The 142,062-nt window shown below is 39.4% G+C and overlaps 11 protein-coding genes, 3 long non-coding RNA genes and 2 pseudogenes across 16 annotated transcripts; 6 read left to right on the top strand and 10 right to left on the bottom strand.

Moving 5' to 3' along the window:
* The window catches only part of LOC137198484 (zinc phosphodiesterase ELAC protein 1-like), a 5,545-nt pseudogene extending 5,114 nt beyond the window's left edge, over window positions 1-431 (bottom strand).
* A 3,229-nt stretch (window positions 432-3,660) lies between these two features.
* Window positions 3,661-6,937, bottom strand: LOC137172288 (uncharacterized). Its single transcript, XM_067576624.1, has 3 exons — window positions 6,725-6,937; window positions 4,507-5,694; window positions 3,661-4,259 (listed from the first exon to the last, which is right to left on the bottom strand). Exons 2-3 carry the CDS (start codon window positions 5,653-5,655, stop codon window positions 4,134-4,136), a joined length of 1,275 nt encoding a protein of 424 aa, XP_067432725.1. The 5' UTR covers window positions 5,656-5,694; window positions 6,725-6,937; the 3' UTR covers window positions 3,661-4,133.
* Window positions 6,938-8,534: 1,597 nt separating this feature from the next.
* LOC137198477 (uncharacterized) lies at window positions 8,535-9,025 on the top strand. Its single transcript, XR_010931647.1, has 2 exons — window positions 8,535-8,703; window positions 8,944-9,025. It is a non-coding gene; the product is annotated as an uncharacterized lncRNA (long non-coding RNA).
* Window positions 9,019-14,696, bottom strand: LOC137198468 (zinc phosphodiesterase ELAC protein 1-like; annotated as a pseudogene).
* A 3,145-nt stretch (window positions 14,697-17,841) lies between these two features.
* On the bottom strand, window positions 17,842-21,136 carry LOC137172279 (uncharacterized). Its single transcript, XM_067576611.1, has 3 exons — window positions 20,924-21,136; window positions 18,706-19,893; window positions 17,842-18,458 (listed from the first exon to the last, which is right to left on the bottom strand). The coding sequence occupies exons 2-3, from the start codon at window positions 19,852-19,854 to the stop codon at window positions 18,333-18,335; spliced, it is 1,275 nt and encodes a 424-aa protein (XP_067432712.1). The 5' UTR covers window positions 19,855-19,893; window positions 20,924-21,136; the 3' UTR covers window positions 17,842-18,332.
* A 1,594-nt stretch (window positions 21,137-22,730) lies between these two features.
* Window positions 22,731-28,978, top strand: LOC137198452 (mesoderm induction early response protein 3-like). Its single transcript, XM_067612333.1, has 8 exons — window positions 22,731-22,856; window positions 22,961-23,033; window positions 23,166-23,314; window positions 23,555-23,636; window positions 24,978-25,072; window positions 25,164-25,291; window positions 25,435-25,589; window positions 25,782-28,978. The coding sequence occupies exons 2-8, from the start codon at window positions 22,967-22,969 to the stop codon at window positions 26,255-26,257; spliced, it is 1,152 nt and encodes a 383-aa protein (XP_067468434.1). The 5' UTR covers window positions 22,731-22,856; window positions 22,961-22,966; the 3' UTR covers window positions 26,258-28,978.
* On the bottom strand, window positions 28,936-34,447 carry LOC137198460 (zinc phosphodiesterase ELAC protein 1-like). Its single transcript, XM_067612346.1, has 5 exons — window positions 34,191-34,447; window positions 31,706-31,912; window positions 31,450-31,508; window positions 30,802-31,012; window positions 28,936-30,227 (listed from the first exon to the last, which is right to left on the bottom strand). The coding sequence occupies exons 1-5, from the start codon at window positions 34,345-34,347 to the stop codon at window positions 29,749-29,751; spliced, it is 1,113 nt and encodes a 370-aa protein (XP_067468447.1). The 5' UTR covers window positions 34,348-34,447; the 3' UTR covers window positions 28,936-29,748.
* A 386-nt stretch (window positions 34,448-34,833) lies between these two features.
* Window positions 34,834-53,208, bottom strand: me2 (malic enzyme 2, NAD(+)-dependent, mitochondrial). Of its 2 annotated transcripts, none has more exons than XM_067612312.1 (15): window positions 53,047-53,208; window positions 48,766-48,920; window positions 43,501-43,634; window positions 43,156-43,305; window positions 42,876-42,951; window positions 42,376-42,537; window positions 42,050-42,263; window positions 41,382-41,479; window positions 40,049-40,162; window positions 39,800-39,911; window positions 39,475-39,617; window positions 39,223-39,325; window positions 39,033-39,103; window positions 38,338-38,436; window positions 34,834-37,941 (listed from the first exon to the last, which is right to left on the bottom strand). In XM_067612312.1, exons 2-15 carry the CDS (start codon window positions 48,877-48,879, stop codon window positions 37,780-37,782), a joined length of 1,752 nt encoding a protein of 583 aa, XP_067468413.1. In that variant the 5' UTR covers window positions 48,880-48,920; window positions 53,047-53,208; the 3' UTR covers window positions 34,834-37,779. The 2 variants fall into 2 exon arrangements, with proteins under 2 accessions (XP_067468413.1, XP_067468424.1); XM_067612323.1 differs by lacking the exon at window positions 53,047-53,208 and adding an exon at window positions 49,864-49,991.
* Window positions 53,209-57,063: 3,855 nt separating this feature from the next.
* Window positions 57,064-72,948, bottom strand: mapk4 (mitogen-activated protein kinase 4). The gene is made up of 10 exons (XM_067612298.1): window positions 72,555-72,948; window positions 70,334-70,979; window positions 69,373-69,757; window positions 68,539-68,714; window positions 62,444-62,588; window positions 59,916-59,998; window positions 59,599-59,677; window positions 59,075-59,294; window positions 58,679-58,844; window positions 57,064-58,086 (listed from the first exon to the last, which is right to left on the bottom strand). Exons 3-10 carry the CDS (start codon window positions 69,737-69,739, stop codon window positions 57,130-57,132), a joined length of 2,193 nt encoding a protein of 730 aa, XP_067468399.1. The 5' UTR covers window positions 69,740-69,757; window positions 70,334-70,979; window positions 72,555-72,948; the 3' UTR covers window positions 57,064-57,129.
* A 6,793-nt stretch (window positions 72,949-79,741) lies between these two features.
* tspan36 (tetraspanin 36) lies at window positions 79,742-87,690 on the bottom strand. The gene is made up of 7 exons (XM_067612254.1): window positions 87,422-87,690; window positions 83,811-84,002; window positions 83,467-83,541; window positions 83,243-83,338; window positions 82,138-82,287; window positions 81,796-81,879; window positions 79,742-80,600 (listed from the first exon to the last, which is right to left on the bottom strand). The coding sequence occupies exons 1-7, from the start codon at window positions 87,479-87,481 to the stop codon at window positions 80,520-80,522; spliced, it is 738 nt and encodes a 245-aa protein (XP_067468355.1). The 5' UTR covers window positions 87,482-87,690; the 3' UTR covers window positions 79,742-80,519.
* A 2,548-nt stretch (window positions 87,691-90,238) lies between these two features.
* LOC137198416 (protamine-like protein) lies at window positions 90,239-92,345 on the top strand. Its single transcript, XM_067612265.1, has one exon. The coding sequence runs from the start codon at window positions 91,553-91,555 to the stop codon at window positions 92,114-92,116; it is 564 nt and encodes a 187-aa protein (XP_067468366.1). The 5' UTR covers window positions 90,239-91,552; the 3' UTR covers window positions 92,117-92,345.
* A 1,378-nt stretch (window positions 92,346-93,723) lies between these two features.
* Window positions 93,724-100,545, bottom strand: LOC137198426 (uncharacterized). Its single transcript, XR_010931641.1, has 4 exons — window positions 100,144-100,545; window positions 97,038-97,111; window positions 95,102-95,821; window positions 93,724-94,787 (listed from the first exon to the last, which is right to left on the bottom strand). It is a non-coding gene; the product is annotated as an uncharacterized lncRNA (long non-coding RNA).
* Window positions 100,546-102,231: 1,686 nt separating this feature from the next.
* On the top strand, window positions 102,232-104,947 carry mpeg1.1 (macrophage expressed 1, tandem duplicate 1). The gene is made up of 2 exons (XM_067612227.1): window positions 102,232-102,755; window positions 103,123-104,947. The coding sequence occupies exons 1-2, from the start codon at window positions 102,297-102,299 to the stop codon at window positions 104,818-104,820; spliced, it is 2,157 nt and encodes a 718-aa protein (XP_067468328.1). The 5' UTR covers window positions 102,232-102,296; the 3' UTR covers window positions 104,821-104,947.
* A 130-nt stretch (window positions 104,948-105,077) lies between these two features.
* prf1.5 (perforin 1.5) lies at window positions 105,078-112,897 on the top strand. Its single transcript, XM_067612241.1, has 5 exons — window positions 105,078-106,847; window positions 107,173-107,448; window positions 107,671-107,942; window positions 108,685-108,826; window positions 109,203-112,897. Exons 2-5 carry the CDS (start codon window positions 107,179-107,181, stop codon window positions 110,088-110,090), a joined length of 1,572 nt encoding a protein of 523 aa, XP_067468342.1. The 5' UTR covers window positions 105,078-106,847; window positions 107,173-107,178; the 3' UTR covers window positions 110,091-112,897.
* smarcad1a (SWI/SNF-related, matrix-associated actin-dependent regulator of chromatin, subfamily a, containing DEAD/H box 1 a) lies at window positions 111,037-129,916 on the bottom strand. Its single transcript, XM_067612214.1, has 23 exons — window positions 129,450-129,916; window positions 128,567-128,693; window positions 128,344-128,473; window positions 127,747-127,816; window positions 127,248-127,336; window positions 125,405-125,512; window positions 124,877-124,955; window positions 124,058-124,749; window positions 122,726-122,922; window positions 122,331-122,421; window positions 117,894-117,993; window positions 117,196-117,255; window positions 116,705-116,780; window positions 116,411-116,546; window positions 116,073-116,204; window positions 115,600-115,695; window positions 115,285-115,402; window positions 115,079-115,194; window positions 114,236-114,424; window positions 114,009-114,127; window positions 113,601-113,783; window positions 112,992-113,101; window positions 111,037-112,398 (listed from the first exon to the last, which is right to left on the bottom strand). Exons 1-23 carry the CDS (start codon window positions 129,562-129,564, stop codon window positions 112,337-112,339), a joined length of 3,195 nt encoding a protein of 1,064 aa, XP_067468315.1. The 5' UTR covers window positions 129,565-129,916; the 3' UTR covers window positions 111,037-112,336.
* Window positions 129,917-130,866: 950 nt separating this feature from the next.
* LOC137198431 (uncharacterized) lies at window positions 130,867-136,476 on the top strand. 2 transcript variants are annotated; one of them, XR_010931643.1, is made up of 4 exons: window positions 130,867-131,567; window positions 132,712-132,788; window positions 133,577-133,691; window positions 135,807-136,476. It is a non-coding gene; the product is annotated as an uncharacterized lncRNA (long non-coding RNA). The 2 variants fall into 2 exon arrangements; XR_010931642.1 differs by having other exon boundaries at window positions 133,577-136,476.
* The last annotated feature ends 5,586 nt before the right edge of the window (window positions 136,477-142,062 follow it).

Here is a 142,062-nt window from a genome sequence, read left to right as displayed (position 1 = left end):
TTATATACACGTACGGCAAAACAACGTGGGGGCTAGTTCGACCATGTTTTTCGAAGTGGAGGCTGGCTCGATTGCAGTAACTTTAAGGACATGGTTTTAGTTTCTTATACACTAGTTGAACGTCTTCAACAGGATTTACGAGGAGCAACAATGAGTGGCTCACCGGCTCTGAGCTGGCTCCTCATCAGCTGGGTCTGGGTTCCCTCTCCGCAGTCAAACAGCCAGCACTCCCCCTCTGTCCGCAGCACCAGAGCCGAGGCGCCGCGGTGAGGAGACGGGTAGGCCGAGCCGGTCCCGAGGAAAGTCATGTCCATGGTCATTTTCACAAAAGTTACAAGAAAACTGCACAAGACCCAGCTCACACTAAAGCAACATGCCCTGCTGTCTGTAAACAGTCACACGAAGATGACGAAAGAAAAGCGACGGTGCGGCGTTCAGGTCAGGTCGGATTTCTTTTTTTCCTCTTAGGACTTGTTTAACTTTAATTTATTGTTTCATTTAAAACCTGCTTTGATTTGATTTAAAAATCCGTTTAAAATTTCTCTGCTTATCTTTACATCTCATTTATAACTGGGATACCAATTTAGTAAATAGGAGCACAAAAAAACTCCCTATAACTTAACAGACACATTTCCTGTCTTTATACTGTTTAATTACATTTATGAGTCTAAATATGTGTCATATAAGATTTGTACTGGATTACATCAATTAACAAATAACAGTGATTATTCAACAGCAGAGAAAAAAAAACTTCTGCTCTGAATGCTTTCTTCTGTCTCATAAAACAATAAAATCAGCAGACAAAGGTGCATGTGTAAACGTTTTTATTCTGCACTTTAATCAGCACGAAAGTATTATTCAGCAGTACAAACATGCTGCTCTCTGCATACAAACATAAGGCAATTCTACTGTGTAACAAAAATAAATTTTAGAAACACAGACACAAAGTACTTAGCACACTTATGGAGAAATATGGAGGAAATGTGGACACAGCAACAATAACATGAGCAAACCAAGCAACAATTTCTTATTTGATACAGTAAAAACTCTCACTGGGTGATTACAGTCAGTTACAACAACTGGATGAACGATTAATGGAGTTTTTAAAAAAAACTGTCTCTAAATAGTTTCTTTAAGATAAAACTATTTTAAAAGTTATGAGTAGAAAACCTTTGCCTTCAACATTATACAAATGTTGAAGGCAAAGTTGAAGCTGCACAGTTTATCAGGGCAAAAGCTGCACGTTGGATACTACACACTTACTTGATTTCGTACAATACACACTGACAGCAATTTGTATAATAGCAGTGCTTCTATGTTTTTCTTCAGCTCTGCCTGCAGCATTTTGTGAGCTCTACATCAAGGAGCATGGAGCAATTATGAACAGATATCAAATGTTGTGCAGGCACTTCAATGCAGGTGGTTAGAATCTCATTCAAACCTATCTGAGAATTAATGCATGACTGGAAAAAAAAAATCCTGGCAATACTGCCAATGCCCATGACATCAGTGTGTAAGGTAAATTTAAAGTAACCGTCTAACTTTTTAAGAGAGAGAGAGAAAAAAAAAACATTTCATCAGTGGAGGTTGTGCGTTTGTGTTGAGTTTATGAGGTGAAAGTTACTCAATTCTCACATTTTACACCAAATTACAGTAGCCTGTTAGAACATGAAGCAAAAATAAAGATCTTATGGACATTCATGGCATGGTTAAAAAAAAACAAACAAACAAAAAATGGCAGTAAATCAAACAGACATGGATGTGAAATATAACTGGAAAATAGTTAAGAGGATCTCTGACTTTAAGAAATGGATATTATGACCTTGTGAAACTTATGTGCTGTAATGATCTCAATAATACAAAATAGAGAAATCTGCATTGATACTTCAGATGGTTCAGACTTGTTAACATTACTTCTTGTTGTCATTATAACTATGTGTTGCTAGACACAATCTATCTGCTTGTAACCACCATTACCCTTTAGCATCAAGTGCGTTAATAATGTCAGTACAAATTGTTGAGACATTCGTCGTGTATGAGGATGAAAACCGTACTAAACTGTCAAGATATCCATTTTAAGATGTTTCTGCAATATAACTCAAATTTTGAATAGTCCAGTGTTAATTATGAGTCAACTTCTCATACTACCTTAACCCCTTTCAATTCCTAGATGAAAAATAAAAAAGATTAATCTGATTGTTATAACTTATTATGAATAACTGAATAATATGAATAATTATGGAAGATTGGAACAGAGAATAGAAGCCGAGCCTGTAACTTTGATAACTGGTTGAATATTATCTAAGGAACAAGACTTGACACACGAACCTACCAACACACATGGACGTACTTAACACAACTTTATAAATACTCTGTCAGCGGACAGTTTCCACAAAGGTGCATGTACAGTTAACAAAATATAATTCATGTCAAAAATAATGTTTATCCAATCATTTGATACGACACTGTGAATATTCCTGCTCACCAGAAGATGAACCCTTTAGATTTTAATGACCCCATGACCTTTCTGCTAGTGGCACCCTCAGGACAAGCTTAACTAGCTCCACTAAGGCTCTAAGAATAGCTAAATCAGATTTGGAAACAGCAGTTGACAAAAGAGTCTCAACACAAGATTAATTTACCGGCTGGCTTGTTCTGAAGCTTTTGGCTGTATTACAGTTTACAAATCAAGCAGAAAGTGGAGCTTGAGTTTCATATTATGGCTGTAATGAACTCTGTAGGGGATGCTAGCAGGACTTAACACTTTAACACTAGAGGAATCAGAATTGATGCACTTCAACTTGTCATGATATGACAATGTACAGTTTCACAACATTTCTACATTTTCTGTTCATCTTACTAGAAGGCAAACTAGGAAGTCATTTTTAATTAGTCAAGCTTGCTGTTTTTTATTGTTCTGAGTGTTGTGGGCCTTTTATCAGAGAGATTTTAAGATCTGCCCAGCCCTGTGTATTTGTGGTTTTGATGGTGTTTATGTAATGAAATACTTTAGGGAATAGTAACATTTTTTAAGCATCTGCTCAGAGTTGTATCGTTCTGATGGTATGAGTGTGCTTTATCATTCAAAGTGGATTCACTGATTAAACTAATAAAATACAAGTAAATGGCTTACTCCTTTACTGTACCACTTCTTCTGTCTGCATGATGCACTCCATTTGTATTATAGGAATCTAGGAACTTCAGACTGGTTTTTTAAAAACATAAAAGTCATGTTCCTTTTCATCCTTATCATGTAAGTGTCAAACAAACTATTAGAACCATCAATATTCAAGTACTCATTTAGAAAAGCAGATGAAACACACACAAAAAAAACACAACACAGTTAATATCCAAATAAAATAATATTGCAGTAGGTTACAGTGCCAGCAACTGTAATGCCCTGAATGGTCAGGGGGAGAGAAAGAGAGGGAGAGGATAGGGGATGGGGGAGAGAGAAAGGGGGAGGGGATAGGGGGTGGGGGAGAGAAAGTAAGGGAGGGGTTGGGGGTGGGGGAGAAAAATAAGGAGAGGGGAAGGGGGGAGGGAAAGAGGGGAAGGGGGTGGGGGGTGGGGGAGAGAAGGAGGGTGAAAGGGGGGGAAAGGGGAGAGAAAAAAGGGAGAAGTAGAAAGAGTAAAGTAAAAGTAAAATAGAAGGGGAGAGAAGGGGGGTGAAAGGGGGGGAAAGGGGAGAGAAAAAAGGGAGAAGTAGACAGAAAGAGTAAAGTAAAAGTAAAATAGAAGGGGAGAGAAGGAGGGTGACAAGGGGGGAAAGGGGAGAGAAAAAAGGGAGAAGTAGACAGAAAGAGTAAAGTAAAAGTAAAATAGAAGGGGAGAGAAGGAGGGTGACAAGGGGGGAAAGGGGAGAGAAAAAAGGGAGAAGTAGACAGAAAGAGTAAAGTAAAAGTAAAATAGAAGGGGAAAGAAGGAGGGTGAAAGGCGGGGGAAGGGGAGAGAAAAAAGGGAGAAGTAGACAGAAAGAGTAAAGTAAAAGTAAAATAGAAGGGGAGAGAAGGAGGGTGAAAGGGGGGAAAGGGGAGAGAAAAAAGGGAGAAGTAGACAGAAAGAGTAAAGTAAAAGTAAAATAGAAGGGGAGGGAGGAGGTTGATCAGGCCAGCTGATCCTGATTCTGGTCTTTAATCTGTAAGGCAATGGCTGCTTGTTGAACTGGAGTGCAACAGCCGCATCAACACAGGACGCTGTTTAGTTTGTTTCTCAGTAGAAGCCTTCTTGTTCTGCTCCTCGTTCTTTATCTTCTTCTTCTTTTGGGGAAGAAATAAAAAGAACAAACCAGGTCAGTACAGAAGTACAAATAAATGCCTACAGTTCAACAAAAAGATGACAATCAGGTAATTTTTTTCCAGTATAGGCTTGCTGTTTGGTCCAGAAGAGGTTTCATGGCTTCAAAACTCATGAAGAAGTGTAAAATGTTATCTGGTTGGATCTGGTCTATTCTGGTGTACTTTTAAAGTGTCACTCATTAGAACTTTCATGTAAATGCATCCTCACCTTTGAGAAGATGCTGCGGAAGAGGCTGAAGAGCCCTTTGCTCTTACTAGCCTTGGTCTCCGCCACATAATCTTGGTTGTTGCTCAGACACTTGGACGCAGGCTGAGACTGGTCCACAGAGATCTGGCTAAAGGTTTCCTCTTCCTCATCTTCATCGCCAAAGTCACTGGACTGAGAAGAAGTTCTCGTCTCATCTGTGGACTCATCAGTCGTAATTTCAACCACCTGATGATCTGGTTTAATAAAGCTAGTAGAAGACAGAGATGAAACAATGTCTTCTGGTGCCACGTCCTCGTCCTCCACATAGTCCACCAACTCTAGCGGAGCGGACAACCATCCTCCTATGCCTCTAGATGTCAAGTCAGTGCTGCCTGACATGCCTGCCTTAACCAAATGTTCCTCTGGAGCTGGGTGAATCCTCTTCTTCCGCCATAGTGACCTCTTCATCTTGTGGTTAAATTGTCTTGCCAGTGCCTCCTCTTTATTGTGAGAATGGAAACCATTCTGTGTCTGAATCCTTCTCTTCACTGTAGTGCCTCGTCCTGTGATGAAAGATTTCATGGTTACCATGGCTCCCTCCAAAGCCTTCTTGGCTGTTTTGTCGTCTGACACCTGGCAGCTGTCAGCAGTAGTGACGCTGAAGGATCCTCCATCCATAGAGGGTTGTATGGTCATGGATAGGACAGAGTTGACCTGATCAATGACCTCTCCAGCTAGTTGCAAGTTTGCTGCTGCTGCTTTTTTGTCGTCCTGTGTGAATACAGGATATCCATCATGTCCTGCAGGTCCTGAAGGCAAAGCCCTCAGAACCTCATAATGAGAGTCTCTGGCCTGGCGACTTGAGACAGCGCTGGAGACAGGCCTTGTGCTCTCTTCTGACCTGATGGACAGTCTGGAGCTTGACTCTATCTCAGTCTCATCTTCCTCATCTTCATAAGATGGTGTGATCACTTCTGAGATTTCAGAGTCAGTGCGGGAACCCCAAGTGGTATATGTTGATATGCTCTCCCCACTGAGTGAACACCATGAGGAGGCGTTTGATGTTGCACTCTCCTCACTGATGGCTGACGGGGGACGAGGGAGGGTGAACTCTTCGTCCTCCCAAATGTCGTCACAATTCATCAGATCATCAAGATTTTCAACATCCATGTTCTCTGCTTCTTTGTCCTTTATATTTGAATCAGGAATCTAGTGGAAAAACACAAACTTTGAACTACAAGCAGTGGTGGAAGATGTATTCAAACCCTTTCCTTCAAAAGAGGTATAATTTTAAATTTCTTCATAACAATAAAAACAATGCCAACTACAATGAAAAATCTCTTCAAATTATGAAAATGTAAATGAAAACCAAATTTACTCTGATTTCAATTAGATACAATTTCAACTATCTAAGCAGTCCAATAAATTTACAGATCTAAATCCACTAAACTAAGATGGGTTTATACAACATGCAATTTTTAGTCAAGATAACTTTTGGTGTTTTTTTTTTTTTTTTTTGGTAACTTTTGTAATTGTTGACTTAACCTTAAAAAAAAATGAGGCAGCCTTTTAGTCTTAAATTTTATGCTGAAACTACTAAGTTACATTTTACAGTGCATTGTTGTCTATTGTAATATGTTCTATAGTACTGCAAAGAATGCATACTGCATGATAATTTGTCAGCTCTTTCTATATTGATGTAAACTTACTCAAATTAAAGCTGAGACTTGGCACTTTAATGTAGTATCCATTACTTTATTTCAAATTGAATGTGCTGAAGCACAGGGCTTGTAGAACAAAAATGGGCAACTATCCAAACACTTACTGTCTGGACTGTATGTACATAATTGTGTAATATTAATGCTTTCATCGAGGCACCAGCATTGGCACAACATTATGAAGCTGGGCATAAAAAACTTATCACCAAAAAGCATTTTTATTGATACTGATTTGAAGATTTTTTAGGTAATTATGCAATTAAATATGTAGCTTTACTGTTGTTCTTTTGGATTAATTTATCTGTGATGTAGTTTGTTCAGGTATTATGGCTGAACATTTTTCATCTTGTCTCTTTGTAAAGCAGGATGAACAGAAACTCCCTGTCCTCCAGCTCCCACTGAGAAAATTCACTCTCTGCTGCTGCTTCACAGAATTTTCTTAGTTAAAAACCTCTTCATCACCTTATTTTACATTTTCAAATCGTGCAAATGAATATCTAAACGTTTACTAACTTACTTACCAGTCTGTCTTCAGAAATCTTCAGTAGAACTGAGTGTACTTTTTGTCTTTGTCTTTCTTTCCTCCTCCTCTTAATGACTTTTCTTTCTTGCAGTTTTCCTCACTTTGAGTGGTGTGTTTTGCTCTTTCAGTTAACTGTTTGTAGTTTCGTGCAGATAAATAACTCACTGGTGTTCACTGTGGAGAATAGGTCTGAAATGAACTGAACTGTGAATGTCTTCTGTGTCACTGTGAAGGATAGAACACTTACACTGTGAGGTCATAGAATGCTCTAATAGAATGTAGGAATAGTTATGCACAGTAATGTGTGTGTGTGTGTGTGTGTGTGTGTGTGTGTGTGTGTGTGTGTGTGTGTGTGTGTGTGTGTGTGTGTGTGTGTACCAAGAGATATAGAGCAGAGAGAGACCACTGGTTTGTCAATGTCACAGAGAAACTATGAATTTTGCAGGACATGCAAAAACTTATTATCAATTGAAAGCAATAAGCCACAGATGCAGTGCCACCCCCTCCCAAGAACATGTAATAATAATAATAATAATAATAATAATAATAATAATAATAATAATAATAATAATAATTCAATAATCAGAAAATGTATTTTGTAATGTATAGCCTTTAATAAATTTGATTTGAGTTCAAACAAGTGAGAGTGAAACATTTGTTATACTGTCTAAGAGAAAAAAGTAGCATAGAATATGTATAATTTTAAAAATATTATTATTCAACATCATTATTATTATTCAACAATGTACAAACAGTACCAAAATACATGAAACATGAAAAAAATATAATTTCAAAGCCAGATGAGTTTTTAGAAGTGATTTGGAGCCTGAACTTCTAGTATATTCTAAAGCTTGGCGCTAGGGCCCCATAGAGCCAAAGGCATGGACTTTAGGCTTTAGGTTTGTTTATTTGTTTGTTCTATTTAAATCACTGATTGTTGCTTCTGCCAAATATATTGTGGAATCATCGGCAAACGATGAAGCACGTCCCTCTTTTTAATACTAGAGGAAGATCATTAGTGAAAATTGTGAACAGGAGCGGCCTAAGACAACTTCCTTGAGACACTCCATGTTTCACATATTTGACCTCTCAGTAACGTCCATTGAAGTACACCATTTGCCTTCAATATTCCTTTAATAACAATATAATAATACGTTTGAATAATAATAAATTTGAACATTTTGTAGGATTGTGTAAATTGTGTCGACGCAAATAAGGATGAAAATTAACATTTTATCAAGACCAACAAAATTATACTGTAAAATGTAAAAAATACTCAGTGGTTATAATGTCTTTAAACATTTCAACCCCCCACATAAATCACAGGATTGAGCAAATCTCATGTTAACTTAACTCTAAACCTAACCTAAAGTATACTGAGAATTACTGAGAATCTCTTGCTCTTCCTCCATATATGCTCTATTTAGGAACAATGAATCAACCTGTCTGAGCAAAGCACCATTAAACAGGTTATCCTGACATTTTCTTTGGGTCTGGGAGTTTCTGAAGTACAAGTACACTGGAAGACTTTGACAACGATGCACCAGCAGAAACTGAAAATCAGGCATTTCATAAAGGAAATTTAAGAGGAACTATATTTTTTGTGACAGCTACATGCACACACATAACCACTCACTCTGTGCTCTGCCTATCAACCCGAGAGTGAAAAAAGCTGACACCATGGTAGTAGATGTGAGAAAAAAAGGTTTCTTTTTTTGCACATGCGCAGATATATTCTTTAATGTGATTGTTTACAACGTTACAGTCCATACAATTAAAGACAAGATCACAAGGTGACTGATCTCACTGTGATGTGCTTTCCATGCAGTGTATGAAGATGAAGATGAGTTATTATGGAGCCCAGGTACATTACCAGAAAACAAGGTCAGGAGTTTTCTGTCTGAAGTGTTGTCACGGACAACAGATGAAAAGACAGGATGTGACAAACCAGGGATGCACGTCCGAGACAATGAGCAGGTCAGTTATTTATTCAGGCATGTCTTTATTCATCAGTTCTTTCATGTTGTAACACAGTGATGAGCATGTTATTGGCAATGTATGTGAGCATATGCAATCTGCTTAATATGCCACTGAATTTCACATTCACACATCCTATTGCAGCTGCGCTTTGAAGATTAAGATTATTTGTTTCTGTGGTACAAATAATTTATTTTGGCTAATACTCCAGTCTTGACCAATTCCTTCTTCTCCACATAGGCTTTGCATGAGCTTGTCAAATGCAACTACAACACCCGTGAAGCACTAGAGAGATACTGCAGCCGCATAAAATCCTCAAAAGGTAAGCAAAGGAAACAATTTATAAATGCCTGTAGTAGGAAACGCATCATTCCTGACATGAGGCAAATGTCATTGGTACTTTGGATAGCAGTGAATACACTGTGGGCATTCTGTCAAACTTAACTTGTTGTTTTGACAGAGAAAATGACAGCATGACAGCATAAATCGCCAAACAAGATTCTCTGGTGGTATAATAGGTGTAGGGTAGATTTGTCATCCCAACCAGGTTATCCAAAAATAATTAAAAAAAGCTTCTACCCAGGCATAACAATCTGCTTGGTTAGCATTTAGTTTGACAGTCAACAGAGTAGGTACATCAAGGTAGATGCAGGGAGAAGTTTATGGGGGTTTTCTTTCTATTGGATCATGAATTTGAAAAATTGTATTATAATGTATATTTTAAATTTTAAAAGCATCTTATTGAAGAACATCTTAAGGAGAACAGAGGGGACAGGCACAATGCCAAGCCTGCTTGACTGTTCATTCTAGACCACTGTAAACAGCATTTGACAAAATAATCTCGGCTCAAAGCGCACTTGCTTTTTCTGGAGCTTTTGACCGTTTTCTCAGTCACCATGGAAGTGTAGATGTTCAAACTTTCCATTTTTTTCTGAGCACTTTTAGGAGTTCTCATCCATGTTAGCTTAAAAGTTGAGCTTGACAATACATCTGCTGATGAAGACAGTATGATGTGATCAAAAGCTCCAGAAAAGTGAATCCTCATCTTAATCTTTTAGCAATACACTTGTAATGTTCGACTAATTCAGTGACAACAGACGTTCAACTGGATAAAGTGCATCTTAAAAAAAACGGAGAGAAGCTAATGTTAGCAGTATACGTACTTTCCAAATCACAAGATGGTAAAACAGATACGTTTGTAATGGCTAACAAGTTAACAACTGCCAAAAGTAGTTAACAATTTAATTGACAAACAAACAGCTGTTGTGTTTTAATCAGATCTATTACCAGCAATATAAAAACTAGGCTAAATAAGTTGTTCATTACCTCGGCCTTCTGAGAGGAATAGGTAGAGTCAGAAAGTCCTCAGCCAGAATCACTTCTACATCACTGTCCTGTAGAGCTTCTTCAGCCTGTCTCTTGAGCTCTGAGATATCGTCCTCGTCTCCTTCCTTCTGCAGGGAGCAGGGTTTGTACCTCTGACTGAAATGGTACAGCACCAGCCTCCGTGCACAGCAGGCCCGAGCCACCGCCGCTGCCATCTCAGGTGTGCTGTGTCCGTGGTCCACTGCTTTTTCTCTGTGCTCGTTCCCCAGGGTGGCCTCGTGAACCAGAATGTCCGCCCCGTTGCAAAACCTCGGCGGTCCCTCCCCGAGCACTGAGCTGCAGTCCCCTAAAATGCAGACTTTCCTCCCTGGAATGGCTTCTTCCAGCACCTCGCAAGACGACACCACATGTCCGTTCTCCAAAGTCACCGACTCCCCCGCTTTCAGTCGTCCGTAGAGCGGACCTGGTTTCACGCCTGAGGAATAAAAAAATGAGATGAATCAGAGTAATCCACAGGTTGGATGACACCTTTTTCCTGCCACAGTACTGGGTGACCTCTGTCTAAATCAGACTCATAGATTTGGGCATGTTAGTACCGCATTCTGGCCAACAAATACACATCCTACAAATAATTTCCCAATAAAATTAGAATAGAACAGCAAGTAAGTAAATGCAAAAATGTCCATGCAATAATACTTGGTACTACTATACAATAAATACCAAAACTATTCAAAATGTTGTGTCTTTCCCTACTTTTACCCACAGGAAAAGTGCGTTTTTAATAGTAAAACTATCCGCCTATAATTTTATCAATTATTTTTGACCTGCTTCTAACACTATAAACTGCATTTTCTTAACAACATTTTCTTAACAGAACATTTTATGCCTATATTCACATGTCCAATAATATCACTGGACATGGGACACTTAAAGAACCACCTACAATATGCAACTGGTATACTTTTTTGGTCTCTCTTCACATTTGTATGTTAACAACAACAACTGTCCACATAAAGAAACAAGAGATATAAAAGAGGCATAAAGCACATTTACCGAGTTCTTTCAGTAGTTCAGTCTTAAGTCTTCCAGGTCGATCATGCTCCTGAATGCAAAAACCAAAAGAGGGGATGCGGTGGAACAACCTGAAGGCCTTAACCACAAACTTCTTGTCTTCAAAGAGGGTGTAACAGTCACTGGAGACATCCAGGGAGATTGTCCTTCCTGGCCGCTCCTGTGGGTGCAGAGGACCACACTCTGCTGTCATCTGAAGAAAGAGAGAGAGAGAGAGAGAGAGAGAGAGAGAGAAAACATGTTTCAGTAAAAACAACAAACAACAGCTGACATTTTGGACATAGAAACAAACAAACACAAAACAACATGGCAAAATTGATGTAAATAAAATACAGCATTAACATTTTCTGAACAGAAGGGAAAGTCTGTGATAAGCCACTAGTGACAAGATATGCAAATATTTTATTAAAGGTTGTAAGTGTGAAATCTGCCATATAGATCAAAACTACAGGCCATATAAACCAGAGAGAATCAGCTTTTTCATATCGTAGATTAAAAAAAATGGAAACCGGACACAGATTTGATATTTGAAAACAGCCTATTGCATGACAAATAAATACTGTAGTGTTTAGCACTGTACTGATAGGTAAGGTGTGATTATTCTTTACATAGAAATAACCAAAACCATCACACACCTCCAGACTGAGCTGCCCCTCTTCTGGACTCTGGTCAGATGTGGGCTCCAGCTCGTGTACTACAGCAACATACACAGTGTGGATGAGATCAGTGAAGAGTAGATTAGAATGAAGTACAATAACAGTGACACAATATAACTAGAGTTTGTTGAATTTACACAAATCTATATCTGGGTGAACTGTAATATTCACACAGCCACCGTCTGAACAACTGATTACCTTTGTGGGAGGTTTCAGACACACAGTAGCAACCTACCAGCATAAGGGAAGAGCAGCTGTGACCCTGTGAGGCCCAGAGTCACCCTGAGTGCCTGAGGCCCCGGGGCCCATAGATGTCCACACAGTTCAGGTTCTGCTGGGGGTCGGGGTTGGAGTTGAGGCTCACAGTACAGAGGAGACCAGGCAGACCAAAAAGGTGATCTCCATGCAAATGGGAGATAAAAACCTTGGTGATTCGACCTGAGTGGAAAACATGACACGTTAGTAATGGAATAGTCACTCTACATGTTTTATAGTTTGTTTCATACACTGTGAGACTGTGATACAGCTAGAATACGACATGCTGGTCAGAGACTTTATTCACATGATATTAGCTGCTATTTCAGGCTATTTCATTGGCAGGTTAGAGGTGAAAAGGACTAGGGCTGAAACTATTGATTATTTTCCATTATTGATTAATCTGTTGATTATTTTGCTGGATTAATTGATTAGTTGTTTGGTCCATAAAATTTCAGAAAATGGTGAAAAATGTCGATCACTGTTTTGTCCACAACCCAAAGATATTCAATTTATTATCATAGAGCACTAAAGAAACCAGAAAATATTCACATTTGAGAAGCTGGATCAGAGAATTTGGAGATTTTCTTCTTAAAAATGACTCAAAACAATTAGCCTAATCAATTATCAGAATAGTTGGCGAGTTGGCAACTAATTGATAGTCATTGCAGCTATAATAAGGACCTAACATTATTGTGGTTTTGTGTCTTTTTCTTGTACTTAAACATATTTTAAGTGCCTTCTAAAATGATCAAGTCTACTTTCAATTTTTGATGAACTTTTGTACTCTACTTTTGGACAGACAAGAATAACTTAACTGGGTAGTCGTAAGAGGTTTTTCAGACAGGATGGAAAAAGTAAGTGTCTGGCTGCACCAATAAGTAAAAGTTTATTCAAGATTTGTTTTAAGGAACTTTAAAATGCAGTCAAGTCAGCCTCCACTTCTACAAACAAGGTCAAACTAGCCCCCATATTGTTTTGTGGTACTTGTATATACTAAGCATTATGGTAAGGGCGTGCCAGTCAGTCAATAATGAATGAATATATAAATAAATAAAAATTTCATTTTATTTCAATTGTGTAAATAATTAGTCAAACTTAATAACAAAGAATTAATTTCCACAGATCAATCTCACTTCAGAATGATGGCAGACCACCTCAGAGAGTCACTCAGACAATATCAGGACAGTCTGATGTTGAATCTCAAGATTAAAGCCCTCTGAAATGTCATATATGAGCTGTGTGTCCTCTGAATTCAGATTAGAATTAAAAGGAAACTTCCTGTTTCCACAGACTTTATTTGCATGTGGAAACAGACTCATTCACGTTATATTAGCATGACAGGATACATTTTCCTGTTATATATCCTGCTCAAATAGATTCCAGAGCTGTTACACTAGTATCCCAGACAAAGTCATTACTGTAACTACTTTGACAGATTTAAAGAAGGGACATAATTTGACATACTTTGTGTGTATTGGGCTTATCTGCATGTAGGCTTCATATCTACATATTAAGGTCAACCAGAGCCATCAATTTATATTCAAAATAACTGAAACAATGAGCTGTCTTAGGCTGGATCTCCTGATAATGACACAACCAGCAAACATAATGTCCTTGCCTGCATTTGTAATATTAACAAAAAATTCCAGAGGTGTCTTAGATCAAGGACCTTATAAATTGTCAAAACCGTGCTCACCCTCTCTCTTTCTTCGACATCCTTTCAAGTCTGTCTTCAGTATTGTTGTATCAGGTTACAACAGGTTGGTAACGGGTGCAAGTCTAGGATTTGACTTTTGGGGGGCTCTGCCCCCAATGAGAATGTGAGAATGTTTAATTCTAATCTGAATTCAGAGGACACACAGTTCATATATGACATTTCAGAGTACTTTAATCTTGAGATTCAACATCAGACTGTCCTGATATTGTCTGAGTGACTCTCGTGGTCAGCTGTCATCGGATTGGTCTGTGGAAACAGGAAGTTTCTCAATGACAGTGTGAGGTGGTGTACTGTCATTTTGAATTAATATTGATCCTTGGAAATTCATTCTTTATTATCAAGTTTGACTTAACTTAATTATTCACACAATTGAAATGACAAAGCCTCAATTTTTCTCTAAAATAGTTTGCAATTCATTTTATTTATTACTTAATATTTATTCGTTTTTTATCATTCAGTTATTTATGTATTTTTACTATTATTTATTTTTGTATTTATTAATTGATCATTGACATACTCTTACCGTAATGCCTGTTATATACACGTACGGCAAAACAACGTGGGGGCTAGTTCGACTATGTTTTTCGAAGTGGAGGCTGGCTCAATTGCAGTAACTTTAAGGACATGGTTTTAGTTTCTTATACACTAGTTGAATGTCTTCACCAGGATTTACGAGGAGCAACAATGAGTGGCTCACCGGCTCGGAGCTGGCTCCTCATCAGCTGGGTCTGGGTTCCCTCTCCGCAGTCAAACAGCCAGCACTCCCCCTCTGTCCGCAGCACCAGAGCCGAGGCGCCGCGGTGAGGAGACGGGTAGGCCGAGCCGGTCCCGAGGAAAGTCATGTCCATGGTCATTTTCACAAAAGTTACAAGAAAACTGCACAAGACCCAGCTCACACTAAAGCAACATGCCCTGCTGTCTGTAAACAGTCACACGAAGATGACGAAAGAAAAGCGACGGTGCGGCGTTCAGGTCAGGTCGGATTTCTTTTTTTCCCTCTTAGGACTTGTTTAACTTTAATTTATTGTTTCATTTAAAACCTGCTTTGATTTGATTTAAAAATCCGTTTAAAATTTCTCTGCTTATCTTTACATCTCATTTATAACTGGGATACCAATTTAGTAAACAAGAGCACAAAAAAACTCCCTATAACTTAAAAGACACATTTCCTGTCTTTATACTGTTTTATTACATATATGAGTTTAAATATGTGTCATATAAGATTTGTACTGGATTACATCAATTAACAAATAACAGTGATTATTTAACAGCAGAGAAAAAAAACTTCTGCTCTGAATGCTTTCTTCTGTCTCATAAAACAATAAAATCAGCAGACAAAGGTGCATGTGTAAACGTTTTTATTCTGCACTTTAATCAGCACGAAAGTATTATTCAGCAGTACAAACATGCTGCTCTCTGCATACAAACATAAGGCAATTCTACTGTGTAACAAAAATAAATTTTAGAAACACAGACACAAAGTACTTAGCACACTTATGGAGAAATATAGAGGAAATGTGGACACAGCAACAATAACATGAGCAAACCAAGCAACAATTTCTTATTTGATACAGTAAAAACTCTCACTGGGTGATTACAGTCAGTTACAACAACTGGATGAACGATTAATGGAGTTAAAAAAAGAACTGTCTCTAAATTGTTTCTTTAAGATAAAACTATTTTAAAAGTTATGAGAAAACTTTGTTGAAGGCAAAGTTGAAGCTGCACAGTTTATCAGGGCAAAAGCTGCACGTTGGATACTACACACTTACTTGATTTCGTACAATACACACTGACAGCAATTTGTATAATAGCAGTGCTTCTATGTTTTTCTTCAGCTCTGCCTGCAGCATTTTGTGAGCTCTACATCAAGGAGCATGGAGCAATTATGAACAGATATCAAATGTTGTGCAGGCACTTCAATGCAGGTGGTTAGAATCTCATTCAAACCTATCTGAGAATTAATGCATGACTGGAAAAAAAAAATCCTGGCAATACTGCCAATGCCCATGACAACAGTGTGTAAGGTAAATTTAAAGTAACTGACTAACTTTTTAAGAGAGAGAGAGAGAGAAAAAAAAACATTTCATCAGTGGAGGTTGTGCGTTTGTGTTGAGTTTATGAGGTGAAAGTTACTCAATTCTCACATTTTACAGCAAATTACAGTAGCCTGTTAGAACATGAAGCAAAAATAAAGATCTTATGGACATTCATGGCATGGTTAAAAAAAAACAAACAAACAAAAAATGGCAGTAAATCAAACAGACATGGATGTGAAATATAACTGGAAAATAGTTAAGAGGATCTTTGACTTTAAGAAATGGATGTTATGACCTTGTGAAACTTATGTGCTGTAATGATCTCAATAATACAAAATAGAGAAATCTGCATTGATACTTCAGATGGTTCAGACTGACTTGTTAACATTACTTCTTGTTGTCATTATAACTATGTGTTGCTAGACACAATCTATCTGCTTGTAACCACCATTACCCTTTAGCATCAAGTGCGTTAATAATGTCAGTACAAATTGTTGAGACATTCGTCGTGTATGAGGATGAAAACCGTACTAAACTGTCAAGATATCCATTTTAAGATGTTTCTGCAATATAACTCAAATTTTGAATAGTCCAGTGTTAATTATGAGTCAACTTCTCATACTACCTTAACCCCTTTCAATTCCTAGATGAAAAATAAAAAAGATTAATCTGATTGTTATAACTTATTATGAATAACTGAATAATATGAATAATTATGGAAGATTGGAACAGAGAATAGAAGCCGAGCCTGTAACTTTGATAACTGGTTGAATATTATCTAAGGAACAAGACTTGACACACGAACCTACCAACACACATGGACGTACTTAACACAACTTTATAAATACTCTGTCAGCGGACAGTTTCCACAAAGGTGCATGTACAGTTAACAAAATATAATTCATGTCAAAAATAATGTTTATCCAATCATTTGATACGACACTGTGAATATTCCTGCTCACCAGAAGATGAACCCTTTAGATTTTAATGACCCCATGACCTTTCTGCTAGTGGCACCCTCAGGACAAGCTTAACTAGCTCCGCTAAGGCTCTAAGAATAGCTAAATCAGATTTGGAAACAGCAGTTGACAAAAGAGTCTCAACACAAGATTAATTTACCGGCTGGCTTGTTCTGAAGCTTTTGGCTGTATTACAGTTTACAAATCAAGCAGAAAGTGGAGCTTGAGTTTCATATTATGGCTGTAATGAACTCTGTAGGGGATGCTAGCAGGACTTAACACTTTAACACTAGAGGAATCAGAATTGATGCACTTCAACTTGTCAGGATATGACAATGTACAGTTTCACAACATTTCTACATTTTCTGTTCATCTTACTAGAAGGCAAACTAGGAAGTCATTTTTAATTAGTCAAGCTTGCTGTTTTTTATTGTTCTGAGTGTTGTGGGCCTTTTATCAGAGAGATTTTAAGATCTGCCCAGCCCTGTGTATTTGTGGTTTTGATGGTGTTTATGTAATGAAATACTTTAGGGAATAGTAACATTTTTTAAGCATCTGCTCAGAGTTGTATCGTTCTGATGGTATGAGTGTGCTTTATCATTCAAAGTGGATTCACTGATTAAACTAATAAAATACAAGTAAATGGCTTACTCCTTTACTGTACCACTTCTTCTGTCTGCATGATGCACTCCATTTGTATTATAGGAATCTAGGAACTTCAGACTGGTTTTTTAAAAACATACAAAGTCATGTTCCTTTTCATCCTTATCATGTAAGTGTCAAACAAACTATTAGAACCATCAATATTCAAGTACTCATTTAGAAAAGCAGATGAAACACACACAAAAAAAACACAACACAGTTAATATCCAAATAAAATAATATTGCAGTAGGTTACAGTGCCAGCAACTGTAATGCCCTGAATGGTCAGGGGGAGAGAAAGAGAGGGAGAGGATAGGGGATGGGGGAGAGAGAAAGGGGGAGGGGATAGGGGGTGGGGGAGAGAAAGTAAGGGAGGGGTTGGGGGAGGGAAAGAGGGGGAGGGGATGGGGGATGGGGGAGAGAGAAAGGGGGAGGGGATAGGGGGTGGGGGAGAGAAAGTAAGGGAGGGGTTGGGGGGAGGGAAAGAGGGGGAGGGTGAAAGGGGGGGAAAGGGGAGAGAAAAAAGGGAGAAGTAGACAGAAAGAGTAAAGTAAAAGTAAAATAGAAGGGGAGAGAAGGAGGGTGAAAGGGGGGGAAAGGGGAGAGAAAAAAGGGAGAAGTAGACAGAAAGAGTAAAGTAAAAGTAAAATAGAAGGGGAGAGAAGGAGGGTGAAAGGGGGGGAAAGGGGAGAGAAAAAAGGGAGAAGTAGACAGAAAGAGTAAAGTAAAAGTAAAATAGAAGGGGAGAGAAGGAGGGTGAAAGGGGGGGAAAGGGGAGAGAAAAAAGGCAGAAGTAGACAGAAAGAGTAAAGTAAAAGTAAAATAGAAGGGGAGAGAAGGAGGGTGAAAGGGGGGGAAAGGGGAGAGAAAAAAGGGAGAAGTAGACAGAAAGAGTAAAGTAATAGTAAAATAGAAGGGGAGGGAGGGGGTTGATCAGGCCAGCTGATCCTGATTCTGGTCTTTAATCTGTAAGGCAATGGCTGCTTGTTGAACTGGAGTGCAACAGCCGCATCAACACAGGACGCTGTTTAGTTTGTTTCTCAGTAGAAGCCTTCTTGTTCTGCTCCTCATTCTTTATCTTCTTCTTCTTTTGGGGAAGAAATAAAAAGAACAAACCAGGTCAGTACAGAAGTACAAATAAATGCCTACAGTTCAACAAAAAGATGACAATCAGGTAATTTTTTTCCAGTATAGGCTTGCTGTTTGGTCCAGAAGAGGTTTCATGGCTTCAAAACTCATGAAGAAGTGTAAAATGTTATCTGGTTGGATCTGGTCTATTCTGGTGTACTTTTAAAGTGTCACTCATTAGAACTTTCATGTAAATGCATCCTCACCTTTGAGAAGATGCTGCGGAAGAGGCTGAAGAGCCCTTTGCTCTTACTAGCCTTGGTCTCCGCCACATAATCTTGGTTGTTGCTCAGACACTTGGACGCAGGCTGAGACTGGTCCACAGAGATCTGGCTAAAGGTTTCCTCTTCCTCATCTTCATCGCCAAAGTCACTGGACTGAGAAGAAGTTCTCGTCTCATCTGTGGACTCATCAGTCGTAATTTCAACCACCTGATGATCTGGTTTAATAAAGCTAGTAGAAGACAGAGATGAAACAATGTCTTCTGGTGCCACGTCCTCGTCCTCCACATAGTCCACCAACTCTAGCGGAGCGGACAACCATCCTCCTATGCCTCTAGATGTCAAGTCAGTGCTGCCTGACATGCCTGCCTTAACCAAATGTTCCTCTGGAGCTGGGTGAATCCTCTTCTTCCGCCATAGTGACCTCTTCATCTTGTGGTTAAATTGTCTTGCCAGTGCCTCCTCTTTATTGTGAGAATGGAAACCATTCTGTGTCTGAATCCTTCTCTTCACTGTAGTGCCTCGTCCTGTGATGAAAGATTTCATGGTTACCATGGCTCCCTCCAAAGCCTTCTTGGCTGTTTTGTCGTCTGACACCTGGCAGCTGTCAGCAGTAGTGACGCTGAAGGATCCTCCATCCATAGAGGGTTGTATGGTCATGGATAGGACAGAGTTGACCTGATCAATGACCTCTCCAGCTAGTTGCAAGTTTGCTGCTGCTGCTTTTTTGTCGTCCTGTGTGAATACAGGATATCCATCATGTCCTGCAGGTCCTGAAGGCAAAGCCCTCAGAACCTCATAATGAGAGTCTCTGGCCTGGCGACTTGAGACAGCGCTGGAGACAGGCCTTGTGCTCTCTTCTGACCTGATGGACAGTCTGGAGCTTGACTCTATCTCAGTCTCATCTTCCTCATCTTCATAAGATGGTGTGATCACTTCTGAGATTTCAGAGTCAGTGCGGGAACCCCAAGTGGTATATGTTGATATGCTCTCCCCACTGAGTGAACACCATGAGGAGGCGTTTGATGTTGCACTCTCCTCACTGATGGCTGACGGGGGACGAGGGAGGGTGAACTCTTCGTCCTCCCAAATGTCGTCACAATTCATCAGATCATCAAGATTTTCAACATCCATGTTCTCTGCTTCTTTGTCCTTTATATTTGAATCAGGAATCTAGTGGAGAAACACAAACTTTGAACTACAAGCAGTGGTGGAAGATGTATTCAAACCCTTTCCTTCAAAAGAGGTATAATTTTAAATTTCTTCATAACAATAAAAACAATGCCAACTACAATGAAAAATCTCTTCAAATTATGAAAATGTAAATGAAAACCAAATTTACTCTGATTTCAATTAGATACAATTTCAACTATCTAAGCAGTCCAATAAATTAACAGATCTAAATCCACTAAACTAAGATGGGTTTATACAACATGCAATTTTTAGTCAAGATAACTTTTGGTGTTTTTTTTTTTTTTTTTGGTAACTTTTGTAATTGTTGACTTAACCTAAAAAAAAAATGAGGCAGCCTTTTAGTCTTAAATTTTATGCTGAAACTACTAAGTTACATTTTACAGTGCATTGTTGTCTATTGTAATATGTTCTATAGTACTGCAAAGAATGCATACTGTATGATAATTTGTCAGCTCTTTCTATATTGATGTAAACTTACTCAAATTAAAGCTGAGACTTGGCACTTTAATGTAGTATCCATTACTTTATTTCAAATTGAATGTGCTGAAGCACAGGGCTTGTAGAACAAAAATGGGCAACTATCCAAACACTTACTGTCTGGACTGTATGTACATAATTGTGTAATATTAATGCTTTCATCGAGGCACCAGCATTGGCACAACATTATGAAGCTGGGCATTAAAAATTTATCACCAAAAAGCATTTTTATTGATACTGATTTGAAGATTTTTTTAGGTAATTATGCAATTAAATATGTAGCTTTACTGTTGTTCTTTTGGATTAATTTATCTGTGATGTAGTTTGTTCAGGTATTATGGCTGAACATTTTTCATCTTGTCTCTTTGTAAAGCAGGATGAACAGAAACTCCCTGTCCTCCAGCTCCCACTGAGAAAATTCACTCTCTGCTGCTGCTTCACAGAATTTTCTTAGTTAAAAACCTCTTCATCACCTTATTTTACATTTTCAAATCGTGCAAATGAATGTCTAAACGTTTACTAACTTACTTACCAGTCTGTCTTCAGAAATCTTCAATAGAACTGAGTGTACTTTTTGTCTTTGTCTTTCTTTCCTCCTCCTCTTAATGACTTTTCTTTCTTGCAGTTTTCCTCACTTTGAGTGGTGTGTTTTGCTCTTTCAGTTAACTGTTTGTAGTTTCGTGCAGATAAATAACTCACTGGTGTTCACTGTGGAGAATAGGTCTGAAATGAACTGAACTGTGAATGTCTTCTGTGTCACTGTGAAGGATAGAACACTTACACTGTGAGGTCATAGAATGCTCTAATAGAATGTAGGAATAGTTATGCACAGTAATGTGTGTGTGTGTGTGCGTGTGTGTGTGTGTGTGTGTGTGTGTGTGTGTGTGTGTACCAAGAGATATAGAGCAGAGAGAGACCACTGGTTTGTCAATGTCACAGAGAAACTATGAATTTTGCAGGACATGCAAAAACTTATTATCAATTGAAAGCAATAAGCCACAGATGCAGTGCCACCCCCTCCCAAGAACATGTAATAATAATAATAATAATAATAATAATAATAATAATAATAATAATAATAATAATAATAATAATAATTCAATAATCAGAAAATGTATTTTGTAATGTATAGCCTTTAATAAATTTGATTTGAGTTCAAACAAGTGAGAGTGAAACATTTGTTATACTGTCTAAGAGAAAAAAGTAGCATAGAATATGTATAATTTTAAAAATATTATTATTCAACATCATTATTATTATTCAACAATGTACAAACAGTACCAAAATACATGAAACATGAAAAAAATATAATTTCAAAGCCAGATGAGTTTTTAGAAGTGATTTGGAGCCTGAACTTCTAGTATATTCTAAAGCTTGGCGCTAGGGCCCCATAGAGCCAAAGGCATGGACTTTAGGCTTTAGGTTTGTTTATTTGTTTGTTCTATTTAAATCACTGATTGTTGCTTCTGCCAAATATATTGTGGAATCATCGGCAAACGATGAAGCACGTCCCTCTTTTTAATACTAGAGGAAGATCATTAGTGAAAATTGTGAACAGGAGCGGCCTAAGACAACTTCCTTGAGACACTCCATGTTTCACATATTTGACCTCTCAGTAACGTCCATTGAAGTACACCATGAGCCACTGGTGTATATGGCTCGAGCAGAGTTGGGGAAAATGGAACTGACGATGCCGGTGAAGAGGACAGTAACCGTGAGACTGACACCCTACACTTGAGGATAGGGAAGCCTCGGCGGAGGAATGCAAATCCAGTGGGAGAAGGAAGGACGATCAGTGTGGAGCAGCTGGTGAGACCTGCCCTACCTGGGAGGAAAGCACACAGAAAGACCTGCAGTGAGGACAACAGAAGAAGATGGACAGAGGGAAACCAAGACAGAGATGAAGAAAGACAGAGAGTTGAACATGTAGGAGGCAGGGAGAACGGCAGGGAGAGAGGAAAACATAGACCCAGAAAGACTGAGAGAACTGAGACACATGGAGATGGAGCCCGGGACAGAGAGGGAGGAGGCAGTATGGACAGTTTGTCTAGCAGTAATTCTGATAACCATTTAAATAGTACAGTGGAAACTGCAGGGGGATCAAACAACTTGCAGAGAGGACATTTGTGTCCTAGACCTCACAGCACTGTCTGCTCCCGGATCAGTGCTGCCAATTTAAATCCCCAGCCCCCTCGACCAGCTGTGAGAACTGTATCTCCTTCTCTCCCCCAGCCTGCCATCCAAACCAGATACACACCTCTATCACCTCAGAGACTTTCATCCAGGACAGCTGCAGGGGACCTACATCATTCCGCACCTAGCTCATCCAGAGATCCAGATCCATTCTGGGTAGAAGTGAGGTATTTATCTGTTGTTTTTTTATTTTGTCAGCCAACACTATCTCTGACGGTGATAAAGAGTCAGAGTGTGATGACGATGGCCCGAGCCCAGAGGACTCCAGAAAGGTAAATGACACATTTCATTTTGGAACACGTTAAGACATGGACTCAATACTAGTTTGCTCTTGGATTTAAATATGTTGTGTTTTTATTCGACTTTTTTATCATAGGAAATAATGGTGGGAACACAGTACCAAGCAGATGTTCCTTCTTGCCTCTGTCACTACAAAGATGGGGAGAAAGGTGACTGTTGTTTCTTTTTTTGCACATGCGCAGATATATTCTTTAATGTGATTGTTTACAACGTTACAGTCCATACAATTAAAGACAAGATCACAAGGTGACTGATCTCACTGTGATGTGCTTTCCATACAGTGTATGAAGATGAAGATGAGTTATTATGGAGCCCAGGTACATTACCAGAAAACAAGGTCAGGAGTTTTCTGTCTGAAGTGTTGTCACGGACAACAGATGAAAAGACAGGATGTGACAAACCAGGGATGCACGTCCGAGACAATGAGCAGGTCAGTTATTTATTCAGGCACGTCTTTATTCATCAGTTCTTTCATGTTGTAACACAGTGATGAGCATGTTATTGGCAATGTATGTGAGCATATGCAATCTGCTTAATATGCCACTGAATTTCACATTCACACATCCTATTGCAGCTGCGCTTTGAAGATTAAGATTATTTGTTTCTGTGGTACAAATAATTTATTTTGGCTAATACTCCAGTCTTGACCAATTCCTTCTTCTCCACATAGGCTTTGCATGAGCTTGTCAAATGCAACTACAACACCCGTGAAGCACTAGAGAGATACTGCAGCCGCATAAAATCCTCAAAAGGTAAGCAAAGGAAGCAACTTATAAATGCCTGCAGTAGGAAACGCATCATTCCTGACATGAGGCAAATGTCATTGGTACTTTGGATAGCAGTGAATACACTGTGGGCATTCTGTCAAACTTAACTTGTTGTTTTGACAGAGAAAATGACTGCATGACAGCATAAATCGCCAAACAAGATTCTCTGGTGGTATAATAGGTGTAGGGTAGATTTGTCATCCCAACCAGGTTATCCAAAAATAATTAAAAAAAGCTTCTACCCAGGCATAACAATCTGCTTGGTTAGCATTTAGTTTGACAGTCAACAGAGTAGGTACATCAAGGTAGATGCAGGGAGAAGTTTATGGGGGTTTTCTTTCTATTGGATCATGAATTTGAAAAATTGTATTATAAAAGCATCTTATTGAAGAACATCTTAAGGAGATAAGAGGGGACAGGGACGATGCTCATTAATCAACAGGGGGGAAAACAAGTAAATGTAAATGAGCCAGTTGTTGGCCTAGAAGACCAATTTTCCTGGCCAGATGTTGAAGAGGCAACCTAAAAAGAGAATAAAATGCCATACATTCTAAAATACATTTAGAAAGAAATATTTAAGTTCAGAACAAAAGTTAAATGTGACGTTTATGTGACATCAATCCCATTTTGTACTGTAGCGTAACGTGGAATCCACTCTATTTCTAAATTGGACCACATAAATATGCCTCCCTAAGTCTGAGACATAATTTGTCCTTTCTAATGTGATGGCAGACTAAACTGTAATATCAGCACTGTAGAGTTTTTACATCAAAATTTAATACCCCCCTCCCCCCTCCCATTTAAAGCTTGAATCATCCCCCTTTTAACAATCCTACAGTAATTTGTGAAAGAGTCTGAGCACATTCTCTCACATCACTCATTCTTTGTTTCATTTTGATGTGAGAAGAGCTTCCTTCCCTCTGGCTCACCATTGACAGAAAACTGTATTCTGCTCAGCATTTTACTTTTTACTGCCATACTATCAGTGAATCTCTAGTTCTTGATGTAGCGTGAATGGGAAGCACAAACTCGCTGGTTAGTATGCAGTGAGCTGCAATGATGCTCATAGTGAATTTTATGTCACATGGCAATCAAAAATCATTCTGTACAGGAACAAACAGTAAAGACAAAGCCAAATGTTGTGCATATCTGTAGCTGTTTGCTTTGTACACTCAACGTGCCTACAGAAAAGATCTTGGATCCATTTGTTGTCTTCATTTGTTCCAGTCCTGTGTTCTCAGTTTACTATATGAAGCTACCCTTTTTTAACATCTGTATCACTTTATTTCGCACCAATATTATATTTCTAAATTGGTTTCATTTCAGAAAAATCGCCCCAGTGGTCCGAGGAGGAATGCAAGAACTTTGAACACGCACTACAGATGTATGACAAGAACTTTCACCTCATACAGAAACACAAAGTGAGTCTTACATCATGATATGAGAACATACTGTACACATAGAAAGCTCTGAAAGTTTCTCACCCCTTTTTGAATAATTCCTTTTCCTCAGGTCACAACGCGAACTGTAGCAGAATGTGTGGCTTTTTACTACATGTGGAAAAAGTCGGAGCGCTTTGACTTCTTCGTGCAGCAGAATCGGTTCGGGAAGAAAAAGTACAGCAGCTATCCTGGTGTAACGTAAGTGGCAGAAGATGCAGTGAATCTGTTTGCATTCCTGTGCTTTTGTTTTAACACAATGAACTCTGGTTAAAATGGTGAAAGTGCACATAATTTGGAAAAACAAACCCCTTTTACAATGAAACACGTTTCATTGTATGCAGTGACCTGATGGACAGGCTGGTGGATGAAGCAGAGGGACTGGCAGTGGACAGTTCTTCCTCTGTGTGCTCAGGAGCAGGTGGAGGAGGACGGCTGGAGACCACCACAGACCAACAGCTCAGCCTGCTTAACTCCATCACTGCCAGCGATCTCACAGGTCAGTAATGGGAATGAATTCTGCAGTCATGGAAAAGGAATACTAAGTAACATCATGGAAATTGATTATTTTATTTGTTTTTCCTCATTTTTTTAATGTCACGCTGTTTTTTCCCCTCAGTCATCACGTGTTCCTGAGTCTCATTTTGCTTGAAATGATCAAATGTTAATTCGGTGTCCGGTCTCCTTTCAGCTTTGAGTAACAGCGTAGCTACGGTGTGCAGCCCTGCAGAGGTCAGTTGCCTGGACTCCTACAGCTTTCCTCCCCTGGAAAGCCTCCATCGCGGGTCCTTGAATCACGAGGAATCCCTCGGGTTCCCTTCCAACGGTGCGGACCCTGACTGCCTAAACATGCTCGACGCAGGCTTCTACCACTCGGACCTGGGCCAGCTAGGAGGAGTCTGTGTCAACAAGGACTGCGAGCGGCCTTCAAAGAGACTCAAGATGGCGCTGCCTGACTCCTTTATCAACGACGTCTCCGTAGGTAACCTCGGAGTGGACTTTGAAGCGCGGCGGAAAACGACGCACCACCACCGAATCACCGGCGCCAAAATGGCAGTGTCTGTCACAGACTTTGGGAGCTTGGCTGGCAGCGGTGAGCCCAACGGCTTTCTGGGAGGACATGCGCGGCACCACACACAGCACACTGCAGCACTTCAGTCAGAGTGATCTTCCTCATCTTCTTCTTCTTCCCTTTTGAAACCCCTTTTCCTGCTTGTACATAAGACTGACCTCACTGGAGAATCCAATTTGTTTAAATTCTATTATATATATATATATATCTATATATATATATATATATATATATGTATATGAATATACTTTTTTGTTTTCATTTTTTGTGTAATATGACATCAGTGATGTCTATCATATAAAACTAAAATCTTGATTTCTCTCAAGAGTTTATATAGCCATTTATTTTATTTTTGTTTTGCGGTCTTGAGATGTGTAACGTCCATGTACAGTGGGGCCCAGAGGCTGCAGTAGGAGAGTTGTGTATCTTCCTCCCTCACATCTACACATAACATCGTCATAGCTACAGTATGTTATCCTGCCATTCTTTTCAGCTGCCAAAATCATCTTACAGTAGTTTTCCTCCTCTAGCGTGTAGTTGCTTTGTTGTTTGAAGTGGTACTTTTTTTTTTTTTTTTTTTTTAAATTTAGTGTTTGGTTTACAGGTACTTTTTAGTAACCAGGCTGGTGAAAATGGTTTCTATGTGTCCCCAATTAAACCTGGTTACATATTGTATGAAGAGCAACACTAGCATGAAGATGAGCTTGGAGACCAGGAAGTGTCGCAGGAGGCCATCAGCTGCTTTGGCCTTCCAGTTTGGTTTTGCTTTTTTTTTTTTTTTTTTTTTTTTTTCTCTCCTGTGGAAGCTTGTCAGTAGTTTGTCTGCTTGTTTACTTTTAAAGTGCTAAAAGTGGCCAAACTGGAACATGTGAATGTTTATAACAGTTCATTTTTATCCCATGTAGTCAAATTCAAATTATAGTCCCAGATTTTATACTTATTCTTTTTTTTTTTCTCTCACATTTTTTTAAAGAGGTAATCAAGAATACCTGAGTAACATAATCAGAGCATTTTATAGTTGGATATCAAGTTATTGATATCCTACTTCTTGTAAGGAGGATATCAGACTAGCAAACCATGTCACAGCAATATTGCAATGTAAAATATATTAGTTGGGTTAATAGCCATTGAAACACAGACATCAGGCACAGTGAAGTATTGCATATTTTTACCTTTTTGAGATTTTGTTCAATCCTTTGATGGTTTCTCTCTTGCTACTCTTAGGAAAGATTAGTTGAAAATGTCAAGTTTATTGTTGTGAAAAATTTTGTTTAAAAATGTTTCTAAACCACATAGCCCCATTTTCAGACCACTTAGCAAGCTTGCGTAAACCTAAGCTAGCAGTATTATGTTTATTTAAAAGCCACTCTGATATTGTATCCAACGTCTGCCTAACCTAGTCTGACTAGAGGATGACTTGTTTAATCTGGTCGACAATTTCTTGGAGTCTAGTAGCAGAAATGGAACCGTTTCTCTTGACTGAAGTCCATATTTGTGAATTGTAAAATGTTTAGCGGGTCATCGTCAGTTGATTGGATGCAGTAGTAGTGTTTACTTAATTTATCTATGCATTGTGATATGAATACGTAGTTTGTTTCAGGGTTACATCGTTTGTCATGTCCATAGTTCTCACCATTGTGTGTGTGCGTGTGTGTGTACAGACAGGATTCATGCCGATAAACCATAATTAAGTTTGATCAAGTAATTCAGTTTCCAAGCCCAGCGTCAGAGAAGATGATTCACTTCTGCGTTTCATGTAAATAATTAGCAAATAGCCTTTAAAAAGTCTATTAACTGACCTCTTACACTTGTGAATCTGTGTTGATACAAAGGTTTTAATTTTTTTTTCCCCCTCCCTTGTCAAATGGCAATAATTTGTAGATATGTACAGATATTTTGGGTTTTGCATTTTACTGGTTGACTTGGTATTTGAATTTTTTTATTCTTTTTTTTTTTTCTTTGGAAAGACATGATACCCAGACACGGGGACACAGCTGAAACCACGCATGCCAGCTGTGTCTGTTTCAAGTGTACCACTGAAAACGGCTTTACCTGGAGACGTATTGATATTAATCAATGTTGCAAATTTTTTTGCATTCGAAACTTGCAGCCATTTGTAAAAGACGCTCATCTTTCTTTCTTCAAAAAAAAAAAAAATCTTTTTACATGTCGTCGTCTATATTTGTCTTGATGGTAAAGGGATGGCTGCTGCTCTAAGTATGTGGAGAGCTAGTTTCTCTTTTAATGCAATGTGCATAATGCAGTAGGTCCTCCAAGCTCTTCTAGCTTTAGCAGTGCAGTGATATTTATTTCACCTGTGGTTTGTACAAAGACTCAGAAAAACTGTCAGAATGTAAAGGCCATTAAGTAGTAGAAGTAGGTTTTTCACCACCCTGTGAACTCTCGAAAATGTGATATTTTATTGATATCTCTGGTATGAGACTTGTGTGTGCAAGCAAGCACTAAACAAATTTATTTTATATTTTGTATTGTGTTTTGAAGTTTAAAAAGGAGAAGAAAAAAAGTATAGCAGTTGTGGTTTTGAAAAAGATAACGAGTTCTTTGATGAAAACAAAAACACCTTTGTGAATAAAAAAACCTACAAAACTTAAAAATGTATATCCAGAAATATAGACAATCAAAAACTTCACTATGAGAAATGTTCAAGAAGCTATCTTTATTGTTTATAAGAATTGTACATAAACATTGAGTTGTTTTTTTTTCCTTTTGTTAAACATTATTTTGTATTTTCTGTTGTACTTTAATACCTTGTGTACAGATCCAGAAATAAAGCTCTGGAAAAGGTTCGGAGATGATCGCATGTTCTTTACTCGTCATCACACAGCAAAAATCTTCTTCTTTAAAATCTTCTAATTCATTCATATTCATTTTTGTTTGTAGTATTTAGTAAATGATTGACATAAAGTGGAAGAAACCACCATTAAGACTGAAATTTCTTTTGAATTAATAAGACTAAAAATTTGGTCCAAATTCTGTTTTGGGGCCTCATTTGGAGAATCACCAATTACTGCATTGTGGGATGATTATTCAAGCCTGCTTGACTGTTCATTCTAGACCACTGAAAACAGCATTTGACAAAATAATCTCGGCTCAAAGCGCACTTGCTCTTTCTGGAGCTTTTGACCGTTTTCTCAGTCACCATGGAAGTGTAGATGTTCAAACTTTCCATTTTTTTCTGAGCACTTTTAGGAGTTCTCATCCATGTTAGCTTAAAAGTTGAGCTTTACAGTACATCTGCTGATGAAGACAGTATGATGTGATCAAAAGCTCCAGAAAAGTGAATCCTCATCTTAATCTTTTGGCAATACACTTGTAATGTTCGACTAATTCAGTGACAACAGATGTTCAACTGGATAAAATGCATCTTAAAAAAAGGGAGAAAAGCTAAAATTAGCAGTATACGTACTTTCCAAATCACAAGATGGTAAAACAGATACGTTTGTAATGGCTAACAAGTTAACAACTGCCAAAAGTAGTTTACAATTTAATTGACAAACAAACAGCTGTTGTGTTTTAATCAGATCTATTACCAGCAATATAAAAACTAGGCTAAATCAGTTTTTCATTACCTCGGTCTTCTGAGAGGAATAGGTAGAGTCAGAAAGTCCTCAGCCAGAATCACTTCTACATCACTGTCCTGTAGAGCTTCTTCAGCCTGTCTCTTGAGCTCTGAGATATCGTCCTCGTCTCCTTCCTTCTGCAGGGAGCAGGGTTTGTACCTCTGACTGAAATGGTACAGCACCAGCCTCCGTGCACAGCAGGCCCGAGCCACCGCCGCTGCCATCTCAGGTGTGCTGTGTCCGTGGTCCACTGCTTTTTCTCTGTGCTCGTTCCCCAGGGTGGCCTCGTGAACCAGAATGTCCGCCCCGTTGCAAAACCCGGGCGGTCCCTCCCCGAGCACTGAGCTGCAGTCCCCTAAAATGCAGACTTTCCTCCCTGGAATGGCTTCTTCCAGCACATCGCAAGACGACACCACATGTCCGTTCTCCAAAGTCACCGACTCCCCCGCTTTCAGTCGTCCGTAGAGCGGACCTGGTTTCACACCTGAGGAATAAAACAATGAGATGAATCAGAGTAATCCACAGGTTGGAGGACACCTTTTTCCTGCCACAGTACTGGGTGACCTCTGTCTAAATCAGACTCATAGATTTGGGCATGTTAGTACCGCATTCTGGCCAACAAACACACGTCCTACAAATAATTTCCCAATAAAATTAGAATAGAACAGCAAGTAAGTAAATGCAAAAATGTCCGTGCAATAATACTTGGTACTACTATACAATAAATACCAAAACTATTCAAAATGTGTCTTTCCCTACTTTTACCTGCAGGAAAAGTGTGTTTTTAATCGTAAAACTTTCAGCCTATAATTTTATCAATAATTATTGACCTGCTTCTCACACTATAAACTGCATTTCACTTGTTTTCTTAACAGAATATTTTATATTCACATGTCCAATAATATCACTGGACATGGGACACTTAAAGAACCACCTACAATATGCAACTGGTATTAACAGGTATACTTTTTTGGTCTCTCTTCACATTTGTATGTTAACAACAACAACTGTCCACATAAAGAAACAAGAGATATAAAAGAGGCATAAAGCACATTTACCGAGTTCTTTCAGTAGTTCAGTCTTAAGTCTTCCAGGTCGATCATGCTCCTGAATGCAAAAACCAAAAGAGGGGATGCGGTGGAACAACCTGAAGGCCTTAACCACAAACTTCTTGTCTTCAAAGAGGGTGTAACAGTCACTGGAGACATCCAGGGTGATTGTCCTTCCTGGCTGCTCCTGTGGGTGCAGAGGACCACACTCTGCTGTCATCTGAAGAAAGAGAGAGAGAGAGAGAGAGAGAGAGAGAAAACATGTTTCAGTAAAAACAACAAACAACAGCTGACATTTTGGACATAGAAACAAACAAACACAAAACAACATGGCAAAATTGATGTAAATAAAATACAGCGTTAACATTTTCTGAACAGAAGGGAAAGTCTGTGATATGCCACTAGTGACAAGATATGCAAATATTTTATTAAAGGTTGTAAGTGTGAAATCTGCCATATAGATCAAAACTACAGGCCATATAGACCATAGAGAATCAGCTTTTTCATATCGTAGATAAAAAAAATGGAAACCGGACACAGATTTGATATTTGAAAACAGCCTATTGCATGACAAATAAATACTGTAGTGTTTAGCACTGTACTGATAGGTAAGGTGGGATTATTCTTTACATAGAAATAACCAAAACCATCACACACCTCCAGACTGAGCTGCCCCTCTTCTGGACTCTGGTCAGATGTGGGCTCCAGCTCGTGTACTACAGCAACATACACAGTGTGGATGAGATCAGAGAGGAGTAGATTAGAATGAAGTACAATAACAGTGACACAATATAACTAGAGTTTGTTGAATTTACACAAATCTATATCTGGGTGAACTGTAATATTCACACAGTCACCGTCTGAACAACTGATTACCTTTGTGGGAGGTTTCAGACACACAGTAGCAACCTACCAGCATAAGGGAAGAGCAGCTGTGACCCTGTGAGGCCCAGAGTCACCCTGAGAAAGTGCCTGAGGCCCCGGGGCCCATAGATGTCCACACAGTTCAGGTTCTGCTGGGGGTCGGGGTTGGAGTTAAGGCTCACAGTACAGAGGAGACCAGGCAGACCAAAGAGGTGATCTCCATGCAAATGGGAGATAAAAACCTTGGTGATTCGACCTGAGTGGAAAACATGACACGTTATTAATGGAATAGTCACTCTACATGTTTTATAGTTTGTTTCATACACTGTGAGACTGTGATACAGCTAGAATACGACATGCTGGTCAGAGACTTTATTCACATGATATTAGCTGCTATTTCATTGGCAGGTAAGAGGTGAAAAGGACTAGGGCTGAAACTATTGATTATTTTCCATTATTGATTAATCTGTTGATTATTTTGCTGGATTAATTGATAAGTTGTTTGGTCCATAAAATTTCAGAAAATGGTGAAAAATGCCGATCACTGTTTACCAAAGTCCAAGGTGACGTCCTCAAATGTCTTGTTTTGTCCACAACCCAAAGATATTCAATTTATTATCATAGAGCACTAAAGAAACCAGAGAATATTCACATTTGAGAAGCTGGATCAGAAAATTTGGAGATTTTCTTCTTAAAAATGACTCAAAACAATTAGCCTAATCAATTATCAGAATAGTTGGCGAGTTGGCAACTAATTGATAGTCATTGCAGCTATAATAAGGACCTAACATTATTGTGGTTTTGTGTCTTTTTCTTGTACTTTAACATATTTTAAGTGCCCTCTAAAATGATCAAGTCTACTTTCAATTTTCGATGAACTTTTGTACTCTACTTTTGGACAGACAAGAGTAACTTAACTGGGCAGTCGTAAGAGGTTTTTCAGACAGGATGGAAAAAGTAAGTGTCTGGCTGCACCAATAAGTAAAAGTTTATTCAAGATTTGTTTTAAGGAACTTTAAAATGCAGTCAAGTCAGCCTCCACTTCTACAAACAAGGTCAAACTAGCCCCCACATTGTTTTGTGGTACGTGTATATACTAAGCATTATGGTAAGGGCGTGCCAGTCAGTCAATAATGAATGAATATATAAATAAATAAAAATTTCATTGTCATTTCATTTTTATTGTGTAAATAATTAGTCAAACTTAATAACAAAGAATTAATTTCCACAGATCAATCTCACTTCAGAATGATGGCAGACCACCTCAGAGAGTCACTCAGACAATATCAGGACAGTCTGATGTTGAATCTCAAGATTAAAGCCCTCTGAAATGTCATATATGAGCTGTGTGTCCTCTGAATTCAGATTAGAATTAAAAGGAAACTTCCTGTTTCCACAGACTTTATTTGCATGTGGAAACAGACTCATTCACGTTATATTAGCATGACAGGATACATTTTCCTGTTATATATCCTGCTCAAATAGATTCCAGAGCTGTTACACTAGTATCCCAGACAAAGTTATGACTGTAACTACTTTGACAGATTTAAAGAAGGGACATAATTTGACATACTTTGTGTGTGTTGGGCTTATCTGTATGTAGGCTTCATATCTACATATTAAGGTCAACCAGAGCCATCAATTTATATTCCAAATAACTGAAACAATGAGCTGTCTTAGGCTGGATCTCCTGATAATGACACAATCAGCAAACATAATGTCCTTGCCTGCATTTGTAATGTTAACAAAAAATTCCAGAGGTGTCTTAGATCAAGGACCTTATAAATTGTCAAAAGTGTGCTCACCCTCTCTCTTTCTTCGACATCCTTTCAAGTCTGTCTTCAGTATTGTTGTATCAGGTTACAACAGGTTGGTAACAGGTACAAGTCTTGGATTTGACTTTTGGGGGTCTCAGCCCCCACTGAGAATGTGAGAATGTTTAATTCTAATCTGAATTTAGAGGACACACAGTTCATATATGACATTTCAGAGTACTTTAATCTTGAGATTCAACATCAGACTGTCCTGATATTGTCTGAAAGACTCTCGTGGTCAGCTGTCATCGGATTGGTCTGTGGAAACAGGAAGTTTCTCAATGACAGTGTGAGGTGGTGTACTGTCATTTTGAAGTCATATTCATATCCTTGGATATTCATTCTTTATTATCAAGTTTGACTAATTATTCACACAATTGAAATGACAAAGCCTCAATTTTTCTCTGAAATAGTTTGCAGGAGGAAATTATTTTCTATTATTATTCATTTTATTTATTACTTAATATTTATTCGTTTTTTTTTATCATTCAGTTATTTATGTATTTTTATTTAATTCTTTATTAATTCATCATTGACATACTCTTACCGTAATGCCTGTTATATACACGTACGGCAAAACAACGTGGGGCTAGTTCGACCATGTTTTTCGAAGTGGAGGCTGGCTCGATTGCAGTAACTTTAAGGACATGGTTTTAGTTTCTTATACACTAGTTGAATGTCTTCAACAGGATTTCTGAGGAGCAACAATGAGTGGCTCACCGGCTCGGAGCTGGCTCCTCATCAGCTGGGTCTGGGTTCCCTCTCCGCAGTCAAACAGCCAGCACTCCCCCTCTGTCCGCAGCACCAGAGCCGAGGCGCCGCGGTGAGGAGACGGGTAGGCCGAGCCGGTCCCGAGGAAAGTCATGTCCATGGTCATTTTCACAAAAGTTACAAGAAAACTGCACAAAAACCAGCTCACACTAAAGCAACATGCCCTGCTGTCTGTAAACAGTCACACGAAGATGACGAAAGAAAAGCGACGGTGCGGCGTTCAGGTCAGATCGGATTCCTTTTTTTCCTCTTAGGACTTGTTTAACTTTAATTTATTGTTTCATTTAAAACCTGCTTTGATTTGATTTAAAAATCCGTTTAAAATTTCTCTGCTTATCTTTACATCTCATTTATAACTGGGATACCAATTTAGTAAACAGGAGCACAAAAAAACTCCCTATAACTTAACAGACACATTTCCTGTCTTTATACTGTTTAATTACATTTATCAGTCTAAATATGTGTCATATAAGATTTGTACTGGATTACATCAATTAACAAATAACAGTGATTATTCAACAGCAGAGAAAAAAAACTTCTGCTCTGAATGCTTTCTTCTGTCTCATAAAACAATAAAATCAGCAGACAAAGGTGCATGTGTAAACGTTTTTATTCTGCACTTTAATCAGCACGAAAGTATTATTCAGCAGTACAAACATGCTGCTCTCTGCATACAAACATAAGGCAATTCTACTGTGTAACAAAAATAAATTTTAGAAACACAGACACAAAGTACTTAGCACACTTATGGAGAAATATGGAGGAAATGTGGACACAGCAACAATAACATGAGCAAACCAAGCAACAATTTCTTATTTGATACAGTAAAAACTCTCACTGGGTGATTACAGTCAGTTACAACAACTGGATGAACGATTAATGGAGTTTAAAAAAAAACTCTCTAAATAGTTTCTTTAAGATAAAACTATTTTAAAAGTTATGAGTAGAAAACTTTGCCTTCAACATTATACAAATGTTGAAGGCAAAGTTGAAGCTGCACAGTTTATCAGGGCAAAAGCTGCACGTTGGATACTACACACTTTCGTTTTCGTACAATACACACTGACAGTAATTTGTATAATAGCAGTGCTTCTATGTTTTTCTTCAGCTCTGCCTGCAGCATTTTGTGAGCTCTACATCAAGGAGCATGGAGCAATTATGAACAGATATCAAATGTTGTGCAGGCACTTCAATGCAGGTGGTTAGAATCTCATTCAAACCTATCTGAGAATTAATGCATGACTGGAAAAAAAAAATCCTGGCAATACTGCCAATGCCCATGACATCAGTGTGTAAGGTAAATTTAAAGTAACCGTCTAACTTTTTAAGAGAGAGCGAGAAAAAAAACCATTTCATCAGTGGAGGTTGTGCGTTTGTGTTGAGTTTATGAGGTGAAAGTTACTCAATTCTCACATTTTACACCAAATTACAGTAGCCTGTTAGAACATGAAGCAAAAATAAAGATCTTATGGACATTCATGGCATGGTTAAAAAAAAAACAAACAAACAAAAAATGGCAGTAAATCAAACAGACATGGATGTGAAATATAACTGGAAAATAGTTAAGAGGATCTTTGACTTTAAGAAATGGATGTTATGACCTTGTGAAACTTATGTGCTGTAATGATCTCAATAATACAAAATAGAGAAATCTGCATTGATACTTCAGATGGTTCAGACTGACTTGTTAACATTACGTCTTGTTGTCATTACAACTATGTGTTGCTAGACACAATCTATCTGCTTGTAACCACCATTACCCTTTAGCATCAAGTGCGTTAATAATGTCAGTACAAATTGTTGAGACAATCGTCGTGTATGAGGATGAAAACCGTATTAAAATATCAAGATATCCATTTTAAGATGATTCTGCAATATAACTCAAATTTTGAATAGTCCAGTGTTAATTATGAGTCAACTTCTCATACTACCTTAACCCCTTTCGATTCCTAGATGAAAAATAAAAAAGATTAATCTGATTGTTATTATGAATAACTGAATAATATGAATAATTATGGAAGATTGGAACAGAGAATAGAAGCCGAGCCTGTAACTTTGATATCTGGTTGAATATGATCTAAGGAACAAGACTGACACACGAACCTACCAACACACATGGACGTACTTAACACAACTTTATAAATACTCTTTCAGCGGACAGTTTCCACAAAGGTGCATGTACAGTTAACAAAATATAATTCATGTCAAAAATAATGTTTATCCAATCATTTGATACGACACATTGTTTCTTTAAATATTCAGGGTATGGTTTATATTCAATTTGTAGTCACACTTAAGCAAAAGGGTTCATTTCTAGGGATGGATACTTCTACCACAACTCATTAAAAAGGAGTGTTGATGAATATACAGCACAATGGCAAAACATCTAAATACACCCTCCAAAAGTAAAATAAAATAAATTCAGAGAAATAAATACAGTATGACAAGGGCATTCGAACAAACAAAATGCCGGAGTGAATGTTTCTCAAGTGCTGTCTAGCTGCAAGATTCCTTCAATGTTTTTAGATATCATTTTCAATACGTTTCCCTTCATAAAATATCATTTTCCATTAAGAGATCTTAATGGTACTTCGTTTGTCCCCTGAGTTACACTGTTCCCTCTCTTTCTCTCCTAGTTTGCACAAAAAAGGCCGAACTCTGTAACCCTCTGCACCACTGCACCCTCTGATAACCACTTAAAAGATGTTTTCAGCCACCAGAGACCCACCTGATGTGAGAAAAGGCAATGTAGAAACCCATTTGGAAATGTGTGCATGAAGATTGATAGTAAGTGAATTGGTTATTTAATTAAAGAACTTTCATTTTCTAACAGAAGTTCTCTTTAGGAGTGCACAAGAAAACAAACATATTATTGGAGTTATCTTAACATTAAACATGGAGTGAAAAACTAACTCTTAAAATTGCATGTGTCCTACTGCCAGGTAAACTAAATGATTATAGACAATAACTCACATGAAGCAGAAGCCATAGAGTCATCTCTACTGTTACATACAATGTAAGTAATCTTACGTAATATTAAGTAATATTAAATTGTCTGAGTTTCTGCTCGCCAGAGTATACTGTATAGCAATCACATAGAATTTCTAGTAGTAATTTACTATTATATATTTCATTTTGATGCTGTTTTTGAGAGGACTGGGAACAGAGAACTATCATGTATCTAAAAAGGAAATCCCGATTTCTGCACTGTTGTTTTCAACCACCAGGTGGCCCTCCAGGTGCTGTGCGGGTTTACATGTGATGCAGAGGTGATACAGAGCTGCGATGTGAAGAGAAAAATTATAATTCCCATTCAAGTGCCACCTTCCACTCTCATCTTTTCACAGATCTTATAAAGACTGATCTAGTGCAAATGCACATGGCAGCAATTATGGGGCTAGTATTGCCTGTTTTCATGAGCTGATGTTTGCACTAAGATAACTATGGTCATTTTAGCGATTGTCACTAAGATTTAAGTGGAAAACAAAGGAAGAGAGTGACATTATGACTTGGGACATAGTGAGGGTTTGTTGTACTTCTACTTAGTTTTAGGACTGTAGCTGACACCTGGCCAGTCATAGGTGTCTGGCAGGAAGGAGTCATAGTTGGTGTTCCACACAGTTGCACGTACGAAGGCGTCTTTGTCCACAGGCTCAGGGTAGCGGAACGCCATACCTTTAGTATAGACATATTCCACCACCTATGGTAAGAAAGAGATTGTTTAGTATGGACTCACACTATGAAGCAGACGCAAACAGAGACAGCAGAACACAAATACTACAGAGAAAAAATGAATATTAATAAATAAGTAATAAATAAATAAACTGACTAAAAGTGGCCAAAACTGAACTGGCAGCAAAGTCGGGTCATCAAAGTTTCACCTAGAGAAGTTGTTGTAATGTTATAGCTTACTTAGTTTGTCAGGCTGTTGTGGAACAAGATTTGTCAAATAAGATAATGATAGAAGAGGCTGAATTTAGGCAGGAATAGTTAAGGTTCGGACTAGTATTAACAGGTTAATCAAAAACCGAATCATCCAATTAAAGTTGAGGCTTTCGGTTTTGCTTAGAAGAGATGTTATTATCTCCAGACTTGCCTTGACAGCCATCTGGAGCGAAACCTCTCTGATGTTGGAGAGAGGAGGGTAGAGTCTGCCTTCTTCAAGTTCTTTAACTGTCACCTGCTCCGCGAGGGTCTGAAGGGAGTAAAAATACTGTTAGGGCTAACGATGAACTTCTAGGGTCCATCACACACAAACAAAGAGACTACTGCTATTATTTTCCTACAGCATGTTTCTTTGTTGTTTGGCAGCCACACTAGTGTGAAATCATAAATATAATCTGTGCTTCAGAATGAGAAAAACATGACAAAAATAATAAGAAGAAATAAGAAAAGTGACAGAAATGACCGAACCACTACTACTATTATTACCACTATAATGACAGTGTCTTCATGCAAAAACGTTTCGATGTTGAAAAAACACTGCTGATAAGAAATTATATTGTGATTTTTGTGCCTTAGATTAATTTGCATTGTTATTGAGTCAAATGCAGCACAAAAGAACACAGATAGATAAAGTGCAAAGCAGGATCAGCCTTTTAAAATTCCTCATCTTGTTAGCTGTTATGGCAGAGTCTAGAAAGAGAAGGAACAAGGAGACATCGAAGGGTTAAAGTGGGTTTTTAGATGAGAGTCAGCAAAGAAAGTGCAGGACGGGGCGAGAGCGAGGCAAAGATGAGCTTCAGTAAGTGTAAAGAACAGATGGAGAAATACTTAGTGAGGACTTCAAACCTTGGCAGCCTCTAAGAATACAGTATCGCTGATGTGTCTCACTCCACTCAGGATCACAGCCAGGGCCACACCTGCAATGCACATAGAGCACATGTTTTACAGACTGCGTTATTTTTATCATCTAATGAGCTTTACCATAGTTAGACTACCGATGGTCATCATTTTGTTTCATTTTTCATTTTCTCTTCACCTGGGAAGATGTAAGCATTGTTCCCTTGTCCTGGAGTGTAGACACGACCGTCACTCAGAGTCACTGGACTAAATGGACTACCACTGGCAAAGAGACATCTACCCTATGGATCAAAAAACAAAGAGGAAGAGTGAAGAGGATAAAAAGAGGAATAATGATTTGACAGTACTTGAACTCTAAATGTTTAATTTACTAGTTATGCAAAAAGAAAGAGACATAAAGATACAACAGATAACAGAAAGAACTGTGTACATCAGTGAGTGTGTAGGCCTCCTCTGCTGTGCACTCTGCTTTATTGGTTGGGTTACTAAGGGCAAAGATGATTGGTCGTTCGTTCAGGGCTCCCATGGTCTTGATGACATCATGGGTGAACAGTCTTCCAGCTCCTGACACACCTGGAAGAGGTTACGAGAGACAGTAGTTGCAGAGTAATTGTAATCTATCATTACAGCTCTAGCAGAGAAGCAAACGTGTTAAACCACCAAAATGTAAATTTGCACTCTATAATGAGGGATAATGAGCATGACATTACAGCAAGTGAGATAAAAAATGTGAAAAAAGTTTGTTTTTTTTTTACCAATAATTGCTGTGGGTTTGATGGTTTTAACAGCATCTAGGAAGCTCTCTACATTGCCTGGACTGTCGTGAACAAATGCCTCCTGGTTGGTGTCCGTTTCCTGCGCTCGGTTCTGGAGACAAATGCAGTAAATCAATAACAATGTAGTAAAAAACCTCTGTTCACCAATTATACAGGATACCAGACAGGAAGCCACATAGACAAATCCTGTATGTTCTGGTCCTTCATGTCTGTGTCGCTCGCACTGACCTTTACTAGTAGCCCATATTTGTCAAACATCCAGATCCTGTCTTGAGCCTCAGCTTGGGTCATCCCTGTCTCCATCATAGCCATGACAATAAGGTTGGCAATACCAAGAGCAGCCTATGGAGAAAAGAAAATTGAATTTAATCTTAAAAATACTTACACAGTCTATGCATAGCAACTGAAACCCTCATTTACAAATAACAGGATGACTAAACAAATGCTCCGTATTTTTCCAGAAAAGTTCTCACCAATGTTGAACATAGTTTTGATTCTTTTAAAAGATGGGTTCACAATTTTTCAAATCTGTTTTAAAACAATGGTCAAAATTGAAATAGGCGTTTCTTGTCTTAATCATTCCTCCTGTTGATACTGGCAATGGGAATATCACTCCTTAATGCACTTACAGTGCAAGTAATGGGGGCCAAAAATCCACAAGCCTCCTTCTGTGCAAAACTGTATTTGAAAGTTTATCTGAGGCTGGTTAAGGTGCGTACCACATAACTGCAACGCCCATGGTTCGACTCCCAGAATTTGCATGTCATGGGACCCACATTTGCATGTCATACTCTTCTCTCTCCCCCTGTGCCTCTTGTCTCTCTCCACTGACTCAAATAAAGGCAAAAAGCCCGATAAATAATCTTAAAAAAGAAAAGTTTATCTGAAGCTAATGTGAAGCTTCAGTCGTCCAAATTAGTAAAATCAAGTAGATATCTTTTAACATTACAATTGTCATAGAATATAGCTATAGTATCAAAGTCCCTCTTTTTGTTACTATACTTCCACCGCAGCTCAACAGGGAAACACTGTCCAAGGAAACACAAAGAGGGAATTGGATGCTAAAAAGACTGTAAATGATGTAAATGTGGCAGATATCCACTTGATATTACTAACTCAGACTGATGAAGCTTCATATAAGCTTCAGATAAACTTTAAATGTATTTTTGCCCAAAATGAATGTTTGGACACATTGTGGATTTTGGCCCCCATCACTAACATTGAAAGTGCATTTGAAGGAGATCTTTTAATAGCCAATATGAACAGAAGGAATGATTACAACGAGGAAAACCTCTTTCAGTGTTCATATGGGTGCCTGACTTTTGTATTAAGACATACTTGAAAAATTGAGAACTTAAATCCTTTAAGTTTTTTAGTAATATGGGACCACTTTTTTCATCTGTATTGTCATCTGTGGTCAGCAGGGGGCAGTATGACTCTTACTGTGGTCCAGTTTTCTTATTTTGATAAATGGGATTTTCACATATCGAATTGGGAAGAAGAGAGAAAACAAACAAACAAAAAACAAGAGACCAGGACTGACTGATAAATATTAGCCTACCTCTCCAGCTCCCAGGAAAAGCACCCGGTGTTCAGTGATGGGCTTGCCAACAGCTCTCTGAGCTGCTAACAGACCAGCTAGGGCTACAGATGCAGTACCTAGAAACACACAACATTTAACAATGAAGTCTCTGCCTTGATGGCAACAATATTATACTTATTTGTATCCTTATTAGTGTAGGTAAGGTAGGATGAATACCAACAGAGAATTAAAACTTGACTGAGATTAGAAATTCATGCACTTTATTTTTGTCAGTGCTTGTTGTTTTATAATGTGTTTCAGCACCCAATTCTCAAATTATAGCTGTTCCATAAACTCACCACAGGTGAATTTGTATAATCGTCCCTGCTCGGAATTGCATTACCTTGCAGCAGAAATGCCACTTAAAGGTCACAACATGTTCACTGTAATAGATTATTCATTTAAAGGAAGTTTTTTGGACTCTGCCCGGAAGGTAGATAATCTAAAATCTTATTTAAAAGTGGCCTCCAACAATAAACTATTACATGGAAAGGTAATTTGTAGGAACTGTGTGTGGAATATTTAGGTGGTGCCATTCTCCTCCAAAAATGGCAGGTAATCACTGAGACAGAATCATGTGTGCAATATACGCATAATATAAGACAAAGTACAACTCCAAAGTGCTGTGTGAAGGGTTATATAAGAACCTTGGATATCGTCGTTGAAGGTGCAGTACTTCTCCCTGTACTTCCTGAGGAAGCGGAAGGCATTATGGTTCCCAAAGTCCTCAAACTGGATCAGTGTGTCCTGTCCGTACTTGTCAACCACAGCATCCATGAACTCATCAATCAGATCATCGTAGGCTTGAGAACGGTCTCGCTTCTGGTACAGGCCCATGTACAGTGGATCCTGGAGGAGAGTCTGGTTGGACAGCAAGAACAAACATGAAAAGGATGATAAGGTATCTTACTTTTCCTGAGGGATTTATAAACACATAAACAGTATACAGAGTGCATACACATAGCCTTCCTACCTCATTGTCTGTGCCAACATCTATCACCACGGGCAGACATCTCTCAGGTCTAATGCCAGCACAGGCGGTGTACAGGCAGAGCTTTCCGACAGGGATACCCATGCCGTAAACACCCAGGTCCCCTAATCCTAAAATACGCTCTCCATCAGTTACTACTACAGCCTACAGAGAGAGAGAAAAGAGGGTGGAGAAAGAAATACATCAGTCAGCAAAATTGCAGATTAGTATTTTAAAAGCACACAGCTAAGAGCAATTACTAAACAAAACCGTAGCTGGGTAAATGGGAGAGATGTGGACAGTAATGGGTCAATCGACGAGACTTCTCTAGACTCTGATTTACATTCATACTTCTATAGCCACAGGGTCCATAAGTAAATATATTCATGATTCACCTCTAAGATCCTCAGTCTGTGGGTTTTGGAGGGATGAATGAGGAGTCTTTTCTACACTGAGATTTTAGCTGAAAAGGTGTTACAGTGGTGCAGTGTTAGCGTACTCACTGCAACGTTAGTCTCCGGCCAGTTATCCAGGATAGAGCGGATGTGTCCTCTGTCCCGAATGGAGATGAACAAGCCTCTGGAGAGAAAAAGAAGATAGTTTTCTAATTTAAGGATCATGTTAGCATTATAGCTCAACTGACGCTGGATCTTTGAGGCAGATACTTATTTTTTTTACCATTAATACATAACGTAAACAAGCAATGTAAATCCTACATTAAGAGGCAGAGACAGTAGGCAAAAGTTCGTTGTAGTTGATTTTTGATATTCACAGCATCCTTACTTGGGTCTTCTAAAGATGTGTCCATACTGTGTACAGGCAAGGCCTACAGTGGGAGTGTAGACTATTGGCATCAATTCCTCTATGTCTTCCATCAGCACTCTATAGAAGAGCCTCTCATTTCTCTCCTGGATGCCCATCAGGTAGACGTACCTGTAAGGAAAACAACAGGAAGGAGAGAGGAGAAGTTACACAGTATAATTGAGTTGAGCAGGAATGGGGGAAAAAGAGGAAGGATGAGTAGGAAAACAAGAGGAAAACAATGAGTAAAATTATGAGGAGATCTTTAAATATCTAAAGTATTAATGACAAAACAAATACCCAGCTTTGAGCTAACTATGTCCTTACTTTTGTAGGGGATCACTGATTTTCTTAAGATTATTCTGGAAGCGCATGGCCTGAATGTCTTGCGTTTCCACTTTGGGAGGCAACAGACCATGTATCCCCAATATCTGTCGCTCCTGTAAAGAAAAGGCCATTCCCTGCGGAGAGAAAGAAGAGATGAGTGAGCATGGAGGGCCTGTTTGGATGTTACGTTTTCACAGGTTTAATACTGAATCCTAAACATTTCTTGTAGAGAGACTAGGGAGTCATCTGTTTATTCCACATATTGTCTAAATTAAATAATGGTGGTGGGTGCGTAGATATCTCTGCTTACAGGACGTGAAAAATCAAACCTTATGAGTAAAATACAAACTGTGGCAATAAAGTATTCACTCTATTGAAAGTTGGTCTCACAAATATTTTGACCTTGCTTTTGGGGTGCTTCTCATACTAGTGTTGTGTGCAGTACATGGACATCATTTCACATGTTTCTGACATAGATTCAAGTATTCGTACTGCTTTAACATTTTATACTTAGAATTATCAATATTCCTACTCAAAATAAAATATTCTGAATCACTGTACAAATTTTCAGAATCCCTGCTACAGAAAATGTTCACATTCTGTGATGTAATTTTGTCACTAGAGGGCACACTGCAATACTAATGAGCCTTTAGACCAGGTTGACCTATTGACTCTTAAAATGAGAAAATGTCAGCTGAGGAAAGTGAGGAGACCACATGAAAGCAATTTCTCAGGAGGGGGAAGGAAAGAAAGGAGGTAATAGAGGGGAGTCACCGCCAAGAAGCCAATAAAGAACACTGAAGGCAGAAACACCCTTTCTACGAAAGAGGGGATGAGGGAGGTGAGGGGTGTTTTCGTGTGTATGTGCATGGATGTGTATCTGGGGTTACGAGCTCAGCCCTGAAAGAAATATGGACGTAACACATGGAAGCCATAATGTCTGGGGCTGGAGAAGGGGCTGATTATGTTGTGAGAGCATTGAATGCTGGGGGCTCCCCTGGCAAAATGCTGAGTAATGCTGATAGAGCATTTCACTTCACTCGGCTCTAGTGCTCAATTCCTCTTAACATAATGCAACATGCTGCAAACCTCTGAAATGTGATTTTGATTGTAATCTTGACTTAAATGTTGAAATTGCGATTGAACAATTATTTGAAAACAGCATCTATTTTCATTATCGATTAATCTGCCATTACTTTAATCGATCAATTGTTTGGCCTCTAAAAATATCAGAAAATGGAGAAAAATGCCCCCCCACGATTCCCTAAAGCCCAAGGTGATATGCTCAGATGTCTTGTTATGTCTGACCAACAGACAAAAACCCAAACACCCAAAGAGACACAAACATACTAAGAATTAAAAGCGATAACAAACGTATTTTTGGTATTTTTGCTAGAAAAAAAAAAACTTTGACTAAAGGATTCTTTTTTTCAGCTCAACTAATCAGCATTCATTTTACGGGTTTTCAGTCATTCACAAAAAGCCTAATCTATAAACTGCAAAATGATGCAATTGCTGAAAAACTTTATTTATACTATAAATTTATACTGTTTGTTCATACGCATTTCTTAATGATATTTATTCCATCAAAACTACATTTCAAGGTGTACTTTTGACATGAAATAATTGATTTACATCATCTTTCATCAGATACATGTTTTAAAGTACCAGTGTGTAAGATTTAATGGCATCTAGCAGAATGAACTTGGCAGAACTGGAATATAATATTCACAAGTATGTTTTTGCCAAGTGTATAATCGAATGAAACTAATAATAGTTGTGTTTTCGTTACCTTAAAAGGAGCCCTTTATATCTACATAGGGAGCGGGTCCCCTTCCACAGAGCCCGCCACGTTGCACCGCCATTTTTCTACAGTAGCCCAGAATGAACAAACCAAACACTGGCTCTAGAGAGAGCCCTTTCTGTTTTTCATGAGTTTCGTGGCCACCATAGGTTCTCCTACACACTTGAAAGGGGAGGGAGAGGGGAGGGGTATTCAGTTTTTTGCAATCTGAAACCTCCCCGCTAGATGCCACTAAAATCTTACACACTGGTCCTTTAATGAAATTGTCCAAAACAGATCATTCATTATCTCACCAACAAATTTTACCAAGAAGAATTTGTTTTGAGGTTAGATGGTGTAAATGCAGTGTCTCACTAATAAATAACATTAGAAATTTGGTTTAGGCTGACTGACAGTGTGATAAACAATAAACAAGGTGTGATGAGTAATGTGAGTCATGACGAAGTGGTCTGCTAATGCAAGTCACATCTATTCTGGCCAGTATAAAAGTATCCCTATGAGTAACCAACACGCTGCTAATTTTTTTGTTGTTTTTTAATGACTTTTAACAAGAGAAATTCAAGAGTTTAACTTCCATCTAAATACAAATCGCAAGAGCTACAACGATTAGGCGCTTAATCAATTGACAGAAAATTAATCTGCAACTATTTTGATAATTGAATAATCGTTTTAGTCATTTATTAAACAAAATGCCAAAAATTTTCTGGTTGTAGCTTCTCAAATGTGAGGAATTGAGGCTTTTATGTCTCATACATGATAGAAAACTGAATTTCTTTGGATTTTTGGACTGCTGATTGGATAAAACAAGACATTTGATGACGTCACCATGCATGGGCCCTAAGAAATTATAACAGACATTTTTCACAATTTTCTGACATTTTATAGACAAAATGATTAATCTAGAAAATAAATCGGCAGATTAATCGATAATGTAAACAATTAGTTGCAGCCCTACAATGTCATAACCAGACAGCAATACTGCTCACAGAAGAAGAGTATGAAAAAAGCCTGTGGCCTCAAGTGTGAAAAAGCATTGGGAAAGAAGATTTGAGTTAGTTTTGAGCGGCAAAGCTAGGGTGAGTTTCTAAACTAGATCCAAACAGTTGTAATCAGGTGCAGTGGGCATGTACTGTAGTTGCTGTGTGTACTCCTAGGATCATCAGTTAGTTAGACAGGGAACAGTTTACATATAGGTTGGAATGTCTATATTTAGCACAACGTTTCTCGTCTAAGTTAAGCATAACCTGCATCGTGAGGTCATGTCTCTTCAAGCAGCTCCGACCTCATATTACAAATGTCATTAGTCCAGTATTTAAAAATCTGACAGGAAACCACTACTAGCAAGAAAAATTCACAGCATGAATCAACAATGTTAAATGCAAGGCACCAAACACTGTGATAGACGTCTGTAATGGGTTATAAATAGGTTTTAAAGAGCAACTTAACACCAGCTGAAAATCGTGTTTGTTTGGTCTCTTGAAGTCTCCACCGTACTGCAGTGTTGCAGAAAGAGCAGCACTGGTGGGTGCGGTTAGTGGTTAGTGAGTAGTAGCAAGTGAATGCCAAGGAAAGCAAAGTTTGTTTGTACAACACTTCCAAACACAAAAGCGGTTCAGAGTGCTTTACATGGGACAAAACACAGCATTTAAAAAGAAAATGAGAAGGAAAATAAAAAAAGTAGAATGACTTTAAATTTAAAAAAAAAGACACAAAATATTAAAAAACAAAAAATGTAAAGTTAAAAAGGACATTTTGATATTTTTGCAGTGCAGTAATAAACACCCTAAATTTAAAAAGAAACCACTGCAAATAGAAAGGTTGCTTGGTCAAGATTTAACACTTTTATGACTACATCCAACAGTAATGCTGGGTGCAGTCAGAAATCCAACATGAAACTTGAAATATTCAGCCAATGTTTTGCAGCTTTATATTTAGTTACTCTTTAACAGCTAATCATTTCTCTATCAAAACTGTCAGACTGTTCACATCCGAGCTTCAGGAAGGAAATGATGTTGGAAAGTGTCAGCAATTGTAGTGTAAGACAAAGTGCCTGGTTAAAAAAAATATTCATTTCCTCTAAATTAGTCGGGCAGCTGTGAAGAAATAGCAAAGCATGTTTTTAGTTTTAGTTACTCGTATGTTCATTGCTAACAATCCTGATTCCTGTATTTTAAAAAATGAGTTGAACACAGCTGATTTGAAAAGATTAAAATGACCTAGTTATTATTTCAACATCTTAAATACCTGAAATCCCCTTAAGATCTCCGTTTAAGTGTTGGAAGCTAGCCTGAGTCAGACAGCAGAGGAATATTAACAGTGGCCACTAGCCAGCTGATGAAAAACTTTTGGCTCTGATGCCATTGGCAAGTTTTTCTAGTTGTTCGGTACTATCAATCACTGGCCTAGGGATATGAGTAAAGCCGGTGTTAATACTTTCCGTGTCAGCGAGTATGCTAGTGTCCACGTGATATAAATTTCATCATCAGAAGGTGTATACGTAGGCTTTGTGCGGACATCCTCATACCATACCAGTTTGTTGTGACCGTACGTACTGCGCTACAATGCTGATCTACTGCACATGTGTGGAACACGTCCTCTAAGCAGACTTCAGAAAGTAGTATAAACGCGTCCGTGGTGACCACAGCTGTGTACATGTCCGCTTGGGAGTATATTAGGGGCTGATGCAGTTATTGCCTGCACTTTATAACACCACATTTTCATAACTGTAAAAACAACGCACACTGTTCTGTGTAATTTGTTTCAATGTGCTGGAGAGGACCAGGCTATACCAAAGGACTGAACAGTAGGCTTAATTTTTTTAAAGTTACATTTGGTAATTGTTACCTGTGAATGTTGGCTTAATCTAGTTCTTGTAAAATAATATTGGGAATCAACTAAAATGGCTAAACTGCTGAATTATTTGTGTTCCTACAGATATGTAGTCCAATGAAATGTCAGAACCTTCACGTCAATCTCTTTCTGTCACATTACAACACAGCTCTCTTGCTATTCTTATCCTGGGATATAAACAGAAATATTGTCAATTCCTTGGAGATAAAGGAGTGACAGCACTGGGAAAGGAGGGAAAAATTTAAGGAGGGAGGATGTAAGAAAAACTTAATCATTAACAGCCTAAACCTTGGTCAAAAGAACAACACTTTATATTCTATATAATCTAGTTATGAATTACAGTCAGTGTCCTCGTATTCAGTTCTCCATCATAACCAAATAATATTAAAAAATTCTGACATTCATCACAATTATTTTCCACCCTGGTACATAAAACACATATGCTAATTAACCTACTTCATAACAAGACATAATGGGCAAAGATCTCCAACAAATGGGCTGACATTGCTGCAAAACATATTCATAAAGCAGCCATCTGTTGGACTATCATGTTTCAAATGTTCTCACACACACACACACACACACACACAATTTAAAAGTGATCCACTCACTTTATTGGTGCGAGGGTTGAGCATGAGTGGCTTGCCCTTCTCTTTGGTGTGTGCCCATCTGCAAACAGAGACACAAGGCCGCAGGGATAAGGTTGTCCTCAACCTGGACAACATGTTGTACAGTAAACTGGTCTGGAAGGTGCACTGGTGAAAAGCTGTTGAGAAAGGAAAGAGACAAAACATTGACTAGTTTGGTGTTTTCAAGGTTGGGATAATTACAATGGATTCACAAGCCAGCTGTAGTGAGAGCTGTTCTATTGGGACTCTTTGCAAAAAAAGTGTATTTTTAGATTTTTTTTTACCTGTTTTTAATTCTAAAATGTTTCTGAGATACATAACCAACTCATATTCTATGAGTTTGGGGACATCATAACAAATGCTTATGGCCGTCTCTTACAGTTTGCTTGCCACAAGATTTAAAAAGATCAAAAATCCAAAATCCACTCATGTCAATTTGATGAAAATGAAACTATTCCTTGCTATCAACACGTTGTAATTTATTGCTTTGAGGTTAAGATACTCTTGGCCTCTGACAATCAAGACCTAAGACCTTAAGTGCACTGCTACCACAACCTTTACACTTGTGACATCATCAGCACCCTTATCGCACCTCGATATGACGTCAAGCTATAATCAGCGAAGACTGCCGGCCCACTGAACACACAGAAGCCTATAAATGCACTTGAAGTGCATGGACAGTTGAACACTCAAAGATTACAAACGCTGACAGCAGTGGACAGTCATTAATCTGGATGTGGACAGAAGCGATTTAGTGCGTGATCTGAAAACAAAGCTTTTAAAGATTGTCATAATCCTTGTCGCAATGAGCTCCACATGAAGAAACAAACTAAATCATGGTGACATCACAGACAGACAAGTAAGATGGGAAAAACAGGCAGATGGCGTGTATCACACTCTGGTGGCAAAACTCCCAAGAAATCACATGTGGAATATCACTTAAGTATCTGCATCTACAGAGCAAACCTGACGGAAAAAAAGTAAATAATTTCAAATATTCTGGGAGTGAAAAGGATACATAAAAATGTATATACAAAACCTAAAACGATACCACATCAACAATCATCACTGCATACTCACGTCACACGAGGGCCCCTACCCTTCTTTCAGCTTGCTGTTGGTGGCCTGGAATAGTATCATCATTGTAACTGGTATGTCATGCATGTGACCTGTGCTTCGCTGCTATATTGTGTTGTTCTGTGTTGTGGTGGGTGCAGAAAGAGGCCTGAAAAAGCTCCTCTGATATACCTTTGTAAGTTGTAGACAAAAAAAAAAAAATACAGCTTTGTTCCCTCTGTTGATAGTTATTGAGATTTAAAGAACAGCTTTAAATCACCACATATCGTAGATATACCATCATGCTATCTTACACTATAGATATTAATGTCTATAATACCACATTGTTCAAACATCACCGTGTTACAAAAAGAGCAAAGCAGACCACAAAGGATACACAGCCAAAGATAACTTCTCAACCCAAATACTAAGCTCACGTTTTCATCAACTTTATCATCTAGCTGACATTCTTTTGATAAAACAAGTGGTACGTTTTGCCTGATGACAAGATCTGACATAAAGGAACTGCAACTGGACCTGTAAGCACATTATGTGGGGAATAGAAACACAAGCAATGCCGAGTGCAGTTTCTATTTTAGTTCCTTGCAGGTTTGTGACGCAGGCTGGCAGAACTCTTAAAAGCAGTATTGCATTCAATTACAAGACATGCGGGTAAACTACGGTCAAATGCAGTCAGCTGTAAAAAACAAAAACACCAGTAGGGCTCTAAGTAGGCTAACCATTATTTTCTTATCATTTAATCTGCTGATTATTTTCCTGACCAACAGTTCAACACCCAAACCTGTTCAGTCTACTATAATGTAAAACATTTACAGAAGCATGAACCAACAAATAACTCCTCTGAATGATTTCGCAGCCTGGAACATTGTTCAGCTGAGCTCAGAGGGTGAAAGAACAAAGAGAACAAAGTCAGGAACAGTTAATGCGACAAACTGCGCTCATCTGCACTGCAAATACTTTCCTTCCTTCCTTCCCTCCTCCATTGCTGAAGACACTGTTCTTGCTTGTCCACCCATGTTATCATAGTAATAATCACCAACAGGAAACCACGAGATAGCATAAGTAGAGATAAGATAAGCAAGTGTCGTTAAGATAAAACAAAGATGCCACACACACGCTCGTACGCTACATAACAGTTGTCATGTCATGCTAGTGTAGCCGGGTTATAAATTGACCTTATAAATTCTTGGCAAACTGTGACAGTAACTTTCATTTGGCCTGGACTTGTTGTTCAGAAGCAATGTGTACTCATCATGTGCCTCTGCCTTTGAGCAGAATATCTGATTAAAGGAATTACAAGCATAGACAACCAGCTGGCCGGGTCTTGGCTTACAACTACATATCCAGGAAGCATTGCCTAGAAAGCAGAATTGAGCCTGTGTACGTGGCACATACAATACAATCAACATTTTAACTCTGTTGATTTGATTTGCAGAGGGGAAACAGCCTTGATGCAGCCTCTGTGAATTCCGGTCTTTTTTTATGCACACTGTAGTGTCCAAGACAATTTTCTGGTAATCCAGATCTACCTTCGGTTCCCATGTGTTTCTACAACATATAAAACCTCAACAGTTCAGTCTTTGATTCACTGGAAACCTCTCCTCATCCGAGGACTTCTATCTGCATGTCAACTCAAGGGAAACAAAACATGCCGAGATTGCTTGGATCGTACCTTTAGTGTCTGCCAAGTAGCAAAGTAATTCTGGCACAGAATCAGTAATGAGACAGCTTTGAATCAGTGTTGGAATAACTAGTGTGCATTCACTATCTGGACACTTTCCACAGCCCGAAGACGGTCTTCTTAATTGATACTAAAAACCCCATCCTGTAAAATCATTTAACGGTGTGGGTACACTACAATGAGTGAACTTTCTCTCATCATCAAATATACTTTCTCCTCATACTGTAAGTAATGCACCTGAAACCTGAAACCTAAACTTTTTTAATTTAATTTTATATTAGACCAAAGTTAAATTCTACAGACAAGGCAAACCGGACACATAGTACAATCTAATCTATGCAGACTATTGAGTCTGGCTACAACTTGCATTACTGAGTCTGGAAGACCTCCTAATATAAAGAATTTCTAAAATAATGACTGTATTGACTGAACTAGGCATAATTTAATAACCAAGGGTTTCACTCAGGAAATTACTTCACCAACTGAGAGCCAGCCTTTTATGTACTGTGCACCATGCATTCTATCTAAATCTGAGCAAGCCACCACACCCACACTCGTGTAACATTTTTATGGTCTTAGAAGTGTATTATACCAGGATCAGAGTGCACTGGTATAAATCAAAACTATCCTATGGAATTTCCACAATATTACAAAGTATTAGTATAATTATGTTACCTGAAATTGACAGACAGATAATTACAGTTATTACACACCTGGGTGTGACTTTGTTGACAGGTGTTATTATTCTCCTTCTCTCTAACACACACACTTGTTTCATCTTGTTGCTTCATAAGGAGCAGTGTCTGGAGCACAGAATTGTGTTTTTAAAACTGACATTTTCACTGATTTGTGTTAAGTTAAGACCCTTTCCTACCTTTTTAGCAATAGCATCTTTGTTGTTAGTAATGGATTGACAGAATAACCCTGCTGACAATGCTGTAAATGTAATAACCTCAGCGGAGATGGTGAAACCTTTGTGATCTCCTCATGTTTTCATTGTGCTTAATGTGTAACTGATAAAATGCACGCATGATTTACCCTCTCCCTGTTTCCACTTCAGTGGGGAAGTGGACAGAAGGGATGTTATTGTTAAACAGGAAAGTATACCAACTAAAAATGTTTACACATAAATTCAGACTGAATAGGAATGCCAAAAGCCGGCTACAGTGGCAGGCTAATAGGTTAGCTTAGCTGTCGCTCACAGACAGCAGCTAACAACTGCTACAAGCGTTTGGCTAGCTAAGAACTAAAACATAGCGGACGATGTCGTTATTTGAGCATCAGTTTCTGCAAACAACTTGATTACAAACTAGCGAACGGTCCCAATGTTTGTATAGGTTTGTTGAACTGACACGACACTCCAACACGCAACACTTTTTAGCCTGATGAGTTACAGACTGTCATTCATTCAGATCTCTCACTTCTTGCTAGTCCTTGGCTCAGAAACGGGAAGTTCTTCGACACAGACTTTCCATTTTTTTTTGAAGAATACCGACTCGGCTTACCTGCTCTTGAATCTTATAAGACTGCGGTTCTTTCCCTTGGACGGGTTACAGTTTATGAAGCATATTCTTCTTCTAACCGGACAACTGCTGTGATTTGACCGCTCAGTTTGTCCCCGGACAGCAGCTACAGATGCAGACTGTCGGTGAGGAGACTCATACAGTGTAGAAGAACTTGGCAGCTCATCCAATCACATGCGGGATTTCCTTTGCCGTAAATACTGAGACATGCGCATTGTTTTTCTCCCGGAGAAGCCAATCAGTCGTAATTACTGTAGAAGTGGGGTTTCTCCTTTTGAGTTGTATTTTCTAGCTTAATTAGTTGAATAAAACATTTTATATTTTGTCTGATGCTTTGTCAGTTGTTCTGGTCCTGAGAGAAACAAAATGTATTAAGCTGTATTTTTTAAGGTGGAATTAACAAATACACTTGAACCCCAACATTTTTGCAACACCACATATTATTGGGTGAGAGAGACTTTCCCCCCATAAGCTACATATTCAGATGTTGTTCCTGTTGTTTTGTCTCTGCAAAATAAGCAAAATAAATAAAACAGTACAGCACAAAACAGAGTGCAGCAAGAATATGCATTACTAGCTTAACAGTAAAGGGCATGAAGTTGGATTACCAACAGGACAAAGTAGGCAAATTCTCCAAAATGCCAGACCTCCAGGGTCCGTATGCAGTGCGCTCATTGGTTTGTAGCATTTAGATTTATTGCAATTTGTTTGACAATATGTACCAAAAAAGCACAATATCAACTCAAACAATAAGGGCATCTTGTCAGGGTGCCTGATGTCAAAATTTGAGATGGTGCATATTCTTAAATAAGTGTATAAACCCAATCCTAATGGGTTAATCCAGCTATGAATTTAGAAGTTCCCTTTAAAAAATCTGCCTCTTTGGTGATAACAGAAGCAGTTTGACCAGAATGATATCGACACAAGCTGAAACTTTTTAAAGAAGAATCAATCATGTGATATTTTATGATGAAGTTTTGTATGTGTTTTCCTGTTGAGTTGTGTGAATTTGCATAAAGACCATCTGGCAAACTTAGGCTATATGTTGTGGTATGTATGTGGCATTGGTCCATGTTATGTAGCCCTTACAAAAATAATCATCCTTAAACAAATAGGAAATACCCTTGAATAACTCATTTCTGCAATATATTTTTTTAAACATTCATCTTCAATTGGTCATAACGCCAAAACAATTTATAGAAAACATGATGTCAAATAATAGTTTTAGTATTGTTTTAATAATTTTTCAGCAAAAAGAAGCAAACAGAAACTGCAAAAAGAGATACTATCAATCAATACCAAGCATTTAAAAACCTCACAGCTTTTTCTGAAATGAAGCAGGATTACGAAAGAAAAAAGAGACCACAGAAATTATGACTGTTTCACAAAGTGACACATAATGAAAATAACAAAGTTTAAGGTATTTGAATAGTTGTTAAAGCCATGCAGTAAGGAGAGGATATGTTACATTCAGCAAGCTGGAAGCATTGAGATGCACTGAGGCACATTTTCCTCATTGCTTCACTCACTTAAAAGAATTAACTTCGGCTCAGTAACCACATGTTATATTTGTGTCATTCATAAATGATGTTATTGCTGGCTTAGGTTACCTGCAGAGAAAACTGTACAATGCAAAATGTGATCATTAGACCTGGATCAGTTAAAAACTAGATTCCTTTAATTAGTTTGACTGCGGCTGATATGCATTTCCATTATACATACATAAATGGCTCTGGATCAAAAAATGGACATTCAATTTTTGTTTACTCACACATTTCTGATGATTAGTTAGTCCAGCAACCTGGCCCCGGTACAGGTACCTTAGCAGTACATTACTGATTAAAATGAACACTGACAGTGGTACTACAGTGTTTTCTGAGGAAAATCATCATTCCTAAATGTGCTAGTGGGTTTTAATGTGCTTCATGTAAATATAAAAGAATGCACCTGGCTTTGCTGTCTCATAGGTTGTACTGTTAGCAATTCACACATTGAGTTTACAGTATGTATGGCTCGATCCTTAAGAAGTCATACTACGTTGTGCGAGTGATGATTTGCTCACAACCTGTTTATGTTGGCTACAGTGTGTATAAGAGCTGAAGATATTACAGAGCTCAACCTTTTTAGAGCAATATTATGTGTGCATTAACATTTAACTGCCAAAAGCATTAGCACACATTAAACAGTTAATTTTTCAGCCTTAAACTTTCCAACTGTGGTACAGCAGAGAAAGAAGATACAGTTGCTACATTGTGGGATGGTGAATTTCATCCTGTCAACTGCTGCCACACTAGAGCCACCCTAGTTTTTTTGACTGTAGATTGAGAATTAAAAAGAATATGTAAGGGAGCACGAAATAATTAAGTTATGTATATCAGATACTGGAGTAAAAGATGGTAATGGTAATGTAGCTGTGCTGGCAGTGTTTCTTATACATCTCAAGGCTCCAGTCCTCCCTTGCCAGACCTGTCTGTGTGTACAGCCACGTTAGCTTTACATTTTAAACAGTGAAACCAGGTTTCTAGGTTCTTTTTGGTTCAAACTCAGCACAATATTTTAATGCCATCTACATGTGTTCACACTCGCTTCTTAGCTCGATAACTGAAGTCAAATGCACTTGATTTGGAAAGTACGAGGCACAAGCCAATACTCTTCATCTGACGTTAATTCACATCTCACTGTATGGGGAGACATCAGATGCCAAAATAAACAACATTCTGAGTATCTACTGTCTAACACTCTGGATAGAAAAGTATTTCAAAATATATGTTTGGTTTATTTTCTATTCCATATATATATATATATATATATATATATATATATATATATGTATATATATATATATATATATGTGGTTACTGGGTTACCGGTTACTATATCATTGAATCAGAATTTATTTCCTATAAAGATTGTAAATGATCTAGATTCTTCAAAATATAGGCTACTGTTGATTGCATTACAGCTTTCTGTGGGTAACAAGTGATCAAAATGGAGACAGATATCTGGCTGTCTACTACAGAGAGAATAGTATCATCAAAGAGACGGTGAGTGTACAGCAGATGATGACCTTGTTTGGTGCATCAGGCAGACAGAATATGAACTCACTGAACCGTCTGTGAAAACTGTTAACCATCTAACTACAGCAACGCTTGCCAATTAATCATAAATTGTCATACAGCATAACACATTTAAACAAAATATAACTCCGTCCAAATGAACATAGGATTGTGCTCTAGTATTCAACAAATAACACAATCATCTTTCGAACACAAGAATAACAGTAACAACAGTCGTAAGAAATATACTATAGAATTAAATATGACAACTGTTGTACATTTTATACAAGTTTACAAGGCATGTTGCAGTGACAGAGCTCTTTCAGTTACTTTGGGGAGGTTAAAACAGCAACAAATAGTGTTAACGTCCTTATGATTCATCATGTAGCATAATTTGACTGATTATTTCTCAGTTAATACATTCAGAGAAACTTGACAAAAGCATGTCCTGTGTCACCGTCATTATTTGGTGAACATCACGTTTGGAAGACATTTGGGGAAAAAAAAATACTGACTGACAGCAAAAACAGAGCTGAAGCAAACCCACCGTTATCCAGTACACAGTCTCCTCAACTATTGTTATCAAACTGACTGCTCCCTCTCAGTCGTTTGCAGAACAAAAAGTCAAAGTTTGACCAATCTTTCACTTCTTGACATACAACAGCAAACCATAAACATCACAATCATTAACTAGCAGAATATTTCCAAATATTGTCATATTTGCAATGCTAAGCATGGTTATTTTCGTTTTAACCAAATGCTTCTTGACTTCTTATTGCCTGAGAGCACCTCTTTACAAAGCAGCAGGATTGCTTGTTTAAGTGAGGTTTTTAGTCACAGCGAGTAGCGTGTCATTGCAATAGTACCAAGCAGACAACAGCTGCTAAGACTAAGGTCTAATGATTAAGCAGCATATTCAACCATGGACACCCCTCACTATGTAAAGCAGAGCATTTGGAAATGCTACCCATGATGATGCTGTGGTGGACTTTTAAGTTGAACCTCAACATCAAGAGTTGGGAGTCTGTGGTGGTGGAGTCCTGTGCTCAGGAAACCTGGGCACCCTTCGGTTAATGCTGGGCTGTTTGCTTTCTTCCCTCCACCCTCCCTCTCTTGCTTTTTTCCCATCTCCTTTCTCCTTATTCTGCCTGCACAGTTTCAACGCCCGAGAGATGAACACATCCAAGTCAAACAGCCGCTCTTTTTGCTTTACAGGAAGAGACTCCATGGATTCATCATTTACTGGCTGAGATATTGAGGAAGTAGAGGAAAGAGGTGGAGATTCTGGGGGAGGAAACAGAGGCGAGATAGGAGGAGATGCTATGTGAGGTAACTGTGGAGGAAGTGGAGAGGTGGGAGATGAAGGGAGGAGTGAAGGAAGAGAATGAATGGATGGTGTGACAGCTGGAAGTGGGCTGAGCCTGTCTTCATCATAGTCAGCGGATGGTTGCTGCACAACTTCCGTGTAGTGGAAGACTGGAGTCGGGAGGTCAGTTGGAGAGAGAGGGAGAGGGGGAGAGGAGGTGTAGCACAAGGGTGAACGTTGCTCCAAAGACAGAGTGGGACTGGGCGAGTGCAGACGAGACTGGGTGCTCTCCACCCAGCGAGAGATTTCCTGGAATAAATTCCCTGTTTCCTCCTCCTTCTCCTCTTCTGCTTCCTCCTCCTTCATCTCTCCCAGATCCTCCACGCTGCCACCAATAGGCACGGTGGTCACAGGGAGGCTGTTAATGTTATGCTTCCAATGTGACAGATCCAGAATCAGCTTAGGTTCTGAGTAGTGTTGTGGCTTTCCCTCTCTCCAGGCAATTTTATCCAGATATGATGGAGAGCCCACTTTGTAGTCACAGGAGCGGCCACAGTCTAGCTCCCCAAACCCAAAACCACAGGCCCGTTCCAGAGAGGAGTGAGAGTTTTCCAGAAAACGTTCTGCTGAGCTGCTATGGGAATATTTGCGTGGATCGACCTATATAAGATTGGGGTAGTGGGGGGAGGGGATGATAAATGAGGAAGGTAGTGAAGTTAATTTCTGTTATATTATGTATTGATTTGTTTTTGTATTCATTTCTATCTAAATGTGCTATACATGTATAATTATAACATCTATAAACTTGCACCATTTGCGTTTTAAGACATTACTGAAGATAGTGATGGCAACCTTTAACAGACACGTTAATGGGGAGTACTGCCAGACTAAATGTTGTAAGAAATATGCAGTTACATTACATAATGGTAAAAAAGAAAGAAAAAGCATAGCATACTATAACACAATAAGATGGTAAATGGCTGTTTTAATATAGCACTTTACAGTGTTTCACACTCACATTCACACACCGAAGCTACCATGCAAGGTACAGACACAACCATCAGGAGCAATTTGCGCTTCGGTATCTTGTCCAAGGACACTTTGACTTGTGAGCAGGAGGAGTCTGGGATCAAACCACTGACCTTCTAATTGGCAGACAACCCACTCAACCCCCTGAGCCAAAGCCACCCCAGATAATGGTTATCCTCAAACACTAATTGGTCAGTTTGGGGAAAAAAATGTCAAGTCCTACCTGAGCCTCCTCTAACAGTGAGGCAGAACTGGCCCGAGGGTCCCTCTGCACCTCCTCATCTTCTGTGGTGTCTCCCAAATCGGAAGTAATGTGGCCAGGGGGCATGCAGCGACATCTCCCGCCTGACTGCTGCCAGCACACATCTGTCGATAAACTGTTCTCATACCTGCAGAAAGTGGAGGAAATGTTGACACAAAATTAGCTTAGCAATCTCAGCTCTTAGTCTCGTATCTGCTTCAACCAGTATTTCCACTTTGATTTTTCAAAGATTTTCTGTGCTTCCTGTTCACAATATTGGGAATCCCTGTTCTGTCTTTGAAACACTGTCCAGGTAAATGATAATAAATATACATGATACAATGATACACCAGTGAATAAACATGTAAATCTACCCACCTGTCCCATTGGATGCTGGAGGCCTGACTATTGCTGTTGCTCAGGCTCTGCTCTGTGATCAGGCTGTCTTCCAGTTCATCCTCAATGCGGAAGGGATGTAATGAGGTGGGCTCATCTTCTGGACAGGAGTAATGCTGGAGGAAGAGGTGAGACAGCGCCTCTTCAGCCGTCAGCCGATCCATGGGATTAAAAGTCAAGATACGCTGAAGGAAGTCCACAGCTTAGAGGAGAGGATGAGAGTGAGATGAGATGAAAGAGGCAAGTCAAACACTTTCAAACCTTATTTAATATGAATAAAAATATTAAATAATATAGGGGCAAATATAAGTGTATTCTTTAAAAAAATGAATTCTACAAGATGTCGCTCTCTCTCGGCTCAGTTATACCGCTGCTCCTCATGATACTTTACAGGTCAAGTGTGTTTTTTTTCCTCCTCACATCCTCCATTACTCTTATTTGATGCCCTTCTCTTTCTCACTGCTTGACCCTCCTCTTCTTCCCACCACTCAATTCCCACTGCTCACCCAGAGCATCCACTTCAGGAAGCAATTCAGAAAAGGGTTTCTTCACTCTCCAGCCATGACTGACATATGAAGGCATCACCTGGGAATGAGGAAAAGGCAGGTTTACACGTCTGTTGTGGTTATTTCTTTAAGTATATTTCTTTGTAGCATTCACAAGGGGATTCTTGTTGGAAAGAGTTTTGTACACATCAAACGTGACTGCCTTAACTAGACCAGTCTAAAGCTGCAAACACATGTCTTTCATAACATGAGAGTGACATCATATTTAAAGAATCAGCTTGTAGACATATGACCAGCAGCAGCCACTGAAGCGTCACCTGTAGCAGGTCCTGCCTGTCCTCCTCTCTCAGCACCGGCACTGTGTTGAGAATCAGCTGCATCTGCTCCAGCTCATGAGCTCCTGGGAGAGAGAATCGACCAATCACAGACGAACAGGGGAGAGACAGAGGATAAGCAGAAAGAAAAAGGTGACCAATTAGAGTCAAACAGGAATAACTAGATGATATGAGCTGTCAAGTCAAAGAAATGGTAAGGGCTTGAGGTTGAATTTAAATTGTGCAGACGGGATGGATTGTCAAATATTAACATTTCCACTTTAAAGACATAAATATTAAAGATCCCCTCAAGACATATAAAAAATAGTCTGCTTGGAACAATAGTGTGTGTCTGATATGTCTTTTCCACAAAAGGTATAATTACTGTTAAAATCCTTAAAATGGACTCTATTCCTCCCTCATTAAAAACCACTTGTGTAAGTTGCATGGTAGACCAGGATTGGCTTGCAAACTGGTTGTGATGTCACAAATCATGCTTGTAGGCCCACCCAGTGAGCACAGAGAAACTTTCCACTTTCAGCAGATGGATGTGAAAACAGCCTTCTAGTGTCAAACTCTGCACATACATCATTCTGCATAGTGAAACTCAAACATTCAACTATAGGAACAAAAAGAAAAACACATTTTTGAACAGAGGGGAAGTTTAAGTATCACAACCACTTAATTTTCAATGCAGTTGGTTAAAACAACATAAAATATCACTTAATTTTCTCTTCCCCCCATGTTTCTCATCTGCTTCAGAGTAAATCCATTCTGAAAGGTTGAACTTAGGTATGTTGCACTTCTGGTCACACCCAAGCTGTGATGCCACAACATATATTTTGTGCAACAGGGAATTTTGCTGCTTAACCTGTTAGGCAACACTTCCTTGCATGTATATAAATACCGCCACCTTCTAAAATTGGCAGACATTAAGCCTGACCATGGCCCAAATTGAGGGGTGGATTTAGTGATTTGGGGGCTCCATGCAGTTGCCTACCTTGCCTAATGGTAAAGTCTGTCCCTGCCAAAACCTAATGTAAGTAAGTGAGTAATTTTATTTACATAGCACCTTTCAAGAGCAGAGACATCACAAAATGCTACACAGAGGAGATAAAGCAAAAACATACATACAGACATAAAACACAATAAAAAACACAATAAATAGAAAATAGATAGCCACAACCTCAAAAGCGCAGTCTTCTTAGCTTTAAGCTAGTTCTAGGAACAACCAGCAAACCCTGATCAGAAGACCTTAGAGACCTGCTGGTGACACAGGGCTACAGTAGATTTCTAAAGTAGGCAGGTGCCTGACCATGCAGAGCTCTATAGGTGATCACAAGAACTTTAAATTTGATTCTGAATTTGACGGGGAGCCAGTGAAGAGCAATCGGAATCAGTGTGAACCACCTAAAAACTAAAATATCTGACTAAGCTTATGGAGCTCCTCCAGCTGATGGAGGACAAATATTTTGAGTCGTAGTTGTGTGACTTGAAGTTTAACATACTTGAAGATTTTAGCCCACATAGAGCAGTGAAGCAGCACATTTCTGCTGCATGTCTTTCATTGTGGATTTGCCCTTCAAATACATTCATCACACCAGCAGGTGGTGCTACATCAACACATTCACCACTCAACGTAATAAGCAAATACTGGCAGTTCACTGTATTGGGAAGAGAATGCATTGCCTCCCCATTGGTAAACAAAAACATAATGTGCAACCATCTGGTAAACTATGGTGCTTAAGTGAAAATCAAGGCAAATATCTGTAACACTTGATGTGTGAAATTCTGGCAGAGAGGGACACTGGGGAACCAGTGACGCCATTGAGTTTAAGGCACCCTCTCTCCTGTGGTGCAGAGGGCTGGTGGAGGTCAAATAAGCCTGTCAGGAGGAACTACATCTGCTTCAGACAGCGAGAATTTTTCTGTCATCATTGTTATTCTGGTCAGGCAAAGAAGTAGCCTGCAGAAAGAAAATAAAGTGTCTTTGGTGGAGGACACTCTGGAAAGAAAAACTCTCCTCAGCTCTCACTTCATGCCACCTTTCCCACTGTGATGCAGTCTTTAAACACCTATTTTGTCCGGATCTTGGAAAGATGCAAGAGAAATAATAACTTACATAAGTTAACAAAAGACACAGATGATATGTTTGATTAGAACTGATTCACCTTTTACTGATTATACATTTGCTTAGCCACTCAACCTTATTCAACCTTATTCGACCTTATTCAACCTTAAAAACTTCTATTCCATATCTAACTTATTTTTCATCACATTTAACTAATGGGTATGAAAATAAAATTACATTTTCAAGTTTAATCTTTTAACATGCAAATGCCACTATCCTCAATTGAAGCCTGGAGACACAGTTTCAAGAAAGGTCTTACAAGATGTAAGTACTTTCTGCCCAATGATATAAGCAAATTTTATTACATCATGAAATCACCAATATCATAATATTTTTGCCAGACCTCAAGGTCATGATGACAGTGTCTTGGTGGAATCTGAATGAGAAACAAGTGAGGTACCTGCAAACAGCATGCGTCCAGTGAGCATCTCAGCCAGTATGCAGCCAGCGGCCCACATGTCTATGGCCTTGGTATAGTTGTTGGGGGACAGGAGCAGACGGGGGGAACAATACCACTTAGTTACCAGACCCTCAGATAGATAGCCCTGAAGAAGTAGGGATGGGGGGTTGAATGAAAGGAAAAGGGGAAAAGAGAGAGAACAAGATAAGTTAAAAGGCAGTGCACTAGGATGATATGCTGTAGTTGAGGGGCATGCAACAGATTAAGTAGCATTCTTGTAAGTGTGCATGCATATATGTACTTGAAGTGTTCACATCACTCTTATTTATTACAATCCAGCAGGCAGTTTGGTATTCATTTTATTCGGAGCAGAATCATTAAGAAGTTGGTAATGTCGGCTTCAAAAAGACAAAAACGAGCTCACACGGGATATTTTGATCACACCCACAAAGACTTTATCATTTTATGTCAGCTACATTAGGATGGGAAGTGGCTCCTGGATACACGCCGCCGTGGAAAATTTTCCCTTGAATCTCTACTTGTAGTTACTGAGTTTCACTGAGCCTTTGATGCTTTGCTGTACAACAACACATCCTCTCATTAGGGCTGCTCTGACAAGGTTCCCGCCTGCCTTTTACTTTTGTCCATGTTCACCTTGTGAATAACACTGATGACGCCATGCATGGAGATGAGCCACAGGCAAGCTTGTTTGCATACAAACCAACAATATTTATAATGGAAGTCTTTTGCCTGTTGCTATATTAACACTGTCCCTACCTGTTATACAGCGTGCAATCTCTCCTCCTCTGTAATTGCTCCACTCTCTGACCTCACTAAATCTCAAAATCCCTGCACTTGCTCAATGATATTACTACTCTTGTCCTGACCTCGTAAATCTCTCCTGAGCCATTTTCAATATCCCAGTCTCTTAAACTTCTTGATAGCTGTGATATTAGACGACTATACACTGCACCATAAACTATTCTTATAATTAGGCTGTGAATTGACTGCTGTGAATTGCTTCACAATGACAGTTTCATGGCCCTGATTGGCTGACTGGTGTATGCCATCACTTACAGTAAATAATAGGGAGACTGTGGTCATATAAAGTGCACCTTTTTTACTGACATACTATCCTTGTTCACTTTTATCCTAAAAAAAAAAACATGTAAAATTTTCATGGTTGTAAAAGAGGCCCCTAAAATGAAGTGGGGGTTGTGTGATCTGCCTTTAAGCACCCTTCACCTGTCTTTTCCTTCGTCTCTCTACCCCTCCCCTCCCCATTTTGTCCTCCATCTGCTCTCCCCTCAGCTTTCTCCTAATATCTGCTGTTTCCATGTCCCCTCTCACCATCTACCTCTTTCCCTCTCTATCTTGTACCTCTTGCGCAACCACTCTATTTAGTCTTATGCATACACTGTAAAATAATGCTATATAGACAGCATGGGATTTAGCTTGGCCCAGAAGAGTTTTCATACTTAAAAATAGATGCCAGAAATTGCTCTGTGAGCTTTTTCACACCAGTTAAATTATCTTGGGCCCACCTGTAACACCAACGTCACACAAAAGCAGGACACAGTGCTGTCTGATGGTTATGTTCAAAGTGGTTTCTTGACAGCTGAAATGCCCGTTCACTATGTAATAAGAAAAAATGTAAAAAAAAAAAAAAATGCTTGAGAATTGTGTCTTGATCAGCAGGTTCGGGGCATGACTCAGAGACTGCAGCCAAGCTTTAACACTGACAGCTTCTTTTTTTGGAGTTACGTAGAATAAAATATGTGTTATACTGGTAGCAGGTACTATTGAGTAGCTGTGAATAAGAGGCAATGAATTGAGAAGTAACTTCAGTTTTATAGCTCTATTCATTCTCTTTATTGCTCCTATTCTATTGTCATGCCTCTTCTCCTTTCCACTCTTTCCTCTTTTTCTTCTCTTCTGTCTCTCTCACCCCATGCCTTCTCTGCTCTTGATGCACCTTACTTACAGCCTCTCCTTCCCCTCCATGCCCTCCCTCAACGCTCCCTGCTCTCCTCTTGCTGTGCGCCAGCAGATGACAGAGCAGAAAGTGATGCTGAGTGCTCGGTGATGGTCTGACAAACATACACTCACCTTGTCTTCTAACTGTCCCTCCCTCCCTTCCTGGCTGATCTTTCTCTGCATCTCAGCTGTCCTTTCTGCTTCCCGGCAAGCGTCTGATAGACAGTGACTTTTAAGGGGTGGCCTTGTTTAAGTCAACCAATAAAAGTGCAAATCTTTCTAAATAAAATATTGTTTGATGATAATCATTAAAAAAAAACTCGGAAACGGTAAAAGAAACATTTAGGTCTCAGTTTCACAAAATGAAGCACATATTTATTTTTGTAACTATATTTACAGTGGTTTTCAGCATTGAAAACAGGCCTTTGTGTGACACCTATTCACCAATATAAAAGGTTTGCCTTCACTTCCTCCTCTCTTCCTCTTCTCTCCTATCGACCTTCTCCCCCCTGTCATCACCTCCCACTTTCCTCTCCATCCGTTTCCTCCCCCCTGAGCTCAGCCCTCAGTTTTCTCTACGTCATCATCGGCCAAGACTGTTCCCCCTCCTTTCCTCTTTTCTTCACGCATCACCCCTCCTTTTCTTTTCGCTACCCTGCTTGCTTCACCTCCTTTCTCACCTGTTTCATCCCTTCTTCTCCTCTTGCCTGTTACAGTTCCCCTCTGTTTATTTTTACCTCTCATCTTTGACTATATCCCTGCAATTTGTTCTTCCGTCCTTCCCTTTCTTGTCTTCTTCTCCCTTACTTCTCCAGGACTCTCTCCCTTTTCACCTTTCCTCTCCCTCTTTCTCTCTGTCCTTCATCCAGGTCATGAATAATTTCTGGGCAGATCTAGAGCTGTATCAGCAGGTGACAGGGTTCATTCTCACACACTCACAGTAACACTGAGTTCCTACCGGCGTAGACTGCAAACAACATCACAAATAATGTTTTCTCTCCCTGTTTTCCTTCTCTCGCTCCTCTCAACCTCTCTGTCATCTCTCTTCGCCTGAGTAAATGTTTGTCTGTGTAGTCAGAAGCGAACTTTTAGGCAGCTCTTCAAACAGCCTCATTTGGATGCACTGCAGAGTTTGCAGAGTGTGCTGATAGAACATCTGTGATCACACACTGACCATGTAAGATGCTGTAGAAGGACTAAGAAAAGAGAAGAGGGATTTTTTTTGGAGTGATTATTGGTAATTGAGGAGAGGGAATGTCATTCATTGGGGACAACTATAAATCTCAAATATTCGATCTTACTGTCAAACATGATATAATGTGAAATCTGATTAGGGGCTGTGATAGGACTGTGATGACAATTCTAAAGCAATATAAATGTAACATAAAAACCCTTTTGCGGCTCATGATGAAAGCTCAGCATGAAAGTTAACACTATTATTTCCATTACAGCTGAAGCCCATGTCCATTACCACAAAATGTATGAAAAAGCAGTGCATTATTAAATAAGAGAGAGGATGCTAGCACATTCACTGCAGGCATCTGCTTTGGTGTCAACACTGCATCACAAATAGCCCAACATCATCTTACACACACACACACATACACACACACACGCACCCTCACGCACGCACACACACACAACGCTAGTAATGCAAATTTATGCTAATGAATAATGACAATCTGATGCACTGCTGGCTAACACACACATCAGCTGGGACACACTCATAACTCACTCCTAATTTCCAACTCAGAACAATTCAAAACCATGTCAGCAGTGCTGTCAGTGCATTATTAATGCATCCCTGATCTATCTATCGATCTATCGATCTATTGATCTATCGATCTATCTATCTATCTATCTATCTATCTATCTATCTATCTATCTATCTATCTATCTATCTATCTATCTATCTATCTGTCTATGAATCTACTTTGTGTAAGTTAGGTTCAAACTTGAACATTATGTTCTCTGACAGACAGAGCATTGCTTTAGGTAAACAGTGAACAGGCACAGTGTGGGGAACAGAGTGAGATAGAAGTAAACCTTGTTTCTACTGTCCTGCACAACCCAAACTACCTTTATCCCTCTCTTTCTTTCTCTCTGTTTGATCTTTTTTGTCCTCCCTCTTTCCCTGTATGTCCTCTTTGCTCTTTTGCTCACCCTCCTTCTTTTTTCCCCTCTCACTGTCTTTGTACTTTTCACCTGACTTTCTCTCACACTTCTATGACTCAATATTTCTCACCCTTGTTCCTCATCTGCTCATCTGTTCTCTATCCTCCTCACCCCCCACCCCTTGTCTTCCCCTCCAAACATACCCCCTGTGTCTGCACCCAGCTGATCCCAAGTCCCGTGTTCTGCGCTGACAAAGATCACCTTTCACAAGAGCATGCACAGACCCAAAAAACACACAAACACACAAACACACACACACATCCAGACCCTTCTAGTGTTACAGTACTGCTGTGGGATCTTCGTGCATAAAAAAGCAGCACAATGGGACAGTAAATTGTCACATTCATCTTTCAGAGGCCTTTATCTACAATGGACAGGCTAATCACAGGGTTTGATTAGTACAAAACCTGATACCAGGTTTGGGAAGCAAAAGCAGGGTTTGGGCTGGAGAGGAGGCCTATTGTCAAAGACACAGGTTGGCAAACATCAGTCATAAGGATGTGTAATTGGATAAGCCAATCAGAAAAAAGACACTTGGCTGCAGTTGCAACATGTAGAATCCCTCTAGGAGGTTTACAAACTTTTCAAAGTTTAAGATTTTGAAACTCTGGTTGTGTCTAATATAGTTTTTCCATAAACAAAAGTTAAAATACCTCCTTACAAATCCTTAAAATGACATCTCCTTCTTCTTCATTGAAAAATACAGAAACTATGAATTTAACTGCTGGACAATAGATGTCTCATACTTCACTGTAGTCCATTCTTAGTGTATGTTCACTGGAGGCTTCAGGTTTCCATATCATGCTTGTGTAAGTTGGCTATTGGACCACGATTGACTCCAAAATTGTTGTGCTGTCACAAATCGTGCTCCTAGTTGTATGGCTTGAACTCAAATTCAAGGTGAGAAACTTTCCACTTTCAGCAGATGAATATGAAAACAGTCTCTTAGTGTCAAACTCTGCACATACATCATTCTGCACAGTCAAATATCCAACTAAAGGAACGACAAGAAAAACACATTTTTGACCAGAGGTGGACTTTAATGTCTAAGACATCACCTGAGATATCACATTGAGATGATGACCAGAGACTGATGAATTAGTCTGAGCTTTGCTGCAGGACAATGAATGTGTGCAAACCTAATCATTTTCTATTGGATGATTATTTTGCAACAGTGTTCCATCTCATTGTGTTTCCATTGCTTCACAAGGACGAGGGTTTGTGCACTGCTGTCTGATAACCACACAAGGTCAGAGCCTGAGGAGCTGCTATCTTTTCCCTGATAACAGCTCTACCTCAATAAGAGGGAGAAGAGATTGTATTTAATATTACAATACTCTGCATAGATTCATCCATCAGCAGCAGAGCAGCCCACACCGCTTTAGAGTAATGAGGAGAGTGGAGAAACCCTCAATTTGCTTTATTAACTTTTGGACAGAGATCTAAACTGGCTGGTCTTCTGAAGGTATGGATTTATAAAACTTGAGGCAAAAGAGAATAATGATCACAGGCATTTTTTTGGCCTCTAGTCAAAAGAAAACTTGTCATATTGGCTACATTTACATGCCCCAAAAAAGATTCATAAAAGTAATTAGGTTAAGGCTGGAAATGTTGGAACAAGTGTTGTTGATTACCCTAAAACTCCAGTTTACATGTTTGGCCAGTAACCAGAGTGTCCTCCTTGCACCGAAAGAAATACATTAAGAATCAAGGTACTGGAATGCATACGTTACCTGTAAATGTATGTTAAATGTACACTGCATGTAAACAGACTGACTGTCACAACATTTGAGGCCATTTATCCTGTTCTATAGGCCAACTTGAAGCCTTTCTGTGACAGATGTTATTCCCTAACACTCTGTGTATGTGAGTGTAAATGTCCTTACAGTATATATGTATTTGTGTGTGAGCGTGGTGGGTTTCCTTGTGCGTCTCACTCATACCTTATGAGAATAGTGAGGGTCGACTATCCTGGCCAGCCCGAAGTCGCCGATCTTGAGCAGCAGTTGGTCTATGTTGATGAATATGTTGGCAGGCTTTAGGTCTCTGTGCAGGACGTTAGCTGAATGAATGAACTTCAGTCCCCTTAGCAGCTGGTAGAACAGCAGAGTAGCGTGACCTGTTTATGGGCAAAAGTCGGCTATTAGGATACAATACAATTCTTCTGCTCTCACTTCTGTAATTGCAGTAATGATGTGTGTTTCTCATTTAGTGAGTACATTTTAAGTGGGCAAATTATAACTTTTAAAAAAGTTTTACTCTGACTTGCTTAGTTGTGTTTGACTGAGTAAAGCTTGTATGAGTAAAATTTTACTCTGTCCACATTTGAACCTGTCAGTGACATCATTAAAAACACAACATGAATGCATGAACAAGCACATTTTGAGTTAAATTCTGATTTGCTAATGTGTGACTTGAGGATATGAAAACAATTTTGGTAAATTCCTCAAAATGATGGCTTTTATCACTCCAATACTTATAGAACATATGACTTACAAAATATACAGTATGTTTCTGAAGAACACGCAAAAGCATGAATGAATGAATCACAGTGAAAACACATGATGATAGAAATCTAGTGTGGTTCTCAAATGTGTGACTTGTGGACTTGGATGATAGAGTAAGGTCTCAGTAAGAGACCTCAAAAGGATTGTCCTTAAATCCGATTAATCAAAGTGTAAACAAAGTCAGCAGTACACATAAAAACAGACAAGTAGTGTTTTTTAACAAGAAGCATCATATCTATCTATGATCTATCAGTATCTTATTTCCCATACCTGTGGGTAGCGGTCCTTGTTCCAGCAGCCGAGCCAGATCCGTCTCCATGCACTCTTGGACGATGTACAAAGCACTCAGCTGGTTTGGGTCTCGGGGCAGAGGTCGTCCATATGGTGCCAAAACCTCATGAACCCGGACCACATTCTCATGGTGCAGCCACCGAGTGATTTTGACCTCCCGCAGCCCGTGTTTCACCGTCACAGCATCACGCATCACCAGCTTTTTAATTGCAACGCGTTGTCCAGTACGCTGGTCCAGAGCTGACAGGACCAGGCCGGTAACACCCGTGCCAAGAGGTCGAAGGTCAGTGAAGTGACCACTGAGGTCAAAACCATGGAGAAAGAGAGGTGTGTCTTGTCTGGCCATGATGGATCCTCACAATATCTAGATTTAAAACACTTTCTGTTTGTCGTATACACGCAAAGTTACAACTTGCTGGTAAGTCAAGAGCCCTGATATTTCTTTAGGCAGCTGGTGCATGTAGGTGTCTGTTTTCATATAAAGACCCACATTTAATACCGCAACTACTAGCCTAGTGAAAGGCGGTGGTTGTTCAAGGGGCCCACAAAAGTTCCAGTAGGATTATTTTCTGCACAGACAGGGGCCCAAAATTTTGAGCTGCACTCAGTATTGCAAGCAGGCTAGAAAGGGAATCATTTCCTTCAGGCTAAAGAAGAAGTGTCTTTGTGCATCATCTTCACCTCCTCTTCTTATTAAATCCAGCTTTTACTAAACCATTTGTTGTTCATGTTGTCCTGAACTAAGGACCCATTTAGTATCACATTTTAAATGACCTTTGAGGTGTTTAAGACAAGGAGTGTCTGAGCAACAAATGGAATATCAGAAAGGATCAAAATAAATGAAACCAAGTGGAAAGAAATCTAACATTTAGTTTAGTCTGTGAACTTACAGATACAGGTTCAAACACGTGTTGGTAAAGCATCTACAGTACATATTCACCATTTTCCTCTTGACACTTGATGAGGCTGTGTTGCTCTGCTCCACAGATGTTGAATGATGCTGTAGTCTGCTGCAGGGATACACTTTCTAATCTCTCTCTGTATCTTCTCCACGCACAGATAGTCAGGATATCAGTGAGTCTTATTAATACTACCCAGGGCAGGGGTATCCATAGAAACAGCCCTCTGTGTGGCTGATCCTGCTCTTACATGTGTAAATGCATCATGGGACAGCAGCAGGCGGACGGTCGGCTCTGCACTCCTCTCTCTCTTTCCGCATGCTTCGCTGTGTTTATTATAAGTCAGTAATCCCCATCGACCAGTCGAAGCCTTTGATAGTGAGGCGGTAGAGAGAAGGAGGGGTTATGGGAGTTAAATTCACTGAGACTCTGTTGGCTCCTCCTCTTCTTCCATGATAGCAGAGAGTCTCAGTCAGTCAGTTAGTCTGTCAGTCAGTCAGTCAGTCAGTCAGACAAGTTCATTCAGAACGAGATCCACTGTTGGACAGCGGACAAATCCTTGTGCTATGGTATCCTCTGTGCATGTGAGTGTGTGTGTGTATATGTGTGCATGTGTTTAATCCCTCAGTAATCTGCTTCCTGTTGCCTCCTCATGAATGTAGGGATTTCAGCATCAGGCCACGGTCACTGTGGAGAGATACTGCCATTAGCTGCGTTGCTCAACACGTTCATGCTCTCGCTGCTGGGCAGGAAGAGAGTGTGAGCAGAACAGAGAGACATGAGGAACATATAGATGAAAGTTACACAGAAACAGAGCCTGTGTATTAACAGAGTCTGTGTTGCAGGAGAGTTGCCATTACATAACACTGAATGGCACTGTAACCTAATCTACACCAGCAACCTAATGTGCTTAGAGAAGATAATCACATCAATTCAATGATGCTTTAATATCTTCTGTGTGACGCTGTTGAGATGTTGATATTTCGGAGAAGAGAGACTATCTGACAGGATGGAAGGGATTAACATGGCAGTATTTTTTTCAATGAAGTTCTCTTTTCATTTTTTTTGTTGCATTTTAATATAACTTGATTGTGTTTAATTTAAAGTCCAGCAAATTAAAAGTAAATCAATGTACTTGATATTTTAGTCCTTACTTCCACCCGTCAAAGGTCATATAGTGGTAAAAATGAAAGTGCTGACTTTATCGCACCTCTAGATCCCTGGGCTGTAAACATAAACAATTCATCAGTCCATAAAACAAATCTCTTTTCCTGTTAAAGGCCTGAGGGCAGGGCGGAATTAGCTCTCTATTTCAGTCTTTCTTTCTAGAAATGAGGTGCACTCAATAGCTGGACAACAGCTAGTCTGTAACAGCCTTCAAAATACTCATAAACACACTGCATGTTTGCATTCACCTCAGTCAGGCTGACTGTCAGAGCCTGTGAGAGTGTAAGGTGAGAGCAGAGAGACAGAGAGAGGGAGCGTTGACAGTGGTACTGGGTGGGAGGTGCAGCACTGGGCTAACTTTATAAATAATGCATAACCAGTGGAGATGGCGCTTGGTGTTCTCTCTGTGCATTTATTCTCCATATTTCTTCATGTTATGCAACAAGAATACATATTTTAAATAAAAATAATTTGTAGATTCTTAATACGACACAATGAAATGGTGCTAAAGCCCACTGTCAACAGGCACATAGTTGCTTAAAATATAATTTAATTTATGCTACGTAGGAAATATAAAACTATACTCTTCACTTCATATGAGCCAAGATGCTGTTAACACATTTATAGGGTGATGGCAGATGGGAATACACAAAGGCACATCCTGTTGTACTCTGGCTTTGTGCAGCTGCCTCTGTGTCCTCGACTGTGTTGTCTTTCTTTTTTTCCCTTCTTTTTTTACTCTATTTACTTCCCAACGTGCGTTAAAGCAGTTTTAGTTTAGATAGGAAAGGCTGCATCTTTTCTGCACACTGGCTTCATGCAGCTGCCTTTGTGTGTCTACAATACAAACACTCCAGTAACGCCCCTTTGACAGAACAAAAACAGTGAGATTGAAATGCATCTAATAGAGCATAAAGCCCCATATCCAAAAATCAAAAAAAGTATAGCAATACTAATCAGGCCTGTGCTTTTTTTCCTCTCCTGAAATAGCTTTCTCGTTATCTTATCTATCTTAGTATCTGTTCGGTGGAGAATTACAACGAGAAGAAGAAAAGAACACACGCAAATATAACATCAGCAACCATCGGTACTCACCGGAGCATTAACGCAGCCGCAGCCTGCCGTCCAGAGACAAAGATCTGGGGAAAAGATGTGAGAGACTCGGGTCCTTGGAGGCAAAGAAAGTGAAACACGACCGCATCTGTGAGTGAGTGAGTGTGTGTGTGTGATTCAGATGATACAGGAGGGGACAGCCAGTACGGGTCGGCACCGGGGGCGATCCGCGGAGATGAGATAAGCCAGCGGCTGCTACAGAGCCGGTTATTGTGGGCGACTGTCCGCTCTCTGTCAGCGCTGAGGAGTGATCAGAGAGAGGGAGGAGAGGAGGAATCACCCCGATTCAGATACATCTAGCAGACCTGAGTGGCTCCACACACTCACACTGCACCACAGATGATTTAGTACCCCATCTATTACTCTCCTCCTGCTTGCTCTCTCTCTCTCTCTCTCTCTCTCTCTCTCTCTCTCCCTCTCTCTCTCTCTCCCTCTCTCTCTCTCTAGGACTCCCTCCCAGCAGAGCACCCTGACCTCAGTTAAACCTGAGTTGGTTTTGCAGAAGTGCTGGACTCACTGATCTCCAAACATGCTGAAGCTTACATATGAAATAATAGAACAGCATAGGACAGTAAAATAAAAGCGGATAAAATATCCAGCCTTCAGTTTATTCTGATTATTATAGCTTGATCATAGCCATGGTCATCTGTCATCCTGACAGGTGCAGCATTTATAAGAGTGAGTCAGAGAGGAGCCTTTGTTCATAGTGAATGAGTATTTATACACCAGCAAGAATGCCACGGCATGTCAAGGACCACCACCATAAGGTGGTGAATACGTTTATTGAAGTACAAGAGATTTATAGAAATTCAAACTGTAGGGTGATGATAGAGGGCCTGAAGATGAAATATGTAAGTCTGTATAAGCACATCATCTCTCTGAAAGTATAAAAACGGCATGCTTATACTTGAAATCAGGACATTAGACTATATGTGGTAAAATACGCCACTTTTTGCAATATCATTAAAAAGAACATTGAGAAAGCTATTAATATGCATTGTCTGTGATTATTTCTAGTATATTATTTAATGATGAACTAAAACTGTTCCCAATTTACTGGCCCGTGCAGTTTGAAAGCCACTTTGAAAGCCTGACATTCATTAGATGCAACTTTATCTGTCAGCAAATCAGCTGTCTTGTCGCTCCACAAAAGTCTACATTTTTATGAGGTCACTGCACATGACGCACAAGAGTAAAATTAAAGAGAACAGCGCAAGACTACACTGTAAAACTTTGACATTAAAGGGAAAATCAAGTCTAACATACTAATATAATTGGTTTGTCACATTCAGTACATTTTAGGAGTAATTTTGCAATGAAGTGTTACAATTGGCTTTGTAATTTCTTACATTTCCCAAATTCAGTTTTGACAACTAGCGAAAACAGCATGAATTTGTTGCACTATGTGGGTTGAAGGCCTTTTGTGAGAGGGAGAGAGCTAAAAAGTAGCAGAAAAACAAAGTATTTGCAATATCTTGGCTGTATTGCATTATAGTCTGCTGACAAAATCCCATAGCCTTTGGTTGGAAAATGTTAGATCTTTTATGAGAGTGAGTGCCAGTGAGAGGGAGAGAGAAAGAGAGCAGGCAGCTCATGATGAATATAATAATGACTATGCAGAGGTGTTACAGCTGCTGGGATTAACTGAGAGGACAGAGGCAGGAGTGAGAACAGAGACCCGGGAGTCACCTAATGTAATGAACCCAGTGTGAAGTGGCACACTGAGCTTATGGCTCCGTCAATAAGAAGAGTAGAGTTACAGGGACAGTTCTGGATTTCATATGCCATTTCTGCCTCATTGGATGCCTCATACAGTCCATACAGCGAGAGAAGATAAATCATGGGCCTCCATAGCATCCTGTGCCTAGAAATGTACTCTTTCTCACTCTATATCATCTGTTGAGATCTTGTTGGAGGCATAGATTGGAAATCAAAAGTCAATGGGCCTTTGCTATCTGGGCTTTAAGACTCCAGAGCAATGTACACAAGGCAGTTCAGCTTTCTAATTTTGTATCTTATTAAGTAAAATTTTGAAACTCGTGTTTACAGGTGAGATTTTCTGTAACAGTCACTTCTGGTGAATGACATTTCCTCTTATGTTTTGCATATATATTTGTTGCTTTGCCGAGAATTTTATAGTTTTCATTGTTATTTTCTACTTTGCAGGAGACATGCTCTGTTTTAAATGTTCTTTACAGAAATCACTGTGAACCTGATGATGAATAATTTGCTAAAAGCAAGCCAGAGAGTTAGATGATTAGCTGCTGGTTCATTTGTGATTAGATATGTGGGTTTGTAATCAGAGCCCATACAACAACTGTGTGAGTCCTTTATACTGTATGATGCCGTGAAGCTGCTTGGACTCAAAGAAACATTTAGCTTTACATCCTCCAGGTGCGTATCTGCTTCTTTCTGCTGTGTGTCGGCAAGATACTGTAAGACGGGTTTACAGAAGGAATGCAGTGAAGAGGAAATTGTCAAATACTTTTGTGACTGTAATGTCAGAGAATAATCTTTTTGCAGGGAAGCTTTCAGTAATAAAGACCTGTTTAAAATAAATTATAACATCTTTTCTTTCCCTTTCAATAGTGCTCAGTGTCCTTAAGATTACATACTGCTGTCTTAAAGCTATTTTACAATCTCATCTCAATCAAAATCAGCTCACATTATATTATCACTGTTGACTCACCAGTCATGTAATATGCTTCAGTCATAATGGGACTAGCAGTGGTGTAGTTCAAAGTGTGACAATAATCACAAAAACAACAGTACCTTGTGTCTTCTGTGTGTATTTTTGTTTCACTGCACTGACACAGCCTGCATTTTTATTTTTCTACAACAGAAGATGAGATATTCAACCTGTGCATTAGCATTTTTAAGTGTTCGGGCAGATCTGTGATTTATATTTCTAGACCTATTTCCAGGGGAGTTTTAACATGAGGTAATTAGACACTGAGCTAAAAACTAGCAGCTCTTAAGTAATACTACTTACAAGAAACCCTGAGAATACCCAGGAAAAATAGCACAAAAAGTACATGACGAAAAGAAGAGGAAAAAAAGGCAAAGACAGTGATGAAAACGAGAAGGGAAAGAAGATGAAGGGGAGAAAAAAGGAGACAGGCTACTTGAATATCTCTTAAGCCGTGAAGATCAAGCTCAGAGAATCACAGATGTGATGGAAAATAATATGGATAATGCTATGATACTGCTGCTGCTCATTTACTCTGTTTGATTCTTTGTTCTCTGTGTCTGCGGTGTTTCTCTGTTCTTCTTTTCTTGCTTCTCTCTCTAATTAACACTGATATCATCTGACAAATGGAGACATCACAGTGTCAGTGGCGGGTGGCTATTTACAGAAACACACACAAAGACACACGCACACACACACACACAAGGGCACATATGTTGTCAGCAGCACCTGCTCCTGGTTTTGACAATATGTGGTCATTATTTATGGGTCTGCCCCGAAAAGAAAGGTGAAGGGGAGAACTACAAATAAAACCTTAATAACATGCTTGTCACCTATTTGTTTGTATTATTTTTTCATAAAAAAAGGATAAAAAGTCTGTCTTTTTTCCTATCACACCTAAGACAGCATGTGATGCACTTCAAAAGCTTGTGAAGTTTGTGGTAAGCAGGGTTCTTTGTAGCTTGTGTGATGTCAAATCTGACATTTATAACAGAACATAACAAATCCAGAAAAGGCGTTTAGTAATAGAAATGTTATGTGAGTCAGATGAAGGAATTCTCTGGACAAGAGTTCTTGGGTCTCTACAAAGACAGAAACTGCCTGTCTGACTTACTGTCTATCTACCTTCAGCACAGAGTGAGCAGCAGCATTGTGTGTGTGTGTGTATGTGTGTGTGTGTGTGTCGGTGTGCGTGTGTGTGCGTGTGTGTCCTCCTCAAATTACCTCCCTCCTACAGATCCCTGTCTAAGTAGGAAAGGAAATAAATAAATTAGAGGTCAGGATGAAATTTCCCTGTGACGACATCTGGCTCGGCTCCCTCTGTGTGTGTTTGTGCTAAATGCTTTTTCACAGAAGTGATGGGGCACATCTGTAGGTGTACACAGATGACTCATAAGGGTATAACAAATGCTACAATGCCACATCGCGCGCACAAGCAACTCTCACCCCATCAAATTCAACACTTTTCACTTCTTTCTTTTTACCTTAAAAGGTGACAGAAAATGAAGGCTGAAAACAATGGTTGTTATAAAACAGGGAAAAAGATCTGACTCAAACTTCATGCTGTCTGAGCCAAATATTTTCCTACAAATAGAATAGAAGAGAAATAGAATTACAAATAGGATATTTAAAGAGACACTGATTTTATTCATGAAGCACAGCTAACTTGTCACAAGGAGTACCACGAAATCTGTGAAAACAGTAGTGTAATGTTTTCTGTAATGTCTTCTCTGGAAGGAGCTTTCCAAAGCTTTAAAAAAATGACCCCCATTATGCTGTCATGCTTATCTTTGACCGGACATGAGTGGTTAATTTTATAACAGAAATCCCGTGTTACAAACTGCAGGTGTAAGGTTTGAAAGAAGTGGGCATTTAGAAGGCAGGGAGGGTCAAATAAAAGACTATATCCAGTTGCATTATAGGAAAAGTAGGATTCAATGTTTTTGGAATTTCACCAAGTGGCAACTACCACGGCTTGAGGATGAAGCCACTGCGGAAGCATGTCAAAGTGCAATGCTGATGTCTTCCTGGCTCCATTTGACTCCCATTCAAAAAGTGTTACCTTCTCTCTAGAAATACTAAGTCAATCATTTTTTTCAACAGGTCATTAAAGTCTCAATCACTAAATTTGGACCCTCAATATGCTGGTGGTCATTTTGGAAATGATTGCTCTGTTAATAAAATTTTGAAGACTTACAGTGGGCTTTCATATGTGCTGTGTGGGTGTTAATTGACAGCTAAGTTGAACTATTGTTGCAATATTTTGGTAAGTTAAATGTTACTTGATTATGATACCTGCCCTGTTAGCACAGTTGAGTGAAAGTAGCTAACATTAGCCCAAGTGTGTACCGCTTGTTGTTTCTGAGGTAGTGGGGCATGTTCCCAGAGCGTGAAAGGCAACCCCCTCCTCACACTCTATATGTGGAAGGTCCTGACTCCAAACAGAAAAGATGGTGCTGACTATAAGCAGCCACTCTGGGCTTTTAACCAGCTGCAAAGCAAACCAATGGGTGATGTCACATCTCTCTATTTCCAGTCTAAGAGTTTGACCCATACTAGGGAGGGACTAAAAACCAGAATAACTGAGCCTCTGCTGCTTCAGTTCTGACCATTCTTTTTAAAATGTCGCTTGTGAGTCTCCTAACTTTAAAGAAGTGCATTGCTAAATCATTGAAATAAATAATTAATTAAAGGTAATGAGGTCAGCGAGGTCAATGAGCTTTCTCTGACAAGTTTGATTGAATTCCCTGCATCTTTTTTTGACAATTTTATTCATACTCTCACAGTTTTTTACAAAAAACATAACAAAACCCCACACCCAACGCAGAAACTAATGATCAATAAAAAAATCTTCTTACAGATAATTCTCTTTACATTACAGCTGCACTGCGCTCATTGATTTGCATTATTGACTGTATGCACCATTCCTGGAAAAGAGCGCTATCTTTTTTGCTGCACCGCCTGATATCAAGGGTTAACACTCGAGATACTGTAAAGTCAGAGCGAGGGAAGCTGATAAAAACAAGAGCAGAAAACAGATGGGTTGTCTAGGTAGGAGATAGAGTTGCAAAAAAACACCTCAAATGTAAAACAGAAACAGGTAAGAAGAGAAAGATGCGTGACAAGAGAAGAAAGGTGAGATGTGACAACAGACACAAACACCCAGAGATAAACAGACATGAGAGTGAAAGAGAGAGAGAGGAGAAACAGACAGTTGGGGGAAAGAGGGAGGAAAACAGGGCTCAGAGCTGACAAGGTTATCTAGCCATGTGTGTGCCAACAGTTCTCTCTGAAAAGGACCGGCCTGTCTAAATGTCAGCATAGCCTGGAGCAGTGAGGATATGCACTGAATAAGATATGCAGTCAAGAGATATGAAAGGGACACAGAATGAGACAGGGCAGCAGGGTCATTTATCAGCGGATGTCGTTAATAAGAAGCACACACAGAAATGTTAATTACACGTAGGATGATTAGTTGAAACACCAATGTGAGCAACAAGTGACATGAAAGTTTAGTCAGAATGAAGTGAATGAAGAATTGTTGATTAAGGATGTGACTCCTCAAGTTCTAAAACATTTTGAAATCCTATTTATATCAGTGTTTAGAAACAGACTTGCAGCAATTTATTCTTCAATATATAAACATAATAACTGCATGAATGAAATAACAAAATATGAACTCATATCTTCTACAGCTTCTGTAGAAAGTACACATTAGGTGCTTACCACAACTGCTGGTTTTGACTTTTGACTCTCTATCACCACCTGCAGGACTTTCTTGATTACTGCAGCTAAATACATAAAGAAACATGATGACCTTAAGTTCTGCAGGTGATGCTATGAGATATTTGACTATTAAAAGGACATGGATTAGCAAGAAGAAAGTAAGTAAGTAAGTGATTGCATAAATGTGGTTGGTGATTTTATCATTAATGGAATATTTAAAGAGATAATTCAATATGTTTTTAACAAACTGAGGGTTGAAATCAGTTTCATCCACAGCCTCATCAATGTATAACCTTTACTCTACTTTAATCTGTGCTCAGAGATGATTGATGACTATGACGCCCCTGGAAGAGTCTGTATTCTCATTTATCAATATAAACACCGACAAGGCCTGTGTAAGAAGAACACTCCTATCTTCTACAGTATATGCGCGGCACAGAGGGCCTCTTTATCAGCAGAGTCAGGTGGTGAGAGGGAGAGATAACCAACATGGGTCACATTTACTGTGATGTTCTGGATGTACGCTCTGTAATAGTGGTGTGCTGAAAATAACCTGAAACCAGAAAGGTGTTTGGCCAGAAATATATCATGGTGCTATGATCAAAGGATTAGACAGAATTGCTTGCTTCTACCTCTAACTTCATAATAAAAATATGTGTGTGCATCCTATTTATAAAGACTGATTGAATATTGTAAGTAAGTATTAACAAATACACACAAAGCAACACAAGGGTGTGATAGAACTCCACCAAACTTCTTATTATTGTGAAATATTCACCTTTTTTAATTTAGAAACACAATAAACACAACCAAAGTCAAACTACGTAGAACTGTAACTCAACTCAATACAGGTAATTGTCCATAATATTATACATATATTCCTTCATTCTGTTGGCTATAAATATTGCAACCCTAAATAAGGCAATAAACCGCTGTTCTTTTCTTCACAATCATGAAAAGCTTAAAATATAGTTTGAAGTCCTTCCTTATGGTACATTCCAGAGGATAGTATCCTGTAAAAGAATATCTACATGATGCAGCAAAGTGATAAGGCTCGGCAAGATTTCCAAGAGGAAGCCTTAATGTCCAAAATAGTTTTCTTCTCTGTCACATTTTCTCTCCTTTGATGTCATGGTAGCTGCTCTAGGCTTAAAGTCAGCATTAGAAACTAAATCTGAATCTTCAGAGAGCAAACAAAATCCAAAGTACTTCAACAGGGATCAACATTTTTTATCATTTATTTTTTTAAAAACTGTATCATATGTTACTGTAAAAGGAAGTAATAGCTGGAAACTTCAGGAGCTGTGTAATAAAAATAACAAAATGATTTGACAGGTGAGAAAAACATTGTTGCTGATTTGGTACTTTAGATAAGGTTTTGCCATTTGTGTATACTGTATACGCCATTATTAAAACACAACCTGGATGCTTCTGTACACTGCTGAAAGAGGATGTCGGTTAGCTTTTAGCAAGTGGTCAGCAAACCTACTGGAAAAAAAATGAGGAGGTGGTAGGTGGTTGCAGGAAGATGCTCAGGCATAGAGAGGCTGGTAGCCACTCCTCCGGCTGCCAGATTTACAGGTGATCACACATACACTCAGCATCCCAAAGAACTGCAACAGGAAATACAAAAGTAATCAGAAACAAGCCCTTAAAATGTAAAAGCTCCAAATGGTACATGAAGGGATGAGAAAACACATTAATATGTTTGAGTAGTTTTTTCTTGCACCTGTATCATTTGCATAAGATTCAAACTTTATTTTGCAAGAGTAGATTTTTGATCAAATAGTGTCTGTAATGGAGTATTCCATTCAGATATTTTATGCCTTTTAGGTCAATCTCTCTCTTAGAAAGAAAAGATGGTTATCACTTTGAAAAGCATGATTGAATTAGTAGAGTGTATTCATACTGAAATGGTTGCACACAGGATGCCACATTGACCCACATACTTTGCGGTGAACATACAGTATGTGACGTATGAAGTAACTGTTCCTCAGTCCTGGAAAGAGCTACCTACCATTTTATATGAGTGAAATGCCTGATGAAAGTTGCTGGACTGCAATGCAGCTTTTAATTAATCTACCTTAGGTGTTGACAGTGTGGGAGTCCATTTTTACATTTTGTGGTGTTGCTTATTCTCCTATGCACCTGTCAGTTAACAGGTGTGCTAAGGTTACTCTTTCTTTTGTGTATGAGTAGATGTGAGGTAGAACTGCAGTGTTTAGTCGACAGAAAATTAATCACCAATGACTTTGATAATCAATTAATCATTTTGAGTAATTTTTTAAGAAAGAAAAAAAAAAAATTCTCTCATTCCAGCTTCTCAAATGTTAATATCTTCTGGTTTCTTAAATCCTCTATGATAGTAAATTGAATATTTTTGGTTTATTGACTGGTTAGGACAAAAAAAGACATCTGAGGACACAATATGGGGACATTTTTCATTATTTTCTGACATTTTATAGACCAAACAAGTAATTCATTTATTGAGAAAATCATCAACAGATGAATCAATAATGAAAATAATCCTTAGTTGCAGGCCTAATGTGAAGACATCTTACTTCTATTTATGTAATTTCAATTAAAAAGTTACATCAAGTTGGGTTTCCATTAGTGCTGGGTAAGAAAATCCAGACACTTGGGGTGTAAAACATGGCATAGAGAGAATAGAGTATAATGCTAAGCCTTATTCTTCTCCAAAAAGAGGCTCAATATGTTGCACTGACTGATGTGTAGCTCACTGTGTTATGACAATAGCGAGCAGGATGTACAGTGTGTGTTGCTCATACTGACAGGTGGCGTCCTTACCTTGATGATGGCAAAGCCCAGAATGACCAGCATGGCATAACCCAAAACGCCCTGTAGGAGGCGCTCCAGCTTGGCCTCACAACCCTAAATACATGCACAAGCACAGTGTGAGCACACAAAAGGAACACATGACGGGAAAAAAAAATAGAGACTTGCTTTTTAGTCATTAAAAGCATAAAAAATTATTTAAAAAAAAAAACAATAATTCAGCATTCAGCAAGTCCCCTGCAAAGTCTCCTTAGCAGAAGCATATACCACATAAACAACAAATAATCACAATAATGATAAATATTAAAAGGTTACTTAAGAATACAAAGAGCCTGATGCTACAGTATGATTTACCTCTACGTTAAGCAGGTCTGGCTGATCCATTCTGCCAGTGCACTGTGTGGTGCTGTTCTTACAGCAGGACACAGGCACTGTGTTGTTGTGGTTTCTAAACCAGGTAGTGTTGGACCAGCTGGTGTAATTCTTGACACCACAGCACTGCAACTGCACAAAGACAAAGATAAACAGGCAGGGGTTAATATATAGCTCACAAGGAGTCCAAAAATATATGACGGTGAAAAAGTAAAAAAAGGAAAGAGTGAAACTATGTGAGAGGGAATTGCAGGAAAAAATCTACCCTCTCATACAATATCAGCAATTTATAATGTTCAGTGAGTTATAAATGTTTTTTTAAGGATGTGTGAAGTCTTGTATATATTTTTAACTTGCACACTTTCAATCAACTTCCTTTATCTTCTACATGAGTGAGTCATTTCCTGCATGTACCAGATTCAAAGCGCCAGACCTGTAAATGTGTTACATGTCCGTGTACACTGCAGTAGCTGGTCATTTTGTTTGCTCATATTGTTGAAGACTTTCCTCTCAAAGTTAATTTCAGCCGCACTGCAAATACCTCAACATCATCATCATACAGTATATAGTATATCAACAAACTGCTAAAATATTTTAGGAATGACTATACTCTTCTTTCTTTCTTGCATTAACACACAAGAAAACCTTGAAAAAGAAAGTCATTTGTCATATGGAGAGGATGAGCTAATAGCTTGAGTCAGTCATTGTTCATTTATAGGCTCCGAAACTAGTCTCATTTAAATATAGTCCAGCCTTTAACACAAAGAATATCACAATAATATGAGTTCAGCTCTACTTGTTGTCATATGTTGTCTACATTTGGCCAGTTATCAACAGGAAAAATAAGAATTCATCACCAGCATAACAAAATGGGCCCGGGCCCATATAAACTGATAGCTGTTGCTGTTTTAAGATGACTCTTTTTCTCTAAAGACAAGAGAGAGAGAGAGAGAGAGAGAGAGACTATGGAGTCAAATGAAAGAACAAGAAAAAGGAAACGAAAGCAAGCGAACACTGAGACGACAAGCCAAGCAGAAAAAAAGTTGAAGGGAATGAAAGTACACATGAAAAAAAACAAAAAAACAACCTGAGACTGAAGGTAGTCTACAGCTTTGGTTTCAGCATCCTGTCCATCGTACTTTGAGAAGGCGTCATTCATTGAGCGCTCCAGATCTCCATTGATCTGAAGAGACAAAAGAAAAATATTAATAGTATACAAATGTGTCAGCACAGATTTAAAATGATGGTTTTGATATAATTTACTTTCAGCAGTAAACATTGTGTGGCAGAGAACACCTATATGCGACTCACTTTTCCTTGGTAGATGAAGCTTAACACCAAAGCGGCCACCTCAGCCGCAAAGATCACCATTATGATCAGAAAGAACTAGATATAAAGAGAAAGAGAAAGATATATGAACATTTAGTAAAACACTGTGAATCAAAGGTAGATTTCACACATTGAGAAAACAAAAATGAATCATATACGACAACTACAGTAGTAACTGAAATGACAAATGTTTTCTGCTGCATTTCCATCTACAGACTCTACAGCTGAGCACCCTACAGTAAACTCTTCCTCTGCGGCCGCTCTCTCTCTCTCACACACACACACACACACACACACACACACACACACACACATTCCTCACTTACAAAGCTGAGGCCGACTTTGGACTCTCGGATAGTAGCACAGCATCCCACCAGACCGAAAATGAACATCACCACGCTGACGCCGATGATGATAGCGGCTGGGATCAGCGTGTACTTGTCCTGGATGAAACTGTCGAAGTTGTCATAGCTCTTGATCACATAGGCGCCGACGTAGGCCAATGCCGCTCCTGCAGCCTGCAGGGAAAAGAAAAAAACAACAGAGTATGTCAGAAGTGTCTTGTTCATGATTATCGAGCTAGCATTATGATTAAAGAGGGAATAAACATTTAACATGTACTGCATGAAGTTAAAAATGTTTCATTATTTTTCACTAATTCAGTAAATAGTTGATAACTGAATATAAAGAATATACTCTCTAATTTTTCTGTATTTGACTTAGCTGATATGTTGGGAAATAAAGAAAAATATAATAATCCCACCGAAATAAAGATACTCTACACTTTCACTATTAGCCTGTTAACATTTGGATGTGCTGACTTTTTAAAATGACAAAACAGAGGTAGAGAGCTAAGAGTTTAACTACAGTCTACTGTCCTATTTTAGATGTTTTCTACTCTAGCAATTTAGGTTCGTGCCAAAAGAGTGAGAGCTATCAAGTAATGGATCATTCAACCTAAAACCTCAACATACATTGAGTTCACTCTTATCAAAGCAAGGTGCTGTAGAGAGAATCACATTGATACAATTGAAGAGATTTGTCACACATTTGGTGTTTTTTCTCTTTTTGCAGCAGTTGAAAGTTTATATTCTGCACATTATATATCCAGAAACTGAGAGAAAAAAGCTGACATCTTATGTATGAATAGGGATTTGAGAAACATGCATCAGTCATTTGGTTTCATTCTGTAAACATGACACTTACAGTAAGTGACCGTGTAACTCTGTTTACAGGCAGTGTACTCTGCCTGTAGTCATGAATATCAATAAACTCTAATTGAGAACAAAGCTGCTTGTTAGATAAATGACAAAGATATTTGTTCTCTCTTATTATCTGCTGTGATCTCGTGATGAACACAGACTGTTAAGGTCACCGACAGTTTGTCCTGGTTGAGTCAGATGTGGATTAGGGGTTTAATCACACCATCATCATGACTTTTTCTTTTCTTTTTTTTTTCTTTTTTTTTTTTTACAAGTCATGCCTCAGTAGTGAGCACATCAATCATGAGACCTCATATACTGTATGAAGCAATTTCGTGCACACAGACTGACCACAGGCACTGATTTAAAAATGACTTTATTGTAACATAATACATTTATTTATTCTGTTTATGGTATCTAATCTCTAAAGCTTTTAGAAAACAGAGACAACTGTTACAGAAAGACAAAGTCTATGAAGTATTTATCTCATTATCAGTGTTCCTGACTTCTCTTTGCCCTTTGAAACTTCTTGGATCATACTGGAGTACAATACTGGTCTATGACAAAAGGAGCCAAGTTGCGATGAAGCCACTATGCTTTACTAGTGAAAAACTCGGAAAAAACCCTCCATGTGTGCCTGTGAATCAGTATCATTTTCAGTATTACTTCCCCTGTAGTCAAATGAGTTATACATTGTGTGCTTTTGTTTGTTCATATGTGGGAAATATGTGTTTTGTGTAACCTTACAATTATTCATCCTTTAGTTCAGTCTCATGACTCACTTCTCTTAATCACTCCATAGTCACGGGATCCCTGTGGGGTAGTTACTCTACACCCCCCACCCCTCACCCCTAATCTTTCCAGAAACTCTGATCTTGTGCCTAAGAAGCAGCACAAAGAGGCTTACACAGCGTATAGCGTCTATGCACCGTGCCACCTCTCAGGAATGTGAGGAAATCTCTGCGAGCAATGTTTCTTGAACTGTGGGGATGATATCTGAGTGTGGCGAATGCACTGGTACTGTGTCTTAGACCAGGTTTCAGGGGGCGGACATGGTATCACTTTTGCAAATTTGGAAAGAAAACAGCCATAGAACATCTGCTCATGTGCTTCAAAACATTCACAGCAAATTAACCTCTTAAACTGTTGACTTTCCCCTTAAATCACCTCTTCGTTCTTCCAGTTTAGGAAAAAACACCCTTTTCACTCTTTTTTTCCAATATTCTAGTTGTTCAGTGGATCACTTTATACACATTTTCAAATTCAGGCCCACTTGTTTGATGTCTTTTGAAAGTTTGGGAACTTCACTAGAATTTTAATGAAATTGGTATTTAGCCACATAACTTGGCTTTCTAAATATGGATCTTCCAGTCGGTCAGGCAGAGCTTAAGTGGCTAATTTGATATTTTGGCTGTTTTGGTTACAGTATTTTGAACAAATCTGTCTTCCGCTCAAGTTACAGTCAATCTGCTTCACAATGCAAAACTGATAATAGCATGAAGCAACTACGCTCCTCAGAGAAGCTTGATATATCAGGGATTCCAGTCATTGCGGTAATGATTTGAAAAAATAAAAATAAAACCCAAAACCAAACAATAAAATCTGATGATGGACAGTAGGGGCATTCCCTATTGTTTATACAGAATGTGGAAATCCCACAACACACTGCTATTTAAGACTCTATTCAAGGCATGAATCAGTGGAAAAATCAAAGATGGATACTCTTATGTTCAGTATACACATATCATGGACTCTGCTTGTCCAGTGGCTAATGTTTGCCCCACATTCTTCGTTAACAGTCAGCAAACATGACAGACTACATAATTGAGCAACAACTGTTTGAGGAAATAGGGCAAACCCAAAAGTGTGTGACACTCTGAGATATGTGGTTTACAAATCAGAAGTGATTACATAGAATATTTCCTACTTTGAAACTAGAAACCTGTGATTTATGTGACATGTTTTTCCATATGGTAGGGAGGTGCTGTGTATAGTGTCTAGCAAATGAAATGGCTGGACTTTGAAATACAGATAGAAGATAATGAATAAGAAAGTAGAAAGTGATAAACCCTGCCTGTGTTTTCCTTTGCAAACACACGCACACACGCCCTCTCTCTCAAAGTAATCTAATTACACAGATACACAAGTTTTCTGGGTCCCTTCGAAATCCAAATGACCGACAGGAGGGCCGGCAACTGTTTGCCAGTGAGGTCAAATGAGGAAAGACACTGTGAATTAGCCAACATTAGTCTACAATACCTACATCCAAACTTTACTTTGACACAAAGCCATAGTCCAAATGAACTTTGGTCAGACTTTGAATGTGAGTCAGTCTGACCAGAGTGTCAGATATCAAGCCGGATGTCTGGCAGTGTTACAACAATCATCCTTCAGTCATAATTCCACTGAACTGTACTGGACCGAAATTCACATTACTGGAAAATGTTATTCATAAGTTTTCTGGAATATAAGGAAGGAACTACGCAGATTTGGACTATATTGGGGTACAGCAAAAATGAGGAAGTGCAGTATAGTGATGCCAAATGCTGGGGCAGACTACCAGTATTTACCTAATCGTTACATTTGTAGTGTATAAACCTTTAAGCATACAGGATATAATAATAATAATACATAGCGATTATATACATGAGAAGGCAAGTCACCAAACCCGCATCCTAGAAAGCAGGTCAGTATAAATTCATACATCTAGAGGGGGATTCAACGCCGCAACTTACCCAAAATACCAAGCTGAGGAAGAGGAGGACAGTCTTGGATGTGATTATTCCGCAGTCCATGTTGTCTGACGGAGGTGAAGAGATTGAAGGGAGGCTGTGGAGTCGCTGCGGTTCAGTTTTTTATCTCGCAAGACGCCGAGCTGCTGCTGCTGCTGCTGCTATTGCTGTTGCTTTGGTCACAAGTTTTCTCAATCTGTCTGCCTGCAGTGACTGTGATCACATGGTCACATGCTTCGGGGAGGAGAGCGATGAAACAGAACAGGTCCTACATCATTCCAGCCCCTCTCCTCCCTGCATCACACACACACCACCACACTCACAGTAGTGAGTACTGTGAGAGTGTAGTAGGCTACATAAAGTACATAAAAATAGTAAAATAGGCTATAAAATTTAAAAAACATTTTAACATTTTCATTACTGAGAAATTAAGACACTATTTGTATCAGTTAAAAAGTAAGTATGCCCACTCCCTCTGGTGGGTTTAGTCTGTTGAGACATTTTACATTACGAAAAGAAAAAAATCCTAAAATGATTCATGACACAAGAACATATCTGTGCTGTAGAAAGTAACTCATTACATTTACTCAAGTACAATTTTGAGGTACTTGTACTTTACTTTCCATTTGTTGCTACTTCAAACTCCCACTCCACTACATTTCAGAGAGAAATATTGTAATTCCTACTCCACTATATTTATTTGTCGACTTTAGTTACTTTTCAGATGGAGATTTGACACAATGGATAAAAAAACAAGCTTTTAAAATACAACACGTTGTTTAAGATGAAACCAGTGTTCCCAGCCTTTTCGGCTTGTGACGTCTTACAAAAAGCAGTGCGTAGTCGGGTCACATTTCTGATGTCTATCAGTTGTTAACAGCTCCACCAAGTGGACGGATTTTTTCCTCTATACTTGTCACATGGTTTTATTTCAATAAATGTTCAAATGATCCAATATTTCACCAAAAATCAAAGATTCCAAAAACTGAAAACAGATTTGTGTATCAGAACTTTGTTTTTTTTCTTCTTTCCTCTCCCATTAATCATTTCACGACCCCTCAGATTTATCTTTATCTTAACCCCGACCCCTAGGTTGGGAACCACTGGATTAAACTTGCTAACTGTATATAAAGTAGTTCGAATTAGCTTCACCTCCAGCAGCTACAACAGTAACATGCTGCTTACACACTGATGCTTCAGTATTAATAACCTAATGATGTCATACATAATAATATATCAGTCAGAGGGACTAAATGAGTACTTTTACTTTAATACTTAAAGTGCATTTTGCTGCTAATATTGATTTACTTAAGTCGGATTTTTCATACAGGACTTTTACTTATAATGGAGTATTTTTACATTGCTGTATTTGTACTTTTACTTAAGTAAAGGATCTGCATACTTCTTCCAGCACTGTGCTTCACATATGACTCTTTTCACATGAATGTGAGACTGTAATAAACCTGTGAAAACCACAGTAGACATTTATTGCTACAAAACAATGGCTTTAAAGGGGCAGCTGAAGGCCTTTTGTCTGTTGAAGTGAATCCCTCAGTTGCATCACAGTGGCACTGGAAGGTATGAATACTGTTGATCCACTTTTAACTTTCCATTTACTTACTATGGAAGTTTGAGGGAACACAGCATAAACATACAGATACAGACACTTAAACATTTTAAACCACCACAGCACGCATTCACAAATGAGTCACTTATGAGTATTACATTTCTTACTTTTTCCTATAGTCATTTTAGATGTAGACTAGATAAATAGAGAAACTACAACAACCTGAAAACAGTCTCAGTAACTCTTTGCTCAAGGAAATAAAAGTTTTGGTTTAATTATGGCAACAATATGTCAGTCACACCTACATGAAACCTGAACTGTATACAGTGTAAACAGCGTTAAAGAAAGTGACAAGGTTTCTTTAAAGGAGTTTCTCTGCTCTTGGCCCAAATTCTTCATTGAGATTACAGATCAATTGCAGATTAAGACTGATTGAACTAATATTTTCCTCACACCTATGTTCCCAACTTGAGCCTAGTGTGAGCTTTCTTCATCACAGACAGAAAGATTACATATATTTATTCAGTGTGTGCCAAACACTGTCTGTCTACTCAAGATGGTACTGACTTCTCACTGAATCTACTATCACTAATTTACTCATCGTGCTGTGTGTGTGTGTGTGTGTGTGTGTGTGTGTTGGATATTTGTATGTAACAGGAGGAGGCACTATCAGTGCACTACAGAAGGCGAGGTTTGACAATTATCTCCCTCCTTCACACATACACAAAACACACTGTATAAAGAAAAGAGTAAAAGAAGGCGGGCATTTCCAAGAAATTTTTATTATTTGTTATTATTTGTTATTTTACAGTATGTGTGGGTTGTTTTATGACAGAATAAAACCAAACGAAATACAAATCTACTTGCCAATCTTTACGAAAGAAATAGAATTGAAACAAATAATATCAAAAATGTTGGATTAAATCCTTAGTTCAAGTTTTCATTTATATTTAAGAATTTAATACAAATGGGATTACAAGTGCTTTAAAGGCATCTGCGATATGCAAAAGTTTGGAACCTGCTATCAATTCCAAATAAATCAACAGGCTATAAGGACTAATACTATGACTGATTTATTACTTAATATTTTTCTATTACTGCTAAACACTTGATTCCATCAGTTATCTTTGTAAATGCAAGTGAAATCAGGCCAACATTTTCTAAAATAATTTGAGAATCAAAATTTTCATCAATAACTCAAACTATTTGAATACATAATGTGTATACCTCAAACCTCAAATACATAATGTAATAAACCTCAAACCTGTTGATTGTGCCTTCAGTTAAACAATTAAATATGCAGCATTAAACACATGCAGAAGAACACAACATTTCTAAATAATACAAATGCTATTTTATGTTTGAAGTATGATTAATGGCATCTGACTGAATTCATATTTCAAATAGCCTAAACCAGTACATTATGCTGTTCATACTATGCACTACAGTCGAAGAAGGCAACCTGAATTTTCAGTGCAGTTTTGCATAACGCATTGATTCCTTTGCTCTTGATTGAATTAATCTATTTTTACAAAAAGGACACAGTCCATCAAAGGCTCATAATAGAATGATGAAGTCCTGGAGGCCCTACATATCACCATGTCCTGGGTAAAACGATTAAAGTGGCTGTAAAACCATAGACTGGCCTGGCGCTTTAATAAGAAATAAACAGATTTTTAATTAATATTTTACGCATAAGACGAATGTATCCTTCATTGGTGATTTCTTAAACCGAGGGAAGTTTAAAAAGACCCGCGAAATTGTATCTTAAATTCGTTTCTCCTGTCGCCCCTCCTAGCAGGCTGATAACTCTTGTTCTGGCTGAGGTCCATCTCCCTCCACACAGCACAGACTGACAGTACACTACAGTAATATCTCCAATATATGAATATAATGACATAAAAATATATTTTTTAGTAATCAAACGTCATCAGTTCAAGTAAAACAGTCCTGCTTTTGCTTTTCAGGAATTTATTTCCATGTTGAGGTCACTATATGGTGGGTCTGATGGACATCTGTGTTTCTTTGGACAACTTTAAATGAATTTAATTAGCAAAAACAGCTTAAATTGAATCAAATGTTGCAGCCAATATATGCAACACATTACTATTTAGGTATTTATAATTCGAAAAGTTTGTACTAGATCGTTTGGTGGATGTATTTTTATTGAAATGTTCAAAATACACATTCTCAAATTACGCGTTACCACTGACAGCGTTTAATTACACAACAAACTTTAATATAATTGATCAAATCTCTCCAATTAAATTTACATATAGGCAATTAAGATCACGCTGATTCTTATTATGTGCTTCTTAAATGGATATTCAACATTTTAAGCAGGATTTTTACAGAATAATCCAGCTGGAGAAAACACAAACTGTACCAAGTTTGTGGACTGAGAGGAGAGGCACACTGTGGTGGCGGGGCTCACACTACACGGTTCTCATCAAGGCTTTATAAACCCTGAACCTCTCAAGAGGGCAAGTAGAGATATCACTCTGACGCCCATCTGTTTCTCGCTCTGTGAACCTCACTCACTTGAACCTGGGATTAGCGCTCCGACAATGTCGTCTCCTGTGGTTGCTTTTCCCTTGGCGGTAATGGGCAAACCTCTTAAGAAGAGACCCAGGACCACGAAGAAGAAGACTGGTCCTACAGTGTCAGACCTGATACTAAAGGCCATGTCCACATCCAAAGAGCGCGGCGGCACGTCCTTGGCGGCCCTGAAGAAAGCTCTGAAGGCCGGCGGATACGATGTGGTGAAGAACAAAGCCAGAATCGTCACCGCTGTCAAACGTTTGGTGGCCAACAAATCCTTGGTCCAAACTAAGGGCACCGGGGCCGCGGGCTCCTTCAAGCTCAACAAGAAGGCCCCCAAACCTCGTAAGAAGGTGGTGAAGAAGAAGAAGCCGAAGGCGAAAAGGGCCAAGAGGAGGAGCGGCGTCAAGAAAGCAGCCGGAGGTGCCACTCCAGCCAAGAAGTCACCCAAGAAAAAGAGGAAGGCAAAGAGTCCTAAAAAAGCCAAGAGGCCCGCTGCGGCTAAGAGGCCCAAGAAGCCCAAGAGTCCCAAGAAGACCAAACGCAAGACCGCCAGATCCACCAGGACCAGGACGGCAGCCAAGAAGTGAAAACTCTCCCACTGAACACTAAATGCTGCCCAGAAGCGTTTCTGGCGGCGTTTAACTTATATGTGGACTATACCTGTGCATTCCAAGAGCTTGAGTTTGCTTTTTTCCTTCTAGTTTTTCTATAATAGAAAATACTGAGCCTGCTGTTTTACACTCCTCTCCCTGTGCCCATTTGCCGTGTTCTTTAATGCATTTGTTTGGAACAATAAAACTATTTTAATTTACAAAACCTGTCGTCTGATGATTTCATCTGGGGTTTGAACAAAATATGACGGGTAGCCTTTCACCGTCTATCCAGGAACTCTATGGATAAGTACACAATATGAAACTTAGAAAGTCAAACTTAACTGAGCCTTTATACATCATGTTTCAGCCTTAGTTATGAATAAGTACATTTGCCTATTTTAGTAGTCATATTTATCACCACTGAGTTCAGGACCTTAGAGGTAAACGAAGTGTTTTGTGGTCTTAAACAGAGTTCGTTAACGTCTGACTAATCAATTATATTTTTTGTACTCACACACTCCATTTTAGCGCTTACTTACTTAAAAGTTTATCTACTTCATTGACAGTGACGCAAGAGAACTCTCAAGAGCGCGCGGGATGTTTTGGAGTGGCGCTATTGGTGCCATTACGCACCATTACGCACGGGGAGCAAGGCGTGTGTAGCCCTGTATACTCACGCATACGACACAAACATCAACTGTGGTCACACATTATCCTGAATAAAACATGTTTATGCGTATGTAATATCTGGAAGAGAACGTCACACTGTTACGGAGATGCTGGTACGAGGTTGTTGAACCTGCATTAAAAACTGCAAACAAATGTTTTTGAACATTTAGTTTGCTTGTTTGTTTTCAGCGATTCCAATGATAGTTAATATAACAAGATAATTGGGCGGGACCAGGTTGGTTATAGAACAGCGGGTGATGACACTGGCCAGCTGCTTGCAAAACACTGCTAATCATCACTGACAACAGTGAAGCTTGAGGGGTGTGACAAGCTGTATTCGTTGGGTTTTCCTCTTATCTCCAGCAGAAAAAAAAAACACGACAGCGGTTCAATGAGGGTGACGCAATGGGATTACTGATGAGTATTGACATACAGTCCTCATCCAAGATTATAAAGAAATTTATACAGCAGAAGAGCTAATACTGCTTACTCTTAGTGACTTTTTGGCATGAGAAATGTAGTGGTGCAGAAGTGAAACTTCCACTGAATATAGGTCGAACCAATAAAGCATATGAGACAGCATTAAAAGGGTTATGATCCATATTCATACCCAACTGATACTCGTGATACTACATGCTGAAGTAGTGAGATGTTGAACTCCCGGAGTGAAAGTATTTTATACTGAATGTATGAGGCTGACTCGGCTGTACGGAGTTCATCAGCCGTATGGTTTCATACTGCCATCTACTGGATGGTTTCAGTAACAGTTATTTCACTGGAGAGTAAGGAAGGACTGCTGGCAGTTCAGGCACGTTTTCATTATGGTCACTTTTAACAAGTAGAGTTTGGCAAACATGCAACTATTTTTTATAAAATTATGTTTCCTTTATATCCAGCCCACCTATTGGAGGGAAAGGGATAGTTGGAGGTAATCATGTACTGTCCATGATTGATTTCTGTAATGATTACTGCAGTGTTACATAAAATACACAATGAGAACAAAATGGAAAGTTCACAGGTGATATGACAAAACGTTTCAGGTCATTTCACACTGTTCTAAACTAATATTGCTTCATTTAATTCTGCAGTTTTATTTGAATCTGTACTGTTTTTATCGTCAACTGTGGTTTTTCACGTTCAGGCTTTTGCTTGTTACTGAAATGCTTGTGGTGGCTGGTGGTGACTCATTCAGAAATTCCCAGGACATTCTTAGTGACGGAGGCTCATGTGACACGGTACAAACATGTGAAAACGAAGCCACTTCCTACTTTCAAATCAGATCTTTTCTTCATATCTGCTTTCAGTTCCCTTTGATAAGAGGAAGTTGCAGAACAAATTTTATCTTAAAAGACAAACCTTGGAACGGAATATTTATGAACCAAAGCAGTTTCAGTCTAGCTGTCTTTCTTTCAATTGCCAATTTTTCTTTCAAAAGAGAGCAGTTTGTGTATTCAGTGGGGAAATAAAGAAATAGATTATACCCGAAATAAAAACATAGTCACTGTCCATGATTTTTTGCACAAGTGTGTGCACCCAAACTCGTCCAATGTGCACAATGTTCTAATGTAAAACTAAAAAACTACTGGCAAATGTGTTTTTTGACAAATTATGGTTAAGGTATTTGGCTTCACACAACATGGAGGTCTTGTTTACTTACAAACTGTACATGTTTACGCAGGTTCTTATGACTTCCGCATATTACTCTCAGGTTACTTCAGGACACTGCAGTTTTATCAGCAAAACATGCACTGACTGAGATATCAAGTTTTTAAACCTCATACAACATAAAGGGGGGGGGGGCAGTAGGAAGGAGAACATAGCACAATGCCAGTTCCACAAACAGATGTATAGTAGTAGTAATAATAATAATAATAATAATAATAATAATAATAATAATAATAATAATAATAATAGTGGGTGTTGAGTAGAATCACGGTGGCAGTGGGTGGCTTGTGATCACAGATTCCAGATTCTGCAGCTCCAGAGGCTGAAATACCTGCAGAAAGCAACAGGAGAGAGGAGAGAGATGAGAAAGCACAAAACTAAGAGAGAGAGAAAATGCCAAGTTATTAACATGCACTAATGGTACATGAATGCGTACAGATGGAGAGAGGGAGGAGGAGAGAGGAGCTAAGTGCATCATGAGAAGTCCCCCAATAGTCTACGCCTATAACAGCATAACTACACACTCAAAAATAGAGGTACCTGTATGTACCTAAAAGGGTGCAATGAAATAGATCTGATAAGGCATGCACAGTGATCCAAAGGAACACTTATGGCTAGTGGCTATGCACAACAGCAGGTATTTACCTCTCCAAGAATAATGAAATCCTCAATCTTCTCCTTGAAGATGGATGGCAAGAGGAGGAGTCCACCCCTGAAGTCAATTCCTTGGTCATGGAGATGGTACAATTTTAAGTGCCAATGCATTTCAACAAATTTTGGTTGATACCAATAACATGCAAATTCCCATCGACAGGCCACTGCATTAGAGTCGTTATGTTACTTTAGATACAGTACATTAACAAACTGCTAAACTGAACGGCATTAAGATAATGTTCCATTATACACCTATTAGGTGTCACAAACAGATAAATGCACTACACAGGTAATACAGCCATCTAGCAGTATCTATGGTGTGGATGGGGTTGAGCAAAAATTTCATGTGTGAGAAAATGTTTTTTTAAGACTAAGCCTATACAAGCCATCACTTGTTAACACAAAATCCAGGCTGTGGAAAAATGTGGATGCAATGGTAAAATTAAATTGAAACTTAAATTTAACAGGGTAACGTCTCAAAAATGAAATGAATATATGTATCATGCCAGTACAATACCAGTTCTACCATAGTTCAATGCAACTGTACCCATTCTCTTTAGAAGGGACTGCACACCAATCCTCAGCAAAGGCATCCTCTCTTGCCTCCATATAGAGTTTTTTCAGTGGCAGTGAAGTTCTCACTGAAGCGGCAGCATATGTTGACTGCAGATGGGTGAATAGCATCAACCTCATTGCACAACTAAGATTTGACTAAGCAAAACAGGAGAAAGAAAGATACATTTTATTTGAAGTATTTAAACAACCTTTAACATTAGTTCAGTCAATCAGGTTAATCAGGTAATCATCAACATTAATTAGATTTAGGCATCATTTAGGACAGCAGTGTGTGATAGAGGGTATGCCCCCTTATCCCACCTGACATTACTATAACTAGAGCTGTAGTCAACCAAAGAAAATCTTAGTCAACTGAAATTGTACATAATCTTCAACTAATCGATTAGTCGCAGAGGGGTTAGGCTAACCCATTGTTGCTAACTTTGGAGCTAACCCCCTTCACTTTTCCAGCACTTGGGGAAACAACAGACGTGACTTTTTAGCATTTATTAAATGACACACTGTAGTCATCTGTAGTACATCTACTGCCAGACTGACAACTTAATACTAACCTTTTCCTCTGCTCCGCTCGCATCCACGTCATTTCTCTGCCGCTCACTCTTTCCCACTCGCTAAACAAACATACTATGCAAAGCCATATTCCTTAACGGCAGCGCTGCATAGACTCCCAAACGCTTTTGATTTCCAAATGAATGGACATTTGGCGTTAATTTTGGTATTAAAAAATATTTTTTTGGCTTGGCGGGGGTTCTTGTTGTGATAATTATAGGAGAAACACTGATTCAGTAAACGTTCAGTACGTTCAGTAAACGCTCAGTAAACGTTGAGTACAGTTAGACGTAGCAGTATCCATTAGTTTCGACGAGTTCAAAGTTGTGAAAACAAAAGGGGTGTTTTGAATATACCCCTGTTTTCACAGGTAATTTGTTAGTCTGTCCCTCCCACCGCAGGAAATAATGGATTAATCCTAGAAAGCTATTGATGTAGCACTTTTCTCCTTATGAAAGTTACATAGATTATTCGACCAATGAGAATTTAGTTGGACGAGAGCATATTGACCAACTAATCAACCAGTCGACGAGCAGACTACAGCCCTAACTATAACACTTGGATGTTTCTTAGGAAGGCTGTAGTTGCAGCCAAGACAGTTGCGGTAAAAATCTTACAAAAGGAAGTTAGTTACAACTGTAATACAAGTCTATATGAACCTTTTTCAGGGTTTCTGTTAAGTGTTAATATACAGACTGGGGACCAATTTAAAGCGCTTTAATTTGTAGCTCACATAAATGAGCTATATTGGATTCAAAACAGCAAGTTTCACAGAAAATTTGCACTCCTGTTAATACATTACCTCTGGCTTGCTGGGACACAGGAGCTTCACGTTTGTTGTTCTGGGTTGACTACTACTTCCATCCATGTCATGGTCTGAAATGTAAATGAAAAAGTTATTAAAGACACAGAAGCACTGAAACTCTGGAAAAACAAGACAAAATTGCTAGAGAGTGACTGACACAATTCATAAATAAAATGTTTCTTTTTGCAACCAAATCTTTCTTTTCAAGATTTACCTCCTGTTCCTCACTCATTTTGCTGTGCATGCAGGGCATGCATACCACTTACTCGCATTAGCAAACTCTGTGTTTTGTACATTACATTTTTCTTCTTGAAAATGGGCATGTTCACCAGGATGATGGTTTTTCAAGATTCAAGATCCTTTTATTGTCATTCAGCAAAACATCAGTGATGCAAAGCAGAACGAAATTACGAGCATGGTACTGTTAAAAACACAGATACATTTTTTTTTAAAAACTATATAAAAAGGGAGCTCTATAAATATATATATATATATCTATATAAAAAATGAAAAAATAATTTCTGGACGTTGCACAGGTATGAGGTGCTGAAAAGAAAGGAAAGGGGGAGGAGGGAATTGTTGCACACATGATTGTGTTATACCGCACATACATAAATAATTAATATTTCACAGTCGCATAACAGCTGCCTTGCTATGGATGACAGAAAAAGACAAAAAAACAAAACAAAACACACACAAAACACAAAAGCACAGTCAGCAGTGTGTTATTTTGTTGAACAGTCTGTTAGCAGCCGGGTAGAAGCTTTTACTGGCTGCTGTATGGTCACTTTAGCCAGCAGGCGTTTTTGGGCCAGATCCTCTATAGGTGACAGCATGACCCAAATAGCCCTCTCTGCTGTCCTCACCACTCTCCTCAGGGCCTTTCTGTCTGAGGAGTTAGATCTCTCATGCCTGAGAGAGATGCTGCTGGTCAAAACACTCTCAATGGTGCCCCTGTAGAAAGTGGTGAGGATGGATGGATTGAGATGAGCCCTCTTCAGCCTCCGCAGGAAATGTAGACACTGGTGAGCCTTTTTCACCAGAGAGGAGGTGTGCGGTGACCAGGACAGGTTATTGGCCACATGAACCCCCAGGAACTTAGTGTTACCCCGACCTCCGTTGATGAGGTCGGGGTATGCATGAGCCGTTTCCTCCTGAAGTCAATCACCATCTCCTTGGTTTTTCTGATGTTCAGTACAAGGTTGTTGTTCCTGCACCAGTCTGCAAAGAGCTTCACCTCTCTGTAAGTGTTCTCCTGGATCAGGCCCACCACTGTTGTGTCATGTGCGTACTTAATGATGTGATTCGTACTCCACTTTGCACAACAGTCTTGAGTCATTAGGGTGAACAGTAAGTGGCTCAGGACACTTCCCTGAGGAGATCCGGTGCTCTGTGAAATAGTAAAGTGTTACTGCCTACTCATACAAATTGAGGCCTGTCTGAGAGAAAGTCCAAGATCCAAATTTTAAGTGTCTGATTAAGTTAGTTGTACCAAATGTTTCCAAGGTTGTTCCTCCATGGCTTATTTTGGACTTAAAGGTGTCACAAATTATAAGCTTTGTGTCTTCACTCACGCTGAAGAACTTCCACACCAATGACGTGTGTGTGTGTGTGTGTGCGTGGCTGTACTGTCTGTGCCGCAGCCGCCACTGTGTGCGCAACATGCGTGTGTGTGTGGCTATGCTTTGGCAGCTGCTGCTGTATGCGCGATATGGACCATAGTGCGACTATGTTCGGAAAATATGGCCGGCAAAAAATCGGATATATTAGACTGATCAGGCTGGTTACCGGTCATGGCCGATCAGCTGAAAACCAGCCGATATTGATCGGTGCATCTTTACCATTAATGTCTATTTTCAAAAACTCTCGATGGCTTGATTTTTTTCCCCTCAAATTCACAAACTTTCAGGATTTCAAGGACACGTGAGAACCATGTTCAAATTGACCGCAGGAGCAACAGTGTAGCAATTTTAGAATATACTTCATCTTCATCCCCTGAAGATTATTATTTAGTCATTAAATCAAAACATGCTTGCAACTGCTGTCTTTTTTGAAGATGGACAACAAGATAACTCTTGCGTGTGTGCGCCTCTGCTGCAGGTGCACACACAATGAAACACCCCGACTTAGATCGGCAGGGACAGTGACTCGAGACTTGATAGCCACTCTTTGATTCGGCACCTATTTTGTAGGTAAATGTGGACTTATTTCAGTAAAAATGTAACTTAAATGAGTGGTTAACAAGTGATACATTACTAATCATCGTTGTGTTAAATTGTCGTTTTTTTCAATGAAGGTTGGTGTCAATGTTGTCGGATTCTTTGACAAGCGCTAGCGAGGGGCTGTATGTAGCAGCCGCAGGAGTACGTCTGTAATGACGGCGAAGGCACCAGAGTACCAGTATTCCGCAACACAGCTCAGGGCAGCGAGAGAGAGACTGGACCGAGTGTGGGCAGACACACACGTTATCTATGTCCCACGGCTCCCGCAGTGGGACATAGATAACGTTATATCCTCTTGGTGGACCCGAGCTTTAACACCGACTCTACCCGTCAATGAACGCTTCAGCTGGATTAGAGATAACTCCTTGTGCGCTACCTTTGACTGAAAATACACCCATTCATCAGACCACTAAAGGTGTCAGTGGATGTTTTTTTAAAGTTTCTAAGACAAAAACTTGCAAATGAGCTAGAGGATGAGTCTAGAGAACTATGAGTTTTCGAAGCGATCTGGCGATTTTTTTTTCTCGTTAATGAACTGTTGACTCAGTTTTGAGCGGGAAACCGTGAGCCCTTGCTAACATAAGCTTGACATTAATGTGACTAACAGCTGATATAATTATGTGAGCTAACAAATGATATTTTTAATAACTATATTTAGCTACTTATTCGTAGTGCAGAGAGAGTACTGTATAGCAACCAGTAAATTAATTAGTGACTCTGATATCAGGACAAACTTAGCAAGCCAACTATGTCCAGCCATCATGCTTAGCATTAACATTAGCTATTGATACCCATGCTAACGATAACGTTAGCTCTTTAGATGTTAGCTAAATTTGGCTCATTGGTTACAAGTAATGTCGTAAAAGTCACACTTTACTTACCTTTAAGATTCTGAGCCTCCTCCTCTGAAATGTCACTGCCTCTTTCCACCACCAACTTCTTGAGCAGCTCCTCTGTAGGCAGACCCGAATGATATGCTGAACTTCTCATCTCCAGTCCTAATCAGCACTGGAATCCAAGCAGCCGCGTGCAGCGCTATTGGCAGTTAATGTCCCTGGTATTAATGCGCCGTTGCTGCTTGGTAACCAGTTTGCTGTCTTGCGGAACTATATTGCTTGGCGGAAGAATGACGATTTGTTTTCAGTAAATGATTGCATTTTAAGTTGCTGCGCGTTTATTTTGTGAAGTCTTACGTAGTCTACCGTAACCGTTTTAGCAACCGTTTAATAAATGCCACTTGAGGTTGTGATTTACAGTGATTTTAGAACAGCTCTATGGAGGATTACAGTGCATGCACGTAGGTTCGGGACCCATTTATCTGCACAGCAAATGATCTATCTGTCTTCAGAAATTCAGGGTCGGTTTATTGAGCTGAAGAGTGATGGCAGGTCGAAACACCTTTAAGTCACTTGTTCCCTAACACCTTTAAGTCACTTGTTCCCATGCAGGATGTGGCCTTATAACTTCTCCCTTTCACTTCGACATACTTGTAGGAGGCAGGCTTTTCCAAACAGACTGAACTTAAAACAAAACACCGCAATCGCGTTCCGATTGAGGACGAACTGAGGCCGTTTTTCCAAAACTGAGCCGAGAATTCAACAGCTTTGCAGAACAAAGCAGTTTCATGTTTCACATTGAGCTGAGACTTAGCATGGAAATAATAGAGGCTAATAATAATAATATTAATAATAATAGCTCTAAATACCTTAACTTTAACCATACTATTACTACTAATAATAATAATAGTTATTATCTATCTATGAGCTACATACGTTTTTCAATGCTGCAGGTACCCTTAGGGTTGAAATGGTACAAATTTGTTCTTTCTTTTGTTTTAAATCACTTTATACCCTTTCTGTTAGTCAAAAGGTGCACTTCTGGCCTCTTAAAGACCAATATTGTACTTTTTTGAGAACATTCTTCAAAAGTGTACCTGTGAGTACAGAACTGTTCTTGTCTCTTACCTCCATTTTTGAGTGCGTAGGGGCTGGTCCAAGGCAAGCTTGAGCTGGCCCCAACTATGAGCTTTATCAAAAAGGAACGTTTTAAGCCTCCTCTTAAACATAGAGAGGGTGTCTGTCTCCCAAACTGGAAGTTGGTTTCACAGGAGAAGAGCCTGATAGTTGAAGGTTCTGCCTCCCATCCTACTTTGGGAGATTCTAAGAACCATAAGTAAGCCTGCATTGTGGGAGCACAGTATTCTATTGGGGTAACGGGGTACTATGAGCTCTTTAAGATATGATGGTGGCTGACCGTTATTTTGCTTTGTAGGTGAGAAGAAGGATTTTAAATTCTATTCTGGATTTTACAGGGAGCCAATGCAGAGAGGCTAATATGGGAGAAATATGATCTCTTTTCCTAGTTTCCTAGTTTTCACTAGTTCAGAGTGTAGCAGCATTCTGGATCAGCTGGAGTTTTTAGAGACTTGTTGGGGCAGCCTGATAATAAGGAACTGCAATAATCCAGCCTAGAGGCAACAAATGCCTGGAGTAGTTTTTCTGCATCTTTCTGAGACAGAATATGTCTGATTTTTGCAATGTTACATAGGTGAAAAAATGCAGTCCTTGAAATGTGTTTAATGTGGGAGTTAAAGGACATATCCTGATCAAAGATTCCCTGTGGTGGTGCTAAGCACAATTAACTCAGGTTTGTCTGAGTTTGAGGGCAGAAAATTGCAGGTCATCCAGTTCTTTATGTCCTTAAGACATGCTTGAAGTTTAGTTTATTGTAATTCGAAGATCGTTTTCTGTGATAAAAAATAAGATGAGTCATAACTCACTGAAAGTATTCAGCTAAACTATTGCTGGGTTAAACTGGGTTATTTTACTTCTTTTCTGTTCTTAATAGGTAGCCTATTGTATTTATACCCTGAGGTTAAAAAACTGCAGACATGCAAATAAAAGCAAAACCACACCCACCCCTGCCCCTTCTCAAACACGATGTTCCTGTTTGTCATATGATAAATGGCATATGACAAAGAAGGAGGAAGTTGGCTTAAACTTTTTATTCAGTTTCCCTAGCCCTCATTTCTGACATGGTCATGATGAAGGCAGCAATCGCCCTCTTGGCTCTCTCTCTCCTCCATGTCGGGTCATCAGTCCCTCTCAGCCGCCCAACCAACTGGCTCAGACAATGTCGAGCCTCCACTAACCTCTCCATCACAGCACTGGAGGTGCTGCCTGGCGGAGGATGGGACAATCTTCGGAACATTGATATGGGTCGAGTCATGAACCTCAGCTACTTCCAGTGCCAGACCACTGAGGACGGGCTCTACCTCATCCCAGACGAGGTGTTTGTCATCCCCCACAAGGAAACGGGAGTGGAGACCAACTCAGAGATTATCAGCTCTTGGCTGGAGGAGAAAAGCACGACATCTAGCAGTATTAATGCAGACATATCCTTTCTCTCGCTGCTGAATGGCAAATTTTCTACTGAGAACCAGAGGATGAAAACTCACCAGATAAAAGACTCTTCAAGTACAGCCAGAGTGCAGGTGAGTTTTTTATTGTTCATGGTTTGGATGTATAAAATAAAAAGCACATAGTTGTAGGCAAAGTTTGTTGATCAAGAACCAAAAACAAATCTCAAAATCATTTTGTTTGAGTATAAATTAAGTACTACTATTACCATGGTTTTCTCATAAATTTGGTTGTTGTGTACACTTAAATTTCTATATATTTATTTCAACACAGGGTGTGTGCATTAATAAACCATGCTGTAAATTAGGCTATTTTTCATCTGTAATTCCTGGACAGATGTTAGATAGTAATCTTTAAAAGGAAATAAAAAATAAACTGCAATAAGTATGACGAAAAACAAAAACTATAACAGTTAACGATGTTTAATCATTTCCCTCTAAGGTTCGTAACTTCATCTACACAGTTAAGGCTTATCCAGACTTCACTCTGGACTCCCGCTTTGCTCAACAAGCCAGAGAGATAGCTGATGCCATTGAAAACAACCAAACAAGGAACGCAGCCTTTCTCTCAGAGAAGATGGTGCTGGACTATGGAACCCATGTTATCACCAGTGTCGATGCCGGTGCTACTTTGGTGCAGGAAGACTACCTCCGTTCTTCTTATGTGTCGGACAATGTGTCACAAAGTTTCACTGTCAAAGCACAGGCTGGCTTAAACTTTTTTGACAAACTCAAGTTTGACATAAGCAGTCAAAATACCCAACAGAGCTCATTGCTTCAAACGTATCAGTCCAATATTCAATATTCCATTATTCAAAGCCATGGAGGTGGTATACCTTTCTATCCTGGCATCACTCTGCAGAAGTGGCAGGAAAGTACCAGGAACAACCTGGTTGCTATTGATCGGTCAGGATTTCCCCTACATTCCTTTATAAACACCAACACCTTCCCTGACCTGCCACAGCCTACAGTTGGCAAAGTGGCTCTTACAGTGAGTCAGGCCATACAGCAGTACTACAAAGTCAACACCCGCCCTGGCTGTGTTGACGTCAACTCCAAGAACTTTAACTTCCAGGCCAACATTGATGATTCATCCTGTGAGGGCCCTGCCACAAACCTCAGTTTTGGTGGCGTCTACCAGCAGTGTATTCCTATTAGCCAAGATGCAGGCCCCCTTTGTGAGGCCCTGAGCCAGAAAAACCCAGAGACAGGTGACTTCTCCTGTCGTCCGCCGTATACCCCTACTCTACTGAGATCAGAAGTGAGACAGCAGGGTTACACCTTGTACCAATGCCATAGAGAAAGCTATGACTGTGGGTTTTTGGGGTGGTTCACTTGTAATGAAAAAGTGTGTCAAGACAACTACTACGTTCGCTCTGCTCACATCAACACCTACTGGTGCTCTGTAAATGGAAAGGCCCCAGACAACTCAGGGTATCTTTTTGGAGGAATATACAGTCCCTCCCTCCTGAACCCCCTCACCAACAGCAAGAGCTGCCCCCCAAACTTCATTCCAGTGAAGTTTCTCTCAGATGGCCAAATGATTTGTGTGAGTAATGACTATGAAACTGGCACCAGATTCTCGGTACCATTCGGAGGCCTCTTTAGCTGTCAGTCAAGCAACCCGCTAGCAGGGAATCAACGTCGCTGCCCTCCCAAGTTCAGTCAGCACCTTGCTACAGTCAGTGATGGGTGTGAAATTCTTTACTGTGTCCAGTCAGGACTGTTCACAGGTGGGCAGCTTATACCGATCCGTCTGCCTCCTTTCACCATAACTCCACTTGTTAGCATGCAAGCCACCAACACTGTCATGGTGATGACTGAGGGAGAAAAGAGCTGGGTCAGAGTAGGGACGACCAAAATGTGGAAACTGGCCAAGCCAGAGGAAATCAAGGAGATGGTACGAAGGCTTAAGCTACATTCAAGTCCGATGTCTGGTGGAGAAAAGGCAGGGGTAGCTTTTGCAGTGATGGGTGTGGTAGTACTAGTGGTTGTAGGGGCAGTAATCTTGCTAAAGAGAAGGAGGATGCTGTCTGGGTTTAGGACAGCTAGAGGCTATGTAGAAATACGTGGAGAGGTTGAGCATACTGAAGGTGAAAGGGACACAGAGGAAAGGGAGACAGAGCAAGTTGAGGCATAAATTATACCCTTAGCATCACACCTTGACGCTCAGAGGCAGAAGTTAATCTGGTGTGACAGATTTTGTTTTTAACTTCCATGTCAGTTTTACACGTCACCCCAGAAATGTCATGTATCTTCCATTTTTTTTTTAAATGTTTATGGGTTCCTAGTTTGAATGAGTTGGACTTTGCATTTATTATTTTTCTTATGAAATGTTTATGTAACCGGCTAGTAATTCACATTTTAACTACTGCTATGGATAGTTCATTCAATAGTTTTAGAGAAACATTTATTGCTAGAAATTTTTCCTGAAAGCATGATGTGCACCTTAACCCAGTGTGAAGCATTACTTTTACATTATTGTGATTTAAGAGTAATCTGCCTCTGAAACCAGCAAATGAAACATTGTAAGGCAAAGAGGTAGTTTCCAAAGGCCAAAGTGTACCAACACTGCCCTCTTGAGACCAAGATTCACAATAACATGTAAACATTTTTACTTTGCATTTAATTATTTTAATGCTTTATATGATGTTGTTTGAATGTAGCATTCATAAAACATTTTTAAATTAATTTTTGTAAATTACAGATTATTGATGAACATTTTGATAAGCCTTTTTAAAAACATAAACAGAAGAAGCATTATGATTATTTTTTTTTGTACTTTTTTATATCATACTACTGAAATTTACAAGATTTATAAATGTATGTCAATATTGTGCATTTAAGTACTAATTAAAGTAATGTAAAGCAATTTCATGAATCTGTGTCTTCATGATTATATTGTATTTATGCTTGTTATGTCTCTAGTCATGAGACATTTAGACATGACCTGAATTCTCTATAAATACCCTTATCAGTGGTCCCTTACACAAATAATTGGCCTTGTAACAGGAACAGGTCTGCATGATGTGTATGAGTTTTGTTTTTTAATCTTACAACAAATGGAGCTGTGCTACATATTTAACTTTTCATGACAGTAATTGTATTCACAGCATAATGATAGGGTTAGTACAAAATGCAAGTTACAGTTGAAGTGTCCTCCCACTAGGAGAGCATGCACAAGTCTATAAATGTGGCATCAAAGCACATATTACTTCTCTAAATAAAATAGCTTATCTGGGCAGAAAAACAAAGTTTCACTTTCACATGTTGAATAAAATCTCTTGCACAGAGTGCAGAGAGACGCATTTATCTTCCCTGACCTTACTGAAAAAACCACCAACATTCCACCCACATCCATATATAGACAATGGCAAAGCTGACCTCATGGTTTGTTTAAGGTTATCAGTACACAGACAGGCTGGGTTAGACATTATATAGACAAAAAGACACACAGTCACTCCAACAGACATACACACATGTACAGTACACCAGTACACACACATGCACGTACATACACATAACCACATCCATTTCCCGTAAAGAGTGCCCATACTAACGTGCATCTTTACTCTCGTGACTATACAAGAATCTCCCTCCCCCACACATGCGTGTGCACACACACACACAGCTGTGAGGGATTCATGGAGGGAGCTCTTGAACATAAAAACAAACCCACTCATGCTGAGGAAATTGGTCAGCAGGCCCTGGAGAAGAGAGAAAGAGAGAGAGAGAGAGAGAGAGAGAGAGAGAGAGAGAGAGAGAGAGAGAGAGAGAGAGAGAGAGAGAGAGAGAGAGAGAGAGAGAGAGAGAGAGAGAGAGAGAGAAGACAGATAGACACACATAGCCCTGAAGCAGGGCAACTCCCTCCCTCCCTCTTTTTCATAGTGCGAAGGACAGACAAAAGAGTGCAGCCGGCTGGATTTTAATACAGTCTGCCAGTAAAGCCAAGGCTCTCTTGACAGTGATTTCCTTTCCAGCAGGACCAAGATTCTGCAACTCACTGTCCACAGTGAGCAGTGCCATCGTTAGAAAAGAGGGAGAGGCACAAAAAATGTATTTTTCTTGAATGTTAAAATCTGGAGAAGAATTTTAGCTACAGCCTGACAACTGCAATAAGAAGACGAAGACACAATCCGAAGGACGATAAATCAATAACAGTCCAAGGTAAGCGTGCATGCCCTCTTCTAGCATACTATTTTTAGTTCATGTCTCTATTCGGCACGTTTTTAGTGTTTACACAGCATCTGTGCCAGGATTACATGCACCAGTTTATAGAGCAGGGAGGATTAAAAGATCATCTACATTCACTGTGTAACAGACATAATTCATCTTCTAATATTAGATAGTTTCCTATCAGCAACAACCCTGCTGTTTGATCATTGGTAAAAGGCAAAATAAGGCAACAATGAGTATTTCATTGCAAAAACGTCCTTTAAGTTTTGACTTTACTGAATACTTTTTCACCCTCAACATGATCTGTTACATTTAGGTAACCATGCCAACTGGAGGATTCCAGAGGAGCAAATTTACCCTGTTTATGTTGGCTTTGCCGGTCATTTTGCACGTCTATGGAGTCCAGGGATGTCGGATTGGCTCTGGGTCGGAGTGTGAGAATGCCCCATTTGTTCCGGGGTACAACCTGGCTGGGGAGGGTTTTGATGTGGTGCGGATGCGTCGAACAGGAGCATATGTCATCAATGTCAAAGGTCATCTGGCTGACAATCACACCTGTACACTGTGTCCAAACCCCTTTCAAAATGGCAAGGTGAGTGCTATAAAACTCAGCCTTCTCTCCACCCTCCTTTTCACGGTGACTTCACTCAGTCTAAATGTCATGCAGTTATTTCCATCAAACTCATTTTGTTTTCTTCTTTTTTGCTCCCTCTGCTGTCTTTTCTTCTTCTGTACTACACCACACTTCCTTTAAATCTTTTCTTCCTGCACCTGCATCCCACTCTACATCCTGCCTTTTTTTCCTCCTCCATAGATTCAGAGGCTCCCAGCAGCAGTGCTTGACTGGCGTCCCTTCAGCCGCTGCAGTAAACAGCTCTCTAGCGCCCTCCACCACTCTGTAGAGTCCTTGCTGCGCAGCTCCAGCTCCTTAGTTAACAACAACTGGGATCTGGGTTTGAGCTTAGATGATATTGGCAAGGCAGTGATGGGAGGAAGCCGCTCAGACTTGGCGAAGTTTGCTCGTTCGCAGCACAGTGTGGACAAAGCCACTTTTGCCATCCATGAAATCAGTTGCTCCTACTACAGGTAAAAATGGGACACTGTCATTATATGTAAAGTGTTGATTGATGTAGTATTACTGGGATTATTAAATTGAACTGCTTTTAATGTGTGATTTATGTCATGTGTTGTTTTTTTTATGATCCTTTTAACTTATGTAGTGTCTTTGAGTACTTTGAGTATAAATTCTATAAATAAAATGTATTATTATTATCAATCAGACTGATATTTATCTGCACCAAAAATGCTTTCATGATGATGTAGTATTGTTACATACAGTTATACAACATGTGAGAGTGTAGTTAAAACAGGAATCCTGTTTTGTTAGATGTAAATATAATCCCAGTTGGCTTAACACAGCCTTACTCTGACTGTAATTAAGAACAGCAATAAAATCCAATGGGGGCTCAACAGATGTAATATTGATAGATGTAATAATAGTAATGTTTGAGTAAAAGCATCTGCAGATGCTATCTTTCCTGACATACCGTGCATGTTAAGGAAGCAGATGTATTGTTAGCATAGGTCACAGCATAGAATGGACTAAAATGTGAAAAATAAATGTAAGCAACAGCTCAAAAATGTTCATTACGTTTGAAATTGATTTACAAACTAATAGTGCACAAAGAAAACTCATTTTTGGCAAAGTTACAACAGCTTTAGGTGAGACCTCACGATGAACTCGATTTCTTACTGTGTTTGTAACATACGAGTCAAGATAATATTCTCATTGTGTTGTGGTTGAACTTCACATGTCTTGTTATTTCAGCTACAGGCTGGCTGACCATCCCCAGCTGAGCACAGAGTTCACAAAGCATCTGCAGAGACTCCCACAGAGTTTAAATACAAGCCAGAGCAGAGCCCTGTATAGACGGCTGATTGACACCTATGGAACACACTACATACACCAGGTCAGACACAGATGAGGTCCTCTTTCCCTGCCTCTTATACTGTTGTGCAGAATGTCTCTCTGATATGGTGTTGAATCCTTGATTTCTATTTTGATGTCAATGCAAACCTGTGCCCTCGTCTAATCGATTTGAACATACACTTCTGAAGAATCCAACTCTCATTCAGCATTTTCTCTGAAATTATGAATATCTTAAATAAATGAGAGATGGGAAAATTTGGTCCAAAAATTGACTGGTCTGTTGAGAAATTAAAGAAAGGCTAGGAAAGTTTCTGAAAGGTCATAATGGTGTTGCCCCTTGTGGTTTTGATGAAACTTAACGAGATGATAAATTTTGCATTTGATAGTTATTTTATAATATCATTTGTATTTCCTAGGTCCAACTTGGTGGTAAAGTGAAGCGAATCACAGCCTTCAGGACCTGCCTGGCCACACTGAAGGGCTTCTCAGAGTCTGAGATCAAAAACTGCCTGAACGCTGAGCTCCGCATAGCTCTGGGTTTCCTCCCTGCCAATGTATCCTTCTCCAACAAGTGTGACAACCTCTTGAAGGGCAATATGAGCATGGGCTTCTATCAAGGCTTCATGACCCATAAGATCGAGGTGATTGGAGGGGAGAGGTACTTCCCCGACATCCTCTACCAGCAGGATCCGTCCGAGGCCTACCACAGCTGGATGAACAGTCTCCACGACAACCCTGATGTGGTTTCTTATGCCATCTTCCCTCTGCATCATCTGGTGGAGGACTCGCAGATCAGTGATAACCTGAAAAGCACTATCACAGAGTACATTAAAGAGAACCAGCTGAAGGAGGACCAGCTGGGTTTAAAAAATTGCTCCCCGACCCCCAACCTGGACCACAACTGCTGTCCGTTTCGGGCTGGCAGAGGAACTCTCAGACTGGAGATCCACAGAGCTGCTGGTCTGAAGGCAGACACCTTCACGAAAACAGACGCCTACATTAAGATCTTCTACAACGGCATATACGAGGAGACGGAGACAGTGATGGACGACAATAACCCAGTATGGAATGTGACTTATAACTTTGGCTCAGTGGAACTGGGTCAGGACTTGAGGTTTGAAGTCTGGGATCGGGATGTGCTTTACAATGACTTAGTAGGGAAGTGTCTCATCTTTCCTGAGCGAGGAACTCATTCTCTAAGCTGTCAACTGCGCAAAGGAGTTCTCTATTTCACTTATACCATCAAATGTGATTCTCACTTGACCGGCTTCAGGTGTGGACGATACTCGCCCAATGCCGAGTAGATTATGAGATTACAGCATGTTGTAGGTGATTTTACAGTAGCTTTTTCGTAATGAATAATAACTTAAGTTTATGGATTTTTAAAGAGTTTGTAAGCTGTAATTTTCCTTGTATTTTCCCTGAATTGCTTGTCAACATTAATGTATTCATACCAGCCACCACTGCCTCTTTTTTCCTCCACACATTTCATAACTTTTACTTACTAAAATCATATTCGAGACAAGTGGCATTCCCATCCTTACAAGAAAAGAAGTAGTTAGCTGTCAGTTCTCTTCAATGTAACTGTCTCAGTAATATTTAAGTAAAAATTCTTGAACACTCCTATTTGTCAAAATAAAGAGATTTTGACTTGGTGCTATTCACTGTTGTAAGCCACCTTGAGTTTTTCTTAGGCCTGATGCAGTGATGCATTGTGCCACATGACAAGCAATAAAAAACGAATTAATGCGCCCATTCACAGAAGGGAGCAAAGTCAATTGTCCTGTTGACTTCAAGTCACCAGATTCAAACATCATTACACTGACACTGCATAATTAGAATGTACATTTTCCAAGATTTTCAGATTTGCATGTTTACAGTTGTGTTTAAACTTTGACCATTTTTATTTATCGAAAGCTATTTTGATTATTCAATTTAATGAAATTTGAACCACTTTTGATGAGGATCCTTTTAGACTGCTGACACCAAAAATGGGAATTTTCCACTACCTATTTTGTAAATGAAAACAAGCCTTAAATTTTCACCCAAATTCCATCCTAATTCAGTCAAAACCAATTCAAAATGTGTACCAAAAACCTTGTTGTTGACAAACCTAATCATAGAAAGACTTTCTGTTGGTGGTTTGACAGAAGATGAATACTATATAGTAATTCATACATTTAAAAAAAAAAAAAAAATATATTATTGGCAGCCCCTCCTGTTGACCCGCTGAAGTCATGACCACACAAATATTTATTGAAATCTTTATTATTTAGTTCAAACTCGAACCTAAAAAAAACATACAAATTACTTAGTAAAAGCTTTTACAGCAACACGTGTACACTTACAAGACAATACGCAATCATACAGTGCATCAATGTAGCAGCTGCTTCCTCAAATCATCATTATCTTTGTGTCACCTGGCTTAAGATATTTTGAGGAATAAAAACAGCAAAAGAACCAATCATCTTATATTTTTGTACTTGAATACTGTTTTCCATACTATAAAACTGTAATGACTGTATGTTAAATGCATGGACCACACCCAAACAACCATGTAATTAGAAACCAATCAGGCTGCCTTTGCTCATCAATTTCACAGATGGTAACAGAGTTAGACTTCAACTATGAAATCAGGATGAAACTCCACATGTTACACATATAGTGACAGTGAATACAATTTACCAAATACTTGGCTAACTTTTTGATGCAACCACAACTGTCAAAAAATGTTCTGTATTGGTCGTAGAAGAAGAAATCAACATATTCTGTAGAGTTGTCCTACCTGCTGCTCTTAAAAAATGTTGTTATGGATCATGGCAGCAAAACAAGTTTGGGTGTAAACATTTTTTTTTGTTTTTTTTTTTGTTTTTTTAAGAGGAACAGGCAAGATGTTACACTGTCACATAAGAAAGATGGTAAAAATCTACTATACTCCTTACACCACCTCTGCAGGTATGCAAGCACAATTTCCATGCTAAATTTTAAGACTGAAATTAAACTTTTTCAGTCATTATCCTTACAAACATACAGTACCTTTATCTGATCATGAATAATATAAGAACTGTGTTCACATGACATGGATGTGTGAACTTAAATTATGATACTTTATTTCAGTCGTAATATCCAGGGTATCAAAAGTTCAATGCTGCCTTCCAACATATGCTGCATTACTGGTGGTTCAGTCTGAACTTCTAAAACACCATGTTCTGTTTACAGTTTGAGACCCTCGCATAACATGTGGAGTGCTGAATATATAAAAAGGCAAAATTCTTGCCTAGCCTATGTATACTGGTCTCTTGGTCAAAGTAAGAGCAAAACCTGTGTGCATGTAAAAATAGTGTTTTAGGCACAGCTACCATGCTACACATGAGATGAGATCTCAATATCGGATTTTTTTTTTTTTTTCTCCATGGCAGCATATGGTTTTCAGTAATTTTCCAGTATAGACACTAATGTGTGTGTTCGATCAGAACACTCAAGTCTGCCCAGAATCACAAAAATGCCTTTAAAAATGTATTTGTACAGTCAAGTTTCACGTGTTTGCGTATCACAGTCCCAGTGAGGCTCTGAGCAAAGATGCCATATCTTCAGGTATGTTCCCCTCACCACCTAAAGAACAAATGATGTTTTAATTGTTTTTTGCATTTGTAAATCACAAGGTTATAGTAAACGCAAGTGAACTGGTTCAAACACAGTATGCCCGCAAATATGGTTAATCAACTTGGTATGGCATAGAATTGGTAACTCCCCTTAAGCTCTAGATCTATTTCCATTAGTGCTACACCAGTGCTTGGACACACCTGGAAGTTGCATGTCTTCTCTGATTCTTATTTTTCAGATATGTCTGTATTTTATTTACAAAATAATGTTATTCTGTTCATCCCTATTGTAATAATACCATTGTTATTTCTGTATAGACGACATCTACTACATGCCTCTCCGTCCTGATGAGACATGAGAGAGGACTGAAGTTGAATGTGATTATCCTCTTTTTTTTACTAATAAACTTGATGTATGAATGATATGCAACAATCTGCTACTGGTCAAGTCAGATTCATGCAGATTTTCACTGTGCCTTATCAAAAAAAAAAAAAAAAAAAAAAAAAGATGAATAAATTGACAGAAAAAATGCACTGCTGAGAGAGAACATGCACATGCAGTTGACAAAGTGTGTGTGTGTGTGTGTTTACATATTTCCTCACCCTGTTCAGCGGTGGTCATGTCCTGCTCCAGTTTGAGTTTCTTCTGGCCCAGCTGCAGTATGCAGTCCTCTATGCTGTCCTTACTGATCAGCTTTATCACTTGCACAGTCCTGACAAACACAATGAAGTACATTAGTCATTGTGCCAATCACTTTTCTGAAGGGGGGAATTTTACCTGTGGAGATTCTGTCATTCCAATTATTACTTATTACTACTTTGTTCAGGGTTTTCTTTCTCCAAAATCAAAATATAGCTCAGTGTGTACACTGTAATGCTAAAAACCATGGCACTGATTTAAGGTACAACCCTGTGTATCCTGTGTAATTCAAGTATTAATTTGTGCGTTTGTATTAGCTTGTCAGAATGCTCCGACATAATTTTTGACGTAATAAGTAAGAATTGTATTTACAGGACCTCCTAATGTATGTCAGAATAGATTTAATCATCTACTTTTGAAATGTTTACAATGAGAGAAACTAGGGAATAAGATTTTGAATGAACATACCACAAAGTTATTACTTCATACTCATTCCTCAAGTTGTCTTCTGTTCCACTTTTATTCTAAATTCGTAAAAATTTGCAGCCTTTCCTCGGATTCCATGATCTCACCTGGTCTGACCTACACGGTGACATCTGTCCTCAGCCTGTTTGTCATTGTAGGGATTGCAGTCAATGTCATGTAAGATCACAACATTAGCTGAGGTGAGGTTAATGCCGAGGCCGCCGGCACGTGTTGACAACAGGAACACAAATATGTCAGGGTCCGTGTTGAACTCATCGATCAACACAATCCTGCAGAACAAAGACATTTACACCGTTACTTGTGATACACTGTATGCTATGTTGATTAAAATGATTTCCAAATGCTGCTTAGATTGTCTCATTTTTGACGTGGCAATATTTCATTGTGAATTAACAGCTAGAGTAATTGAGGTGCTAGACTCATTGATTCAGATTAGGACCATGTGCGATAGTTATGTTGCAAAATAAATCTATTATTTACAATACAACTCTGACCTGTCTGCTATGGGTGTGGATCCGTCCAGTCTAACGTAGCGATGCTTCAGATGTTTCAGCAGTACTTCCACAATGTCCAGCATCATGGTGAACTGACTGAATAAAACCACTCGGTTTCCCTGTAGGATGAGAGGAAAGTTAAGCTACATGATCTAAACATCAATAGCATTCTTTATTTACCGATTCTTTATTTGTGCACAGGCACGGTTCTGCACATTCCTGGTTACCTGGTCCTTGAGTGAAGCCAGCAGCCCGGTGAGGTGATGGAACTTCCCGGAGTCGAGCAGAAGATTGGTTTCAAGCTGGTAGGAGCTGATGGAGGTGTATTGCTGACAGAGACGATGCAGCTCAAAGTCTGACATCACTTCCATGTCTTCCTGGATCAGAGCTGCGTCTGCGTCAAAGTGAGTTGGCTCCTGAGGAGGTTGGGAAAGAAAAATGAGAGTAAAGATTGGAGAAATACCCCAAAAACCTTATAAAAGGAGGGACACTAGTTTAGAGAATGAATCAAGAATTGATTACACCTACTGAAAATATAGTGTTCGCCCAAAGAAATCAAGACATGTATGAAAACATGAACAGATGCATAAAATGAAGAGAGACACTGTGAAGCCTTTAAAGTAATTTCAAATCAGTTGTCCAAAACTTTTCACAACCAACCCGCTCATTTTTAATGGTGCTTTTAAATGTATTTTAGATTAATTCTTTAGCAGAGTCCAACAAAATTGAATCATACAATTCATTGTTTGTTAGGTTTGATGAAATCCAAGGCAGACATGATGTTAAGTAATTTTTTTTTTTATATTTCAGCACTAAAAGTAGTATTTCAGGACAGTTTGACGGATATTGTGATAATTGTAAACAGTGATAATTTGGGCCACATTAATAATGTCAAAATCCCTACCACAATCCAAATACTTTTAAAAAAATATATACATGTAAAGCACTTTGAAACTGCCCTAAGTGTATAAATTGTGCTATTTAAATAAACTTGCTTTGCCTTAAGATGGCATCGACCAGCTAAGCCTTGCAGCAGAAAAAACAAAGAGCTAGTCAGGAGCAGAACTAACCTTGAGCATGAGTTTACTCATGGCTTTGAGCTTCTCTGTGGTGTAGTACTGTCTATGAAGCAGAGGGTGGTTGGCCATCTTCCTTAACTGCATCATCACATTACACAACTCACGCTCTGTGGGGAAAAAGTCATCAAAGTAATGACTCACTGAATCACATTATTTCCACCAAAACTCGTGTTAGTTGTACAGTAAATGAGGCTTACTCTCGCCGTTGGTGGAGGCCTTGAGTTTTTTTAAGAGTTTCTGGTAGAGAACCTGCTGTTTCTCACTCATTGAGCAGAACTCGACCTTCTCTTCCTTGGCTGGCAGCTGCTTGAGGACCTGTAAAAAGGAAAAACGGGAAATTAGTTATTTACAATACTGACACGGGGTTTCAACTAATGATTATTCCTATTATGACAATTACTTAGCGAGAAAAACTTAATGAAATAAGTTACATGTGTTGCAGAAATTAAGTTAAGTGTTTTTAATGGAAACTCTGATTCTTTGGATTAAATTACATTTGAAGTTTAACATACCTCGCTCTTGACTCTTCGGAGTATAAAAGGCTTCATGATGAGTTTGGCCTGAGAAATGCGATCCCTCTCGAAACGGCTCTGCTCCTCGTGGGATTTCTGGCACATAACACAACATTCATTGTTACACATTTTGATTCAGATAGGCCAAAAAACAAAGAAGCATACAATTACTCTGGGATGTTTTTGTTCATTCTCTGTGTGAATACTGAAACATGACATTTCTGTTTATACACTTGTGAAACAAATCATTTCAATGTACTGAAGTAGAGGGCCAGGAGATACAATCAAAGTAAGAGGTCAAATGATAATCTCACAGCCGACTATTTTATGAAGTATCAGAACGTTTGTAATTGGGCTTGTATTTCTAGGTGGTGTTCATGCGGTTATTTGGTCCTATCAACCTTCCCAATGGCATAGTTACCATATGCCCACACAAACTGAGATAAAAAGATAAAACGCAGTTACACACTTACCATAGAAAACATTTTGGAGAGCTGTGTAGTAGAGTTGGAGAACATAGAAGGCATGATGAAGTTCAGGAGAGACATCAACTCTAAGAGGTTGTTCTGTAAGGGAGTTCCTGTCAGCAGCAAGCGATGCTCTGCCTAAAAGGAGAGAGAGAAAGTGACATCCTAAACTCTTATGTACGCCAGGTAAGAAGTCCAGTAAAGCTGATGGCCACTGGACAGAGCTGCAATACTTCTGAAATTCAAGGATAGAAAGGCAAAGTATTCTGAAGACAGATATGAAGAAACCACAGAAATGAGGTGGTGTTGAAAGAAAATACATGGCAAAATATCGGTGAACTAACGTTAATAGCCATAAGGTGGCGGTAGCGCAGAGAGTTCATGTTCTTCAGCATGTGACCTTCATCAAACACAGCATACTTCAGACGCAGCTTACGGAAAAGGCTGCGGTCGCTGTCGTTTCCAATGGCCAAGTTATACCTGGAAAACAAGGAAAGAGGAACTTTCAGTCTGTGTGGACTTGTGAGTGAAAACTTGCTTCTGGACCTCCAGGGCTGTACACTCAAAAACCCTGGTTCCAGTAGACCCTTTGATCTATAAAAAAAAAATTGATACAGTGTGTGAGTGTGTTTGCTTACGTGGTCACAATGACATTGAACTCAACATCTTCATTGAGGATGTCGTGTTTGAGGTAGCGGCGGTCCTCTACAGATCCTGTGTAGAACATATGAACACACACTTGTCTCAAAACTGTAAAAAAAAAGATGTATCAATATCATCTAGGACTGCCCCCTGAAAGTCACTGAGCCGCTGCATCCGTCGATAAGCCAGAGTCGAGTTTTTTTTGGCCACATCATTATATACAGAGTAACACAGTATGACAGCGTGACCGACACTAACCTTTTACAGATTCTTATCTCTAAGTGAACTCAATAAATAACTGTGAAGGAAATGAGAGAGGTGAGGAAACGGAAGACAGTGCGATGCAGCGAAACTATTTCAGACCAACAGTATTGAAGACACGGCTCTGCATAAGTGTCCTCTCCAGCTATCTCTGTGCACACTTGATCACAGTGAACATCAAAAAGGTACCAAATCCCAATGTGAAAAGATGAATAAAAAGTCTTACCATAATAAACTAGAACTTTGAGGCTTGGACACCACAGCTTGAGCTCTCTGACCCAGTTATCTACAAGAAATAAAATGAAATCTGCATGAATCACAAATAAACAATTGATTTTTTGAAGTGCCAATTTTATAAAGACAATAAGATAAGCTCCAGGATGTGTAATAAACACAAACTTAAATGCTGCTATTTTTTGAAAATAACAGCATTTAAAAAGCAGCTCATTTTGTGGCCACAGAGCACATGAATGTCAACCACTCTTAAAAGTTAAGGGTATTCAAAAGCATGTAATAAACTGCTTGAAATTTGGCCAAAAAAGTCTGTTTCTGGTACAGTGAATTTATGTTTTTCATAAAAACACACATAGACAGAGAGCTACTGAATGAACATATTTTTGGTAGGTAGTATCTATGGAAAATATATGTAATGAGATATACAGCAGAGAAACAAGATAGGTGGAACAACCTTTGTTGTCATGGAAACTACAGTGGGTGCATAATTACTTTTTTCTGCTCACATTTCTGCTTTGCTCTGTCATTAGCTTTTTCTAATTAATGTATGAACACAACCTTACACAACATGTTACATTACTGTTGCTACTACATTCTGCAAAGCATCATTACCTAAGTCAGTGTTGTTCAGTCAGATTAATATTATGCAATGTAGCAAAGTTGAAAAGTGTGTGTGGTGGGGATCGTTACCCAGTGTAGAAGATGGCACAGTGATGAGGTGAGGACCATCTATTCCATTCTGGTACAACTGGGCCAGAAACGCTATAGCTTGGATTGTTTTTCCCAAACCCTGAGAGACAAGAGGAAAAGAAAGGGAGAGAAAGCGAGATGGAGAGACAGAGAGAGACTCGGTCAGTTATCAAACACGGACACAAAAGGATCAAGAGCGAGCCAGGTGGATTGACAAAAAAAAAAATTTTAGATGTGCTTTTCAGATCACTCACCACCAGTATACACAGCAAAAATCCTGACAGGATTTCAACGATACTTCACCTTTACTAAACCACACACAAATAAAAAAGTTCTCACTTCTCTCACCATCTTGGAGCTAAAACAACAAATCTAACTCTCCGCTGCCTTTACTTTGTTCCCGTCTTCCCTGATGTTTCTGACTGTTTATTCACCTGCAGGGTGACTACACAATTACACAAAACACTCTTTGATACCGACTCTGTTGGTGCAAAGCATAAGAGTAAATCATTCCCTGGGAAATGGGAGGATGAGTAACAGGCAAAGCCCAGTGCCCTGAGATTTGTGATGCGACTGGCTGGCCTGCATTATCATCAAGGCAGAGCACCTCTTAAACCCCTGTACTTAGGACACAGCCGTGGACAGCTGCAAAAGGGAGCGCTAACAATAAACCTCCCCAACAAACTGGTGTGCAACTGGAGAACAGATTTGCATCACTGTTGCAGAACCCTGGATTTCCATCTGATGACCTGGATAACCTCTCATCTGCACACAGCAAGGTAAGGACTGAGAGTAGATCAGAATGCAAAAGACTATAGGAAAAGCTAACGACTGGGCATCAAACTCGGATTGTGGGTGACTTTGCTGTAAAAGATGTAAGAAGCATGTGCAGTAAAAACACCAAAATACTGGTGGTTTCTGACATGACTGAAAGAATCGTGCATATCGTGGCTGCACATCCAACTGTAAAAAAACATCATAGTGCACATAGAGTTCAATGATGTTGTGAAACACCAGTTTGAAGTGATGAAATGAGACTTTAGTGATCTGTTTAACATCTGATCTGGTTATTAGCAATAATTCATAATTATCATAGATAATTATGAATTATGAAAATAAGATATTAACCTTAATCACCACCCGGAAACCGGGACCAATGACCAAACAAGGTAGTCTCATAAAAGGAGTTCACCTAGAATGTTAATATCTGAGAGATAAACATTCGAGGGTGAACAAAGAAGGGTTGAATTCGAGCTCTGACTCCTTCAATCAGCCACTTTTCACAATATGTTACGCACAATAATGACAGAAGAACTTCTCTTTAAAGATAGTTGTTTATTAAACTTAGCAGGTCGCGCCTTCTGGTAGACGGCGTCTTGCACTCACCCAACGCCGTGAAAAACACACGTGTCTCATGGCGGATAAGGAAAGATAGAGCAATGCTGGATCTAACGTTATCTGACCATCAGATGTGTAAAAAGATGTCGGTGCGTGTATCTGTGTGCGCGCGCGTGTGTGTGTTAGTCGCAAGAGAGGGAGAAGAAGGAAAGAAAGTGATCGTGAGGGGAAGAGAAGCGGTTCCTTTGTCCACAGACAGCGTGCGTGCGTACGGACGGCAGTCTGTGACGCACGTTGTCTAATCGACAAAGCAACTTACTTCCTCACTCACGGTGGCACAAACACAGTGGTAGTCTCGAGCGGGACAAACACAAAACAGTCTAGCGTGGTGAACACAAATAAACAGGCAGCAAACTTAAAATACTCCTCAGAGTAAACAGAGAAAAATGGACTCGGCTGTCCGTCAACAACACAACAAAATAATAGCAATAAAGCTAAAAAGCTAAATGCTAAACAACCGCAACTGATGCTGTAAAGAACACACAACTAACACTGCCTCTGCCCAGACTTGTGCCTTTTACTTGGTCGCTTCAGAAAGCGAGCAGGGTGTGTGTGTAGTCCCTCTTTCTGTCCGGCCCTGTCCTTGGCTCGGATGCAGACGGTGGCCATTCTCGCACGGTCGGCGAAAATCACGGCAGCTGGCTCTCAGCAGCGCGGCAGAGAGAACAGCAGAGGCGACTTGGTGTAGACAAGCGCGGCAGAAAAGTTCCACGTCTTCCTGAAGAAACACTGTTTCTTCCTTCTCGTGGGAATTTGGAGACGCTGGTTGCAGCAGCGGTCTCTCTCGGATCCAGGAATGTGTTCGGGTGAACATGGGTGAAGTCTCGTCTTGTCCGGCGAGGGGAAAGACTTCGATGAGGGGAAAACATGTGCGTGGGGTACCCCCTTTAGTCAAGCTGACTCACAGAGGAACAGAAGTTACCCCTAGCTCAGCGACATGGGAAAGGCGTGTGCTTCAGGGCACGTTCAGTTTTTAAAGGGTGGTGATGTCATGGCTGCGTCATCAGGACGCTCCGCTGTGCAGGAGCATCTCCGCCAATGAGACTGTACGTTGACTGTTCCCTGCTGAGGTGTGAAAATCGCAAAGCATCCTTGGAAATGGAGTTTGCAATGGATTCACATTGTCTGTAAGCAGCATTTTGGCGCTATTCCTTTGTCTCGGGGGAAACAAAGGAAAACGCACCTCGTGATCAGGCCTCACAGGTTACATATAGGCCTTCTCTGTGTGACCTCGTGGTTTGAGGCCCAACAACAGTCAGCACTTTGAATGCTTAAGTGTTTATCAGTGGCCCTCTACCGCCAGTCAGAGGAGGAGTTGAGAGATTCAGCAGATTGTTGGCACTGAACACGTGGCTCTCAACTGTATGTACGGTCCATTCAGTGGACTCTATTGACAATTCGACTTTTTCTGGGATCGCAGACATCTTTTGAAGGCAGATGGACCTTGCCTTAACAAGTCAGGAGTAAAATTGTTCACCTCTAACCTATTTTACTTCCTGCGTTAACCATCTGTTAACTCTGCCAAGAACAATAGACAAGAGGAATCAAGACTGGAGGAAGACATAACAGCGCAGAAGAAACCTTGAAAGAGAGCCGCCTTGGCCCCTGCCTGAAGAGAGCGTTAAACATGAGAGTTATCAGAGCCCAGGGGAGTTGTTCACTGACCAGATGAAAGAGCTGGTCACTGCTGGGACCGAAATTACACCCAGCCCTACTCCCATTTTTTCTCCCCTAAACCCTTGTCAGCGTCCACATCCACCAGTTTTGAAACAGCTGCGACGCCCTACACCTCCCTCCATCCACAACTTCATCAGAATCATTCTCTGTCTCCACAGCCTGATAATATCACAGCACGTCCAGCTATCTGTGTACAAAACACCGCAAGCTCTAACTGATATCTGCTGGGTCCAGGCTGCAAAGCAAATGGCACTCATGAATATTCCCAGTGAAAGCCGAAGCCCAATGTGTCGGTAGCTTCCCCAATCTATTACCTGATGGGTAATAGAAAAAGAACTGTAAACCTGCTAACGAAACAGGAAGCACTCAACCAGTTCTGCAAAATTATCACATTTAGCATCCACTTCTCATCAACCACAGCCTGTTGCAAAAAAATCGAGCAGATAATGCTTTTAACACACTCAATCTAACTTAATTAAATGTCAAGTCTTTGGCAGGAAAAACATTCTTAATCAATGATTTTATTGTCGAGCACAATCTTGATTATAGGTTTTTACTGAAACTTGGTTAGACCGAGATAACAGTGCTGCTATTCTCATTGAGTCATCCCCTCCCAACTTCAGTTTCATGAGTGAAGCTAGAGTGCATAAGAAATGACGTGGAGTTGCCATTTTGTTTAACGATTCCCTCCAACGCAACCACATATCTTATGGAAATTTTGCTTCTTTTGAATATGTGGCTCTTCAGCTGATATCCTCCTCTCGAGCTATGTTCCTAAATATCTACAGGCCACCTAAATACTGTGAAAACCTTTTTTGATGACTTTGCTGAACTGCTGTCTATAATCTGTATTGACTTTGACTGTGTAATTATTGTTGGTAATTTGAACCTCCACGTTGACAACCCCCAGGACAGAGGGACTAAAGAACTGTGTAGCGTTCTTGACATTTATGGACTGACTCAGAGTGTGACGGAGCCCACACACACACAACAAGGGGCACACTCTGGATTTAATCATCTCCAAGGGTCTGAACATTTCTAAGGTTGTGGAGACTGATGTTGCTCTCTCTGATCATCCCTGCTATCTCAGACGTGTTCAAACAGAGGTGATCACAAAACAGTATATTACTAAAATTTTATTTAAATTTTCTTTTTTGTGTTTCTTTTGCTTTTAATGTTTTATGTAAAGCACCTTGAATTGCCTTGTTGCTGAAATGTGCTATATAAAGAAACTTGCCTTGCCACAGCAACACTCATTAACTAGTGGCTCAAACAAGCTGTTTTTGACTTTGGGCTCATGGGTCAGAACATCATAAATGTTGGTACTGTCTCTACTCACTGGTCCTAGTTTGGTTGCCTTACCATTTCATCAGCCAGGATACCACTCAGGTTGTGTTCATGCAGAAGAAGCAGCCACTTGAGACCAATCATTTGATAAGGTTTCAGCTGAAATCTGAAAGATGAGAAATAACAAACTGAGAACAAGAATCAGACAGTTCATTATTTTATAAATCTGCTGGTTAACAACTACTTAGCCCAAAGCTTTGAAATCTGCAATTATTTCCAATCCATCATCAAAAGCTCACTGAGATAATGTGACTCAGCAGCAACTATTTAAAATCTGGTATAACCTTATTATAACATTTGACCGTGATGCTATAAGAAATACAATACATACATACATAAAATACAACTTGTTTTACCCTTTTATGGACTATTCATTAATTACAGTATATGTATATGTGCATTTCACTCACTGGCTGTTGAGAACACTGGGCTGTTTTGTGGCCGCTGTGCCCTTTTCCATCATCATGGTGACCTGTTTGACCATTTTTGAAGAAATGGTCTCACATTTTGACATGAGCCCCAGGACAACCTTCCGCTCTTTGAGGACGACTCTGCAGCCCAGCAATAAGTCCTCTGACAGTCCATAATCCTTATTAAAGGCATCGACCTGAAGAGGAGAGAGCATAATGTCACATAATATGTAAAGCATCTATAAATTACCCTTGAACCACTCACACACAATCTGTAAATATCTACTCTGATAAATCATTAGATGACCTGTCAGTGGAAAGAAACTGAACGGTTACGTTACAACGATCTACGAGTCAGTATAAGGCAATGCTGATAATAGTCCAATCCTTAACTTCAGGTTAATACAAGTTGTTAATGTTTATGCCTAGAAAACAGATTTATAGTGTTGGTCCAAAGAATTTAAGAGTGTAACACTAAAAACACAGCTACAAGAGGACAAGCATGCAGAAAAAAGACCCAAATCATGAGTAAACAGTACACACACCACCGAATAATTTAAATTGTGCCACAACATTAGCAGCATGTTCTACCTGCCAAAGCCGCCTGTGTCTTCGTTTCACTGATACAGTTAAATAGGCCTGTATAAGTTATTCTGTACTCTTCTCATGAAAACAATTTTTATCTGTACGATGTGACACTGTGTGAGATGTTTCACTTCAGGACAACAGTGATACTGCTGCATTAGTAAATGTAATAAAGATCTCAGGAATATTTACTTATTTCAGAAAAGTATATGTTTCTGTGGAATGTCTTTTCCCGTTTTTTAACCTGTATGTTGATGTTTTTGTATCTACAAGAACGCAGTGGCCAGATAGGCTGCTACATGTGATTGCATTTAAAGTGTGACTTCAAATATTTTTACGCTTAAGCTTGACCTTTTAAACCAAACACACATGATAAAAAGGGGCAAACACTACCACATGACATCCTGTGATGATTAATCCGTTAATCCTATCCCATTCAAATTAATATTGACTGTACGATGACAACCTTATGAATGTATAAATGGACTGATGTTTGGAAAATAAAACAACTGCTGTTGAAAATGTTAAGACCATGCAGTGAAATATGGTCAGGTGGTGAAGAGTTCTGCTATTCAGCAGATCGTAAGGAATGTCTTGTCTCTAAAAACAGACACGGACGTGCTCAATAAGTGAATAAGGTGTGAATGAAATGAAAGTCGTTTACCAGGTGTTCGACTATGATTGACTGTAGCTCTTTGTTTTTAAAACTTCCCCCCATAAAGGAACCACACAGACATGTTCTCTCACCAGGCTTTGCCATTTATCAAAGGGTCTCAGTTCCACAATCTTCTGGGCTTTTTTAACAGAGCACCCAGCAATCAGTGACAGCTCATCTATTGACGCCTCCTGGAAGAAACTGAGGATCTCTTTCTTCATTTCCGTCATGCCACCTGTAGAGTCCAGCTCATCATCCGAGTCCTCAAACTCACTGCTAACCGTGTCCTCTTCATAGTCATTTTCCCCCTCAGAACTGACGTGTTCATCCGAGGCACGTGCTTTCCTCTTTCTCTCTGCTGCCTCCTTCTTGGCTATACTCGTCCCACTGGCAAATCTGGACATCATCTGGGCAGCAGAGGAGGTGGAGGAGGAGGACGGCTTCTGGGATGAAGAGGTAGTCGTTTTCTTCAAAGAGGATGAAGACACTGAATCAGAACTTTTTTTAAGCCATGAAGACAGAGTGGAAGTGCTACTTTTGTTTTTGGACCCGTCGCTTTCTTCTGAGTCTGTGTCTTCACTGTCCTTTGTAGCATCCGTACTGTCCCCATCCGTTTCACTGACGTTTCTATGGTCTTTGGAGTGCTTACGATCTCTCTTGTTTTTACTGTCTCCATGATTTTTATGGCGCTTCGACTTTCTGTGGTCCCCGTCTGAGTTGTCTTTGCTCTTTGATTTGCTGGATTTCTTCTCCTCTGACTCAGGTGAGCTGAAGCTAGTATTATCTGTCAGAAGAAAAGAAAAAAAAGGACAGTCAGAATCAATATAAGAAGATGAAACTGTACATGAAAAGAACACATATATATACACATGAGAGAAAAGATAGCCAGATACAGATGGTTGTGTTCAGACCTGGATCTGAGAACATTTGAAGAACCTGAAGAGCATCCTCAACATTCCAGTCATGTTCCTGCAGCACCATCCGCAGCTCCTGTACCAAGACAGACATCAGCAAGGTTCAGATCTAACACACAAGATCCACTGTTTCCTGAAACAGCCTGACAAAATCAGCCTACAAGATTGTTTGTTTGTTTTTTCCTCATATGGAATAGATAGGAGAGTAGATGATAGACAAGTGTTGTGCTTTGCTAAGGCATCATTGGACAAATACGTGGCTTAGTCAATCACTCTCGAATTGAATGTTTCTAAACAAGTTTAATATGATAAGTAGACTTAATTGCTAGTGTGCAAGGTAAAACATAGCAGTTGGGTTTGTGTATCATCATGTTATACTGTATCCTGTGACATCACAACCTCGTAGGCTCAGCCACGTTATTTACAGTAAATACAGTTTGAGTGGGTGGAAACAGTTTTGAGCCAAAAAGTAATCTCAAGTGGAAAAGGAACAGGGACATTAAGAGTGTCTGTGGGTGTCGTCACCTCCTTGTCCTGGTCAGGAAACTTCTTCTGCAGTCTTCTAACCATGGCCTCCTGCTTCTCCCAGCTTGGTTCTTTACCTTCATCCTCTTCTTCATCAGAATTTGTTTTCTTTAGAAGAAAGATAAATGCAAAGCTGAGAAAGACTCCTTAACATTTCAATTCAATAAAAACCTACTGAACTGTGGATTTTGCAGTTAAACCTCTAAAACCTACATAGACAAAGAAGCCCCTGGATGTAGTTTTATATTTTTGCCAATTCTGAGCTTATTCTTCCAGTGAGTATCAAGTGTTGTACATAATATGAATCAGGGGTACCTGCCCTTTCCTTCTGGAGCAGTGTAAAGCCACTATCATGCATTATCTTTGTCTGAGCATACCATATTTGACAAAACAAAGCCCAGTCAAAAAACTTGTTTTGTTGAATAACTCCATTGTCAACCAGGGAATTTTTGTTTTTTTGACATGAAAAGTTGTATTTAGGTGTTTTGGAGCTCCATGTGAAGTTTGGTTTAAATCCAACTTTTCCTCAGTGAGTTATAGCCATTTATTTACGTTCTGGATGTTGTTTAGTACACAATGTGACAAAATATACATTTTGGTGCTGTCTTCATATTTTGGTCAATATCCCCTCTGACAGTAAATATTAAAATGTTATATATCATTGGAAAATAGATAACCTAAGCTGCTGATATATGGAAGACAGCAGACATTTACTTTTTGCGCAGTGAGTGCACACAGTGACTCGAGTGAAGCCAGTGAAGTCTGCAAGCTTGTTCCTGTATCACGTGACTGCATGCACCATAAATTGGCACCATTCAAAGTTCCTCGGGAAGCTGAGAATCTCTCAGCAAAAAAAGCTTGTTGATATAAATATAAACGGTTCCAAAGTTATTCAATGTTTTGTAGAACATGGTCTAGCATAGTGTCGACATTATGCTCGGTTATAGGGGGTTAAGGGAAAGCCAAAATAGTTGTGTTTTTTTCATCATCACACTGCACTGGGGATGGGTTTCAATCCATATTGAATCCCGTTCACAGTCATCAAAATACTCGCTTTCATTAAGGCTAGTAAATCTTTCAAGGTGCAGACACATAAACATTTTCATCAGCCTCATAGCTCTGAATCAGGACCTCCAGTATTTGGAGTAAGTTGCTCCTGAAGCACAGTAGGCTGCAGCTGTTAATTGAATGTGACAGATACATTTAATTAACATTTCAGTGGCTACAGGTTCAGGTATTAGCTACAGGTTATGAACATTAATTAGGCTGTCACTTAAAACCATAGTGTTTCTGCCTTCTCAGCCAATAAGAGGTGATAAAGCATCTTTGAGTAGTAGCTATTTTATCCTTAATGTTCTTAGAAATGTTGACAAGTAAATCTAATAAAATTCAACAAAAGATTCTGAAGGATTCAGATTCAAAAAGTGGATTCAAATGCCATAAAACACCATAAAAAACCTCGTCTCTACTCTCAACACAAAAACAATCTCATCATCCTTATGAGGAATTTCCACTTAGTCCATTGTGCAAGTGCAAAAATAAATTGTGTTTTTCTCATCTTCCCTTTTTTTTTCTTTTTTTTTTTCTTTCTGCACTTTTTCCAACTGCTTCTTGGGCATAAAGAAGCAGTCAAAGCCCTCAAAAAAAACAGGTTTACTGTTTTCATGTATGAGTGTAAAACCTACAATCAACATGTCAAAATACTGTAAAAGATGTATCACAGCAATAGAAACACATAAAATGGCTTTAATTGTAAATAAAATAAAAATGGCAGAATCTTGAAAATATGAACATGTTCTGGCAATTTAATTTTAAAACACGATGGTAGTATTAGTAATCTCACCACTGATGGTCTCCTCTTCTTGCTGGGTTGAATCTCACCGCTGTCCTGAGAGCTGCTGGATCCATCCGGCTTTCTCTTTCTGCCTTTGTCTGAGGTTGAGGTGAAACAGTCAGTGTTTTCAAAAACAGCCAGCTGACTGAGAAAAGTGATTTTTTTTGTCTTTCGCATGGCACTGCATGTTTACTGACGCTGACACTGTTTAGCATATTTGGGAATTATTTAAATGTCTATTATTTACTTTTCTCATCTCAGTGTACACCAGGTTCATTGAGTCAGTGTTCATTCTTGAAAAGTTTGGATTTGTTTTATAAATTTTTCAATAGATCATATATACAAATCTATCTTATTTTCAGCCTTAAAAATCTGACCTTTTTTCTCTTTTCTCCACAACTAACTAAGAATTTTTCACACTTGAATACACCACAGAAAAGCCTGTATCTGTTGTTCATGTGGAACTGAGCAGAGAGTGAATATATGTGTTTATGAAAAACTTTTTTACCTTCTTTATCACCAAACTTCAACAGGCATGCAGCTACAGCCCCTTCCAATGTGCTTGTGCTTCCAATGACCTGTAAACAGAACAGAACAAGGATGAACAGTGACAAAATACCTCTATATCAATCTTGTGACAAAATTGTAGGGATGACTATTGGTGCTTTTACAAAATATTTACACAATGAGATTTGTGATAAATAATCACCAGTAATGTGGATATAAAGACTAAGAGGGTAAAGGCAAGTAATAGAACAGCTAGAACAGTCTGGTAAGTTCAGAAAATTACACCACTGTAATGCAGCCTTTAAAACCAGGAAAAGACAATTATGCCATATCACGATATCTAAAATCTAAGATGATATCTAGTCTCATGTCACGATATCGATATATTGCCCAGCCCTAGTTGGATCAATTTAATATTTTATCCTTATAAGACATTTAGTTATCATCATTAAATCAGTCAGACCGTTCCGGATATTTCTGACAGGAAATAACACTGCGATAAGAAAAATAAATATAAAAGTACACTGATAAGCCTTAATACAGATCCCGCTAGATATTGCTAGGGTCAAACTAAGTTCTGTGGTCCGTCTCAACTCACCTCCATTAGATCCTTCCTCTTCAGCTGAGGAAACATCTCTAGTAGTCTGTTCGTTTTTTCCTCCAGATCGTTGTCCTCATCATCTGTATGATCTGTTACCACATTTTTAGATGATTTCGCTACAGGGTCCCTACAGAAGACAGACAACAGATCAGTACATCAGTATGAATCAGCATGAATGTGAAAAAAGGTTTCAAATGTTGTCATTTTAGATGACACTTACATGGATTTCCTCGTTGATGATATTTTGGTTTTTGGCTCATCCTCCTCTAAATCAACCGTAATGACTTCCTCAAAAACCACTCCTCGGGCATGGGACTTTGGTGGACCTTTGACTGTTTTCATCTGAGCTGGAAAGCAAAGTGGAAAAAAAAAGACGTTAGCAGATGCAATCACAGCTATCAGATAGAACAGCTACAAGAGTAAAACCTGAGAACAATAGTCATGTCTTTACATAATTTTTGTTTTACATTCTTTCACATTTAATTAAAACTACTCCATTATTTTCGTAGACATCCACCTAACCTCCTCCAAAAGACCCCTGAATGTATAAATTAAATATGGTGGCTTTGTAAAGGACCAAACACAATTTTTATCAGACTCACAACTGCAGTAGGCTTAGACATCATGTATTAATTACTAGATTGTGTGATGTCTCTGAACTGGGGCAACTTGGACGACAGCTGGGTGACATATTAAGATGTGGGAACTCATCATATCCTTGTTACATACCTTTAGTGTAGAGTAGTCAGTGTATTTTTACTCTTAAAGGATGCAGAGCTAAGTGACAATAGTCATTTCTAAAACCCCTTCACATTATTGATACCAAGACACTGCCTTCAAAGTACTAAGATTTTTTTTATTTTGTCAGTATTGCTCAGCTACATCACAAGCACACAATCTGACCATGCTAATAAATAAACTACAACAGTGTGTACATCGAAAACTATGATGGTTCAGGCTCCCTTGGCATCTAGCATGTAGGAAATACAGTCAGTCTGGCCTACAGCATGAAAAAAGCAAGTTACTTAACGACTGATAAAGATGGCATGCCTGACACATCTGGCTACCAGCGTTGTAAGCTAGCTTTAACATCTGCTAGTTACCTGGCTTGTTCTCCTTCTCAGACTCGGGACTTTTGGACCCGCTCTCTTGGTCTTTGTCCGTTGTCGTCGCTGCCTTCTTATCGAAACGAAAACGGTCTAAATTGAACAGACTCATTTTAACAGTGTATCTCTCGTGGCTGACAGCGGCTCCCCCTTTGTCTCTTTTTCTAGTGAGCAGTTGTTTCCCTGCACAGTAGCATGAAGCACAACGTCCCCGTTAGCCAATGTGACAACCCAGCTAACTAGCGTCGAATGTTAGCATAGCACTCAGGGGAAGCGATGTTTTTAGGCTGTGTCACCGCTCCGTATTTAATCGTAATGGTTCATAATGGATCAATCGATGACAACCTGATTTAGCAACGCAAAGTGGTTGTTTAATCCCGAGCCCGATTAAGATTGTAGCCTGTCTACAGCCGGTTTCCCGCGAACTCCCGGCCCTGGAGCGTGCTAGTGCTGGCTCCGCTCATTGGCCAGAGGAAGAGGTGGGCGGGAACTTACAAGCTAGTCAAGATAGTTCACTGTCATTCACTTCCGTTTCTGCCGAAATTCAGTTTAACAGGCTGAATCGGTAACAACAATCAAATGTATTGGTTTAATCTACTTTCCCCCGAGATCCCCTATCATGCACTCAGCGTAATGTATAAGGTGTTATGGTCTCACGACGTTACAGTACGGTAGGTGGTGTTTTCCAAGAGTAGGAAAAGGAATAGGAGGTGAACTATCTTGACAGTCGGACCAACATTGCTTATGAAACCGGTGATGTGGTGATGTAAGGAAATCCATCTGGCTAAAGATAGCTTGTAGGACATTATTAACGTGTGATATAACCACATACTTTATATGAATGGATTATTCGCTGTATGCCTGCATTGTTCTCCAAGAAAAATCCCTTCCTCGAAGTGTAGGGCCTGTTGTTGGCATGGTGATGTCAAAATGGCTGTAACCACGCCCACAGTGGTCTCCATTCAACCGCAAATATATTTAATTATAGTCTAAACAAATTACAATGCATTGTTGTATAAACACAATTTATGACAACCTGTATTATGTTCAGAAATGGCATATGCAGTATTCAGACTGCAGAACAAATCTATAAACATAAAACCACTGGTTTAATAAGTGCTTTCCACCCTCCAGAGAGAGGAATGCAGGGTAAACAATAAATATAGTAGAATCTTCATTACTTTCCAAGATCATGGATGTAGGCCTACATATTATTATAAGAACAATTTTGGCTCACAGTCTGGGGACAAAAGTTAATGTGTTCTGGGTGTGTCTCAGGAGGCTAAAGAAAATGGAATTTGAACAGCCTAATGTTGTTATCTTCATCCATTGGTTTCATTCTGTGTGAAATGCATTAAAATGTAATTTATTTTTATTTTATCTTATTTGTAAGGGACCATACACAGTGTTACCATTTGATGTACTGTATCAAAGTTAGTTTACAGCTAATATTCATCTGCAGACCCTTCGGCAGGTCACAATTTAAACATATAACAGCACAATAACAAAACAGTACGAAACAAAAAACACACAGGACACATAATACAAAGTTACACACAGTAGCATATCACACACACACAATGTCAACTAGAAATGACAAATGTATGCTTGATAAATTAAAAGCAAGATTATTTAAATATCTGCTGGCACCATTGTCTTTTAATAAGACCTTTTTTTTTTTTTTTTTTTTACAGCAGATGTGTTGACTTGCCATAACAGGGAAAGCACAGGTCTAACTAATAGCATTGATGATAGCTCTGTGGGTGTATGAGTGGCCCATGGTCATGAGCTAGCATGCACAGGTGAGGGCCCTGTATAGCACACCTGAATAGAGTACAGCCATAGTGTGACAAGTCAGGTTGTCTGCTGTGAGAAACCATTGTATTTTACTTTTTAGACAGCATGTTTTTTAATCCAAGGAAACCCTCCAGGTCTGCATCAAAGCTGATTAATTCCCCCTTGTTGATTTACTTATATTCACCTGAGTCTCTGCATTGTCCACTAGATGCCACACTTACATGAGAAACTCGCCATCTTCTGAGTGAGTCAAAGAGACTGTCATACATGTACTGATCAGAGGGGGCAGCAGATACACATTCTCTGAGCTGGGATAAGGTAGGTGGTGGACACTACTCCTTTGTGATTCCTTGACTCCTTCTCATGTATGTGAGTGTGTGTTTGCGTTTGATGATGACAGCTGATTGAGGACAAATACAAATTTTACTGATATGAACAACTATAATTATACACTGTGTCTGAGATCATATACTATTCCCTTGATAACACGCAATGTCTTATGTTGCTGTATCTTTTACTGGGCCTCTGTGTCTCATAGCAAGGTACAGTCTTCTTCATTAGATAAAAAGTTGATCAGGGTAGAGCAGACCCTACAGCAAGATAGAAAAAGCCCCATTTCATACTTAAAGATAAGCTTGTTGATTTTGTTTTCTTATTAAAAAAAATTCTAAAGGTGTAAAACGTTCACACATTAACTCACTAGGTTGTCTTGGTTCTTAGGTTGTCTGGCTTTAGGAGAGAGTTACGCATGTTTAGCAACAGATTTTAGTCCATCAAAGATGATAAAGAATATAAAATGTCATAATGAGTAGCACTGTGTAACACAGAATTGTATCAGTGTGACAATTTTAATTGTCAGTTGTCGCAGATTTATAATAGTGTGTTACTTCCCTTAGTAGCCACTACAATCATTGTAGCTCTTCTCTTCATTTGCTCTTGATGGTCAAAGTCAATGGCAAACCCCCCCCTCCTTCCCTGCTACACACACACACACGCGCACAAACACACACACACACAAACACAAAACACACACATATTCACCCACAGCTTGATTGCATTGAACACTCTACTCTGCAGAATCACTGTCATTTCACAAGTTTCCAAAAATTGTAAATACAACCTAATTATCTTTTGTGTTTTGGTAGATGATTGGAACATAATTTTATTTTGAAACTAATTCAACCTTGTACCGTGAATGATAGATATACAAAATCAAGCGGAAATACAAAAACTTAACTTCTAATATCTATTCCTCTGGAATAACAAACATAAGTCAATTCAAATTAACCAACACAGTGCCTTAAAACATAAAATATATTATGGTATATATCACATTCATTGTGTGAGCCCTTGATGTTGTCCCGGCCTTCTTTTCACAGATGTGTATACACTTTAACCACTTTAACTTTAACCTACACCTTCAGATTTCACTCAGATACAGTGAATGTATTATGATGATTAGGTTGGGTCCTCTCATCAGAACACCACAGCGCCATCCTGCCGCCTTACTGTCGCCCCCGCCATCGTCATGGAGACCATGTAAGTTATAGGATTGCGTGTGTGTATGTGTGTGTGTGTTTGTGTGCTACCCATGGCACAATGGGCAGACTGACACAGAGTCTGATAGGGGTGATGACCCCTCACAGTGGGATGCTCAAACTGTGGCTCCTTGCCTTCTCCTGTCCTCCTGGTCAAGGTTTTTGTGTGTGTGTGTGTGTGTGTGTCTGTGTGTGTCTTACATCTGCATTAGGATAGACATTTGTTTGTTTTGTCAGGGTTTATGTAGGTGTTTATATGTATATGGAATGGACACACACACACACCCACACACACAGACAAGTAGGCGCATATATGCAACAATACAGAAATATAAATCACCAGGCTGTCCCAATGCAGGAGCAAGTCATTAATGCACGCATACACACACACACACACACACACACACACACACACACAAACATACTGTGATAGTATCAAGAAAAATAAATTAGTACTGTGAATGTTTTAATGAATGTTTTTGCTGGAGGCCATAACTGAGATAAAAGCCAGGAAACATTCATACCACAAAAGCACACACACACACACACACACACACACAAGCACTGACAAACACAGGTCCGGTGGCTCTGAGTTGAATGTGCATACTGTATGTGTGTGTACTTCTCAAACTGCACATGCACATACTGTACATGCATGCATGTATCATGTGCACTGTTTGCATCTTTCTAACGTATGTGTTAATTTTGTGTGTGCCTAAGCTTCATATATTTAATGCATGTGTATGTGCACGCATTGCATTCGTGTCTGCATATGTGTGTATTTTTAAGGTTGACCCAACCATGGTGTCCCAGCGGACTCGTCACAAAGTCTGTCACCACCCAGTCACCATGGCGCCCAACTTGGCCGAGACCCGACGGCGGCAGGGAGCACCTTGTCACCGTGGTAACACGTCTGGGATGTAACCCCCCTTTCCAACAAATACACAGACACATACACACACCACCCCACTCTCCGAGGAACACGTTTCATGTTAAAAATTATTGTAACCATTGACTCTGACTGAGTCTGAGAGACACTGACAACAGAGACAAAGAAGTTCACTGTATGACAAATAAATAACTTATATCAGTTTATGACTCATTTCAAACCAGTTTGGTAGCTCCAGTGGCAGATCCATTTATGCCAAATGTATCATATTTCACAACAGTGGCCCAGGGACATGTAACTGGTTTGTGCACATGCAGTCTATTTGCCTAGGATAGATGCATCCTGATATTTGGTGCCAATATGCAACCTGTACTGATGCCAATACAACCAGTGCTGTTGAGCCCATCTATTATGACTACAACGAATGCAATAGTCATAAGAAGTTCAAACTTTGAAAAACTGGCAGCTGCTCCCATCATTATCGTTCTTAGATTACTTATATATTGTCTTATAATGACAGTACGCTGGTTTATTGAGCTGAAACCTCAGTATCATAGTATAGTATATAGTAGAATAATAGGGGTCCTTAGCATAGGCCTTCTCATTACATGCTGTGGAGAAATACCACTTTGAACAAATGAACAAATGACAACAATGTGCACACACCACACAGAATAATGATAGCGAATGTGAAAGAGATGTGCAGTCTATCCATTGTCCCATACCCCTCTCTGTGACACTTCTATATTCTCCCATTTTTGGCATCATTACAACATCAAGCATACCCTAAACACAGTTATTATCCTTCAAAATATATTTGCTAACATTTCAATATAATACAGCATCGACGAGCATCAGGGGAACTGGAGAGTCCTTGAGAGTCCTGCATGTCTAGCAGATCCAATGGTCTGTAGTAGACAGACAGGAAACAAGGAGAAAGAAACAGGGGCATGAATTGCAACACAGATCCCAGGCTGGAATCGAACTGTGGATGTTGTGGTCATGTGGTATGAAACTTAACCTGATCTCAGACCAAAGACAATTTCACAGGGATTAAAGTAACATATTATTATTATTATTATTATTATTATTCCAGAGCAGGAGTGCGGTGTGCCACCAACTGTTGCCCCTACAGCAGATCTTGTTTATATTTTGATCCAGTAGACTGAAGTAAGAAATAAAAGTAAAAGTCAAATGTGGGACCACAGCATCTAAGATACTCAATGATATGTTGATAGTACTGAACCAAAATAAGAAGGACATAAGGAAAAATGGTATTTCTAACAAATTCTATTGTTTGCCACGTCATAGCAGTTACTTATACTTCTTCACAGGATCTACAAAGAGAAGCAATGTATTTAGCTGTAATCTCAAATTTAATCACAATCTCAAATTTCAGGAAAGAAGCATGGTGCAGGAGGATTGAGCGCGTAGATGTTTTGATACTTTTTTCTATTGTGAAAACTAACCACAACCTCTGTTATGTAAAGAAAGAAACCACAAACTTTTATCAGGGTTAAGTGTTTGATTATAAGAAGGGATATTTTTGGTCGGGTATGTTTGACCACTTCCAATTTTGTCAATATGATTTGTCAATATAATAAAGGAACATAATTTAAGCTTAGTTATGCATAGCTAGTATATTAATATGATCTGTTAATTGGCTGATTAATTGATCTATCAACTTATATTGTTCTAATAGATCATCAGTTTATGTATACTGTAGTTAACTAAACATAATTTACATGTCATTGACTTTGCTTTACATTAGCAACTGTAAGTGGATAAAGACCAGTGCATGATTAACCTCTATACATGATTTTACTTTTAGGCACAAAGCTGGCCAGAGGGACTTTGGTCTGTTCCTCTAATTTACAGTATGTAAATGCATGAACAAAGACCAAAGACAGAGAGTTTGGAGAATGCAGCGATGCATCGTACATAAAGTTGATTGAAGTAACAAAGGTCCCCTCAGATAACTCCATATTTTGCACACTTCCAAGTTAATATTAAAACACTCAAATGTCTTCAATATCTGCTGTCAGATAAGTTATCAAACCTTCATTTGCCTTCTTTTGTACTGCTTTTTTTCAGTCATCACTCATGTAACCTTTCTCCCTCTCTCCGCAGGAAAAGAGAAACAGCAGCGGGGGAGAATTCCCATGTTGCTGGAGGTGATGCCGCGGAGCAGCCGAGACAAGCCACCAATCACGGAGAGACAATGACTGATCCTCCTGGCTGCCTTACAGAACATCAGTCAAACAAAGCTTTGTTAGCGCTGCATTCCTCTGTATTGTCCTCCTGTTTGCAGTCCTTAATCAGACGATGTTAATTTCATCTATGTCATAAACGAGACACCTTAAATTTCTTTCATGCATTCATATTTTGATGCTGCTCATTTGTTTCATCGTGATAGCGTCCTTCACTATGACTGTGGATTTTTTGGCAAGCACCGCTGAGAAGAAAAAAGCTAACTGCCCTTTGTTCGTCAGTCCTTTTCTGTGGTAGCAGCGATCAGCAGTTGCAGTCAGCTTTGCAAAGGTCTGTCACATCATCACAGTGTTTTAATTAAACTGAAGGAGACATGCAGAAAGACAGGGGGACAATGACTGATCCCCAGGCTGCCTTACAGAACGTTGTTCAGACCGAGCTTTGTTGGCACCACATGACTTTACATTGTCCTCCTGTCTACAATTGTATGAATCAAATGATGCCAATTATGTCTCTGTCATTTGGTCGTATAATATTGTATGATAAATTATTCTGTTTTCTCAAGGATTAAAGTGGTATGGGAAAATTATAGTTTTGTGTCAAGCGATGGCTGTCCTCTCAAATAATGAAGAGTCAAGGTATTTCTACAAAATGACGCCCATTTTTGCTTCAGTTGTATCAGTATTTCGTACAGTTTTCTCTGCAGTTTAGTTTTAGCCAGTTTCCCAGCGTGCACCACAGCAAATGAGCCTTCATTATCCAGTAGATGTACAAATGCATCTCCTCTGTCAAACATGAAGTTGCAAGCAACTTTTGATTTTACAGGTGGAAAACTGGATTTGTGTTTTAGAATCAAATTTGAAAGAAAGGCTCCACATGTTTGCTACCAAAACATAGCAAAAGGATTTAGCTTTGATCACTGCAGTGTGTGTAGGCTGACCACCCAAACTTTATAGCCCTTCAATGGCTGTTTGTCTGAATTAGTATCTAGTGTTTGGAGGGTTCAGTCAGAGTACATAAACTTTTGTTGGGAGTTTACTTCTAGCCTAATGCACATTAAGGTTCAAACTGTTTCACTCAAATTGCATATGCAAATGCACTTTTTTATTTTATTTACAAAATTACAAAATTTACAAAAGAGAAGAGAGATTGGACAGGAAGACAATGGAAAAACCTGTTAAGCTTTAATTTAAGCTGGCAGACTAGCTGAGACAACTGTGACGGCGTGTTTCTGTGTGTGTCCTGGCAGGGAGGTTGAGACGACTGAGATGGGAATGTCAGCACAGGACCAGCACCCCTGCTGGTGGACACCAGTTGGGGGTCTGTCTCCTCTGGGAGCCATTGCATCTAAATGTGTGTTTGATAAGGTGTGTGAATGAGTGTGTATGTGTGTGTGTGACTTATGTATGTACATCATAAATATGTGTGTGTCTACGTGAATGTTAGAGGCCAGTGTCTGGGCCTTTTTTGGGGGGAGAGGAGGTTAGCGTGGTGACAGCCTCAGCTGTGTTGAATTGTGGGAGAAAAAGAGCTGACGCGACGGGAGTTGATGTCTGACATGACCCCTCTCAGCAGGCGCACCGCAGGGAGCTGGGAGCTGCCGCTGACTGAGTGTGTTTGTGTGTCTGCGTGTGTGTGTCTGTGCGTGTGTGTCTGTGTGTGTGTGTGTGTGTGTGTGTATGTGTAAGTAGGCAACTGAAGGAGAGAGATGGACTTACAAAGTGAGCCATAGAAAAGTTAACTAAAAGTTTAAATAAAATTTAGTTCACAGCAAATTCTGATTTCTCTGACACTCTCTGAGAAACACCACTTTGATGGACGTGACACTGGACTTCTCCTACTGTGTAACCCAATCTTCTCCGGTCCTTTCCCTCCTCTGCCTTCCCTTTTTCCTCCCTCCATATCATATACTTCTCCTTGACCTTCTCGCTCTTTGTTGATGTCCCTGTGCTCCCTCCTTCCCTCTCTTTCTCCCTTTCCGAGTTTCTCCTCAAGGTGCATTCAGGTTGGTAAAGTGATCTACGGGGTGCTGCACTACTGCTTTTTTAAGCTCATTGTTCTTTTCCCTCTTTCTTCAGCCTCTTTGCTCCTCACGATCTCTTGTCTCTTCCTCCTGTCCCTCCTTCTCTTGCTTTTCCCTTCGTCCACCATCTTCTCTCATCTCTATTTGCATGATCCTTCCATTCTTTCATCCCTCACCCTCTTCTACATCCCCTGTCCCCTGTCCACACACACACACACACACACAGCTCCATCCCTTTCTATTCACTGTCTCTCCTCTCTGGGTCCAGTGCTTTGCCATCAGTCTCTGATAAGTGCCCACAAAGCCCCCACTGTCTCGTGTGACCCTCTATTCTTCCACCATCCCCTCTCTCTCTCCTGCTCTCCCCGTCCTGGAGCAGCCAAGCGTGAGGTAAAGAGGAGGGGCCGTTTATCTTGTGCACACACCCCGACTCCCTTTACCTTTACCTCCTTCTCCTTTCTACACTTTGTTTCCACTCGATTTATGCTACTGTCACATTCTCTTACGTTGTTGAACTCTCTGTTGCTCTCTCCATCTATCCCCTTTCTCTTCTTCTTCATCTAACGTCCCTCTGCTAGTAGGGAAACCTTGGCCCTTGCTCTCACAATGGACGCTGCTGCTTTTAATGTGGGACAATAGGACAGATCTGAAAGGTTAGCCAGCCCTTTGCACTGTATCCCCATGCACTCTCCTCCCTCCACTGATCCAACTCTTTCTTCCCACTGCCACCTACACCTCCCTATCATCTTTCTTCTCCTCCCAACAATTCTTCTAAATTTCTTATTTTTGCTCTTTTTGGTGCATGTCAAATAGATTTGATTTGACTTTTTTTTTTTTTGATTGACTATTGTTTTTTTTCATCCTCATGAGCAGGAAGCAAGCAGCCAAAATGCAACATGCTTTGCAAAAGAGCTAAATACTTGCCACATTTTGACAGATACCCCCCTAACAAAATGAAACATACCATAACAGTGACGTCAGTTTAAATCAGCATAAAGAGTAGCTACGATAAATTATACTCAAATACAAGCGCTTCACATCAGCGCTTTTTTCATACCACCAATAAAGCAAGGTTGCAAGGTTGTCTGGAAAAACGTTTAACCTGGTTTTACTGACAATGCACTGCACCTGCCAATCGAATATGTAGAAGCACATTAAGACCAGAGTTGTGAAATCCTGTTTCATAATTAATGTTCTAAGCTGTGCAGTGTGTTGATATCTGATAACCATTCAAATCTATCTAATTTTATTGTCACTATTTCAGTGTCTCACTTGTAACTGTATTATCACACCCCAAACAATACAGCCATGTGTTTTTTTAATGCACAGGTGTGTCCTCTTTGGCACACATCCCTTGTAAAACTGCAACTTGACATTATTACAGTTTTTGTATGGATTAAACAAACAAGATATAACATGTTAATTAGTGAGCTTCAGAGGTGCTGTAGACGGATCCTGTTAACTTCAGACTTCACCAAGCTATGCATATCCCCCTATTTCCAGTTTTGGTGCCAAGTTAAACTGACCTGCAGCTGTTAGAAGTTTCATATTTACTGTACAGACATGAGAGTGGTATCGATTCAAATCCAACTGTCAGCAAGAAAGCTTACCACCTTATTTAACTGTCTCTCTCTATCTGTTTACCAGTCTTCCCTTTTTCCTCCCCCTCCCTTTCACCCCATCCACTTCTGTCAATCAGCAAGCTGGTCAGTCAGTCAGCCTATCTGACAACCACAGCTCTGATAGTCTGAATAGTACTAATGGGTCTTGTTAGCCACTTACCTGTCTCTCTCTCACTCTGAGTATGAATAGAATAACCCTAATGGTGCTTGTTTGCCACTCCACTGCTCTCGCTTATCCTCCTATGGCGTTATCATTGCTGATCAGTGTACCTGGAGATAAGTCTCTGTGTGAGCATGCAGTATCCTCTTCCTTCAGCCTTTATCAGTCCTGATCAGTGTACCCAGAGTTCTCTGTTAGAGACCCCGTCTGAGAAGGTCATGTTTTCATTCCCCCCAATCAGCTTGCTGACCGATAAGACAATTTGTCAGGTGGAAATCAGAGAGGCCTTTTCTTGGTCGTCTAAGGAGACAGATGGAGGAAGGAGATCAAGAGGTGGAGAGGAGAAAGAAGTAACATGAGGTGAAAAAAGTGTAGCATACAGAAAGAAAGATGTATGTTTTGATGGGTGCAGGAAAAAACTACAACTGAGGACATGTTTTTGACCTGAAAATGCTCTCCAAAGTTGGTCAATTTGAAAATGCTACTTTCACATTGTAGTGTTAACAGGGGAACAAAGCTTACCCAAAACACTTATTATGGTTATCGTATGACTACTTCCATACTAGCAGCACTGTGAGGCTGAACTGACTAAGCCACAAAAGCAGTTTTAACAGTCATATAAAGCTGCTTGCTTTGCTCAAGTTAACTTTGTCTTCATTATCTGCCATGTTTTATCTCCACTCGAAACATAGCAGCAACCATTTTTACACATCTTCGGGTATAATGTGTAAAATAGTGTGAACAGTGATGAAATTAACCTGTGATGGCAAACACAATTTGAATGTATGGTTCATTACCCCACATTAAACACAACATTTACGTGTGAAAGTGGTATTCATTACCACAAGGTTGAAGATGTATTCTCTCTGCAGAATAGAGGCAATATTTCACTTGGATCAGAATTCTCTGTCTCTCCTCTATGCCTCCACGCCAGGATGTAGCTTTGAGTAAAAAACATATGAAACTGTGGTTTCTGTCATGATCATCTTTCTGCACTTCTGTCCATCCTTTATTAATGCACATGAAGTTATTTTCATCAGTTTTTAGAGGTAAACAGGAGTATCTTTCAACAAAACCTGTATCTCACAAACTACCACATTCTTCCCTGGGCCTTCAGATGTTTTCAAAGAGAAATGAAACTAAACAAATATTGCATGTGGCAAAAAGTGTTACTTTTCAAGTGGTTACTTCTGGATCCTCTCATCAGTATTCACTCCCTCTCACCCAAGCTTCCCACTCCGGCCCCCACTAATCTAATCACCTCCTCTGCAGACTCACACAAAGCCTCCAATAGTCCAGCCATGGCCCCCTTAATCGACATGTTATTGCTCACAATCACATTTACAGCACAGAGGCAAATCTGTTCAGATGCGATTGTGTCAGCAGCTAATCCAATATGTCTGCGCTCACCTCTCTTTTACTCGGCATCTTTCATCTTCAAAAACAAGGTGACAGTGTTTTAATTTTCGTTCTTGGGTTACTCTCCATCAATTTAGCTCACAGTGTGTGGTGGATATATAGAGCAAGACACATGTAGGTGCTGGTTATTGTACAAGCTTTTATTTCTCTCCTGTGGGAAAATGAAGAGCAGGACTTTTATTTTAGATGTGATTAAAATAGCAGCTCTCTGTTATTGTTTATTCACAGAGGCGGTGTCTACTGGATCATACTGGTGGATTTTTTTCAGGCCTGGCGGTTTGGTGCTGATTATTTTGCTTTGATAATTGATGTTGGTCAGAAGGGTCGGTGTAGAATACATGTTGTTCAGAAGCAAAAGACCCTACTACCCTGTTGTGGTGGGAACGAGCTAAGCAGGTTCAAAACACCACCTGAACAGTGGGAGCATGTGATCAAAGGTGGAGGGTCTTTATTTATGAGTTTGTCATTTGCCTCATTAACCCTGAATATAGTATATCTCCAGAAACGTATCTAGATTGGTGCAAATTATATTTTGCAGGGAATATAATGCATCACATATTTGCTGGTAAACAGTCTTGTTCACACACAGGCTGACAAGAGACAAGCACACAGGCTGACTTAACCAGCCATTAAAACATGGCAGTGTGTTAGGCTGAGTTATTTTCTGCCCCTTGTCTCCAGTGGTCTGACAGAAAAGACCCCAGCCCCGGATGTCCATTGTGCAGCCTGCAGGATTACTTGATCTCCTGGGGGTCCTGCCCCTCTCAGTCTCCACTTGTCACAGTGTCCCACACATCCAGAAACACATGAGCTCTATCTCTATCTCTTAAAAGCCATCATCTCCTTCTCACAAATGCTGACGCTAACAAACCATACATGCATGTGCTTACTTTTTCCATTTTGTTCACTTATAACCCCATTTGTTCTTAAGAGGAAGATACATAAAGGGCT

This window comes from Thunnus thynnus, chromosome 2 (assembly GCF_963924715.1).
Source record: "Thunnus thynnus chromosome 2, fThuThy2.1, whole genome shotgun sequence".
Taxonomy (NCBI): domain Eukaryota; kingdom Metazoa; phylum Chordata; class Actinopteri; order Scombriformes; family Scombridae; genus Thunnus; species Thunnus thynnus.
The sequence above is the reverse complement of the archived record's forward strand: the minus strand, read 5'-3'. Positions and strand labels throughout refer to the sequence as shown.

Coding starts and splice junctions, on each gene's coding strand:
- mapk4 (XM_067612298.1), bottom strand. CDS start 69,739: ATGGCCAGACAAGACACACCTCTCTTTCTCCATGGTTTTGACCTCAGT. Junction 62,589..68,538: donor ACCCTCACTATTCTCATAAG/GTATGAGTGAGA, acceptor CTACTTCTTCAG/GGCTATCTATCTGAGGGTCT. Junction 58,087..58,678: donor CACTGTTAGAGGAGGCTCAG/GTAGGACTTGAC, acceptor AATCTTATATAG/GTCGATCCACGCAAATATTC.
- LOC137172279 (XM_067576611.1), bottom strand. CDS start 19,854: ATGGATGTTGAAAATCTTGATGATCTGATGAATTGTGACGACATTTGG. Junction 18,459..18,705: donor TCCGCAGCATCTTCTCAAAG/GTGAGGATGCAT, acceptor CTTCCCCAAAAG/AAGAAGAAGATAAAGAATGA.
- prf1.5 (XM_067612241.1), top strand. CDS start 107,179: ATGCCAACTGGAGGATTCCAGAGGAGCAAATTTACCCTGTTTATGTTG. Junction 107,449..107,670: donor ACCCCTTTCAAAATGGCAAG/GTGAGTGCTATA, acceptor CCTCCTCCATAG/ATTCAGAGGCTCCCAGCAGC. Junction 107,943..108,684: donor ATCAGTTGCTCCTACTACAG/GTAAAAATGGGA, acceptor TTGTTATTTCAG/CTACAGGCTGGCTGACCATC.
- mpeg1.1 (XM_067612227.1), top strand. CDS start 102,297: ATGGTCATGATGAAGGCAGCAATCGCCCTCTTGGCTCTCTCTCTCCTC. Junction 102,756..103,122: donor CAAGTACAGCCAGAGTGCAG/GTGAGTTTTTTA, acceptor TTTCCCTCTAAG/GTTCGTAACTTCATCTACAC.
- LOC137198460 (XM_067612346.1), bottom strand. CDS start 34,347: ATGACCATGGACATGACTTTCCTCGGGACCGGCTCGGCCTACCCGTCT. Junction 31,913..34,190: donor GAGGAGCCAGCTCCGAGCCG/GTGAGCCACTCA, acceptor TTTTCCACTCAG/GTCGAATCACCAAGGTTTTT. Junction 30,228..30,801: donor TGAACTACTGAAAGAACTCG/GTAAATGTGCTT, acceptor TTTATTCCTCAG/GTGTGAAACCAGGTCCGCTC.
- LOC137198416 (XM_067612265.1), top strand. CDS start 91,553: ATGTCGTCTCCTGTGGTTGCTTTTCCCTTGGCGGTAATGGGCAAACCT.
- tspan36 (XM_067612254.1), bottom strand. CDS start 87,481: ATGGACTGCGGAATAATCACATCCAAGACTGTCCTCCTCTTCCTCAGC. Junction 81,880..82,137: donor CAGACCTGCTTAACGTAGAG/GTAAATCATACT, acceptor GCATGTATTTAG/GGTTGTGAGGCCAAGCTGGA. Junction 80,601..81,795: donor TGGGCTTTGCCATCATCAAG/GTAAGGACGCCA, acceptor TTCCTGTTGCAG/TTCTTTGGGATGCTGAGTGT.
- smarcad1a (XM_067612214.1), bottom strand. CDS start 129,564: ATGAGTCTGTTCAATTTAGACCGTTTTCGTTTCGATAAGAAGGCAGCG. Junction 116,205..116,410: donor GCCACCTTATGGCTATTAAC/GTTAGTTCACCG, acceptor CTCTCCTTTTAG/GCAGAGCATCGCTTGCTGCT. Junction 114,425..115,078: donor TGAGTAAACTCATGCTCAAG/GTTAGTTCTGCT, acceptor CAACCTCCTCAG/GAGCCAACTCACTTTGACGC.
- LOC137172288 (XM_067576624.1), bottom strand. CDS start 5,655: ATGGATGTTGAAAATCTTGATGATCTGATGAATTGTGACGACATTTGG. Junction 4,260..4,506: donor TCCGCAGCATCTTCTCAAAG/GTGAGGATGCAT, acceptor CTTCCCCAAAAG/AAGAAGAAGATAAAGAACGA.
- LOC137198452 (XM_067612333.1), top strand. CDS start 22,967: ATGGTGGGAACACAGTACCAAGCAGATGTTCCTTCTTGCCTCTGTCAC. Junction 23,315..23,554: donor ACGTCCGAGACAATGAGCAG/GTCAGTTATTTA, acceptor TTCTCCACATAG/GCTTTGCATGAGCTTGTCAA. Junction 25,292..25,434: donor AGCAGCTATCCTGGTGTAAC/GTAAGTGGCAGA, acceptor CATTGTATGCAG/TGACCTGATGGACAGGCTGG.
- me2 (XM_067612312.1), bottom strand. CDS start 48,879: ATGTTGTCCAGGTTGAGGACAACCTTATCCCTGCGGCCTTGTGTCTCT. Junction 42,538..42,875: donor GGCCGGAGACTAACGTTGCA/GTGAGTACGCTA, acceptor CTCTCTCTGTAG/GCTGTAGTAGTAACTGATGG. Junction 42,264..42,375: donor ATGTTGGCACAGACAATGAG/GTAGGAAGGCTA, acceptor CTGTCCAACCAG/ACTCTCCTCCAGGATCCACT.